This window comes from Talpa occidentalis, unplaced genomic scaffold (genome assembly GCF_014898055.3).
Source record: "Talpa occidentalis isolate TD23 unplaced genomic scaffold, MPIMG_talOcc4v2.1 talOcc4.15, whole genome shotgun sequence".
Lineage (NCBI taxonomy): Eukaryota > Metazoa > Chordata > Mammalia > Eulipotyphla > Talpidae > Talpa > Talpa occidentalis.
The window spans coordinates 18452160-18596338 of NW_023601543.1; the positions used below are offsets into that span (position 1 = coordinate 18452160).

Consider the following 144179-nt stretch of genomic DNA (forward strand, 5'->3'; position numbering starts at 1 on the left):
AAGGATAAAGTGATAATCAGGGTGTTTCGACCTCCATCCATCTGTTGTTGTAGGTGATTATGAAATTCCCTAGGAATGAAATAGTTGTGACATAATGGAAGCAGAAAAGTTCTAGGTCTGCTGGACAGAAACCTTTCAGACTCTTGAACTCTTAGTCTATTTCCAGGTCTACTAAGCCAGTCCCCAGATCTGGAGGCCCTTTATTCAGGGGGAGGCCAGATCTCTTTGAGAAGGTACCCTTCTGCGGTGTTCTCAAAAATCTCTGCAAATCATCTTCCATGCCTTCCTCAGGCTGGGCCCTGTGGTCATTTACTAGGGGACCATGACCAGAGAAAAGGAAATATATCCCAATGGTTAACAAAATAATCTTCTGAGGGTTATCAGATTCATTTTTGTTCTGAATAGATGCTAATTCTTGGAGACTTAATATACCACTATGGTCTAGTTCCAGTGGGAACTGATGGATTAGGTCTTGATCTGAATTCTAGTTCATTTCAGTGGGAACTTGAATCTACCTTGATAGAATCACCATACATTTTTTTCTGACTCACTGGTCCATAGAGAAAGTTATTGAATGAGGACATTAGGCTGAGTACAGACAGTCAGTTAGGGTCAGGATACCCAACCCAGTAAAAGCTGATTGTTCAGAAAACTCACACGAGACTGAAGCAATGAACCAAAGTTTGTTCTGGGGACACAGACCAAGTAACCTGGGAGACCCAGCAGGCCTCAGTAACCTGGGAGATCCAGCGGAACTCAACCAATCAACAAGAGACAACTCCGGGACAGCTAGCGTCTGAACCCTCCACCCCTCTCTGCTTTGAGAGCTTTCTTGTCCTTCCTCTTGTCTAACAATACATTTCTTGCTTTTCTGCCTCACTCTGGTCTCAACGTTGAATCCTTTCCTGGCTGAAACAAGAACCAAGGCCCTTGGGGCCTGGGCCCCGATTCCAAGCCTGATTTTTTATTTTAGGAAGGGTCAAGCAGTAGCTCCTGAAAATGTATGGTTCCTTCTTTTTACCCCTAGTCCAAGAAAATAAACCAAATTAACTCTGAGTTCTTGGGACAATTGCAGCTTTTAGAGCCACCACCAAGGACCTAAAAAATGAAAGTGTGATGTTCTAACCACGTGCCCCTATGTAACTTGCCTGTTTGGCCTGTGGGAAAATTCTTAAAGGTTTCGGAGAATGCTTTGGATTATTGTTAGTCAGGTAGTGGCTCCTATCAGAATTGTGGTTCCCAGTATCTTTTTTGAAGCAAATCAGCACAGCCTTTGGCGCCTAATGCCCTTGCAAACAGCAGAGATCACCAGAATAGTTTGCCTTTCCCCTCTTGCTACAGGGCTATCTTAAACTCTGCTGTTTTCTGTCATAATCCAGTCCAAAAGGAATCTGAATTTGTCTTTTTATCCCACAGACATATTGCTGGTCCATAACACTGATGGCATTATGCTAATAAATCTGGTGAAAAGGAAGAATCAAGCTCCCTAAATGCCTTGGGATAGCATAGGCCAGATGATAGGAGGATGGGTGGAGAATAGGAGATAACTCCCTTGAAAGTTCAGGGGCCTACAACATGGATGACATTTCTAGGGTCACATGATCTGGGAAATGTCAGAATAGCTCTTCTAAAGTAAGAGATGAGTTGTTTTAGGGGCTTCCCTGGTGGCGCAAAAAGTTAAGTCGCAGCACTATGAAGCTGTCCGCAGCCACTGCAGTACGAGTTTGATCCTTGGCCAGGGAGCTACCCATATGGCACAGCAGACCTCTCCTCTCTCGCCCATAACTCCTGTCAGCAGTTAGTTTCAGTTCATCTGCCTGTTCTGCTCCCCACTCTCTCTGGTGAATCCTCTCACCCTCCCCCGACCCCCGCACCTCTGGCCTGTACCCCAGCTCTTGTATGCATAAATAAATAAATCTTAAAAAAAGAGATGAATTGTTTTTCCTTGTACCACCCACCACAAGGCAAGAAACCAATACGTGGGGGACCTCTTTGCATTTGGGAGGCAACACATACCATATTTGGGCATGCCTACCTGACCCATTTACTGAGTAACCTGAAAGGTTGTCAGTTTTGAGTGGGATCTGAAGCAAGAAAAGTCTGTGCAGCCAGCCTTTGCAGTGCACGCTGCCCTAGTTACTTGGGCCTTAGAACTCTGCAGACCCAGTGGTCTTAGAAGAGGCTGCTGCATGTTGTTCTAGGAAGCTTCAATAGAAGCTGCACAGCATGGACTCTGAGGGGACTGAAGTAACGCTAGCTTTCCTTACTTAACAATTATTCTCCATGTGAAAGGCATTGAATTGCCTGGATTGCTGCTAGCCCCTGGCAATGACTGAATTCCTGATTAAGGGACACCAAGAGAATGTGTGACTTGAATTGTCAGTCATGAACTGGGTGTTATCTGATCGACTCAATCATCAAATTACCAGGAGACTCAGCATTTCATTGCTAAATTGTGAATGAAATCAGATTCCAGGAAATTGGGAAGGTAAAAGTGAAGTAAATGAGGAAGTGGCTCTTACTCTCATGGAACTTCTGCTGCACACTGCCTCTCCATCAGCCCGTGCATATGGCCGCAAGGAGAGTTTATTATGATCATTGAACAGAGCAACAATATGCAGGGCTATGGGTTTATAAATGGATGTACAGGATACTGGCATCTGATATAAGTGGTGGCTGTTTTCCTATAACCCCACTCAGGATAGCCCCTAGAGACAGAGGTAATGCAAGATTCTCCTAAGTAGTAAATGTATGTGATTATCCACTTTGGTGGAAGGAGAAAAGGCCTGATACACTGATATAGACTGAGTCAAGAGCAGGATGGTGAAGAATGTGGAAAAAAATATATAGGAATTTGGTAATAAGGAGACAGAGGGAAGAGATATATGCTCAGTGCCACAGAATGGGCCAGAATGTGGAGATATTTGTGTTCCGCATATTTGTCCCCTGAGGGCATCAACTGTGAGGGAGGTGCTAGGTAACAGGTGGATAAAACAATACAGTATTCTGTCCATGTTATGTTCTTACTTCAGCTACCCTAGTGCTGGCCACGGCAGCTGGAGTGGGGTGGGGGGGGAGAATATATGAACCCAACAACAGGGTCTTCTCTCACTGAAGCTCATCTGTTCACCATCGTTTTGAATCGATGACCTGCAAATCAGCAGAGACTAAATGCTGAGGCACCCATGTGTCACCATTCCCCAGGAGAAATAGTCATCTGGTGGCAGATTGGTTACACTGAAACCCTTCCATCACGGAGGAGGCACTGACTGTCTTCACAGGAATAGATGCATATTCTGAATACAGATTTGTGTTTTGTGTTTGCAGTGCTTCTGCCAGCACCACCATGTGGACTCACAGAATGCCTGACTCATCACCATGGTATCCCACCCTACATTTCTTCCAACAAAGGAACTCAGTTTAGTGTGAAGGAAATATGGTGATGGGCTCATTTCCATGGAATTCACTGGTCTTATCATGCGGGTTGTCACCCAGAAACAACTGCCTTGATATCATGGTGAAAATTCCTACTGAAGGTCAGTCATGACACTGTGGCCTGCAAGATTAGGGTAAAGTCCTAGGGAATCTAGTTGATATTTTAAACCAGCGAACAATGTATACTATCATCTTCCTTGAAGGCAGAATGTATGGATTCTGGAATCAAGAGGTGGAAGCAAGGATGACTCCTCTCACTGAAGAAATATTTGCTTCCCACCCCTACATCTTGGAGTCACTGGGTAATAAGGTTCTAATGCACAAGGGGGAGATGCTTCCACCAGGGAACATACCAGGATTCTGACGTTTTGGAAGGTGACACCACCCTCTGGTTATTTTGTGCTCCTCAAGTTGTTCAACTAAAAGGCAAAGGGGCACTTAGTAGACTAGGGTCATCTATTCTGACTACCAAATTAGGCAAATTAGGCTGCTACTACAAGATGGCTGTAAGAAGGACTATGTGTAGCACTCAGGGATCTGACTGGGGTGCCTCTTATCAACACCTTGCTCAACAGCACCCGTTAGTGAAAACTAGTAATCCAATTAAGGTGAGATTATAAGAATTTCGATGCCATGATAATGAAGGTGTGGTCACTCCACCAGGTAATGTATTCTGTCCTACTGGGATGCTAGCAGAGGGCAAGGGAAACAGTGGGTGGCAGAAAAAGGAAGCTATGATTATCAATTTAGGGATTGCTTCCAGTTACAGAGGCAGGGACAATCACAACTATGTTTTGTGTTTACAGCTCCTCTTTTCCTTTCTACTTTATATGAAAAGCACTGGTGGTGGCTAATATTTTAGATACCATGTGGGAGTATGAATGAATCAACATCACCCTACAATGATAGAGTAACTGAATGACTTTACATTCCTTTTGAAGGCATGGGCTTTTTACCCCATAAAGTGCAAGAGCGCTTTGTGGGGGCAAAAAGAATGCTCAGTGCTGGAAGTTCTGTTTTTCCTTTCAAGATCTACTTTCCACCCCGCTTTATCCTCTTACCCATACTGACTGCATCCCCCAGGCTCCCTTGCATTGTTTCCAGAAGCCACCAGCCCATGAGAGGTATCAGCAGATCAAATGGTGGAAGGAGAAAAAGTTCGGGGAATTTATTCCCCAACCTTTTTCCCTGCTGGGACGAGAGAGTTGGCGGTGACTTTATTCCTCTGCAGAAGGCCACATTTCCTGTTGAATGTTCCTTTCCTTATTTTTATTTTCTTTCCCCATGGTTTTTGGTAACCACTCCATCCCTTTGCCCCTTCGGACTGAGGGATGCTAATGTCTTCAGGTGCTGTTAGCCCAGAGGCACTTCCCTGGCCATTGTCCGTTTCCACTAATACTGCCCACCCCACCTTTTGCAAGTTTCCTTCATTAAACACTTTTTAATTATCCCCTTTGAGTATGTCATCTATTTCCTGTCATGAACTCAATGAATACAACTCCTAATATTTGTTTATAAACACACATATTCTCTCTTCTTTTTTATCATGTGTTGTGTCAGAGGCTTGTCAGTTTTATTAGACTTTTTAACCAACCAATTTTTGGTTTTATTCACCTTTCTATTGGATTTTTGGGGGTTAACACTTATTTAAAATTTTCCTTATTTGTGCTTTTATCCATTTAATCTTTTTTTTTTTTTTTGGTAATTTCTGAAATTGGTTGCTTAGTTTTTGAATTTCCCATCATTATTCTTTAATACGACAAAGGTTTAAGGACATGCATTTCATTCTAAAATACCATTTCCACTGCAGTCCATCATTTTTTCATGAGTTTTGGTGTGCAATAGTTTAATTAAGTGTTTTCTAATTTTTAGTACTTCTTGCCTTTGACTGGTGATTTGTTTCAAAGTATGTTTGAAACATACATATTTTCTTTCTCTTTTTGTTATTGATTTCTAGTTTAACTGTATCGTGGTCAGAAAATGTGAGTAGCGAGACTAATTCTTTGAACTTAGTTGAAATTGGCTTTTTAAAAAAACTTAGTGTATGGTTAATTTTCACAAATATTCTAAGTGCCTAGAATATCTACTAGACAACCCATTGCCTTTGTGTGAAATAGGAAAATGTGCCCTTTCTTCTAAGTGGATGCAGCATTGCACCTGAGCATGTGGTTTGGCAAGTGGAACATGTGATGGTTTTTGGTCCCAACTTGATCCCTTAGCTGGGTGTGACCAAGCTATATGTGGTTGCCTGTTACTGCTTTCTTGTAAAGGATTTTTTCCCCCAGTTGTTAGGTATATCTTCTAGATTAAATTTATTCATTTGTTTTTGAAAATGTCTACATCTTGACTGATTTTTTTTTTTTGTCTGCTTCATCTATCAATTTCTGAGAAAGATGAATTAAGGGCTTTCACTGTGGCTTGTTTTTTCTCCTTGTAGTTCTGTTATTTTTTGCTTTACATATTTCACAGTAGTTACTAAGTACACTCAAGATTAGGATCATTATATTGTCATTCATTCTGCACCATGTGGGTTGCTTCCTGGCCAGCTGGGGTCGAACTCATGCTCAGAGGCTGTGGATTGCTTCATAGCGCATTGCTTAACCCCTTGCACCACAAGGGAGGCCTACTTGTTGCACTTTCATGTGCCTTCTTAGTCCCATTATCTGTTTCCACTGAGTTGTTAACAAGATCGCTTCACCTTACAATTACCTAAAATCAACCAATCACTCCATGTGTCAGATTGTCAACATTGAAACTATCCAATATCTAGCCTTCACCTTCACCTGCCTAGTCCATTGGTACCCATGAGGCAGTGAGATCACCAGGGACAAGTACTCCCAGCTGCTGAGATAAAACCAGACAGACACTGAAATCAAAGCACAGGCAGCCAGTAACCAGGATGCAAAAGATATATAGCTTTGTAATCTTATAGAGCAAAAAGCCAATTAGTTCTGAGGAATTCCTAAAGGAGTCATCATACCATGTAAAAATAGATCTGCAGGCTCTGGGAGAACAGAAAACTGAGGCCTCAAAGAACATCACTGCAGTCAGGTTGTACCACATTTGTGGCAATACTGAGTGATGTGCACGCTTCCCACACACACACAGTTCAGTATTTGGAAAGAGAAATCACTGTATGCAGTAGTAAGGTAAGCCACAATACAGCAGAATATTGTAGTTCAGTGGCTCTCAAAAGGGTGATTTTCACTCCAGAAGACAATTAGGAAAGTCTGGAGACATTGTTGGTTGTAACATCTAGTATCCACATCTAATGGGCCAGGGACGTTGCTAAAATCCTGTAACACACAAGGTCCCACCCTGACTCTTGGCACCCTACAAAGAATGATCTGATCACAAATGTGGATAGTGGACAGTGCTGTCGATTATAAGATTAAATTTACATAAACAGCAGGATAGTACTTCTGGAATCACAGAAGTCATCTTGTATTGATCAGTTCCAAATTTTCTTTTTTTATTTATTTTTTAAAATTTTAAAAAAAGATTTATTTATTTATACAAGCACTGGGTACAGTCAGAAGCGCGGGAGGGTGAGAGAATTCACCAGACTCAGAGCAGAGAGCAGAGCAGGCAGACTGACGAAGTACACTGCTGAGGGAAGCTGCCGGTGGATGGCAGGAGAGGTCTGAGCGCCATGTGGGACCCTCGCCCGGCGGCCAGGGATTGAACCGGCGCTGCAGAGGCTGCGGGCAGCTTCGCAACCCAGCGCTCAACCGCTGCGCCCAACTGCTGCGCCACCGGGGAGGCCCCACTTCCAAATTTTCTAGGGAGGATGATGGTTTAATGAGGATTCACTATACCACTCTCATTTTCTATATATTTAAACTTTTCCATAACAATGAAAAATGAAAAAATGAAGGGTGCACATATCTCTGAATCTCTCTGAAATGGCAGAAACATAAGCAGAAGTTAGCAAAAATGAACAGTGTATATTCTGTAATGGGTGGCTTTAGAATTTCAAAGTCAGTCAGGACATTAGGCATCCAGATATTGATGGTGAAAAAAAAATCACAAGCAATGTAGTATTTTCCTAGAACTCATATTTTGAATATTGCCTTTCTCCTGAAGAGTTTTTCAATGCAAATGAACCTCATTCTTTTGGCAAAACTCGCCAAATTTAGAAGATACAAGTTCTAAAGTTCATATTTTAATGTATGTGTGGTAGGATTTCATTTGGTTTGTCTGTGTTTTCTAAATTTTCTGCCAAACGAATATTTAAAAAACCTTTTGAGTTTTAATTCTAGAGCAATGTGAGCTCTAGAATTGGATTGCATAAAATGTTGCACAAAAAGAAGAGTATGCCCTTCATCCAGGTTCCTAAAATGCTAATGTTTCACGTTTGCTTAAGTATCCTTTTATTCTGAAGATTTTTAGAGTAAGTTGCAAAATAATGTTCCATCATCTCTAAATATTTCAGCACTTTCTTAAGTAAGGATTTTCACCGGACCACAGCAGAAGTATTAAAATGAAGAAATTAACATAGATAGGGTATTATTTCTTAATCTACAGATATTCAGATTCAGTTGATTGCTCCAAATAAATGCCCATTTAAGCAAAAGAAAATGTTTTTTTTTTCCTGGCCAGGAGCCAGTTGTGCTGTTTCCTTTAATCTGGAAGAGTTCCTCAATCTGCCTTTGTCTTTAATGACTTTGAGGATTTGGGAGAGGAAGCCAGTAGTTTTGTAGATTATCCCCGCTGTTCTCTCAAGATCAAATTCAGGCCATGCGAATTTTGACAAGATGAATACTATGAAATTGGTTAGTGTTTTTCTTAGCGCCTGTAAGGAAGTCCAGTTCTTGGGGTCGCTTATTTCCATCAGTCAGGACGGTGTCCGCCATGGCTTATCACTATAAAGTTTCTATTTTGTCTTTTGATATAGTATCGTGTGTGAGAGATACTTTGACGCCCCGTAATGTAAACAAGTTGTTTTTCATCATACTTGCGCCCCCTAGTTTTGCGTAAGGTTACAGTGACAGCCGCAAATACAGTAGAAATGTCAGCACGCCGGCCAACTTTTGTTTCCTCCTTGCTAGATTGTATTCTTGTAATTAGCATAACGCCTGGAACGAAGTAAATGGCTGCTGCTTCTTTTTTTTTGATCTCACCGGTTAGCAGGGAATCTTGTAACTGATCGGCTTATGACTGTCTTTCCCACAGACTGAGAGCTCGTTGAGGGTAGGCATGAGGATTTATTGTTTCTCTATCACCAGTGTCTAGCATCTACTAGGTGCTTGAAAAAGACATGTTTGAAGTAGATATTATGGAAGAAGATTAGCGCTACAAGAGTCCCGGGATGGCATTTTCCCTGATGTAAAGCGAAACGAGGGCACTGGTTGGAAGGGCGCGACCCGCGTAGACACTTTGCGAAGGGACCCACGGGGTTCCGCCACCCGCCGGGCGGCCGCGCCTCGGGCTTCCGCGGGTGGGGACTCAAGTGGGGCGGGAAATCGAAAACCGAACTCTCAGCTCCCGGCATTCCTCGTGGGCGGTGCTCCCCTTTGACCCCTCGCTCGCGTGCTACACATCCGGGCCTCTGCTACTAGTGAGGGGAAGATGGCGGCCGCAACTGTGGTGGTTCCCGCAGAGTGGATAAAGAACTGGGAGAAATCGGGGAGAGGCGAATTGTGAGTGTCCGGATTGGAGGCGGGCGCGCAGCCGGGCCGGGCTTGGGTGTCGGCCGCACTCTCACTAGAGTGGGGAGCGGGGGGGGGGGAGATGTGCCCCCTCCCCCATCTGGGCGGCGGGCGTGGATGGTTGGCTAGGAGTTTCGAACTCGGGGAGAAGAGGTGCTGGTAACCGTCGCCAACCTCCTTCCCTCCCCGGCCTCCCCGAAATCGCCGCTGCCCGCCTTAGCCCGCCTTCTTTTACCCTCTCAGCAGAAGTCCCGTTCCGTCCCCGCGGGTGCCTGCACTCCCGCTCGCTCGCTTTTTGTCCCCTTCGCTTGAGCTCACTTGGCTCCTTTCTCTAGGGAACGGCGCCGGAGCGGGGAAGGGGGTGTCGGACTTGCCGTCGCTGGGTCCCAGTTCTTCACTTTGCACCTTTGCGACTCCGCGGTTGGGAGCCCGGCGCCTCCCTCTGCTTGAAGTCGGAGGGGGGCGAACCGTCCCGACTCCCTCCCCTCCTCTTCGGCCGCCGCTGCAAAGCCCGGAGTGGGCATCGTGATGAACCCCGCTTGGCACCTTGGCCCTCCGGGGGAACGGCCTCTGACTGTCCCGGCTTCGCGCGGCGCCGCGGGCTGTGGAAGTGTATCCGCTTTCGCCGAAGACCGGCCGGCGTTTCTTTTGCTCCGTTTTTTCACCTTAGAACCATTTCGGGCTGGATTCAACTTTCGTCATTACATGTTTCCTAAACCCCATTTTGTCCTGGGACTGCAATTAATTTTGGCAACTCTCCAAGCTTCTCGAGTACCTAGAATAACGCGTTTCGTTTAGTCCGTAAAACTTGGTTCTTTTTCAGTAATAGAGAAAACAGTAATTTGCCATACCCGCGGTTTCTCGCCCCAAATTTCAGCTCCTTCTGTCGGAAAAAAAAAATCGTTTAATCAGCCAAACAAATTCCAGGCTTAAAAACAAGTAACTTCTAATTTCTTCCTCTGAATCGCTTTGGAAGCTTAAAGCTCAACCCTGTGTGAGATGAACTCGTGTTAGCCATTTTTTGTCGTCTTTGCCCCTGCACCCCCTTCCAGTAGGCAGTGTAAGGTTGATGGCCGGTACGAACCGTGCAAATCTTTGAAACTTAGTTGCTTGAAACGAAACGTGGGCTACGCGTTGCAGGATCTTGCGCTTGTAACGTTGTCGGCCTATATGCGTCCCCCTCCCCCGCGCTCTCACGGCCTTACGGAGTCTTAGCAGTGTGAGCTCTAGAATTGGATCGCCAGACTAAGCGGCCTCCTTAGCCACTTAACTAGCTGAGTGACCTTGGGTAAGTTCCTTAACCACTTCGACCGTTTCTCCTTGAGTAAATTGGGACTAATAAGTACTCAAAGGGTTGTTGTGGAGACTAAATAATGCCTGTAAAGCACTTGGCTTATAGTAAGTGCTCAAGTGATAGCTATTAAAAGTAATATTATTCCAATCTTTAGATATTTAAACTTCCCTGGACAGCTCTTGCACTGTAAGTCTGTACCACTCAGGTTAGCAATTAATTGGTCTCTGACCCTTGTTTCATGTGCTTTTAGCTCTCTAAGGAATTGAGAGACCCTTGAAGAGTGGGAACTAAGTATCATATTTCTTTTTGGTCAACTCTTCGGCCTCAAACCCCCTCCACCTTTCTAGCATATGCTTCAAGTGCTTTTTTTTTTTTTTGATTCTTTAACCGACCAAGAAGTCTATTTGATAAACATCCATTTTTAACCGGTAGCAACTTTTTTCCAATTCTTCCGTACCTGCTAGTTGACAGATCGCTATTAATCCTCCTGTGTGCCGAGAAGGTAGAACAGGAAGTGCCTAAACCAAAAAAGAAAAAAGAACCATCCTCTTCATCTGTGTTAGATGAGGATAAACTCCCGCCCCCCCTCCCCAAAGTAAATCTCTTCACCTTGTTTACTTTTAAAACCAATTTATATTCTAGGGACTGTCATCTTTGTAGATTGCTCACCTTCCTCCTTCCAGCTGTTTTGGACAGTTTTGCTGTTATTACTCCGACCTTAGAATGAATGGTTATTAGGGCTAGGAGGGGAAATTCTTCTTGGCACTGACTGGCAGTGGTTGGAGAAAAACAGTGATGTGGGAGGTTGAAATACCTAGTCAAAATGGAATTTTAGACTCACTTTATATATATTTACGTGACCCATGGTACCTGTATAGTTCCTGTTATTTGAAGAGCTGCTTCAAAACTGTTATTAGGACTTACATGTATGTAGTTGTTACATGGTTTGTGTAATGTAGTTTGAATTATTGTAGATCCAGATCAGTATGATCAGTTTTTTAATTGTATTATGTTACATGAAGAGAGTTTAAAGTTGTTGGTTGTGTGAAATAATGAAGTATTTTAGTCAAGCACATCAAGTATGTAGACTTCATTTATATAACCTTTTTCCTCTTTGAAAACTTCTGCAGATGGTTAACCTTGGAGTTTCTGTGTCTTGCTAAAGATAGATGTTAGCATTTTCATTTTATTAGAACAAAATGGTGTTGTAAATGTTACAAAAAACAGCCTCAACTATAAAACAGCAACTGGGAATCTTAAAAGGTAATGTGCCACCAAATTATTATTAGTGAATCTATTTATAGATTTGGCTTGTAGAATATGACCATTTAAATTTTATCTTGAATGGAATTTTCCTTCAAATAAATTTATTTTTGCATAGAAGAACTGGGGTGTAGGCCAGAGGTTCAGGGGGTGAGAGAGGACCGACCAGAGACAGAGTGGGGAGGAGAACAGGCGGATCCCCTGAAATACAGTGCTGAGGGGATCAGCCAGGAGACAGGAGAGGTCTGCTGTGCCATATGGGCCAGCTACCTGCCCAGGGGCTCGAACTCATGCTGCAGTGGCTGTTGATAGCCTGATAGCTGACTTTAACCCCTGTGTGATGTATCTCATGAGGTTGTTCATTTCTTGACTCATCACTTCTTACAAGTATTAGTCTGTGTGTTTGGAGTTGTCATTAAGCATACAAGTATTAAGGCAACATATGAGATGTATGAGGACATTCATAACTTTAGGAGAGGTTAGATTCTTAATTGTGCCTCTTGAAAAGCAACTGTCTATTCAAATGGGAGATCTTGGCTTTGAGGAATAATTTTTGTATTTAGGTAGTTAAGGAGAAAATAAAACTGTATTTTGCCCACATTTGAATCTGAATCATGTACCTTGCTAACCTGTTTGCACAGATACTATATTTTTAATGGTAAATTATCCAATTTTTGAGATAATCTTTTGCAAGAGATAATTGAAAAGACAAAGGAGGATTCTCAAAACGTAATTAAGTATCCTTTCCATTAACACTTAGATCTATAATCACAGGTTCCACATGTGAGTGCAAACTCTTTCAAATTCTGCAAAATATGCAACATAAGGATTTAATGGCTTTCATTTTGGAATTAGGTTTAATTTCTTGGTAGTTTCATATTAGCATAGGACTTCCCATGATTAAACTAATAAACTTGCATGTAGGGTAGATTTGGTGGAGAATTTTGCTTTTAGTAGAAATCATTAATACGGTGAGCTCAGCATTTCTTTGTGGCACAGACAACCTTAATGGAGGATTTATGTTCCAAGCTCTTAATGTGAAGATGTTAGCCTCATGTCAATACTTGATCTAATTTTTGATATATTTGTTAGGTACCATTTGTTTGAATAACTTAATTCTTTTTCAAAACTTTCATATCCATTAGAAATTTTTGTTAATGTTTCACATTACTAAGTTTTGGTAGTTATAATAAAGTTTTATAATTGCTGAATGCTGTGGTTGTCATTCATTTTCACCTGCCATTAAATGATTTTACACATTTCAGAACTTATCTGAGAATATTCGGATGTTCCCTGTTGTCTGACCTGATGTGGGAGGGGGGAGTTTGCAGCAAATAATCATTTTAAGAAACTTTAGTCTTGGTCGTTGTCTTTTTTTTCCTTCTTCAAAAGGTGCTCTAAATTCAGCCAAAGTTTTATCTGAAACCTTTTCTCCATGTCTGTTTTCATTTGGCATTTGCTTTCTCATTTTCACCTTTATTACAGGTTAAGTGTAAGCATTGTTTCCCCCCCCCCCCCAAGAGAAATGTATTCTTCAGAAAACATAGCAATATCAGGAAATTTTTTAGGCTACTTCTTTCTTTGTTATAAAAATTAAATTACTCCATATGCTTAAATTCTCATTGAGTACTCTTTATGCATTTGTGTGCAGAATCTCCTGTCTTTCATTTCTTCTGTACCTTTTTGTTATAAATGCAAGTTTTCATTTTCATAAGTGTTTCAAGATAAAACTGTATTGTCACAATATTCATTTTTGTCAGTTGTTTCTGTTTTAAGAATTGTAATGCAGATAGCAAATTGCTTAACCAAATTTAGCCTTTTCTGTTTTGTTTTTAAGAACTAATTGAAACACACATTGACATCAGCTTTTTATAGGTGAAGCCAGCTTTGCGAGGTTGAGCATAATCAAGTAGTTCAGGCTTGTGCTGTGTTTCCTTTATTGCTGGAAAAAGGGGGCAAGTAAGGTGGAAATAAATAAATACTCATGTTAAGAAGTATTCACAAATTACTTTGGTCCTTGGAAGAATTTAAGACTTTCAGTTTAAGTTTCTTTAATCTTTTTTAAAAAGATTTATTTATGCACACAAGAACTGGACTACAGGCCCGAGGTGGTGGTGTGTGTGTGTTTGTGAGAGGATTCACCAGAGACAGAGCGGGGAGAAGAACAGCCAGACTGACCGAAATACACTGCTGAGGGGAGCAGCGGATGAGACAGGAGAGGTCTGCTGCGCCATGTGGGTTGTTCCCTGGCTGGCCAGGGATTGAACTCGTGAACTGCAGTGGCTGCAGATAGCTTCATAGGTTGTGTCTTAACCCCCTGTGCCACCAGGGAGGCAGGCCCCAGTTTCTTTAATCTTTGACAGAAAAGTAGATTCTGTCTTTGTTCTCAGGGTCCTGAGATAGCATCTTCACAATAGCACTAAATGTTTTAAAAGTGGTAAAAAATAGAAAACTCAATTGTTTGAAGGTTATTCATGGATTAAATCAATTAATTGCATTTGGACTGAGACAGAATATTTTATTTTTTTAAGTCACATTAAAATGGACAACCATTGGTGGTGGTTTGTTTCTCCCCTTGAAATTTAGGACAGAGTACTAAATAAAACTGTTCAATAGGTGTAATAAGACAGATGCCCCATTCAGAAGCAGAATGTTTCTTTAAGGATACTTCATTCTCTTCTGTTAGTGGGTTAGTTAGGGAGAGGAGCACAGACAAATCTGATTGGGAGAATATTCTTAGGAATTGTTTTTAGCTTCCTTCTGTAACTTAGGAGAATGCTTTGCTTTTATTTTTTTTACCATGCAATTGACCTATTCTCAAATATTGATTTGCTGGTTGTTTACATAACCATGTAACTTTGGGAGTACAATTTCAAACCTCTGTATGTGCACATGCTTCACTCATCCTCCACCAAAGATCCAGTGCCAATAGCCTATCACGTTTCCTCCCTGTCTCCTCTTCCTTCATCCCCCTTCATCCCTTCTGGTAATAATTATATTTTTCACAGAGTTTAAGAATTATTTTTGCTGCGCTTTGCCAGTTTGTTTTCTTTGGTTATTTATATTCCTAAAATCAGTGAAACTGTCCATTAATTGTCTTTTACTTCCTGACTCATTTCTCTTTGCATAATCACCTCAAGATCCATCCATTTTTGTCCCCAAATGTACTGCTTCACCTTTTTAATAGCTGAGCAGTATTCCATCGAGTACACATTCCACATTTTGTTTATTCAGTCACCTGTCAGTAGGCATTTGGGTTGATTCCATGACTTTGCTGTTGTGAATAATCCTGCTATGAACATAAGAGTGCATGAATCTTTCCATATAGTGTTTTCATATTCTTTGGGTAAATACCTAGCAGTGGTATTGCTAGATCATATGGCATTCCCCCCTTTTTTTGAGGTATCTTCATGTTTTCATAGATGTTGCTGCAAATTACATTCCCACCAACGGTGGCTGAGTATTCCTTTCTCTCCACATCTTTGTCACCATCCATTGTATGAAGAAATCTTTTATACTAGGAAATAGAAGTATGTTATACAAGGGAAGTGCTTTATCATAATAGCCCATTGATGATTTCTGATACAATTTGAGCAAATTCTTGAGTTGCTAATAGTTTGTAATGACATTACCATCTACATCCTAGTGAATGTTTGTGGCCTTGTGATTGAAAGACTAGAAATGTATTTTAGTTATTTCTTAAAATTATGTAACAATTAGATTAGGTGGAATTTTTTTTTTGAAGATTATTTATTTATACAAGCACTGGGTACAATCAGAAGCTCAGGAGGGTGAGAGAATTCACCAGAGCGGGGAACAGAACAGGCAGAGTGACGAAATATATTGCTGAGGGAAGCAGCGGGCGCCACATGAGAGGTCTGTGCACCATGTGGGACCCTCGCTGGCGGCTGGGGATTGAACCTGCTGCAGAGGCTGCGGGTAGCTTTGCAGCCCAGCGCTCAAATGCGGGCGCCACCAGGGGAGGCCCTAGGTGGAATTTGGAATACCAATACTCCCCTTGTTGCTGATGGAAGGATTTTGCAAAGAACATATGCAATAGGCTTATTAAAGCAAATAGAAAAATGAAGCTATTTAAAGTGTAAATAAGCAGATATAGTCACCATAAGGAACATTTGATTTAGCATTTTAGTAGCCTGAGTACAAAGGGAAAGATGAGTTGATATGTTACATTCTTTTTTAAAAGGCAGGTTTCCTGCTATTGCATTCTAAAGGGAATTGAACCTATGGGGGCAGTGAGAACCACAAGGGGAAATTGTTTTAATTCTTTATAACAAATATAGAAGCAGTTTTGACACACTTTCTTATACTCAACAACAACAAAAAAGGAACTAGGTGGCAGACATTTTTAGGTTATATTCTCTAGTGCTAGTCTGAAGCAGATGATTCTAGGTTTTGGAAATAATCACGTGAGACCTACAAGTGAATTGTCGGTGAGGAAGTTTATTGACTTAACAACTTGAGCTGCTCATCATGATGTTGAAATGTTGAAATAAAAGACACAAGAGAGGTGACGGGGCTTGGATAATCTGCAGAATAGGTAATCTTTCTGTGGATGATTATAGTGTGGTATCATATTTAACTTTAGGTTGATAGATGAACATAGTCTTAAAGACTTAAAATTATTTTGACTATGAAAAAAGGATTGCTAAACATGAAAGCAAGAGACATACATTTATTGGTTCTTTTTTTTTAGAGCCTTGTGCAACTTATAATATTTCCTCCTAAGTTGTGAAATTAAAAAAAAAAAAGCCAGAAAAGTGCTTAAAACCTAAATGAAGAACTTAAGAGTCATTGTGAGATGTACGCCCATGCACCTCACACCCAGGTCAAGACAGCATAACCCGCTTCCTGATGGAACCCTCTTCATCTCCCCTTTGGTAACCATTTGCCTGGCATTTATGCTTTTCTTTATTTACATTTACAGCTTTGTTATCCAGTAAGCTTAACTTTGTTCTTTTTGAATTTCTTGTAAACGGATCAGAGAGTCCATTCTATTGTATCTGGTGATTTTTGTTCAATTTTGTGTGTTTAGAGTCCATTCATATTTTTTAAATTTTATTTTATGTATTTTTTACATCATTTTTCATTTTTGCACAATGTATGCATTTTCATCTTGGTTATAGTCCCCATACAATTCCTACCCCCCTTATTTTGACCCTAGCCCCACCTCCCTTTCCCCCTCCACCCCGTAGTGTGTTTCTGGTTTATAGTTGCTTGTTGATTTTGATTTTAAAAAGACTAATTATAATAAATAAAAATCAAAATCAGTGAGTTCATTCATATTTTTGCAGTTCTTTCATTTTTATAGTTGCAAAATACTCCGTTGTATAACTATACCACAAATTGCTTATCTTTTATGCCATTGATGAATTTTGTTGTTTTGAGATTTTTTGGCTATTACCAACAGTGCCAATAGAAGCATTATTATATTAGTATCTTGGTGTGCACAGGCATGTTTTTTTGTGGGATGTAAACTTAAGTGCAGAATTGCTGGGCTCTAGATTCTGATAAACTTTAGCTCTAGTAGATACTATCAAACTATTTCAAAATATACTCCCACTAGCAGTGTATGAGAGTTCACCTTGGTTTATATCCTGGCTATTGTTGACTATTGTCAGACTTTAAAATCTTTGTCAGTGTGGTGTGCATGTATTTTATTGGGAATTATATTTTCCTAGATACCTTTTTTATATGTCACTGGTCATTTGGATTTCTACCAGCCTCTTTGTATTATTTCCCATTTTTTTCTATTGGATGTTTGCATTTCTTTCATTGATGTGGGAGTCCTTTATATAGTCTTGAGTCTTGTGAGTTACACTATATGTATGGCAAATATCTTTTATTTGTTGACTTTCACATTTCTACTCCTTTGGTGGTGATTTTTAATGAACAGATTATACTTTTTATTGTCAAATTTATCAATATTTTGTTTTGTGATTAGTACTTTTTGTGTTTATGCAGTCTTTCCCTATTCCAAGGTTAATGAATTTATTTTTCTCTGATTTTCTGGACACTCTTTTACTTTTCATTTTTAAATGTTACCTACCTGGAGTTGATTTTTGTGTATGTTGAGTGGTAGGGCTTCCAATACATTGTTGTAGTTCAAGTACATGAAGAAAACTTAACCTCCCATAGATAAATGGTTGGCAAAAAGGAGAACTTTAATAGCTTTTCTGGTTAATAGTAGCTATTCTTTAATATCACATCAAAATTCGTCAAGTGGTAGTTTCCTAATGGTTTGTTGCAATCTGAAACCCAAAACCACATCAGTGAATTGTTTGTACTTTGTTCAATTGAAATTTGTTTCTCTTTTACTTAGAATCTTTTCCCCATGCATTATTATTTTTTTAAAGATTTATTCATTTATGCATACAAGAGCTGGGGTACAGGCCGGAGATGCGGGAGGTGAGAGGATTCACCAGAGGCAGTGGGGAATAGAACAGGCAGATTGACTGAAGTACACTGCTGAGGGGAGCAGCAGGCGAGTCAGGAGAGGTCTGCTGCACCATGTGGGTTGCTCTTTGGCCGGCTGGGGATCGAACTCGTGCTGTAGAGGCTGTGGATTGCTTCATAGTGTGGTGCTTAACCCCTTGTGCCACCAGGGAGCCCTACCCATGCATTATTTTGCAGCATCATGCATTGGTCATTTAGAAGACATTGATTCACTGAGTGATGTACTGCTTTCAAATATTGACACACTATATTGTATACTCTCAAAAACACAGTTTTTAGTATCATCACTGAACGAATCAGGATGGTACGAATTGGAAGAACTTATCAGGAGTGTATGAATTGGAAAGTAGACAAGCCCATAGTAGCAGATACAAGTTTTCCAAATTTCTAATTTTTCTTTGAAACCTTATGTTTTATCATGGACAACAGATACTCTCAGTAACAACTTGAGGCTATTGGTTCACTTGGCTTATTTTTGAGAAAATGCTTGCCAAAGACCTAGTCTGAATAGCTATACTTAGTTGTTCTTTCAAATAACAATGGTATTCTATGAAAAAGCAGGTAGTTCAGCTCACAATTTAAACAGTTGCTTAAATACTTTTCTTGGAGCCAACAGTAGTTTGGTATGGGGCAGGAATGGCTTTATGTGTATATTTTCATTCATCACATAGAATATTCTAAAAAAGATGTGTTTATCGAAGGCATTTTATTGTGGAAAAATAACAGATCAGTCTTAAAGTTTTAAGTAAGTGGTATGGTATCATTAACTATAACCAGCAGACCTCTAGATCTTTTTCATTTTCTGTGATTGCTTTATATCAATTGAGCAATAACTCCCCATTTCTTTCCCTCCAGCCCCTGGCAACCACTGAAGCCCTACTTTTGCTTTGATGAGTTTGACTGCTTTAGGTAGCTCAGATTGGTGGAATCATGCAGTATTTCTCCTGTAACTCTCCTGACTTAGCATACTGCCTTCAGGGCACATCCATGTTGTATGTGACATAATTTCTTTCTTGTGACTGAATAATGTTCTATTGTATGTATATATGACATTTTCTTTGTGCATTCATCCATTGATGGACATTTAGAATGTTTCTTCTTCTTGGTTATTGTGACTAATGGTGGCAGTGAACTTGGGAGTGCAAATAACTTCTTGAGATCCTTATTTCATTTTTTTAAAAGATTTATTTATTTATACAAAAACTGGGGTACAGGTCAGAGGCGCGGGAGGGTGAGTGAATTCACCAGAGACAGGGTGGGGAGCAGAGCAGGCCGACGGACCAAAGACACTGCTGAGGGGAGCAGCGGGTGAGGCAGGAGAGGTCTGCTGCGCCATGTGGGCTTCTCCCTGGCCGGCCGGGAATTGAACCCGCACTGCAGAGGCTGCAGACAGCTTCACAGCGCGGCGCTCAACCCACTGTGCCACACGCCCTTATTTCATTCTTATGAATCAGTACCTAGATGTGGGATTGCTGGATCCTATGGTAGTTCTGTGTTTAATTTTTGAGGCACTTCAATGCTGATTGCCATAGCAGCCACACCATTTCACACTCCCACCAATAGTATACAGGGGTTCCAATTTCTCTACATCTTCCTCAACACTTCTTTTCTGTTTTTTTTTTATATATTTTTTAATAGCAGGGTTGGATTCATAGAGAAATTGAGAGGCGAGTACAGAGATTTCCTCCATTTGTTCGCTGCCCCCATGTATATATGTTTAGCTCCTTCCCCACTATCAACATTCCCCACCAGAGTGGTTTATTTATTACAGTTGTTGAACCTACATTGACACTTCATGATCACCCAAAGTTCACAAGTTTCCCTTTGGCTTCACTCTTGGTGTTGTACAGTCTATGGTTTTAGAACGACGTATGATGAACGACGTATGCATCCATCACTAGAGAATCACACGGAACATTTTCATGGCACTAAAATCCTCTGTGCTCTGCCTCTTCATCTTCCCTCCCACTCCCAACCTCTGGCAAGCACTTATCTTTTTACCATTTCCATAGCTTTGTCTTTTGCAGAATGTCATGTAGTTCAAATCATACAGTATGTTGCCTTTTCAGATTTAACTTCTTTCACTTAGAAATATGCTTTTAAAGTTCCTCCATGTCTTTTCATGACTATATAGCCCATTTTTAGTGCTGAAAAATATTTTATTGTCAGGATGTGCCACAGTTTATCCATTCATCTCCTGAAGGACACTTGGTTGCTTCTGCTTTTGACAGTTATGAGTAAAGCTGCTATAACATCTGTGTGCAGATTTTGTGTATATTTACATTTTCACCTCCTTTGAGTGAATAACAAGGAATGGGATTGCTGGATTATGAAGTAAGAGTGTATTTAGTTTTGTAAGAAACCATCCAACTGTGCTCCAAAGTGGCCGTATCATTTTGTATTCTCACCAGCAGTGATTATACCACAACCTAGTCAGCATTTGCTATTGTCATTGTTCCATATTTTGCCATTTTATTATTTTTTTAAGATTTATTTGTTTATATAAGCACTGGGTACAGTCAGAAACGTGGAAGGGTGAGAGAATTCACCAGAACCATAGAGGGGAACAAAACAGGCAGACTGACGAAATACACTGCTGAGGGGAGCAGCGGGTGGCAGGAGAGGTCTGTGCGCCATGTGGGACCCTCACTGGCAGCCGAGGATGGAACCAGCGCTGCAGAGGCTGCGGGTAGCTTTGCAGCCCAGCGCTCAACCGCTGCACCACCAGGGGAGGTCCTATTTTGCCATTTTAATAGTTATGTAGTCATGTCTGTTTAGATTTATATTTTCCTGATGACATGATGTAGAGCAGATTTTCATATGCTTTTGTGGCACCTGTATATCTTCTTTCATGAGGTGTCCCTTTAGGTCTTTGGCCCATTTTTAAATTGGATTGCTTCTTTCCTTACTGAGTTTTAAGAATTCTTAAAACTGTCCTTTATTGGGTGTCCTGGCTTTTCTTCTCTTTTGGATAATGGCCATCCTCATAGTGTGATGTGATGTCTTACTGTGGTTTTGATTTGCATTTCTCTGATAATAAATGATGTTGAGCATCTTTGAATATACCTATTGGCCATCTGTCTTCTTTGGAGAAATGTCTAAGTCCTTTGCCCATTTTTAATTGGGTTCTTTTGCTATTGACTTGCAGATGTTCTTTATGGTTTTTTTATATTAACCCCTTATCAGATAAATGGTTTGCAAGTATTTTCTTCCATTCCCTTTGCTGCTTTTTCACTCTGCTGATTGTTTCCTTTTCTGTGAACACTATTTTTAGTTTCATGTCTACTCTGTAGACATAGCCAAGAAATCATTGTCAAGATCAATGTTATGTAGCTTTGCTTCTGTTTTTTCCTAAGAGTTTTACAGTTTCAGATTTTATGTTTATCTTTATTTCATTTTCAGTAGGTTTTTGTGTAAGGTGTTAGGTGTCCAGTTTCATTTTTCCAACATGAATATCCAGTTTTCTTAGCACCACTCATTGAGACTGACCTTACCCTATTGTTTGGTCTTTCCAAAAATCATTTGACCATATGTGTGTGAGTTTATTTCTGGTCCCTTTATTCTGTTACATCGACCTATATATTTGTCTTTATGACAACACCATACTGTACTGGTTACTACAGCTTTGTAATTAATAAGTTTTGAAATCAGGAATTGTAAGTCTCCAGCTTTATTGTTTCTCAAGATTATTTTGCTTATTTGGGTTTTTGTCTTTCCACATGTATTTTAGAATCTTACACTCCAATTTTTGCAAAAAAATAAAAGTCACTAGGATTTTGAAAAGGATTACATTGAATCTGTACCTACCTTTGTGTAGTGTGGGCATTTTACCAATATTTAGTTATCCAATATATGAATACTGGATGTCTGTCTATTTGTACTGTCTTAGTGTGTTAGCAATGCTTTATAGTTTTCAGGGTATACATCTTTTGCCTCCTTGTACATTTAGCCCTAACTCTTCTTTTTGGTGCGCTGTCAGTGGCATTGGTTTCTTAACTTTTTTTTTTTTGATCATTCATTGTTAGTATATAGGAAAACAACTATTTTCTTTTTGTATCCTGCAACATTGCAAAATCGGTTTATTCTAACGTGTGTGTGTGTGTGTGTGTGTGTGTGTAATTTACCCAAAACATCATCTGTGACCAGAGATAATTTCATTTTTTGTCCTTATTGGATGCCTTTTGTTTCTTTCTTGTCTAATTATTCTGGCTAGGACTTCTAATGGTATATTGAACATAAGTGATGAGGGTGGGTATCCCTGTTGTATGTCTTTGTTTTTATATATGCATACAAGAACTGGGGTGTAGGCCAGAGGTCAGGGGGAGGGGTGAGAGGATCACCAGAGACAGAGTGGGGAGCAGAACAGGCAGACTGACTGAGATACACTGCTGAGGGGAGCAGCGGGTGAGACAGGAGAGGTCTGCTGTGCCATGTGGGTTAACTCCCTGTTTGGGGATTGAACTCCTGCTGCAGTGGCTGGTGATAGCTTGATAGGGCTGTGACTTTAACCCCCCTTGCACCACCAGGGAGGCCCCTCTTTATTTTTGTCTTTTAACTTTTAGGTTCTTTATGTTCCATTATTATAGCATTATAGCATTTTGTACTTGTTTATATGTTTTACATTTCAGATGGCTAATTAGTTCCTTTTCATTAAACTCTATCCTTTAGTGGTTCTTTTACAGCAGGCCAGATCATTCTGATTATTTAGGTCAGTTTCTGAAGATTCTTTTTTTTTTTTTTTTTTATTTTATCGGGCCATTTCCCATTTCTTGGTGATCGTTCCAACGTTGGGTCAATATCATTACGTATGAAAACATTATTGACTGACTTAATATAGGGAAGCCTCTCAAACCTTTTCCTCTGGTTGTGTTTTCTCTGGATTTCTGTATAGAGATTATAATTTAGAGATATTGCCCAGTTTCTTTTTTTCTGAAACCCATCTTCTTTCAGCCTCTGATGCTGTCTGTTGTACAATATGTCCTCTGGAACAACATCTCACAACCCAACTCTTTTTGTTATTAGTGGCCCCCAGGTAGCTGGAGTGTGCTATGTCCTGTCAGTACCCTAAGTCCTTTGGGCAGTTTCCCAAAAAGCTGGAACATTGGACTCCTGCTCTAGTCTTTCCCTGGGGGAGAGGTTGATGAGCTGTATGGACTTTTTTGTTGGACTAGCTAGTCCTCTCTATCTGTAGCTCCCCAATCAGCTCATTTTTGTTCCCAGTAGACCCCAGCCCCAAAGAGTGTGCTAGTTCTGTCTGTCCTCCAGTATGTTCAAGAAAGAAGTTGGTCTCTTGGGCCAGGCTCCCCCAACCCTGTCAGAATGTTAGATGTATATATAGTCTTCTCTGTCTCTCCCCAGGGAAAATTTGGGAGCTGGGAGTTTCCTTGTACTGCACTTGTGTGGTACTGTTGCCAGGAGGAGAGACTGCCAGTTGAGAGGGTGTTAAAAAGCGAGGCTTTGATGAGCTGGTTAGTGTTAGCCTGAGGTGCAGGAGCCTAACTGGTTTCTGAATTTCTCTTAAAGGGAATTGATGTGTGTACTGTTGTTGAATTGACCTTTCCGTGGGAAGGAAGGCCTTGGGGACTTCCTATTCCACCTACTCCAGGATTGCTGATGTCATTCCCATCAAGGATATTATTAAGTGAAACTGGCTTTTGTTTGTGAATGGCCATGAAAAAGATCATGAAATAGGTGGTGGCATCTAATTTGAGACTGGCTTTTTTCTTTCCTTTGGTTTCTTGATCATGAGAAATTCCATGGGACCATTCAATGCTACTACCTTGATAAATGTTAAGGTACCGGTAGTGTTTCTTTGCTTTTTCAAGGATTAATGCAAATGCCAATAGAACAACCACAACAAAGGGAATTGAAATCATTATTATTATGAATTGACCTCAAAGAATTGCAGAAAGTGTCTCAGGAATCAGGGGTTCATGAACCACACTGTCAGAATTGCTCCTTTATTATAACAGTTCCCTTCTGTCCCTGTTTTTCTTAAAGTTTAAAAAATATATAGTGAATCAAAGTTGAATGTTGTTAAATGTCTTTTATGTATTTATTGAACTATCGTGTGATTTTAAAAAGTCAGTTTAATGTAGTGAATTAATTTGAACCAACTGTGTGTGGGATAAAATCAATTTAATTTTGATGTATTTCAAAGTTTTCCATCTTCCTGTTTCTATACTACACATGTTTAAATATCAAAACGCTATTATTATTCATTTAATATTCATTTAGAATTACCCATGCACATAGTGCTTTTCCCCTCATTCCTTGCCGCAGTCTGGGAGCATTTTTATCCTGCCTAAACTAAGCATTTCTTTACTGTGTGAACTCAGTTATGTGTTTGACGCTCACTTCTTATTTTGCGTTTTTACTGGTTTGTTTTTGGAGGTGTAGGTTTTGACAAGATACTTTGTTTTAGCATCTTGAATATATTTTCCAACAATGTCTTGCATTCAGTGTTCTTGTTGAGAGGGCTTGAAGATAATACTGTCTTTTCCCCTCTCAGGTGCTTGAGTCAATTTTCTTTATTTTTACTAGCTTTACTATGATATGTCCAGATGTGGATTTCACTTCAGTTTTGGAAAACCGAATTCTTGGCTGTTATTGTCTTCAAATAATTGCTTTTGTCTTGTTGTTTCTCTTCTTTCTGGAATTCCAATTAAGCATACCTTTTCCCACATAATCTAGTATATCTATTCTTCTTGTCTGTCTTTAAGTTAAAGATGTATACAAGTATTTCATTTTTTGTTTTAAACTTTGTTATTTGAAATAACCACAACAGAGAGAAAATAGAATAGAATAAGCCACCCCTCCCCCAATGAAATTGTCGACCAGCTTCAATAGTTGTCAGTTGCTGGATAGTCTTGTTTCATCCGTAACCTCACCTGTTTTCCCATTCTGCTGAAGTAATTACCATTTCATCTGTAAATATTCTAGTATCTGTCTTTCAAAGATAGTCTTTATAAAATATCTCAGTTGACTCATAATTATTAGTTTTTAGAATAGTTTTTTGAAATAAAATCCATATATTGTGATTAATGTGTTTCTTAAGCTTTTTTACCCTAAGGATTCCTACAACCCTTTTTTCCCTACTTGGCAGTATATTTGTTAAAGAAACTAGAAATTGGTTTATAAAGCCCCATAATGTGAATGTAGGTTTATGTCCTTTTTTTTTTAAGGCAACTCAGTGGTTGGTAATGTTTTCTTTCATCAGGATCAGGAAGCAAATATGTCTTTTGTGATATGACCAGCCATCAGTAGACGCCTAGATTCTTTAATTTATTAGGGATATTATAATGTTAATGTTTTAATTTATTATTCTTTTTTCATTAGCTTATATAATTCAGGAGATATTTCTTGTCATCTATTGGCCCATAAATGACAGGCATAATAAACTTGATTTTTATTCTTTTATTAATTTTCAAAATAATAAATTGATTAGCATCTGCCACTTCTGACCAGTTAGGGTTTTTATGTTTGTTTTATTCTTACTGTAATCTAATGGATTTAAACATGTTTAGTACATTTCCAAATATTTTTAGTGGGTATATAACTTGCTCTGTAAGATCATCTATGTTGGGATTGGAAATTAATACGATTATGTTTGTTTTATTCTAGTTTGCATTTATGCCGGATCCTTAGTGAAAATAAAAGTCACGATAGTTCGACTTACAGAGGTAAGACTTGAAAAAGAATTATACCTATTATTTTTGATTTGATTAAAATTAATATCTTATTTTCCATTAAATTGTCCTGAATGAAAACAAAAGGTATGCAATAGTTCACATTAAATAAGGCTTTCATGGGGACACATTACAGTTAGGATTAAAACTATAGTTATAGTGAGATGACATTTCTGTATATGGGTGTCATTTGATCTGCATATAGTCATTTTATAGTTTGGCTTTTATTACTGTGATTTGGTATATTCAGTTAAATTTTAGCAGTTGCTAGCTGCATTAAAAATCACATAGACCAGCTACCAATCATAAACTAGAGAAGAACTAACATGGAAGTAAAAATTATTCTTATTTGCACTAGGAAATTTCCAGAAACTGAGGTTTAGTGTGTGTATTTCTTTCTTATAAATTGTAATATTTTATTGAAGTAATGTTGGTTTACAACACAGTACATAATTTATAAGTATAGGTTCACATCTCTTCAGATGTATGTTACTACACCACACCAACCATTTCCACCATAGTCCATTGGACCCCTTCCGTCCTTTGCTCCTGACTCTCCACCCACCATTTCTGGTAACCTCAATTTTCTAGGTTTCTTTTTGTGTTTAAATAATCTGATATTTCTCCTTAATGTAATCTCCACTTCCATTCATACTCTTTGGAAATGGCAAGACCTCATCTTTTTCTTAATATCTGAATAGTATTCAGTTGTGTGTGTGTGTATATATATATATATATATATATATATATATATATACACACATATATATGCCACATTATTCTCCATTCATCTGTATTTGTTCTCTACTTTAATCTCTTTTTGTGTTTAAGATTAAAATTCCCTCAGCCCCTTTGAGCACTAGAGCATATTTCCCTCCCTTCCCTGAAGCCCTGCCCTAGAGAACATTCTTTTTTTTTTTTTTTTGATAACTGCTAGTTGTTATATCTTTTTTATTTATTTATACAAGAACTGGGGTACAGGCCAGATGTGTGGGAGGGTGAGAGGATTCACCAGAGACAGCGGGGAACAGAACAGGGAGAGTGACTAAATACACTGCTGAGGGGAGCAGCGGGCAAGACAGGAGAGGTCTGCTGCGCCATGTGGGATTCTCACCGACCAGCTGGGATTGAACCTGCACTGCAGAGGCTGCGGACAGCTTCGCAGTGCAGCGCTCAACCGCCTGCGCCACCAGGGAGGCCCAAAAGAGAACATTCTTATGGGAACTTAGTTTATGATACTCAGCTGTTTTGTCCTAAAAGTGATTGCTTTTTAAAAAATCTTAGTTATCTGGATAGTTTTAAATGAGTTACTATTTTTTGTAAAAGCATCAGTGGAAATTTAATGCATATTCCTACTATACTAACCCTTTGCATTCCGAACCATTTTATGATATTTTGATTTAATTTCTTGTGCCATTTCAAGATAAAACTTCAGGGAAACATGCATGTCTCAAAAAGTTGCGTTGAAATAACCTCAATTCCCCGTAATCACTAATAAATTGCAATGTTCCCTGAGAGGGGACATCCGAGTGATATGCTAGAATTCCGATGTCCCCTGAGAGGGGACAGCGGAGTGCAAAGGGCTAATAAACACCCATCTGAGGAGGTGTGATGCTTTAACTGAATCACAGTGTTGTAAACCAGTGTTACCTCAATAAAAAATAGAATTTTTCTTTTTGTGTTTTAGCTTTTATATAGTTCATTGTAAGCATAATGAAGGCATATTTGTGAAAAATGCAGACTGTATTTTATTCTTCATAAGGAAACAAGATGACTGGCTATTTTTCCTTAGAAACTAATGGACAGATTAATTTCATTGCAAAATACTATTTTCATTGCTTGAGGAGGGATTGATAATAGTTGTGATTTCTATTATATTTCCTTTTTTTGGTGACCAGTAGTCATATTTAGGGAGATGATTTTAAAATATTTGCTTTTTTATTTTGCCCTGAAAGATTTATTTTGTCCCTCAGAAGGGATTTTACATTGACTTTATATTATTTTTAGAGCTACTTGTTTTTCTACTTTTAATGAAGCGAAGAGGTAAAGTTTTTAGTGTATTGCGAAAAAGATGACAAGAAAGATGTGTTTACCTTACCACTAATTTCTCCCTTCCCCCAAAAAATCCTTTTCTGGGGACTAATAGTGAATGGGATTACTTGTGATTGACAGTTCTCATAGAACTGCCCCCCCCTTAAAAAAAAAAAAACAAAAAACTCTGCATGTAGTTCTTCTAGTTTGAATTCTAATGGAAATAAAGATTTAAATTTGGGAAGAAATTTCTCTGACAATAGGATACAGATAAAATTTAGCTTTCTTTTTACTGCTGTTCCTTATCTGTCAATGCAACCCAGAGATTTCATTGACTGAAAATAATTCTGGGGATTTGGTAGCATGAGAAAATGCCTTTAAAAGTGTTTGTGTAGCATTTTCTGCCCAATTTGTGCTTCCTGTCTGCAAATGCTTGCCACAGCATTGTTGCCTCTGCTCTGCCCTGGGCCCTGCCACCTGCCTCTCTGACTTCTGGTGGCCCCTACAGCTGAAGACTGCCTGCTCCCTGGGGCCCTAGCCCTGCTCAGCATGCCTGAGGGGTAGGTGTGGTGGTCTGGCCTCTCCTGCAGCTGCCTCCAGGGCTCTGTGTCTGCTGCTGCAGCATGCTGCATACCAAAGGGGTCAAAGCTTTTGTTGAATTCAATGATGAAATTAAGGAGGTTTAGTAAGCCCCTACCCAAGATGTGGGGAGTTGGGAACTGGAGGTGAAGGAATGGAAGCTGAATTAGTGTGAAAAGTCACTGGAGAAGAGATCACTGTTACTTTCAACATTAACAATAGCATCCCACCAAAAATTTGAAGGAGACTAGGAATCCTCCCAAGGGCAGAGGTTAAAGAACAGGAGCCTGAGTTTACATCCATGCCCAAATTCATGGGTGGCATAAAAGCTTTTGTGTTAGACTGTCACTATCCAGAGGATGAGGTTGGATAAGAAGATGATGGGAAAACATTTTTTTCCATCAGGGAAGTGAGCTTTCAGTCTGCCAGCGAGTCTGAATGGAGGGAAATGAATTACACACTCAACATGGATTCACTGGAACGGGCCTTGTGTGACCCCTAATGGATTCCCTTGTGGGATGAAGGGTAGACACCGTTTTTGCAAATGAGTTGGAGTGGAGCTCCGCACAGTCCTGGAGCATCAGGAGTACATTTCTTTTCTCAGAGACCTTAAGGATTTTGTCAAGAGCCAGTAGAGGAGACAAGATGCTGAATAATTTTATGGCAGGCTTTGACAGTGAACATAAATCTAATCTGAAGGCAGACACATGTATTTGGAAGTGGTTTTCATCTTACTATCATGAAAAGTAATCCAAATTTACATGATTTCTGTTGACCTCTTATTTCCTGTTTGTTTCTTCTCTACAGCTTAATTTCTAGATTTTTATAAAACATGGACAATAAAATTGATTTATCTCCTCCACAAAAAAAAGTGGGAGAATCCAAATTCCAGGTGATGTCCACTTTGAATGCAAATATGTGAAATTTGTAAATGATAGAAAAAAGATTAGAAGAAATGCTCAAGTTGTAATCATAGTAGTGGAGTCAAGGTTAACTTTTCTCTACTTTCAGTATTGTGTTTTTGTAAAAATAAAAGGAAAAAAATTGACTAGCAAAAGTGTTACAGGGCAGCCCCAATATAAAACGGGTTGCAGGCTTTGTGGACTCCACCCCCTAACAAAAGCACGAGAAATTGATTTTTCTTATTGTTTACAATAATTCTGACAAGTAGGAAATATATAGATCTCTCAAAGGCTATGCCTTTCATGTTCAAGACTGTATCCTTATACTCTTCCTTTTCTGTTCAGCAGATTTCCAACAAGCTCTATATGAGTTATCATACCATGTCATTAAAGGAAATCTAAAACATGAACACGCATCTAGTGTTCTTAATGATATTAGTGTAAGTATATATGTATTTTATTAATTTAATCATTGTTATGTGTCTTGTTTTGCCTTTCATAAAAAGATCCTCAAAGTGTATAATCTGCATTTTACTTTATTCAAAATTACAGTGAATGTTTTAAGGTAGTTCATTGCTATAAAACAAAAATTTTAATTTTTTTGTCTGATTAAAGCAGAAAAGATTAGGTAAGCTGGTGGGCAAAAAAAGCCTACTTTGTAATGCAATCAAGGTATTTTTAATTTAAAATGCTACTCTAAAAATAATTTGGCTAGAATATTTTTCTGCAGTATGCATATCAAGACATTTTATTTTTGGTTATGTTTATAAATTTGATATATTGAAAATTGAGGATTAAATTATTTTTCAAACTGAGGTTGCATACGCTAACATTCATTTGATGCACTTTTCATGTGTTTACTGTTTGTTTTAGAAAATAATAACTGGGCTAGCCTTTAAGTGGTTATTATTTTGACTCATTATGTATTTAAGTTAGTAGGCCAAATGTTTTCATGGTTATTTGCTATTTGAATTGAAAGATGAGTGCTCATTTGTAAGGGTATTTATTTTAAACTTGTAGTTTGAGTTTTCAAAATTGTTGTATTCTGTTATTGCATTTGTTTTTAACTTTTATAAAATCATCTGCCAATTTGAGAACAATTTCCATAATAAGTATTACTGAGGTGGGACCCACGGCTTCTTGATACTAGTATGAATTTCCCCTGTGCTGTGTTAAGGTTTTGTAGCCTTTTTTCGTTAGGGTAGGTAATCTTTGTATGATTTTTGTGCTTTCCTGAGGATAGTCTTAAGGAAGTTCTGTATTTAGTTGTGATTTTCCCCCCTCATATTTGAACAGTAGGTTCCTAAACTGTCTCCGATAGTAGCAGCATTAGTTCATATCAGAGTAGTTTATTTCTTAAACAATTAATATTCCATGTTTGAAAACTCTTGTTCTATTGTGATCTTCAAGTAGCCTGAGTACTTGCATTCAAGTAGACTTAGCCAGAATTCATAGCCTTTAAGAAACTAAAGTCTGATCAACAATTAATGTTATTTTATTCTGTAAATTGGACATCATTGTAGGCTATAGAGTTTTTATGGAATCTGATTCTAATACTTTTCCCATTTTATTGGCAGTTAATAGTCCAAGTAAACTTTATGTGTTTATACTTGGTTCTTTATTAACTTGCTTTCTTTGAGTCCTTAATGATATTTGTACTTCTTAATGTATACTTCTTAATGATTATGTATACTTCTGCAACTGGATCGTCTTTGTCATGGTTTTCTCATAGTCCCATATCTTAGCCACAGGAGCAAATCTTTTATGTCTCTTACAGCTCTCAGTTTTTCTTTAGAATTATATTTCTTTCCTTGAGCCTCTGAAAATAGGCTCATTTTAGGTTTGGTATAGTGCGAGTGAACAAATTGTAGTAATTAAATTATTGTTCCTTACTAATGACTCTAACACTGGGCATGGGAGGAAGATGTCAGGGGTCAAATCTAGAATAATATTGAAGTTTTCATCCAGAAATGAGGAGAGAATTTTTGTTTCTCCAAAGGCTATATATATCAGTATATAAATAAAACAGAGATTTTTGGTTATTATTTTCATCTTCAGAAAGTCTTGAGTTAGGGAACACTAGCTTATAATTGTTTTTATATATTTTTAGATTTATGATCATCCATTACTACTTTTATTTTTGCATAGATCAGTATTGACTCAGGCAGAGCACAGCATTAAAATTTTTGGATGAAAAATGTACCATCTTTAAGTCTTACTTTTAGGTAGGTGTGAGGTACCCCAAATTCCAGTGGTTTTTAACATGATGAGACGTTATGGGGAAAATGTTATTTGTGTTCTTTAATATTTCCTAGACACTTGTTTAGGTTTTCTTTAATTTTCATTATAGGCATTTAAACTTTTTTTTAAACTGTTGTTTTCCTATTTTTATTTATAGTATGGAATTTGAAGAATTTTACTACTTGTAACATAGTGGTGTTGGGCTTTTGTTAGTTTTTAAATTTTACTAACAAGTGTTGTTCTGAAACCATACTTTCTGGTGTACTATTCTAGTATTTGCTATGAATAATTTTATTTTTAAAATTAGGAATTTCGTGAGGATATGCCTTCCATCCTTGCTGATGTATTCTGCATATTAGGTAGGTATTAAACTTTTATTTTTCCTGTAGGAAGTGTGATTTGGTAAATGTACTATATTAAATAAATTTTTTCTTTCAAATTAAGGGTTTTACAAATGTATAAATGTTTGTACAAATCTAGAATACATTGTACTTTATAGAGAACATACTATCATAAGTCAAATATGAGTATAAACACTCAAAAGCTATAAATATAATTTAAGAGATTTTTTTTTCTAGAATGTGTTTATATAAATTTGAGCTAAATTAAGTCATTTCTAGTAAAAATGTCAAGTTTTCTGAAGTTAGTGTGAATTATTCAGATTTTAGTAGCCACATAATCTTACTCAATGCAGGTTACCAATGAATGACATAATCTCATACTTAGGACACCCAAGAAATATTTACTACTGTACTTTACATTTGATTCTTGTAAATTTTAGAAAGAAGAAAAAGAACCCGAGTAATCAAAAGTACCTTTGTTTTGAGGATGAAAAACCAACTTTAGAAATAGCAGTTTCTCCATTTGTCCAGAATAAATAAGAATTCATGCAAGGTTTAAAAAAACAAAGAATATTTCTTTGATTTAGAACAAAAACCAGTATCTTTCCTAGGTAGGCATGGATTTTAAAAAATACGTAAAACACATTTATTTCTCTACTATTAAATCTCAACTAAAATAACTGAGCACAGTTTTCTCTGTCACTCTTATGTTTTCTATACCTTTGATCTAATATAAAAAATTACCAGACAGGGGCCTCCCTGGTGGCACAGGGGTTAAAGACACAGTGCTATCAAGCTATTGCCAGCCACTATGACATAAGTTCTATCCCTGGCCAGGGAACTGACCCACATGGCGCAGCAGACTTCTCCTGTCACCCCACTCTGTCTCTGGTGAATCCTCTCACCCCCCCCCACACCTCTGGCTTGCACCCCAGTTCTTGTATGCATAAATAAATAAATCTTATAAAAAAATTTCCAAACATTATAATATTTGCTTTGAGAACATGACATTTACTTTAAAATAAGACATCCTGTGAGAGTTTGTCAAGTTGGAATGAATGATTTTAGCTCATTGCTCTTAATTCCTAGAATTAGATTACCTAAATAGAAATAATTTACTTAAATGTCTTACTGAGAGTCTGTAATTTGATCTCAACAAATGTAAATGCTTGGTGCTTAATCCTTCAAACTGTTAAAATTTCGTAATAACAGTAATGTTGGGGACAAGGCAATATGTACATGGATTGTGTGTGATAGATGAAAAGAGCAGACCAGTGACAGGATGACATATGTCCCAGTCCTCTTTTATTTTCCCTGGCATCATCATTAATGCCTTTTTAAAAAGATCTTAAAACTGTCCTGATTTCGATGATAAAGTATTTGTTCATGTTATCTATTGCTTTGGTTGACTTACAGCAACAACAAAAACCTTGTAAGCTTAATTTTTAAAGCAGGGACTTAATGATATTATATTATGTTACAGGTAAATATGAAACAAGTTTCAGTTAAAATTTTTTTCGTTACTATAAATTTGTAAGATTGGAAGTCTGATTTGTAAGTAACATTTTGTAGAAGTTACCGTTCCTTGATAGTGTCAGGAGTATATTTTATGTCTTTCTTTGTGTAATCAATTATTAGCTTATTAGTAGGTTGTGCTAATTTATTTTCTTTATTGACTTAGCTGGATATTTTTCCCTTCATAGTTATTAAGTAATTTGAATTATTGTTACAAGTCATTGCTTTTTACTGGTGACATGAATTCATAAAGATTAAGTTTGGTTGCTCTTGGGGAATTTCTTTTAGCCTATCAAGTCCAATTTTACAAGCAAGATTAGGACGGCAAACTTGGAAAGAGAATTTCCCACATCTGCCCCCTCACTCACCCACCCCCACCCTTGGCAGAAAAAAAAAATGATCCAAGGGTGACCCCAGACCAAGGTAGGGGAATAGGAGTAAGAATGTGAGCTGTCTCGATTGATTACGATGATAATAATGATGCTAATAGTAATCATAATGTAGGTGCATTTTGGAGCACCTTTTATGTTATAGGCATTGGTATTCAGCTTTTAATTTCATTTCAATCCTCACAGCTTCTGTAAGGGGGTGTAGAGGTCAGAAAATTGAAGCTCAGAGAAGTGATATTTTTCCAGGCCATACAGCCAGGAAGGCAGGGTTTGAACCTAGGTCTTTCTGGTTCCAGAGCCCATGAACTTTTCACTACATTTTGTTTGCCTTTCTAATGTTTTAAAACTTGTAAGAGTAATCAGTACTGTGCTTTCATGGTTAAGATAACTTTCTTTAAAATATTAATTATGTAAGAGTGAGGGGACTGGAGAGCTATATTAACCTGAAAGGGAGGATTGTCTGATGTAACTTGATGTGCTGATGGGCTGTTTGAGCTGGAGTAGTGGTTGATGATTCTGGGGACTAGAGTTATAAAATGACTGAGGGCTTTTTAGTCAATCATAGGGGAAGTTAAAGAACTTATTAGGTACTGATTCAGGGTTGCAGAATCAGGGATAATGAATGATTTTATTAGAATGGTTTCATAAGTTAGGACAAAAAGAATAAAAAAAAATAGGGAGGGCATAGTTGGGATAATTGAGTTCTGTGTTTGATTACATAGTTCAGCTGAGAAATATACCGAGGTCCTATGAACCATTTCCAATCGTGGTTAGGATCTGGAGAATGGTATCTTAATTAGGTTGGAAGGCTAAGAGGAACGTGTACTTGGTTTGAAGAGGGTGCACTTTCTGCCCAGGTGCTTTGATCTTATGAACTTCGAGTGTAGGTCTTAGGGACTTTTGGGCCTTGGAGGGTAGATGTTCATTAAAAGCCCAGCTTAGTCTCAACCAGTCATGATCAGTATCCTTAGAATTCTAGGCTGAGGAGGGACAACAAGACTAGGTAATGGGGAGACATCTAGGAGCAATTAAGTCCCTGAAAGGGACTTATTGAGGAAATGTACTACAATTTACATTTATGAATTGCACCCTAAAAATGTTTCAGTACCCTTGAGCTGACTTTGTGCTTAGCGATAGTGGCCAGGATATTGGGGAATGGCCGCTGTTCGAGACGGGAAAGTGGAGAACCAGAAAAATGTGGATATATTTGATGACAAATCCCTTTCTCTTGGTTCTCAATAATAACAGTGAAAAGTAAACTAGAGGAAAGCAGTGGTAATTTGTCTATTTGGGAAGAACTCTAAAGTCCTTAGAGCATAATTACGTTAATAAAATTGGTGTCTTACTCTATAGCACATTCTAAATTATGAGTTGAATTTAAAAATGGGGTAATGGTATATGATCAGTTAAAGTAATTCTGAGATCAACTTTTTAATCCTGCAAATACTGAAATTTTTGAATCTTGGTATTGAGAGATACAGTTTTATTTCCTCCATACTTCAGATCAGAGATTTGTTTGACAAATTTTCTGAATAATTTACTGAAACCCAAGGAAGTTTCAGTTTTTAAAATATTTAAGTAGGAAGAAAATAATGATCTTTAATAAATTTGCTGACTAGGATTGTATTTCAAATTAGGATGTTAAAAATATCTTCTAATATTATCTTTCCATTGAGTTGGTGGCCAGGTAGCATGGTTAGAACATGGTATATTGTACCAAGGTGTTCTAGGTCAAGGTTTTCATCTTTATGAATAATAGGATCTTTAGAGTTAGAAGAGATCCATGTTGTCACCTAGTTGTCACCACTCAAGGACGGAATCTCTTAAGCATCTCTGACATATGGTCATTTAAACTTTGCTTGAATATTTCTATTTTTCAAAACAGTATTTTTTGAAGCTTTATTGCTTCAAGTGACATAATAGTTAGCTATTATATAATTGACTTACTACTATTTTATGGATATGCCATTTGTTCACAGATTGGTCTCATATCAGAAGTTAATTCTAGGCACTCACATACATATGGAAGATAGTTCCTGCTTCCATAGTTAAAATTTTTTCCAATTTCAGAATTAGGCATTTTAAACATAGATAGTTTTAAAAATAAATACATTATTATTATACTAGAGGGAGTCTAGAAAAATCAGTCAAACATTCATCTTTCTTTTTGTTTGTCATTATAGACATTGAGACAAATTGTTTAGAAGAAAAAAGCAAGAGAGACTATTTTACACAATTGGTATTAGCATGTTTGGTAAGTTTAAAAAAATACATTCCCTTTTTAGATTTTACACTGAATAATTGTAAGCTCAGTTAACATGCTAATGGAGGAGGACAGTGGCTTTCAGTTGACTGTTCATTATCAGATGAGATTTGGTTTTGATATGGAATGCTTTATAAAATTAGACTTGTTAATTATGAAATAGGTATGCTACTATATCACTTAAACTATATGTACATACTTACATGTACATTTATATATTTATATAAGTGTATGAGCACTATACACAGTTAAAATATATCTATATATAAAACCTTTGGTGATATTTCTGACTGCTAAGTCCTAACTAAGATAAAGGTAAGTATCTATCAAGTGAATAGAAATGATTTGGACAACATTTAAACTGAAAAAATTTTCACAAATCCTTTATTAGGCAAGAAGAAACAGTATGGAGATAGTTGAAAAATAATTTTTAGAACTTGTCATAGTCATTGTCTAGTAAGTCATTTTATGTTTATTGATTAGAACCAAGGAGGAATGCCATTACACAGACCTTTGCTGTAGTACTATTTGGCTTAAATAGTGAAAACCGAAGAAGGCTGGATTGCTGTATTAAATAAAATTCAGTTTACAGGCTCAATTTTAATCTATAAATTAATTTTATATATAGTTTTTGTAGGCTGTGCACAGATGCATGTAAGTTTTTAATAAGTTTTTTAAAAAGAGCTATAGTTTCAATTTTCAGTATTTTGAGTCATCATTTTTGTTAAGTTGAGGTTCAAGGCCTTTTCAATAAAGTTGTTGATATGTATAGGGTGTGATTTTAATATTCTTATTTGGGAAAAATTGTTTTGAATATTTTCAAATTAAGATTATGAGATTATGGATGCATAGTTGGAATGCTAAGGAATAACTGACCTTTAATATTTTTTAATACAGTATTTAGTTTCAGACACAGTTCTAAAGGAACGCCTGGATCCAGAAACATTGGAATCATTAGGGCTTATCAAACAATCACAGCAATTCAATCAAAAGTCAGTTAAAATCAAGACAAAACTCTTGTAAGTACATATATGTTTATCTTGCATATAAAATACCTGAGTATGTTTTTAGTTCTCAGTTTGAATACTAGAAGTTTCTGAAGGCAGTTTAAATTTTTTTTGTTGATGTTAGCATGTATCTCGTAAGTTTCCTTCTAAAAATAGCCCAAGGTTATTGAGTCAGTACAGAACTTTACCTGTGTAAAATCAATGTTAATTTTTCCACACAAGTCAAAATAACATTCACTACTTTTATTATTACCAGTGAACTAACATAACTGGCTATACTCTAGTATAATTTTTAGTCAATGATGAAAATAGTGGTATGTTATTTTTTCCTTGGCGTTAGCAATATTCTTCCCTTCTTACTTGGTTTTCCCCGTGTAATTAACATTGGGGTGTCTCTCATGAATCAGTTAATTTTTATCCTGAAAAATACCCACAGAGTTAATTTTCAGGAACTGTTCTTATGATTGTTGTATATAAGAAACTTCAATGAAAATAATACATTATTTTTATGCAAGCCTGTTAATTGAAATTAATATCCTCTTTATAATATTTATCTAATTTCAGTTATAAGCAGCAAAAATTCAATTTGTTAAGAGAAGAGAATGAAGGTTATGCCAAGCTGATTGCTGAATTGGGGCAAGATTTATCTGGAAACATTACTAGTGATTTAATCTTAGAAAACATCAAGTCCTTAATAGGTAAGATATGTTTACATAGTATATGTTACTAAGACAAGTATTTTTAAATGCTGAATATCTATAAAGATAAAATGATTGCATTCACAAAAGGTTTTTGATTTTCAATTAAGAAATGAGACAGGTGTCCAACTTGTATTCTTAAGATTTTATCAGTAATAATAAAATTTGAATGACATTTATGAGAAACCTTTTTGTCAGTTACCTGTGTTTTGTATTAGTTTCTGTATTCTCTAGTATATCTATCTTTAAACTTTAAGTATTTTTGAGTAATTTCATAGAGGCCAGAAAATTAGTAACAAATGTCATACTTTTATAAAATCTTTAGTGAATCTTGAAACTTGGAAATGTTTATAGCTTTCGAATTTGACTTTAAAAATACCTTTACAAGGGACTTTTGATATATAGGCCTTATTTTGTCTTTATAAGAGACTGTTAAAGTAAGTGCAGCATATGTTGCAAAAGTGTAGGAAAAGATAGGAAAGTGCTATTTCCCCTACCTTTAAAATAGAATTTTTTAGGTGATGGATGTGTTAATGGATGGGAAGATTCCTTACATAATGTATGTGTATGTCAGTGATGCATATGTCATTATGATGCATATGTCATGATGTACACATTAAATACCTTATAATTTTATTTGCCAGTTAAGCCTCAATAAAGTTAAATAGATGACTGGATCAAGAAGATGTCGCATATATACACAGTGGAGTATTATTCAGCAATCAAAAAAGATAAACTCATGCCATTTGCAGCAACATGGATGGAACTAGAAGGAATTATGCTCAGTGAAATAAGCCAGAGGGAAAAAGAAAAATATCGGATGGTTTCATTTATAGCAGGAATATAGGGGAACCAAATAAGATATCAGTGTAAAAAAATAACAACAGGGCCTCCCCCTGGTGGTGCAGCGGTTGAGCACTGGGTAGCGAAGCTGCCCGCAGCCTTTGCAGTGCCGGTTCAATATCCGGCCGCTGGCGAGGGTCCCACATGGTGTGCAGACCTCTCCTGCCGCCCTCTGTTCCCCTCAGCAGTGTGCTTTGGTTGATCTGCCTGTTCTGTTCCCCGCTCTGGCTCTGGTGAATTCTCTCACCTTCCCGCACTTCTGACTGTACCCAATGCTTGTATAAATAAATAAATCTTAAAAAAAAATAACAACAGTATAAAACACAACAAAGCCAAAATGAACAATTATAAGTCAGACATAACAGCAGCGGGGGAGGAGGCAGAGGCATCAGAGGGAGGGGGGAGGAGCACAGGGGACTGAGGTGATGGTGCATGGGTGCATTGGTGAATGAGCATCTATGGGGACTACACCTGAGGGGGTGGAGGGGAAGCAAATATTGTTTAAAAATGAACAATGATGTAAACAATAAGGAAAAAAATTAAAAAAAGTTGGGACGGGAAAGCAAACATCCAAAATATTTGTCTTACAATGATATACAATTGAAAGTCCTTTTGTCATTTCACGTACACAGCCAAATATTTCCTTTTAATTCTACTTGTTTTTAAAATATCCTATTTGAAATGTTCTCATGCCTACATTGCTAATTTTAAGAAATACTTTGAAGAAAGTTATATAGTTTTTCTTAAGAATTATCATTTGCTGTGACATGTGTATAAAGAATTTACCGAAAGTATCTTATGTCTCCTGAAATATAAAATTATTTCATACAAATCCTGGTAAGATAAAACAAAAAGTGCCTTTTGACATCTCTGCACATTTGTAAAGAACTTCTTTCCTTTTTCCATAGAAAATGATGCAGTCAGTCTTTGGCCTAGAGAACAAGCATAAGGAAATACCCCTTACAGATTATCCTAAGTGAAATAAATCAGAAGGAAAAAGATAAATACCAGATGGTGTCACTTATATGTACACTATAAAGAAACCAAAGAAAGGGTCAAAGACAAACTTTAAAATCAACCCTTGAAAACTTAGCAGATCCCTAAGTTTTTTGGAATCATTGTCTACATCCTTGGTTTGGTTATGTCTTTCATCTTATATGGCAAAAGTCGTTCTCATTGATTGGACTAACTTTTGACACCTGAGTCATTTAATGGAAAATTCATAAGCCCAATTTTCTTTTGTGAAAGATTGATGTCTGTTAGAAATAAAAGTACACATCTCCTGATAGAATAGCTTTGATGGAGTAATACTGTTAAATAAAATATATTGTCAGTGATTCATATTTTAGCACATTGAAAATATAAACTTGAAAACAATGTGAATGAAACAAAACATTTCCATATAACGTGTTGCTGTTCTAGTGTTTATTCATAAGTTTTACGTAGTAACTTAATGGGAAATTTATAAACCAGCTAGTTTTTCAAAATTTTATTTGATGTCCCTTTCTGTCCCGATAGGCCAGTGTAGTAGTCATTTTTATTTAAAGATTGAACTTTTAGTAAATGTAGGAGCCCTTTATTAGGTTGGAGAATTTGCTAAATCTTACTTCCATGATCTATTGTCAGCGTTTATCAACATTCCAAATACTTCCGCATAAAACATTTAAAGAAAACCATTTAGATGCCTGAGTTATAAAAATGCATTTGATTTTCATGTTTTGCTAAGAATTAAAAAATGTGGATTTCTTTCACTAGCCCAAATACAAACTGATGAGCCAGTGTGGCAATGAAGAAATTTTACTTGAATTAGTGTGTCAGTCCCAGGCTTCCACTCCATTCTGTTCATTAACCCACTTTGTGATCCTGGACAAGTCATATATCTCATCTGTAAAATTTGTGGAGTGGACTTGAATAGAGATTTTTAGATATATTTTTATCTTGTGAAATGAGTTGTCCCTAAAAGTTAATGACTTTACTATAAATGATGTGTAATCAGTTTTGAATCATGTATATCTCATCTATTTCAGGATGCTTTAATCTGGATCCCAATAGAGTTTTGGATGTTATTTTGGAAGTGTTTGAATGCAGGCCAGAACATGATGACTTCTTTATATCTTTATTAGAATCTTACATGAGTATGTGTGAACCGCAAACACTGTGTCATATTCTTGGGTTCAAATTCAAGTTTTATCAGGTAAAAAAAAAATGTGCCTATGTATATGTGGTGTGTGTGTATGTATATACAATTTAATTTGTAAATAATTCATTTCAGCTCAGTCATTCTAGTAGAGGAGATAAATGGATAGTTAATGGTATGATAAGTTTTATATTAGTGGTGTGAATGATGTTATGTGGAAGTATACAGGAAAACATAATAAACTTTTGCCCTGGAAGAGATGTAATCAGGGAAGACTTTATAGATATAATCTTTTTTAAACCTAGTCCTTGGAGAATGAGTAGGGGTACGTTGAGCATTTTCTGTGTAGAAGTATTAAATAGTATGAAGACATGATGACATGAATGTACATAACAGTTTGAAGAAATGGTACATAGTTCGAGGTGGCTGGATTGTAATATGTGGGGAAAAGGAGGGACAGGAAATGAAGTTGGAAAGACAGGCATGCTTTAGATTGTCAAAGATCTTGAATGTTGTGTTGAGATAGAATTTTATTGTATGGTGGCCTATGGAATTTTTTATGGATGTGAATAGGGTCTTAACGTGTTTCTTACATCATGTTTACTGAAACCACTACATTAAATGTTTAGCTAATCTGTGCTCTGATTGTCTTTTAGTCCACCTTTCTTATTATTACTACTGTTACATTCTAAAAGAGCTCTAATTGACATGCTAATCAAAAACCTTTGCCTGTAGGGTGAAATTCAAACTTCTAAACATGGCAGAAAAGGCTCTTCACAGTCTAGTCCCGTTATTTTTTTCCAGCCTCATCTTTAGTGAGTTTTACCCTCAAATCTAATATTACAATCATATTAAATTACTAATCATTTTCAGAACTTAGGTATACAGACATTGCTAGATATAGATCTTTGTTCATGCTGTTCTTTATAACTAGACAACTCTTCTTACTCAGTATTCTCATGTCATTTCTTCATCTTGTCAACTCCTGCCTTTTAATATCAAGTGCTACTTGCTTTGTAAAGTCTTTCCTGATACACTACCCATGCAGAATTAGTCACGTCTTAATCTCTATTCTCATAAAACTCAACATATACACTTCTAGCATTTATCAGATTATATTAGAATAAACCATGTCAATCTCGTTTGCCAGATTGGCGTCATTGAGTGCAGGGTCTATGTTTCACTAATTTCTCTAGTTTACTGCTTTAACCTATAGTAAATGCTTATTAATTGTAACTGACCAATCTGTTTTAGAAAGATAACTCTTAAGGATTTTAATTGTCATTTTGGTGAAACTTTGCTAATTTGTCTACCTGTCTGAGCTACTTCGCTAGTCAAGAAATGCTCATTTATTGAGTGTTTATGATACGCTGTTTTACTAGGTACTAGGGATACTCTGGTGAAGAGTGTCCATTTCTGTCCTCTTGGAGCTCATGTTCAGAATAGTAAGATAATTTCTTTTAGGATTCTCAAATGATGTACCACCTACTGCCTTTTATTTTTTATTTTCCATTCTCTGGGATGCTCTAGAGACAGAAGAGGAATCAGATCATAACCTAAAAGCATGTAATTTTTGAGACCAAACAAGATATATGGCAGAGTTTTGGGCAAGAGCACTTCAACTTTGTTCAAAAGTTAGTTATGGCAGCTGTTCCTTGACCTGTCAGCAGCCTGGGAGCCCACATTTAGTACAAGGAAAGAGAAGTTCAAGTAGTTCATCACATTTTAAGATGCACCAAGATTGTTTTAGGTTTGAGAACCTGAAGTCAACTTACTGAAGTAACAGAGTGGTTGAAATTTAACATGGGCCTCATTGATTAGAATATAGGTTAGGACTTTGGGGGCTATAGGTTTTGGAGCCTGTTTGCAGTGGATAATGATGAACGACTGTGTAACATCAAGTGATGTTAGTTGAATGTGAATTTTAGAATTACATATTGTTTTATATGAAAATATTCCTCATAATGGTAATACTTTTTCAGCTGAACTAAAATATCCTGGGATGGGGGGGATTGAAAATATTGGAATAATCCTTTTTAAAAATAGATAATGGGCCTCTTATATAAGAAATAACCCAACCTGGAAACATTGGATCTATAAATAGCCTTTTATTGGGAAGAGTATAACCCTTGTATTGCTCTGTGTAACACCGTTCCCTTGTTTCTATTGCCTAAACTATCTTCTTCTTGTGGTCAGCCTGGGTTTTGGTCCCTTGTTTTAACTCTACCCTCCCCTCTTTTCATCACTACCTGAAGATATTCCTCCCTGCCTATACCATTCATATTTCCACCAATTGGGAATTCTTTTGTTTTTCTTGCAGTTAATACTTACAAAACTAGTTATTCCTGCTATGATGTCTGTGAAAGTGATTTTTTTTTTGTAGTATCAACCTTTCATCAGCTACCCAGGATGTTTTGCCTTGGCAGGGTGCTAGGGAATGTAAGCAGTTTTAGAGCACATGATAATTTTGGAAAATTAGCTAGGCACATCTACTTGATTCTCCTTAGAGGAATTGCTACAATACAGGGTTTAGGGACAGAACAATGGTCAGTACAAAGGACAAGAAGAAAGGGGTACTAGAAATGTTGAGGGTACCAATAGACAAACTTGCCTGGAATTGTCTTGTTAAAGGAAAGAGGAAGGACATAATGGCTCGTACCTATATCACAGCCTTTTGATTTCTAGATTAAAAACATAATATTAATAGTGGTATAACAGTTTATTCATTTAAGAAATATTGATCAAGAGCTGGTTTTATTCTGTTGAACTTTTACCCCAGAGGTATGCTAGAAAATGATCAGTGATGGGGCAAAGAAAAATATATATATAGAGAGAGGGGGGGGGAGGATGAAGAATGTTGGGAGTGCTGGAGTGGTAGCTTGCAATTTTAGATAGAATGGTGGGAGAACTAGACCTCATTGAAAAGGTGAGATTGAAGTGAAGTCACAAGGCTCTGAGAGTATAAACTGCAAATATCTGGATCCTCCAAGCAAAGAGAACACCCATTGTAAAGGCCTTAATGTGTGAGTATGCCTGATGTGTTGACTAGCAGAGGCCAGTGTGACTGCTTCTGAGTGGTTGAGTGGGAGAGGTCAGGACAGGAGGCCAGGGATTAGGGATCACATCTTAAGCTAGTGCAAGTTTTTTTTTTTTACTTTGGTGTGGGTGAAGCCAATGGCAGATTTTGAGTAAGAGTGATGTGATCTGACTTAATTTTTTTTCATTTTGTTTCCCTTTTAGTTTTTTACTTTATCATGGACATTTTCAAATATATAGGAAGTAGTGAATTGTGTAATCAAGGCCCATAGCCTAGATTTAAGTTTATTAACTTGTTGGTGTACAGTTTTGAAATAGTAATTTATTAGCAGATTTATGAATGTTTATTCCTAAGTATGTTAGTTTGTACTTTTTAAAAGGATGTTTTTCTTTGTAGTCATGATGTTGATTTCATATTTAAATAGATTGCTATCATATAATACATTCAGACCATATCTAGACTTCCCATATTGTCCCCCAATGCATCTTACAGCTGCTTTGTTTAAACAGTGATCCAGAGACCACACATTGTATTTGTTAGAATTTTTCAGTCTCTTAATTTAGAGTAGTGCCCCACCCCCTACTTTAATGGCATTGATTTGTTGAAGAAACCATTGCCATAGAAGATTTTAGATTTATCTAATTGCTTTTTCATAGTTGGCTTCATTTGTTTGTTGTTCCCTGTATTTCTTATTATATGTGCAATTAGGTCTAAAGACTTATCTAATTTTATCATGCCTTCTACATTTATTAATTCACATTCTTTTGTGAAGAGGTGTTTTTCCCTTATCAATTTGGGTTGTTTGATTACCCTAAAATACAGTTCTTACTAGAAAGGCAGGACAAGTGCTTCTATATTTCCTTTATTACTTTAGCTGCCAGAGTAAGGAGTTCCTTTAATAGACACCTCTAATGGTGGTGTATATATTAGCATGTGTGAGAGATAGAAGAGATAATGAAAGAATCTCCATACGCATTTTGACATGTTTCCAACAGAATAATGTGGTTATAGTAGCAGTGGAATTTGATGAGATTCTGGATATATTTTGAAGGTCAAGCCAATAGAACTTGCTGATGAATTGGATACAGAATGTAAGGAAGTAGAGCTAAGTACTATTCTATTTTGAGGGGTCTGGTCAGCTCAAAAGATGGTGTTAACATCAAATGAGATAGGGTAAATTTCTAGTGGAACATGGGGTTAAAGTGTTGGGGGTAGGAATCAGGAAATCAGTTTTGGACATGTTAAGTTTGAGATGTCTGTTAGAAATCCAAGTGGGTATATTGAATAAGCAATTGGATATATGGGTCTGGTCTTCAGAAGAATGGACTGGGCTAGAAGTAGAAATATGGATGTTAATAGGCATATAGATGATATTTACAGTTGCAATACTAGATAAAACACCAACCACCAAGGGTTGGATAGAGAGGGACAAAAGAAGCAAGGGCCAACACCTTGGATCATTTATGTTAATAGGCCTGGGAAGAGAGGAGGAGCCAGCAAAGAAGGTATAGAAGGAACATGTATGGTAAAAGGAAAACAAGTAGAAATTTAGCATCTTGGAAGCTAAATGGAATATGTTATAATCAACTCTGTTAAATTTCTCTGATAAGTCATTTAAGATGATACCTAAACGTTGATCACTGTATTTATCAACAGGAGGTAAAAACTAGCTATGCTGGTAGAGTTACTTAGTAGTGTTACTAAGAGAGAATAGGGAGAGTGGGATTGAAGACAGTGAGAATACACAACTATATAAAGAAATTGCTACAAGGATGTACGGGCAAGTTGGGTGGTAGCTGGCAGGGCAGGTGAGCTCAAGAGAGTTTTTTTTTTTTTTTTTGGGAGGGGGACGATGTCAGAGAGAACATATTTGTACGTAAAAGGAAATGTAAGAATGAGGGGAACTGGTGATGTAGAAGAGAGGAGAGAATTACTGGAGTAGTAGTATTGAGTTGCATAGAGAGAATAAAGGTTAGTACATAATTGGATGGTTTGACTTTAAATAGGAGCATGCAGAGTTTCATCTATAATAATAGAAAGAAAGACAGCGTGTGTAGGTACTTTTATTGGTAGGTGGGTAGATGTGATGATGAGATTTTGTATAAGTCCTATTGATTGCTTTAATTTTTTTCACTGGGATAAGCAAGGTGATCAGCTGAGAGGACAAGAGAAAAAAAAGGTCCTGGAGGGAAAGTTAGAAGGTAGAAAATGGTTGTGTAGGAGAGTGGGAAAGTAAATAGAAAAGAGAAATAGACTGTGATTGGCCTGTAGCAGTAAGGTGGTAAATATATGAATTTGACATTTTGAAAGGGTTGAAGCTGTAGGTAATATTAGAGTTTAGGATATGGTGTGAATGAGTGAGATGGGGCATATGAAAATCTCTAAAAGGTAAGAAAGAAATAGAGTTAGAGAGTGACAATGAATCAGAAGCTAAGATCATTGCTAAATGAGGAGTAGTGACCTAGAGCGCCACAAGATGGCAACTCAGAAAAGGGAGAATTTGAAGACATAGGACATCATTAAAAATGGTAGAGTCGGGAACTCCAGCTCTCTCCCTCTCCATGAAAGTAGTTAATGAACTGGCAAAGAGTATCAGTCAACTTTTACAGAACTCTGGAATCTAGTCAGACACTTACAACAACTAAGGAAAGAGTACTGCTGCTTTAGGGTAAGAGCACGGTAACATCTTATATTATCTGCCTATTTGTGACACCCATTTTGATAGTGATTATGAAAATAGAAGCTTGTACTCCTAGTGCAGATTGCTCATGCTAGAGGATGCAAAGTATTGTTTTTAGAGAGTTGTGGGTTTCCGTCTGTCTGACTGCTCTCTAAAGGACTGGTATGAGGGCCAATTTTTATTTTGTCCGCCTAAGAGCATCCCGTGGCTGGGATGGCTTTTGCCAGAAGCACTTAAAGGCACAGCTGTTGGCTATAGCTACTTGCAGCAAGACATAGAATTTGGAAAAGCAATGGAGAGCCTGAAAGACTAGGAAGGAAGAATATGGATAAGGAGATATGTGGGGTAAATGAGGACTTTTAAAAGCTCCCTCATATACCAGGGAATTGGGATGGGGATGGTGGGAAGGATATAAAATATGTCTTTATTTTTAGAGCTGCTTTCCTTGTGTTTATCAGAAGATGTTCCAGTGTGGAAAAAAGAATGTTGTCATAATTATCTTTGTCCTGAATTCAGATGATGTACATATGGTCAAGAAGAGCAAAGAACCATATTATTGACCTAGAGTTACTTGATCTAATTGTTCTTAATTATTGGTAGGTAAAGGCTATGATTTTAGTTTTGTGCTTTATGTAACAGAAATTTTTCTTTTGTTTTTCAAGGAACCAAATGGAGAGACGCCTTCATCTTTATACAGAGTTGCTGCAGTACTTCTGCAGTTTAATCTCATTGATTTAGATGATCTTTATGTACATGTAAGTCAAGTGGGCTGCTAAGAATGTATGGTTGTCCATCCTGGTGTAGGGAAGAGGAGTAGACAGCCAGATAATACAAGATTGGTCGAAGGGGCTCAGATCTTTATTTTTTGAAGCCCTAATGCATTGTTGCTTTGTGTTTACTTTATAAATTGAATACATTTATAAATTTGGCAAACTATATAAATTGAATACAGTTTGACCACCCTTACAGAGTTCAAGGGTTGATATGAAGTTCAAGTTCTTAACTGTGATCAGCCATGTTTCATGGGGAGAGAGGCCAAATTCTAACAAATGTGACTTTAGACTTCTGTATTGTACACAAATTGTGGAAAAATGTGGGATTACCTAGATAACACTTCCTTCTCCCCAACATGTTAATTTTAGGGATTCAGGATGAATGAGGAACTCTTGGGGGGTGGTGTGTGTATGAGTGGTTTATATATACGATTTATATATATATATATATATGATTTATGCATACAAGAACTGGGGTACAGGCCAGAGGTGCATGGGCTAAGAGGATTCATCAGAGACAGAGTGGGGAATAGAACAGGCAGACTGACTGAAATACACCGCTGCGGGGAGCTGCAGGTGAGACAGGAGAGGTCCACTGTGTCATGTGGGCTAGCTCCCTGGCTGGGGATCGAGCTTGTGCTGCAGTGGCTGGCAATAGCTTCACAGTGCTGCGACTTAACCCCTTGTGTCACCAGGGAGGCCCCCCTCTTGGTGTATTTTTAAAACATTAAAAAATGTTTTTAATGACAGTATTGTGCTTTTGTTGCTGGATCCAAAAGAGTGTGTGTGTATATATATATATGATTGTGACTGATGGCCTCTAATTTAGTAACAGTTTAGCTTGTTTAAAAAAAATTTAGTTTGTAGTATAGAAATTCCAGTTTTATTAGATAGTGCATTAGGATATCAGTGAACTTAAACACACCTGTACAAAGCTAACATCATCTCCATTGCCTTTGAAATCACTTTTCTTCCTTGCCTATCATCATGTATTAGAGTTGAATAAAACCTTGGAAGCAGTCATAGTCTAGCGAGGGAGAAAAATATTTTGCATTATGTAAGAAATATTGTATTGGAAATATTACTGAAATGCCGTGGGATCTCAGCAAACAGTGACTATCTGTCTTAGGGGAATTTGGGAGATTTTTTTCAAACTAGTGATTTTGATAGATAAGTAGGTATTGGTCAGGCTTATCTGGCGGGTAGCTTTAGAAATAACTGAGTAGAGAAGTATGAGATTTAAAAAGGGCTTCATTATTCCTTATGAGAGCATTAGGCAGCTCAGAGTGGTTGTTGGAGCCTAGGATGGTATATATGGGAGATGAGGATGGAGAAGTATGTTGGTGCTAAACTGTGAAGTATGTTAAGTGCCATAGTAAGGAATTTGGAATTTTTTTCACTTTGGGAGTAGAGAGCCATCCAGGATTTAAAGTAGAGAAGTGATGTACAAACTGAAAACATGGAAAATTGATCGGAAAAGGGAGAATTTGAAGACATAGGTATGAATTTAGGGGCAAGTATAGACTGATAGGAAAAATGGAAAATATAGAAATTATCATGTTTATTACTGATATTTTTAGCAGTAAATGAAAGTGGACTAAGTATTCTTGTTAGCATGACAAAATTTGTCATCCTAAAATAATTAGGTTTTTTGTTTAGACTAGATTTCTAAAACCTAGTGACAAAGAAAGGTTGAAGGTAAAAAGATGAGGAAAATAAACTAAGGAAATTGTTAGGCAAGCTAGACTTTTTGGCAAAAAGATAGTCACTTTATAATAGTAAGATTGTATTCATTAGGCAGATGTGACAGTTCTAACTTTGTGTGTATATGATAACATTCTTGAGTTGCACAAAACTAGCAATAGAAAAAAAATGAAAGAAGATACTAGCAGTTCACCCATTATAATGGGAGATTTTAGAGATGGTAGCCTTGGTTAAAGATGGATACCTATTACAGATATGTAAGTAAAACAATAAAAATGGGTTTGATTGCCAGTGGAGAACATAAAGAAAAAGAACATGAGAAAAAGTCTTGTTTACTTCTTTGTACCAATCCTTACTGACTTTTCTCCTGCACCCCTTCCCTAACTAAATGATGTCTATAATACATAGTTTAATATTTGAGATACTTGATCCTTTTTCATAATAGAATCAGCTGTATTACTTTCTCTTTTGTAATAAGTTAGAAATGTTTGTGATGTAAGTCAAGTAGTTACTCAGAAAATGAAAAGCAGTATGTCAAGCTGTTAATTTTTTTTCTACTTGAAATTTTTCATTTAGAGGAATCATTTACCGCTTTATATAATTTAATTTAGTAGCTCACCTCTTAAAAGTTTGATCCCTATGCAACACTGTAATATTTTTAATGGAACCAGGTACACATTTTCTTGGATAAACTAATAAAGTCAATGGTAAGCATCACTGTTGTAGTAAAATACTGATTTAGGACCTATAACAGAAGACCCAAACAACTGCTATCTGCTTTTAAAAGGCTTACAAAATTCAGGTACTTAATCCTGTCAGACTGAAAAAAAAAGACTTAAAAGGGAAATCATGGCCATGAATAGGCTAGATTTATAATTTTATAAATGAGAATAGTGTTTGCTTTTCAGATATATGAAAATAGTATTAGCTGTTTTATGAAACATTAATGAACCATTTTTAGCTTCTTCCAGCTGATAATTGCATTATGGATGAACATAAACGAGAAATTGTGGAAGCTAAGCAAATTGTTAGAAAACTTACAATGGTTGTGTTGTCTTCTGAAAAAATGGATGAGCGAGAGAAAGAAAAAGAAAAAGAAGAGGAGAAAGTAGAGAAGGTATGTAAATTTAATCTAGTAAAATTAGCTTTGTCTTCTACATTTAAAATTATGAAATTTAACTTGTAATAGTTAATCATCTTATGGAAGCATAATTTCCTTTTTTAAAAAATATTTATGCATCTAAACTGGGGTACAGGCCAGCGGTGTGGGGGGTGAGAGGATTCACCAGAGACAGAGTGGGGAGCAGAACAGGCAGATCAACTGAAATACACTGCTGAGGGGAGCAGCGGGCGAGACAGGAGAGGTCTGCTGCGTCATGTGGGTAGCTCCCTGGCTGGGGATCAAACTCATGCTGCGGTGGCTGCAGACCACTTCATAGGTTATGTCTTAACCCCTTGCACCACCAGGGAGGCCCGATTTTCTTAATTTTGATTGTGGTGAGACCTAATGTTTGGAATAATAAATTGTAAAGGTGTTTTTGTTTTTAATATGATTGGCACCTTCCCAGAGGAGGTTGCCATGTTTTTAAATTTAAATTTCAAAATGCATTCTAAGTAATACCATACATGTATTGATTGTATTTTTGTTCTGCATAGTAGTGTCCCTTAAGTCCTAAAGGAATTCTTAAAGATGAATGAATTCTAATTCCCTGTGACACAATAAAACACTAAGTAGAACTTAATTTTAAGTCTGTAAACTGTCACATTATGTTTGTAAAATGTAAAAGTAGACCCTATTTTTTTTTCAGTTGCTAAAAAACTTGATTGTACTTCAGGACACTACCATTATATTTCTTGATATAGCTGTTGGGCATTTTTGTGGTGTTTAGCTTAATTTTTTTAAATGAAAAGAACACCAGGATTTTTTTGGTGTCTATATTTTGAATATCTTTGCTGTATGTTCATTTTCAGCCACCTGATAACCAAAAACTTGGTTTATTGGAAGCCTTGTTAAAGATTGGTGATTGGCAGCATGCACAGAACATTATGGATCAGATGCCTCCATACTATGCAGCCTCACATAAGCTAATAGCTCTTGCTATTTGTAAGCTCATTCACATAACTATTGAGCCTCTCTACCGAAGGTATGTATTTTACTGTATATATATTACTAATCATTGAGGTAGAAATAGTGTAGGACTGCAACAGAATCTACATATTCTGTTTTCTCAAACCAAGCACATATTTTAGTATGTTGTATCAGAACATAAGAACTACGCACAGAGTGTATCAGTCTGGTATGTTTTAGTCAGTGCATTCTTTCCTCACATCTTGACCACCAGCTGTTGTACTGTAGAATGTATACAGCAGTGTACTCTGGAAAGTAAAGTTAGACTTCTGTGTTCGGTTTGCTCCATTGAGAGTGAAAATTACTTAGGAGCAGTATTGGTAGCAGCTCTGGCTTCAGCCCTTCAGATTAGAGATTGCCTCAGAAGCCCCACCCAACCTGTGACGCATGCATAGCTGCTGGCTGGTGCCTTCAGTGCCACCTTGACTGTGGACCATGAAGGCTTCTTAGAGATTGACCCCTGTGTTTCCACAGCAGGACACTTGCTCAGCAGGTGAGAATTTGATGTGCTGTCTTTTTTAGGGTAACAATGTCTTTCATTATGCTGCTCACATTCCTTACTACCATGTCCCTCCTATGGTCTAGGTAGTGGAATCTAGATCGAGAAATATTTAGTGACTTGAATCAGTGTTGTTATATATCCCTATTTTTCTGTTTCATTTTCCAGTGTGTCTGAGATCCATCCTTTGTTTCCCATTCCCATATCTAAATTCCTGATACTGGCCAAGTTTAAAGCCACTTTTATGTGATGTATGTTAATGTTACTTGAAATCTGAGTTTCTCTGATTTTCTTTTACTTATGTGTTAATTTGAAACATTCTTCTTTGAACTCTGGTTTTTTTTTTTTAACAAATATTGTTTTTGTCTTTTTCTATTAGCTAGATTATCTGGAATAATAAAGTTAGGAACGACAGAAATATAGAAAGCAAATATGACCATGCATATTTTATGAATTTAAAATGCAGTATTGTGTAGTGTGTGTATGTATAAATTTTGCTTCTTTTTACAGAGTTGGAGTTCCTAAAGGTGCTAAAGGCTCACCCGTTAATGCTTTGCAAAATAAGAGAGCACCAAAACAAGCAGAGAGCTTCGAAGATTTGAGGAGAGATGTCTTCAATATGTTCTGTTACCTTGGTCCTCACCTTTCTCATGATCCTATTTTATTTGCAAAAGTGGTGCGCATAGGCAAATCATTTATGAAGGAGGTCAGTAAGATATTTTTTTCCAAGCAGAAAACTAAATTTTGGAATGAAAATGAATATATTTGTGTTATGTTTATCTCTGGAAGTAAAAAGAAAGTGAACTTAATTTAAGAAAAGATATGTTGAGTAAGGTTTAGGAAACTCCATTGAATTCTGATCATATTTGTGTGTCTATACACACATATATACATACATACATATATACATACATGTATAACTGAAATCTAGCTAGATTATTAGTCAAGTCTCCCAAATAGGAAAATATGCTTTGGATAAGTGATTGCTTTTCGAATTCCCTTGTAATTAGTGCCTAACTCTGCTTTCTTTCTCCTTGCTTGCTTTTTCTTCTGTTCAGTTATATTCATGGCTGCAATTTTGAATGATTGCCGTTTTTCTATCAAGTCCCTTTGACCTCAGACTTTTGAGAATCCATTATTATATTTTTTCATTAAACTTTTCATTGAAATAAAACATACATACAGAAAAGTACACAAATCATAATTGTTCAGTTTTACTGACTTTCCAAACTAAACGCCAATGTGACCGCACTTTGATAAGAAATAGACCAGAACCAGCACTTCAGAATTTCCTCTGTACTCTCTTCTAGTCACTTCACAGCATTTGTGTTATTTTTTTTTTTAAATGATTTATTTGTTTATGCATACAAGAACTGGGGTACAGGCCAGAGGTGTGGGGGGTGTGTGAGAAAACTCACCAGAGATAGAGTAGGGAACAGAACAGGCAGATTGACTGAAATACACTGCTGAAGGGAGCAGCGGGTGAGACAGGAGAGGTCTGCTGTGCCATGTGGGTCACTTCCCTGGCTGGGGATTGAACTCGTGCTGCAGTAGCTGCGGATTGCTTCATAATTCTGATGCTTAACCCTTTGCATCACCAGGGAGGCCCTTTTGTGTTCATTGTTAAGATCACCTTTGAGATATAATTTACACAGTATGATGAGTTTTGACCAATATTGTATATCCACTACCACAATCATGATCTAGAATGTTTTTATCACCCTAGAATGTTCCCTCTTGTCCTTTCTTGGGTCATCAGCTCCCTCTCTTCATTGCTGGCTTCTGGCAACCACTGATAGATTTTCTGTCAGTCTAGTTTTGCCTTTTCTAGAACTTCATGTTAGTGGAATTTTATGGAATGTATCCTTTTTTGGGTTTGGTTTCTTTCACCTAATGCTTTTGAGGTTCACCCAAGTTATTGCACATGACAGTAGTTCCTTTAATGCTCAGTAATATTTCATTATGTAGACATAAGTGTTTATCCATTTCCATTTAGTTGATAGACATTTGGGTTGTTTCTAGTTGTAGGCCATTATACATAAACCTGCTGTGAATATTCTTGTACAGATATTTTGGAGGAAGGCATATGTTTTTGTTACCTAAGAATGGGTAATTGTATGTTTAATGTTTTGCCAAACTCTTTCAAAGTTTATGTACCATTCTTGGAAAGCATTGTTATGATTCCCAGTTGCTCCATATCCTCACTGACACTTGGTATTGTCAGTCGTTTGAATTTTAGTTATTCTCATAGGTGTGTAGTGATATGGTATGCTTTTAATTTACCTTCCCCTGATGACTAGTGATGGTTGGGCATCTTTTCATGTCCTTATTTGACTTTTGTAATCTATGTTGAAGTATCTGGTCAGACCTCTTGCCCATCTTTTAATTGGGTTGTCTTTAATTGTTGACTTGTAAGTATCCTGGATATAAGACCTTTATTAGATTTGTGATTTGCAAATTTCTTCTTAGTTTAGTTTGCCTTTTCACTTTGCTACCTGTCTTTCAAAAGCTGCAAAGTTTTGATTTTGGATTAATTCCAATTTAGCGTACCTTTCTTTCATGTTTTGTTTTTTGTGTTCTTCGACATCTTTACCTAATCCAAGGTCTTGAATTTGAAAAGAGTACCTCATTTCAGTTGTAAACTAGAGAACCAAAAGAACATTTAGAAATTGTTAAAGCAAAAATGCAGTTTTCCCCAGTGTCTGGTGATTGTATCTAATTTTAATTTTTGAGAATAGTAACTGCATAGAAAATAGAACAGCTGTTGTATATTAATCCTTTCACACCTGAGATATTTAACTGGGTACTTAATTGGTAGTTTTTGTTAATGTCCCCAAATTTACATTGTATAAAGGCACTCTAAAAATATCTGCTAAGTAGTTTATTACCATACATGTAATTTATTATGTAACATTTATATAAAAAGGAATTATAGTTATGTATCATTATCTTGATCCTTATTTATTAATACAATGGTAGTTTTTTAATTTTTTAGTTTTAAAATCAGATTACTTAAATTGTACTATATTTCGTAATTTTTAAAGATGTATTGTGGGGCCTCCCCTGGTGATGCAGGTGGTTGAGTGCAGCACTGTGAAGCTGTTTCCACAGCCTCTGCAGTGCATGTTTGATCCCTGCCGGACGGCCCGCTAGAATCCCACATGGTGCGGCAGACCTCTCCTGACTCACCTGCTGCTCCCCTCAGCAGTGTATTTCAGTCAATCTGCCTCTTCTGTTCCCTGCTCTTTCTCTGGTGAATCCTCTCACCCTCCCCTGCGTCTAGCCTGTACCTCGGTTCTTGTATGCATGAATAAACAAATCTTTAAAAAAAATGTATTGTGGATCTCTGCATTTCTTTAATTTAGAAGTCTGTGGGTGTTCTGTAACTGGATGTCTGTTTTCCCAGATTAGGGCAGTTTTTGGACATCATTTCCCATTTCCTCAAATAGCTTTTCTGACTTTCTCTTCTTTTGGGACCCCTATAATACAAATATTCCTCTTGATGTAGTATCAGATGTCCCTTAAGATGCTATGCTTTTTTAAAAAAAAAAAAAAGATTTATTTATTTATACAAGAACTGGTGCAACAGGCCAGATGCGCAGGAGGGTGAGAGGATTCACCAGAGACAGAGTGGGGAACAGAACAGGCAGACTGATGAAATACACTGCTGAGGGGAGCAGCGGGCAAGACAGGAGAGGTCTGTTGCACCATGTGGGACCCTTGCCGGCTGGCCGGGATCGAACCGGCACTACAGAGGCTGCGGACAGCTTCACAGTGCGGCGCTCAACCGCCTGTACCACGAGGGAAGGCCCAAGTTGCTATGCTTTTTAAAATTCTCTTTTCATTTTGCTGTTCTGTCTGGGTAAATGCTATTGCTTTATCTTCCAACTCAGTTATCCTCTGCTTCATTCAGTCTGCTGTTGGACCCCTTATTGTAGTTTTCAGTTCTATTGATATCTTTCTTCAGATCTGTAACTTCCATTTCGATCTTTATTAAATTTTCTCATTCATCTATTCCTAAGTTTGGTGAACATCTTTCTTACCATTACTTTGAACGCCTCATCACGTAGTTTGCCTATGTCTGCTTCTTTACAGTATTTTTCAGGCTTTTTGTCTTACTCTTGTTTGGAACTTGTTCCTCTGTTTCCATTTTGCCTGGTTCTTCTGTGCTTGCTTCTTTGTAGTAGTCAACTCTATTTCCTCTCCTAGTCTTGGAGGAATGACCTTGTAAAGGTGCTATCCCATGGAGTCAGGAGTACAGCTCTTCCTGGACACCTGAGCTAGGTGCCTCCAGGAGCATCCCATGTATGGGTGGCACCTTCTCTCTTATGTCAGTGTGGCATTGTGTGCGAGGCTGTTGGCCCAGTTCAGCTTTGGTGTACACAGTGAATGGGCATTGTCAAGGCTCGGCTGTTTTGTGTTGGGTGGTCACTATATTGGGCCCATACCAGCCTTGGTGCTGTGCTATTTGTGCAGTAGATGGGTGAAGCTGCAGGTCTGTTCAAACTCACATGTATGCAGTTTGTGGTGTGTGATGATCATGTGATATGTGGCAACATCATGGGGATGGGTAGAACTCTTAGCAGGGCTCTCCCATATAGACTTGGGGAAGGATTCTAAGATTGTACCTAGGGGTACTAGAATTATCAAGGTTGCATGACGTTGTCAGGATGACTCCCACCAGTGTTTCCAACCTGGAGATCATCTCAAAAAATGCCCTACTTGTCAGATGCTGGTAAGAATGGTTTTATGGGTTTCCTTTTTTTATGATTCAGTTGCTTTTCAGACTGGTGTTAACGTGCTGAGTTGCTGGGAGTGGGGAGCAAGTCTGTATGTGGCATTTTCCTTGGCTAGAACTTACCTTTGTCTTTTTTACCCTATCTTGGTGCTGTCTTTTAATCCTTTGTTGTGCATCTCTGTCCAGTTTTCGTGTCTCCTTCTTTGTGCAGTGTCCTATATGTAGTTGTAGATTTGTTGTGTGGGAGAGGGAGTTCAGGTTCCTCCTATGTTCCTCCTATGCTGCCATCTTGAACTGATCTCTTATCTTGATCCTTATAGTCTGAAAATGATGAGTCATGTTAACTAGTGCCTATACAGAGGAGAAGGAAGTCTTTTCATTGCTGTGGTTCTGGTAGAAAAGTGAATCCAATGGCTTGAGTTAGAATTTTGTTATCTTACCTATAACAAATTATTTGTGTCTATAGGTTTAAACGGCTTTTGTTGCCAAGTAACCAGGTTCTATAAGATTGATTCTAATGGGGAATGTGACCTTAATTTCAAATAATGTATTTACAATTAACCTTCTTTAATAAATGTCTCATTTATAACCATGGGATAGCTTGATTATATAAATAATGCATTTCTTTAAAAAATTGCTTATATACCAGATGTCATATATACCAGATGTCATATAACAGAATCATCTGGAAGTCTGGGGTAGAACCTGAGAATATGCATTTCTGACAAGTAACCAGGTGATACTGCTGCTACTCGTCCAAAGGCCAAACTTTGAAAACTGTTGTTTCTAATATAGTAACCAGTTTTGGTTTTTATTTTAGGGCTAAAGGAGAAGGGTATAGAATATATCTGTATAATAGTGAAATTACACCATGCCTGTGTTTCATTTGTGTGGATGTAGCCAGACTTCTTCCACCATAATACTCAGTGTGCGTGCGTGGAAATAAAAGTGAAGTTGGAGAAAAGTTTTTCAGTTTGATTCAGTTTTTTTGTCTTTTAGTGACTGTCTTACCACATTCGGTGTGAGTATGGTTTTTGAAACTAAAGTGTTTTTATGTGACTTGGCACCTAAATGTAAGCCAGTCACTTCATCTTATGGTCATGAGAGTTCCTGCTAACATTTTTTATTCACATAACAGTGATTTCTCTAATGCTCAAAGGGAAAAATCATTTGTTTGGACTTAACTGAAAGATAATATGTCTGTATACTTTCTGGATGATTGAATGACTTTTTAGACTAATTGTTAGTATATATAATTTTATGCACTGACTTTAGAGCTTAGCTTTGTCCACAGAGCCTTTATTTAAGGCTGTCCCCCAAAGTAAATAAAGCAGTAGAAATTGATTGTTAGATTAGCAGGTTTCATAAGAATGAGCTGGTAGGTACGTGGTAGTTATTTGACCTTAAGCTGATCCATTTGTTAAGTCAGAGATGGGTGATGATAATATTTGCCTTATCTAGTTCCTGGGGTTGCAATGAGAATCAAATGAGATATATTTAAACATTCAACTTTAGGAAGTTAAAAAAAGGTTGTCATGAATTCTACTTATCATAGTAAGTTTTCAATTTTGTAAATTCTTTCACTACACTAGCTTTTAATGATTTGTTTTAAAGTATTAATATACATCAATCTATTTCTGTCTTTAAATGACTATGCCACTTTGAAGTAGTAGCTTCATTTCTTTCAAGAGCAGATTTGATTTTTATGTAGGAATGTCTTTGGCTTCTTTATGTTTTAGTGATAATAAGATGTTCTTTTCCCTTTCATTGTTGAAATTTGTGTTATAAATTAGTAACACAAATCAAAGGAAAGCTTTATTGCTGGGGTTTTGTGAGTGAACCAGTCAAGGGCAGATATGGATGGAAACAATTTTGCAACAATATTTTGAAAACAAAACCTTGCATTATAAGTGTTATTGTTCAAATAGAGACTGTTATGATTCACTCTATTTGTTAACAGGGCTTCCCTGTGTATTTTTGCTATTATAAATCATATGTAAAGCAAATGAGGAACTCCAGAGTTGGAGACCATGTTTGCTCTAATGCACACTTGCTATTTAATGAGCTTAAGCAGGGAAGAACTGTTGGATGTTTGTACTTGGATTGTCACTTAGGATAATTGGTTTGAACCAAGGTCACCCTTGCTGTTACTGGATAGCTTCATGTGGCAATTCTAATTAAGGTGTAGAATCATATTTAACATAAATTAGGATCTTAATTTTTCCCTTTATGCTATGCTTTTTAGCTAAGAAAGGTATGTAAACATACAAAAATAAGCAGATGTTGTCTGTTTTTAGGTAAAAATAGTCTATACAGCTGATACAAATTTTAAAGTACCTTTTATACAAGAAAGAAAAGTAGAATTTTTATTTTTTACTGTTTTTTAAAAATTTTATATATATTTTACATTATTGTTCACTTTTGTACAGTGTTTGCTTTCTTTTCTCAGGTGTAAGTCTCCATAGAATTTCCACCACCAATTCACCCATGCACCATCACCATTGTCCCTTATGCTCTTCCTGCCCTCATTTTGATCCCTCTCTTTCCCCCTCCCCTGTACAATGTCTCTGATTTATAGTTGCCTCTTTATTTTTGTTTTGTTGTGTTTTTTATTGTTACCATTTTTTCCCCTGGTCTCCTATAGTCCTCCTATAAGTGAAACTATTTGATATTTTTCTTTTTCCTTCTGACTTATTTCACTGAGTATAATCCCTTCTAGCTCCATCCGTGTTGCTGTGAATGGCATTAGTTTTTCTTTTTTGATTGCTGAATAGTATTCCATTGTGTATATATACACCATACCTTCTTCATGCAGTCATCTTTTTTGGGGCATTTGGGTTGTTAACAAGTCTTACCTATTATAAATAGTGCTGCAGTAAACATAGGGGTGCAGGTATCCTTTTGAATTAATGGTTTTGTGTCCTTTGTGTAGATCCCTAGGAGTGGAATTGCTGGGTCATATGGTAGCTACATTTTTAATAGTCTGAGAAACCTCCACACAGCTTTCCATAGTGGTTGGACCAGTTTGCATTCCCACCAGCAGTGTTGTAGAGTTCCTTTTTCACCACATCCTCGCCAACATTTGTTGTTGCTAGTTTTTGGTTTTTTTTTTTTAATACGTGCCATTCTCACTGGTGTAAGCTGATATCTCATTGTGGTTTTGATTTGCATTTCCCTGATTATGAGGGATGTTGAACATTTTTTCATATGCCTGTTGACCATTTGCATTTCCTCTTTGGAGAATTGTCTTTTAGGTTCTTCTGCCCATTTTTTGATTGGATTGTTTACTTTGTTTTTGTTGAGTCTGTGAGTTCTTTGTATATCTTAGTAATCAGTCCCTTATCAGTTGTATGTAGTGGAAAAATTTTCTCCCAGTCTGTAGGGTGTCTCTTTGTTTTGGTTAATGCCTTTCTTGCTGTACAGAAACTTTTTAGTTTGATGTAATTCCAGCTGTTTATCTTCCCTTCACTTTCTTTGCTTTGGGGGATGAGTCTTTAAAGATATTACTGAGATGTATGTCATGTAGTGTTTTACCTATATTTTCTTTTATGTATTTTATGGTTTCAGGTCTTATGTTCAGTTCTTTTATCCATTTTGAGTTGATTTTTATGCATGGCATGAGGTAGTGGTCTAGTATTCTTTTGCTTATGGTGGTCCAGTTTTCCCAGCACCATTTATTGTATGAAATGTCTTTGTTCCATTGCATATTTGCTTCTTTGTCAAAGATTAGTTGTTTATATATGTGTGGCTTTATTTCTGGGCTTTCTATTAATTTCCATTGGTCTGTGTGTCTTTGTTTTTGGTCCAGCACCATACTGTTTCAATAATTAGGACTTTGTAGTATAGTTTGAAGTCTGGGAGTGTGATGCCTCCATTCTCTTTTGTTTTAGTCAGGAGAGCTTTGGCTATTCGAGGTGTTTTTGTGGCTCCATATGAATTTCATCAATTTTGATCTATTTCTTTGAAGAATGTCATTGAGATTTTTGTTGGAATAGCATTGAATCTGTAAATTGCTTTTGGTAGAATGGCCATTTTGATAATGTTAATTCTTCCAATCCATGAGCAGGGGATGTCTTTCCATTTCTCTGTGTCTTCTATTTCTTCTATTTATTTATGCATACAAGAACTGGGGTCTAGGTCAGAGGTGCAGGGGGTGAGAGGATTCACCAGAGACAGAGTGGGTAACAGAACAGGCGGATTTACTGAAATGCACTGCTGAGGGGAGCAGTGGTCAAGACAGGAGAGGTCTGCTGCGCCATGTGGATCAGCTACCTGGTGGGGGATTGAACTTGCAGTGGCTGGTTATAGCTTGATAGTGATGAGACGTACCCCTTGTGCCACCAGGGAGGCCCCTAAAGGGAATCATATATTAACCTGACAATTAAAAAAATGTATTCACATGTATTTCCAAATTGAGATAACATGGTAGTCCCTGACTTTGTCTTATGTGTAAATGTTGCACAGACGTTAGACTTCTCTGTAATAATACCCATTAAGTTACTCAAGCATGAAAATGTATGTACACAAAATTACTCTCATCTGTCAAAGTAAGATTTTTAGCTTTATATTAACTTTTTTTCTTCTCTCACTTAGTATTGAGATAGATCTGGATTGTCCTTGGGTATCAGTGCTTCATTTGTCCTTTTGGCTTTTGCATATTCCCTCCAACCCTCAACCTGCTTAAACACACACGTGCACACACACACACACATCACTTTTATTTTGAATGAATAGATAACATTATCAAATATGGCACTTTCAGCTGCCTCCCTACAAATCATTGATACAGTATGGACCTACCTCTTCTCCCTCAGTCTGTCTAAGGCAATGTTTTTGTCTTTGTCAGCAATGTTACTAACATTTTGAGCATATTTTTTCAGTGAAGACTTAAGTAATGGCAAGCGAAAAAAAAGGTTTAAATTTATTTGTGTTTATTTTTTTGTTGTTCTAGTGATAGATTTTGCTAATTCCATAGGGGAAGAACTAGAAGCCCTGGATGGAAAATGCAAATGTGTTATAGCCAAATCACTGCTGGCTGTAATTTTGTAATAAATACTTAGATCAGTTTTAGGATGTTTTGTTTTTGATGAGGTTGAGAAAAGAAATGGTTTATCCAGTTGACATTTAAAATTCGTAAATGTTGAGAAATGATTTAGAGTTTAGAAATATAGATAAATTTAAAAATGTTTATTGGTAACACTGGCTATATTTAAAATCTGCATGTGTGTAAAAAGTAAGGAAATAATTCGTAACCATGTGCACGTTAAAAAATTCAGAATGGAATCTAAATTGTGGCAACATAATGTTAACCTTTTGCATTTTATTTATAGTTTCTTTTTAATTTTAGTTTCAGTCTGATGGAAGCAAACAAGAAGATAAAGAGAAAACGGTAAGAGACTAGAAGAATCCAGTAGTTCAGTGTCTGTCTTGGTATAGCATAGCATACTGTTAAATTTAACTATGAACAAGCCTTAATCATGTGTGAATAATAAGAATATACTCTGCATGCTGAATATTTGTTACTTGGGTAAGCTCTTTATGTACTGCTGATAGAATGACTGTCAATTTTTGTGGTCTTAAACTCATTTTGACTACCAGTTTAATGTTTTTTTGCGGTTGCCATGTTTGCGTATGTATAAATTCTAATGAAAATAGTCTTTAATATGGCTTTTGGCATGTTATACAGTTACCTTTTAAGATTGACAGCTTTATGTTTTTGAGGATTTACCATGTTGAGAAAAGACGAGGAATGAAATTCCCTCATTCTCTTGCTACCACTTTTCTTACCTCATTTGTGTAGTATAGAAACACAACCATTGTAAAAAAGACAATATGATAATAATGGGAATTAAATATGTTGTGTTATCAGACTGGGCTTGGCAATTTTTTGCAAGGCTGTCATAAATTTATTTGGGGTGAATTAATATGAACCTCTCACTAATACAGCTTTTCTTTCCTTCTTAGGAAATTATCCTTAGCTGTTTGCTTAGCATTACTGACCAGGTACTACTTCCATCTCTTTCTTTGATGGACTGCAATGCTTGTATGTCTGAGGAGCTATGGGGAATGTTTAAAACATTTCCATATCAGCATAGGTAAATACATAATACTTTTGTATTTTTAACTACTATTCTAGTGTATTAACCGTGAAGTGTTTAACTTTTCCTAATTCTTTGATCTCATTTTTAAAGATATCGTCTGTATGGCCAGTGGAAGAATGAAACTTATAACAGTCACCCACTTTTAGTAAAAGTTAAAGCTCAAACAATAGACAGAGCCAAATATATCATGAAGTAAGTTTAATTTTTTCTTCATATTAAAGTATATGTCGACCTAATTTGCTTTTTCTGCTAGCTTATGTTTGAGCCTCAATTTTGAGGAAGTCCAGGAATATTTGTTACTTGGGTAAGCTGTTTATGTACTGCTGATAAAATGATAAAAATATCAATTTTGTGGTCTTAAGCTCATTTTGACTACCAATTTGTTTTTTGTGGTTGTTATGTTTGCGTATGTATAATTTCTAATGAAAATAGTCTTTAATGCATCATTTTATAGGCTGAGCTTTTTTTTCTTAAAGGATAGTCTACTGTGGCCTATGTTCAGTTTACATGATACACTTTATGATTTGTGCATGGTAGTCAAAGTTTTAGAAATTTCCTTTACTGAAAGTTATAATAAAACTTTTTTCTGGTTTGAAGATCTAGTGGGATTATGCAGAATTATCTTCACAGGGAGTCAATTTTCTTGGTGTGTAATTTATTCTCATGCTATTAAAAGCATCATGTGTGATGTTATTCTACTTTGTGGTACAGTGAAGTTTAATTATGAAAATTGTATATTTTAGGTTAGTATTGTTTTAGATCCCAAATACAGAGCTGTATTGCATATGATTTCACCAATGTTAGTTATTGTTATTTCCTTTTTATTTGCATAGTGATATGGTTATTCTAATTAAAAGTAGTCATTCTCCAGTTTAATTACATTCACTTGTATATTGTGGTCTTGTTTTTGTCCAGTAATAATGTTTCTGGTCACAGTCTACTGGAAAGTATGTGTGTGCACCACACAACCTGGTTTAATAGGTGCTGTATAAAGTTCTATGGGAGGATAGAGACGAGAGTAAGTTATTTTACCTTGGGCAGTTAGGAAAGGTGTGGAAGGACATGATATTAGAACTGGTCCTTCTCAAAGGGTTTCAGTCTTAAGAATTGTCTGAGTAGTTTCTAGATTAATAACAACAACTGATATTTATGGAATCATTACTATGTGCGCCAAGCACTAAACTAAATGCTTTACATGGATAATTTAATAGTATATTAAGTATTACTAAATCTCTTGAATGTGTCTTTTCCATATTCTATTGCTACACCATAGATTTTATCTGGAGTATTACAGTATCATGTATTAGTCTCTTTCTTTAAAATCCGTTGGTTACTAGACATTGCCTTTAGGTTCTGTGTCAAATTTTATGGCATGGTAATATAAGAAACCCTTCATGATCTCTCCCTTCCTATTCCCAAGCTCATTTCCTGCCAGTGTACACTTTCAGCTGTAATGAGTCCACTTATTTATGTTTCCTAGAACATGCTATGATCTCCTTAGAATTTTTTTCCTTTGCATATATTGTTTCTTTTTTTTTTGTTTAAGATTTATTTATTCATGCAGACAAGAACTGGGGTATAGGCCAGAGGTGCGGGGTGAGGGGAGAGGAGTCACCAGAGACAGAGTGGGTAGCAGATCAGGTGCATCTCCTGAAATACACTACAGAGGGGAGCAGCGGGTGAGACAGGAGAGGTCTGCTCCACCATGTGGGTAGCTCCCTGGCCATCCAGGGATCAAACTCGTGTTGCAGAAGCTGCAGATAACTTCACAGTGCTGTGCTTAACCCCTTGTGCCACCAGGGAGGCCCTGCATATATTATTTCTTTGTACAGTTATTCCCTTACCTACTTTTCCTCTCTTTATCTAGTGGCCTTATCCTTGGAAGGTGGATTCCATTGTTACCTCCTCTATTGCCTAGCACAATTGATTGTTATTTATTTGTGTTACCACTGTTCTGTTTGCATATAATGCTTTTGTACTACTTGGATACATTGCTGTGATTTTTTCTTTATTATCTAATTTTTTAACAGTTTATGTATTTTAATGTTTTAAATTTCAGTAAATATAAAAAGATATACAGTAAAAAGTCTCACTCTGTCCCCCATCCATTCAGTCTTCCCAAAGTGGGGTGGAATATAGCATTGTTTAGTTTCTTTGTCCTTCCAGATATTTTAATGTTTATATAAATGAATACAGATATGCTATCCTCTCTCCCCCTTTATACTATTGATAGCATATTAAAGTACTACTCTGTAATTTGCTTTTTGTTTAAGAATACAGAAAAATTTTAAATGGTTTTACATCTTTCTACCCAGCTGGTCTGAGCTAGAGCAGGAGGTATTCATCTTGTGTATTCCTAGTGCTTAACACTTTGACTGTATAATTGACAATATGAATAAACTAATAGAAACATAATTTATCACAGAAGAATATATGCAGAGTTTTTAATGTACTTGGATTTTTGTTATATTTGTAAGGTGTAACTGTTTCATTAGAGTTGAACAATATAATTTTGTTACTGTTTGAACATTTTATGTAGAGAATGGAATGTTAATTTTTTACTTGCTGAATTTCACAACTTTTGATTACTTGTTTAAAACATGAATTTGCTATAAGACATTCAATAATTTATTCTTCAAATAATTACTGATTGTGTTTCATATGTCCATGGTAGCTTGGTTGGGGAGGGGAGGATACATAAGCAGGAAAGTGTTCATTTAATTTTTGTTTGTTTGCTTTTCCTTCCAGGGTGATAGAAGCAGCAGGGAATGGGATTAAAAGTATATATAGAGAAGGGGTTAGCTTTGGCAAGTAGGATGACCACATGAAACAGTAGGGTGAGAAGTAAGGACAGTTGGTGGTAAGTGTCAGGGTGCAATGGAGTATAGCCAAAGTCTGAAATGGCTGGATCTTTCTTTTCTGTGAAAAAAGAAAAAAGAAACTGGGCCATAGAGAATGAAAAAAGGAAGCAGTCACAATAGTTTTGATTGATGAATCATTGTTGTCATAGGAAGGTTGTTAAGAAAATTATATCAAGTTTGTCATTTCCAGAAAGGTCACATTCCTTGAGCTATTAACTGAATAGCTGAATTATTTGCATCATTTTATTTTCATTCTAGAAAGCTTTCTGGAACATGTAAGCTTTTCAAGTTTCAGGTCTACATTTATTATGTAATATTAGAGTTTAAGGTGCTGTGTAATAATTGTTTTGAACTATAAGCATTTCATAATAAATTTCCAGAATGTATTAAAAGAATATTGAGTAGACGAAGAATTAAAGGGGATTCTAAGGAGTAGAATTGACCTCTCAAAAATTGTTTACTTTGACTATGAAAACCAGAGGACCTTCTGGTTCTATATCAAGAAGTACAGCTATTACTCTTGTAGGATCACTGAGACATATGGCATGAACCATTTTGTTGTGTTCTACCGAATTTGATATCTTAATCCCTAAATTGATTAATGAACTCCTCTAAATCTAAAATTATTATGATTCTTTATAAGTAGATTTTTATGTACTTGTAAAGTACACTAAGTTTTAATGCTTATTAGACATATAATAAATGTTAAGCACTAATACAGAAACTTAGTATCTTCTAGGAGAATGCCTAACCAAAATAAACCAAGTCTTACAATAAGGTTATATGATGTATGTGGTGATTTACGTAGGTCCATTTTGGATATTGGGAAAGAATTTTTGTTTTCATGATGTAGCAAAACTGTTAATATGAGGTAAATTACTAAAGATGTTTCCTGCTACTTTTCCCTCCCTTGTAGGCGTCTAACCAAGGAAAATGTGAAACCTTCTGGAAGACAAATTGGGAAGTTGAGCCACAGCAATCCAACCATTTTATTTGATTATGTATGTTTCGAGGTTAATATTACTTTAAGGGATTTTTCTTGTTATCTTTAAATCAGAACATGTGGAAATAGAATGATGTAATTTTAAAAATGTGTGGTAATTTTAGGGGAGAAAACCCTCAGGAAATGAAATTATATGCTATTTCTAAAAACAAACTACACATAAGTGTAGTGGTCTCCTTTTCTGGTAACATGTAACAGCGTTATATGTTATAAAGCAGTAATTTTTGTTCAGCACCATTTATAGAAACATTAATAAAGAGATGCATTATTTGTTGCAGTTAGAAATGATTGAATGACATTTTGTCATGATTTCCACTGTAACATATTTAGAAAGAGATTTCTAAAATACATTTGACATGAAACTAACCTATATAATTCCAAAATCCAAGTTTAGATGTTTTGAAATTATTTCCTAACCGGGAGATAGCCTAAGAAAATGTTTTCTAAGGAAATGATAATAGGTTCTATATAAATATAAAATGGGAGGAAACTAATTTAATTTTAAGCAATGTTTTCTTTAAAAAATAAGTATAGTCATTATTTTGTTGGCACAACAGAAGTGTTCTCTTGATTAGCTAATGCCATCTATTCTTTCTCTTCCAGATCTTGTCACAAATACAGAAGTATGATAATTTAATAACGCCTGTAGTAGATTCATTGAAATACCTCACTTCGTTGAATTATGATGTCTTGGCCTGTATCCTTTCAAGTGAAATAATATATAGAGCTCACATTTCATAAAATCCTCATAGTGAAGGTTTTATTTTCATTCAAATCTCCTTTAGTAATGATCTGAGGTTGTTTCAGTTGACTGATCTGAAGTTTGGCTAGTCAGGAGTTTTTGTTGTATATAGGGTGAGACAATGTTAAGTTTACCAAGTCTCTTATGGAATCTATCTTGTGTGCCAAAATATGGGGGAAAAAGTCTAAAGAAAATGTAGGCACTACAGTGAGGGTATTTTTCAATAATTTGTAATAACTTTAAGCTGACAATTTTATTTTTTCCAAGATGTGGCATTTTTTTTTTTTTGGTTGCTTAGGGTCTTTGTTAATTTTTTTCTTAACATGTGAAAGATTGTATCATTGAAGCATTAGCTAATCCAGAAAAGGAGAGAATGAAACATGATGACACAACTATCTCAAGCTGGCTTCAGAGTAAGTACTTTTATTTTTCCACAGATGAAATTTCCATCTGTTATAACTGTCATGTGTTCTTTTTTCTGTGTTGTCAAGAGTCCTTGAGATACCTAGTCATTCAGCTTGTTCTACAGTATCTAAGTCCTTGACTGAATAAGGAGGTATAGTATTTAATTATTTTCCTAACTCAAGAGGCTGGTCTTAGTCATGATAGAATTTGGATAAGCTTTACTAGGGAGATGAACCTTGCCTTATATTCTATGACTTAGGAGGAGTTAACTTAAGGGAATTGTTCTCCCCTTTCCTTCCTGAGGTTCGAGTCATTAAGTATTCTTTAAAGTCATTAAGTATTCTTAATGGTTTAACACAAAATCCCAGTCTTGTTTTTATTACTTTTTAAAAAAAATTCTCTGCCTTGATATAGTTGTTTCGCAGCTGGTTCCCATTTCTTTCAATCTATCATGTTTGATAGCTGACTCTTGTAGTAGCTCCCCATTGCTCTTAAAATCTGAAAATTGTATGTGAGTCATTTTGGAATAAGGTCCTTATTCACTGTGCTAGCCTCATCTTTTGCCCTTCCTCTTCCACATCTTTCATTTATTCATTAGATTTCATTTAGAGGTCATTTTCTTCAGAAACCTTTCCCAGTTAACATTCCTAACCTGAAATCAGAATTAGGTGTACCACTTTTGTACTCCCTGGAAACTTTTAAATTTATCATAGTTTTTTTTTTCCATTTACTTTTCATTATGTACTACCACATGGTAAGAACCTTGAAGACTATCTTTTTGTGGTGATTAGCTAATGATTAATGAAGACTGTAGATCATTTGACTTTACTAGGATCTCCTCTTGAGTGGGTTTTTTTCCCCTTCTCATGATAAGGGCTCTTGGTTAAAATTGCTCTTCTGTCTGCTTCATGGTTTGGTAGTGCTGTACCTGTTTTCTTGCCCTCTACAACTAGTAACCTGGTCTACATAAAAAGATTTTTTCCTGTGATGCAAGCATTTGAGGGGCAAGTGTTTTGTTGACCAGTCAGATTTACTGAGTGTCCTGCAAGATTTTGTTGTATCCTAATTAATGTCCCAGACTCTGGAGTTAGGCTACATAGGTTTGGATCACTGCTTTACCTTGTATGATCTGTGTGATCATGAGCAAGTCACATGACATAGATGTTCCTAATTTGCAGCACTGATAAGTTCATGTCAACCTGAGATGATTATTGCAAAGATTAAATGAGATAGTTAACATAAAATGCTAGGCACCTGTATCCATATGCTCAATAAATACTAGTAAAGTCATAGTAAATATTACTAATTATGGAACACCATTCAATGGCATCAGCAATACAATTATTCCTATGTCATTTTGTTTTAGAAATTTGAGTTAGTTGAAGAAGTGACATTTAATATTGTGCTTTGTTTTATGAACTGTTTTGAGCCTGAATATTTTTTTTTATTTCATATAGGTCTGGCCAGTTTCTGTGGTGCAGTTTTTCGTAAATATCCAATTGATCTTGCTGGTCTTCTTCAATATGTGGCCAATCAGCTAAAGGCGGGCAAAAGGTATTCATAGCAAATTAAATCATAGCAAATTAAATGTAAATGAAATTCAATAATAAGAGTAGTTCTGGTGGTATTAGGATGTTGAGATTTCTGTTATTTTGAAAAACTGTTGGGTGTAGGCTCAAGTGTAAAGAAAATAGCTCATTTATATGGAATTCTTTAAAAGAAATTATAACTTAATATGTAAGGAAACAACTTTTTGGCAGAAAAATCCAATGTTTGTTTATGTAACTTGTTAAATACTTTTTTGATTACCTTTTAGGCTTTTTAATAAATGGTTAATAAAATATAAATCTTCTTATGACAAAACACATTACACCATTGAGTACTGTTAGGTAGCAGTTAACCTTTACATTGCATTGGTATAAACATGTTTAATTAGAGAGTGTATATAGTATCTTTAAAACACAATTATTTTTTTTATTTTTTTTTAAAAAGATTATTTATACATACATACATATATACATACATACAAGCACTGGGTACAGTCGGAAGCACGGGAGGGTGAGAGAATTCACCAGAGTCAGAGCAGGAAGCAGAACAGGCAGAAGGACCAAAGTACACTGCTGAGGGGAGCAGCGGGCGACAGGAGAGGCCTGCACGCCATGTGGCACCCTCCTCCAGTGGCTGGGGAGCAGCCGGGGATCGAACCGGTGCTGCAGAGGCAGTGGGCAGCTTCACAACCCGGCGCTCAACCGCTGCGCCACTGGGAGGCCCTAAAACACAATTATTTTTATTTGCACTTGAGATACATAAAGCTTACATTCTGCTTATATAGTATTCTCTATTCTGTATAAATACTGAGTTTTGTTGTTCTAGTGCTTAGAGTTTGGATTGTTAGGTATATTAAAATACTTAAGCTGTAGACTGATGAGAATCAGAGAACTGGGCATTGTTTTTAAAACCTTTATGGTGGGCCTCCCCGGTGGCGCAGCGGTTGAGCACTGGGTTGTGAAGCTGCCTGCAGCCTCTGCAGCGCCGGTTCTATACCAGGCTGCTCCCCAGCCACCTGAGGAGGGTCTCACATGGTGTGCAGACCTCTCCTGCCGCCCGCTGCTCCCCTCAGCAGTGTACTTCGGTCCTTCTGCCTGCTCTGCTCCCCGCTCTGGCTCTGGTGAATTCTCTCACCCTCCTGCGCTTCTGACTGTACCCAGTGCTTGTATAAATAAATAAAAAAAAATAAAAATAAATCTTTAAAAAAAAAAAACCTTTATGGTAAAAAACAAAAATATGGAAGCCATCTTGTGTTTCAGACAAATACTAGGTAATTCGTGACAAATTACTATTTTGATTTAGGAAAAACTTTAAAAAATTTAAATTTGGGATTTTATTAATGTATCATGTTGTATAGACCCATCTATCCTGTGCATTTTACTGTTCTGTGTGTATAGGCCAGTAGAACACAACATTTTTAAATCTGTAATTTACTTTTCAGTACTTTGAATATAATTCTCATGATCAGTTAATTAGGAGAGGTTCAAACAAAACGTATTTCATTGGTACTAATTTGTGCGAGGTACTAATCCTGTTTTTAAAATGTGCTTAAGGACAGACACAACACTTATTTTAGACTCTGTATCACAACTTGAGACTTCCATGTCCTTCCTTCTTTCTCCTCTTTTTCTCTCCCTCCATTTCTTCTAAGTGTATGTGGCCATTCTATATCTTTAGACTCCTTTTCAGTATTTGGATTGTTTAGAAAGATGGTGCTACATGATCAAAAACTGTATTGACTGTTCTGTAGTGGAAGAGAAAATAATGCTATGAAGGACATTATTGGGTCAACTGATAAAATGAAATATGAACTGTAGATTAGGTAAAAAGTATTGTATCATTGTTAGACTTACCAAAGTTGATAGGTATGCTGTATTCATGTATGAAAATAGCTGTATTCTTAGGAAATACATTCCTAGAAATTTTAGGGATTAAAATCTACCCATGAAATGATATAAATAACTTACTCTCAAGCGGTTTAAAAAATTGTGTGTGTGTGTCTAGAAAGAGGGAGGGAGGGAGAGAGAAAGCATAAATGATGATAGAACAGGAATAAAAATGTAGTAGTTGGGGTAAAGGGTATATGGGGTGTGCTTTGTACTATTTTTATTTTTGCATCGTGTCTGCAAGTTTGAAATTATTTCCAAGTAAAAACTTAAACACAAACATATATGCCAAGTATTTTTTAATGTAGTTCTACGAATGCAGTTTTCCCTTAAAAATGACTTCAGCTCTTCTGCCCATATTTATATACAAAATGATTTAGGGTTTTAGTTACAACCTATTGTCACTTTTTGAACTATACCTCTTTTTTTCTGAATAGTTTTGACCTGCTTATATTGAAAGAAGTGGTACAAAAAATGGCAGGAATAGAAATTACGGAGGAAATGACAATGGAGCAACTAGAGGCCATGACAGGTGGAGAACAACTAAAAGCCGAGGTGAGAGCTGCTATTTTTTGCCTCATTGACTTTTTTTATTAAGAATTGTTTTTATTTATTTATACATACAAGAACTGGGGTATAGAGGTACGGGGTGGGGGGTGGGGGTGTTGATGGTGAGAGGATTCATCAGAGACAGAGTGGGGAGCCGAACAGGCAGATGAGGGGAGCAGTGGGTGAGACAGGAGAGATCTGCTGTGCCATGTGGGTTAGCAACCTGGTCGAGGATCGAACTCATGCTGCAGTGGCTGGTGATAGCTTCATAGTGCTGAGACTTAATCCATTGCACCACCAAGGAGGTCCCCTCATTGACTTTTTAAATTAAAAATGTATGCATGCCCATAATAAAGAATCCAAATATTTACATGAAGCCAAACAGCAAAGATTTGTACCCTGCTTTCACAACTGCCCCTGCCTCCCATTTGAAAAATTGAGATACACTAGTTTGTTTAACCTTTCTAGGAAGGTGAAGCAAAATATAAAAGATAGCAAGGGAAATAAATACCAGATATTTTGTGGTTGTTGATATCCTAATTGGCATAAATCTCAACATAGTTACTCATGAATCTATTGCACACTGAATAATTCTATAGGGGACCACAAGCTTGAAAATGGAAAATATACAGACGTTTAAAGAAAATTGACAGTTATTTTTAAGCCATTCACTATAATAATTAATAGTACCATTAAAATTTGTTAAGGAGGTGGTAGGGAATATAGAATATGAGTTTTTTATCTTCAGGATTGTATCTGAACTTTTTCGAATCAGATGGCATGTGTTACATACTATATGCTGGTAAATTTGTCTTCTCTTTTTCAGGGTGGTTATTTTGGCCAGATTAGAAACACTAAAAAATCCTCTCAGAGATTAAAGGATGCACTATTAGACCATGATCTTGCTCTTCCTCTCTGTTTGCTTATGGCTCAGCAGAGGAATGGGGTAATCTTTCAGGAAGGTGGAGAGAAACATTTGAAACTTGTGGGAAAGCTCTATGATCAGGCAAGTTGAAGTGACTTTTGTTTATACATGGATACTTTTTATGCTGATAATGGAAAACTGTGTGATATAGTTCAAAAAATGTCATTTTGCGTACCCTGACTGTGAAATGGATCTAGTAATGTAATAGGGGCTATACCCATGAAAATTATGGTATTGAGAGACGACTCTAGGAGAAAGAATACTATGTATACGACTTTCAATTTAGAAGACAACTTCAAGTTGTTTGCTCATATCGTCCCCAATCTCTGGAAATCTTGAATTTTAATGACAACAAAGTAGATGTGATCTTTTAAGTTTTTTCCCTTGTAATGTCGTTAGTAGTAGTTAAACACATTTTGTAGACTACTCATAGGTTTTGGTGCTTAATATTTATAAATATACATTATAAATAAAGTTTTCATCTTTTAAAAAAAGTTTTCATCTTTTTAAGGTCAAGGGAATTGCCTTCTATATACATACATTTGTTTTATGTGATTTAGGTGTAGATATTCCACTACTAAAAATGATGAGCAATAGCTTGGAACTTGAGACCTGGTGGCGAAAACCTTGGAATTAGTCAAGCTTTCACTAAATTCCCATTTTGGGGGGATCTTTTGTAGTATAATTATGTGATTCTGTTTGTAGATTGTCTCTAAAGTTCTTTCAAGTTGTAAAATGAGTTGTTAATGAAAATGTTACTAAAATGATATATTAATCATTTTTGAAAATGTTTGTTAGTTTTGTGAAATGGTAACACATTTGTATTTGTTGTCTTATTTTTTAAATTTAGTGTCATGATACCCTGGTACAGTTTGGTGGGTTTTTAGCATCTAATCTAAGCACGGAAGATTATATAAAGCGAGTGCCTTCAATTGATGTGCTCTGTAATGAATTTCATACGCCCCATGATGCAGCATTTTTCCTGTCTAGGCCAATGTATGCACATCATATTTCGGTAAGTATAAGTGTCATTTAATAATGATCCCAAATTATTTAACTCATATTTGTAAATACATTTTAGTTTTACATATAGATTATGGCCCCTTGGAGAGTTACTCTTTTGTTAATACTCAGCTTTGAGCATTGTACAATGACAGTGCCCCTTTTAAAAGTAAGTCTTGCTTTACTATTACTTCTCCGTCTTATGGGCCCTCTAGAACTGGTTCTTTCAAAAATTATTATAGATGAGTCATCTAGGAAGTATTTTAAATACTCCATCTTATTTCCCAAAAAATTAATTCAGTAACTTGAATGGAGCCTGGAAATTTATTTTTTTTTTTTTAACAAGCATTAGATAGTTCTAATGCATTTGAATCTGTAAATCGTTCTAACAACACTCCCGTTGAATACAGTCATGTTTTCTCAATGATAATATCCTTGTCAGGTGGTTGACTTACTATTTTACTCCCTTGAAACAAATAAAATTGGATTTACCTAGCACCCAATGCGCTAGAAACTCTTGCAATCTCTGTTGTATAACTTCTAGGAAAAGTATATTTATGGTTCTTGTTTTATTTCTCTCCACCTAAATGAAACACTAAATACAAAAAGCAATGTTTACATGTCAACTGCTACAGACAGCACATTTCCCTCTAACCTCTAACTAAATGTTAATTGATTTAATTATCACTTTATAGCATTATGCAGCAGCTCCTGTGCTGTATATTCTCTAGCAGGAAAAAGAGGATAAGGGAAGAACATTAGACCTTTCTTTTCCTTCTGAATCATTCAATCCAGAGAATTGTGTGCTTTTGTTGTGTAGTTATGTCTTATGTTGTTACCCCACCCTGAAGTAGATCAGTTTCAGCTATACTATAAGGAACCTGATTTTGAAGGACTGAGGTGGAAGGATTATTTCATCTCAGGAATTCTGACCTATCGTGTGGTATACTGAGGTGAACATACTAATCAGCAATATAGAACCCTAGCAAACAGAAATACCTGGTCACCTGAGGTTCGCTGAACTTTTCCAGGTCAAGATAGAACAGGTTGTTTATACCAGTAGCTACCTTTTCTGTATCCTGTGCAAAATACTGTGTCTGTGATTTAAGAGATAACAAAAGTCTGAACAAAGATGTTTAATTTTCTCCTCACGTTTGAGGAGGGAAACAGCCAAATCAGTGATAAGTCTTTTACCCAAGGGCCACATTCCACCCTTGGAAAGGGAGTTAGTTCCTTGGCAATCTTGGTTGCACAGGATGGGCGTCCAAGCTTCCCTGGGGATTTTTACTTTTGCTTCTTGGGTAAAAGCCTCTCTTGTAGAACTTAAGATGAGAGAGTGAAGATATGTAAGTTGCTACCATAAATTGACTACTATCACGCTCTCATGGGAATAATTCAGCCCACCAGATATTGCTCAGGTAATTGGTCCAACAAGAGCTTTTTGAACAGTAATTAGGAGGACAGCAATAACTGGATATTAGTTCTATTCCATAGATATAGTGCCCCAGGTGACTTGAGATGTAGAGCTGTTATGACTCCATTTGACTGAAGAAGTGAGCTTGAAGAGGGATTTAAAGAGACTTTAGACAAGGAAGTACCCACCCTAGGTAAATATGAAGTATAACCATCTTTTCTGATAAAGCCTTAAAAAAAACCCCATAAAACAAAACATGATAGGGACTAGAGGAGTGCCTCGTAATCGAAGTCACAAACGTAGAAGCAGAGGAGTGGGGAGTCTTTGGCCTGGTATCGTATAACCGTCTCACGTGTAACCTAATTTTCACTTTTAGTTGTTGAGACCCACCTTGCAACATGGATCTGAAAGAAAGCCTTTCCCCTACTTCATATTCTAGATTTTACCCAAACTGGGTAGCTAAACTAATTATACAGGTAATTTCAGCACTATTTTATCCAGTGTGTTGTTAGAACCTTAGCAGATGTCATTCTGCTCACATGGATTCATATTAATTACCATCAGTAGAGTCCACTCTCAAATTTATAAGCTCTTATCCCTGCCGTTATTTGGTATCTGATGTAATTGGAACCTCCCTCATAAATAATATTCTTTATAGCTTTGTTACCTGTGTGGTTTTAATAGTTATCAATGTGTTCTCTAAAATGGGGATAACACGGGGCCTCCCTGGTGGCGCAAGGGGTTAAGCACTGCACCATGAAGCAATCTGCAGCCTCTGCAGCATGAGTTCGATCCCCGGCCGGCAAGGGAGCAACCCACATGACGCAGCAGACCTCTCCTGACTTGCCCGCTGCTCCCCTCAGCAGTGTATTTCAGTAGATCTGCCTGTTCCGTTTCCCACTCTGTCTCTGGTGAATCCTCTTACTCCCCACATCTCTGGCCTGTACCCCAGCTCTTGTATGCAAAAATAAATAAAATCTTAAAAAAAAAATGTGGATAACATGAAGTAAATCTTCCCAGTTCTAGAATAATTGTAAGATTCTCAGATCCTGCTTGAGATACACAATCTAGAACAAAACATTGTTGGTATGCCTGGGTTATAGCAGCACTCTGGACTGTACGGAGCCAAGACTGTCACATTGTAGGACTGGAAATGGAAGCTTTCACCTCTAACTTTCTAGTTCTGGGTCCTTGTTTAGCACAAGCTGTGAATGATTTAAGTGCCTTTCTAACATAAAGAAGCAGCCTGTTGGGGCCTCCCTGGTGGCGCAAGGGGTTAAGAACCACATTATGAAGCAATCTGCAGCCTCTGCAGCGCAAGTTCGATCCCTGGCCGGCCAGGGAGCAACCCACATGGTGCAGCAGACCTCTCCTGACTCACCTGCTGCTCCCCTCAGCAGCGTACTTTGTCAGTCTGCCTGTTCTGTTCTCCGCTCTGTCCCTGGTGAATCCTCTCACCCCCCGCATCTCTGGCCTGTACCCCAGCTCTTGTATACATAAATAAATAAATCTTTAAAAAAAAAATGGAGAGGGCCTCCCCGGTGGCGCAGCGGTTGAGCGCTGGGTTGCGAAGCTGCCCGCAGCCTCTGCAGCGCCGGTTCGATCCCCGGCTGCTCCCCGGCCACCGGAGGAGGGTCCCACATGGCGCGCAGACCTCTCCTGCCGCCCGCTGCTCCCCTCAGCAGTGTACTTTGGTCCTTCTGCCTGCTCTGCTCCCCGCTCTGGCTCTGGTGAATTCTCTCACCCTCCCGCGCTTCTGACTGTACCCAGTGCTTGTATAAATAAATAAAAATAAATCTTTAAAAAAAAAAATGGAGAGAAGCAGCCTGTTTTAAATCTGCCCTTAGGTTCATCTTCAGGGATGATGCCTAACCCAAACAAAATTTTCTGGTTCAGAGTGCTTTCATGTTAAAGAGAGTAAAGAACAGGAGACAATGGCAACAACTCCACTTTGTAGTACTTTCTTTTTTACATTTGACATATACTCTATATATTAATATGTAGCTCCTCTCATTGTACTAAAAGATTTGTTTTCTCATACGATTGAGAGAATGGTCTTCCCCTGACTCTTTCCCAAATTAGGAGAAACCAGTTAGGCCAACGAAGCTGCGGTTTCTACATGCTTTCAACTCCAGTGTATTATGGCCATTCATAGGAAATCTTACTTAGTGTGGCAGTCGAATGTGGCCAATTAGTCTGGGTTTGCCTGAGACTTTTCCATTTTTAGCACTACACACTTGCCTTCCAGAAAAGCCCTCAGTCACTGGCAAACCTGGATACTTTTGGTTACCCTATTTAGCAGTCTTATGGTTACTTTCTCAGTGTTCACCCGTCTTCCTAATTGTCAAAGTATAATAGGCAGTAGGGACTATGTGTATTGCCAAACCATTCTGTCCTGCTTGACTATTACTAATTCCATTCTGCCTCTTCACTAGTGTTAACACCCTCTACTTGGTTTTCTTGAATAACTCAAAAGCAGGAGCGGAAACCCTACATGTTCAATCCTTGATGCAGCAGTAATAGAGCGTGAGGTCAGGAGAATAGATGAGGGACATAAATGCCCTATTCATTTGCTCACCAGGTCAGATTTAATAAGAATCTGTGAAACTCCTAGTGAACATGCAGTACAAAAGGTTGGAGCAACTTCCAGTGATTATTTAATCTTAACATGTTATTGGAAGGAAACTAGAATTCCTGCAGCAGTTATGAGATTAGTCATCTTCTGGTTCTTGAAAAGGGAGCATAGGTTTTTAATACTATGTAAGTCAGTGCTCTAAATTGTGTGTGTGTGTGTGTTTGTGTTTTACTTTTTTATCTCCAGTCAAAGTATGATGAACTTAAAAAATCAGAAAAGGGAAGTAAACAGCAGCATAAAGTTCATAAGTATATTACATCATGTGAAATGGTAATGGCTCCTGTACATGAAGCAGTGGTCTCCTTACACGTTTCCAAAGTCTGGGATGACATCAGCCCTCAATTCTATGCCACATTCTGGTCATTGACAATGTATGACCTTGCAGTTCCACATACCAGCTATGAACGAGAAGTTAATAAACTTAAAATCCAAATGAAAGCAATTGATGACAATCAGGAAATGGTAAGTTTTTGTTTTAATATCTTAAGTACAGTAACGTTATGGTATTAATTCCTGTTATCTATACTTAAAGCTATTATCTTATTGCTTTAAAATATTTTCTTAAGTGGGTTTAAAGGGGATCTCTCAATGTGGGAGCAGGGGCCTGGTGAATGGGTGATTATGATAAAACAAAAGTTGCTTGAGTTTGCTTTTCTACTGAAGGTTGTGTTAGCAACTTAAAATGATCCATGTAAATCCACTTGTAAGAGTAATAGTTGCCCAAAGGAAAACTCTTTAGGAAAAGGCTTTATTGAAGAGGTAAGTCTTTAGCTGGGCAGGTCTTGAAGATAGATTATGTTTGGTGATATGGAGGCAAATAGGTCACTCTAGAGCTCCAGCAAAGTTTTTTTTTTTTTTTTAAATGTTACTTTATTTTTTTTTAATAGAGGCATGCTTTATTTATTTATTTGTTTGTTTGTTTGTTTATACATGCACTGGGTACAGTCAGAAGCGGGGGAGGGTGAGAGAATTCACCAGAGCCAGTGCCGGGAGCAGAACAGGCAGAAGGACTGAAGTACACCGCTGAGGGGAGCAGCGGGCGGCAGGAGAGGTCTGCGCGCCATGTGGGACCCTCCTCCGGTGGCTAGGGAGCAGCCGGGGATCGAACTGGCACTGCAGAGGCTGCGGGCAGCTTTGCAACCCAGAGCTCAACCGCTGCGCCACCGGGGAGGCCCTCCAGCAAAGTTTTAAGGGTACTATTTTTACTGTAGTGAATGGTCTTAACCATTCACTTGAATTGTTAAGATAGGACCAGATTATGTAGAGCATTGAAAGTTAGAAAAGAAGACTTGATAAAATTGAGAGCTATTTTTAGATTCTTGAGCAGGGAAATAGTGATGGTAAAAATGATACTTTAGAAAGTTTACCTGGGGCAGCAGTATAAAGGATGCATTTGATGTAGAGAAAGGACTTGCATTAGGCTAGAGACCAGCTAGATGGCTCTTTGGGTGATTCGTTGTGAGGTATTGGAACATAGACTATGGTAGAGGTAGTGGGCATGAACAGGACAGGTAAGCACTTCAGATAATGGAATGAAAGAGAAGGAAGAGTCAAAAGTGACTATGCCTCAGACTAAAAGTACCAGTATTAGCAAGGTAGCCTATTTTGACCTTATATGAAGGCTGAATAATTTTGTTAGATTGTTGAATGGAGTAGGTAAAAGTGCAACCAAGTGGGCTCTTAAACATCCATTTTGAAGATATTAATATAAAGATTCAGCATTTATCTCTTTGAACTTTTTAATTAAAAGAAAGGGAGGTCATCACCTATAGTTAGAAAAGTATCTAACTTATACTTTGCAGCCTCCAAATAAAAAGAAAAAAGAGAAGGAGCGTTGTACTGCTCTACAGGACAAACTTCTTGAAGAAGAAAAGAAACAGATGGAACATGTACAGCGAGTTCTGCAGAGACTGAAACTGGAAAAAGATAACTGGCTTTTAGCAAGTAAGTTGTTGGAATTGTTACATTCTGCAACTATGAAGTTTCAAAAGCAAACTTATAATTTCAGAGATGTTGAGGTGTGTTATTTGTATTTCACCTCAGTATTCACTATCCTGTTCTTTGGTTATTTGTTAACATAGGTTGGATTCACATGTTCACCAAAAGAAGTTTTCTGGGGCCTTCCCTGGTGGCGCAGCGGTTGAGCTCTGGGCTGCGAGGCTGCCCGCAGCCTCTGCAGCGCCGGTTCGTTCCCCTACTGCCCTGCTGCTGGCGAGGGTCCCACAAAAAAAAAAAAAAAAAAAAAAAGTTTTCTGGTGGAATTACTTGATGTATAACTATAATACTGGCAACTTATTTAACTTTTCTGTATAAAATCATATTTCTGGATAAATTATAGATAGAAAAATGTCCACAAAGTGAAAATGACAGCCTTATCCCAGGCATGACCTTTTGGTTACAAACTATAGGCAGTTTGTGGTATTATAGCATTCTCTACACTAAAGTTAATATGTTATGTTTAGTGGCCTTGAGGCACTTGAGGAAGAAGTTTATCACTTAATATATTCTTCCCTTATTTTTAGAATCTACCAAAAATGAGACCATCACAAAATTTCTACAGCTGTGTATTTCCTCGATGTATTTTTTCAGCAATTGATGCTGTTTACTGTGCTCGTTTTGTTGAATTGGTACATCAACAAAAACTCCAAATTTTTCCACACTTCTTTGCTATGATCGAGTAAGTTCTTTTTGTGCAACCTTAAAAAAAAGTCTCACACAAAGATTGTCAAACATTATAGAGGTGTTACTGTGTGTGTGGTTAAAAGCATGAACTTCAGGGCCAAGTGCCTAAACTTGAGTCATAGCTCTATTACTTTCTAGCTATATGATCTTTGGCAAGCTCTTTAACTTCTCTGTGCCTCGGTTTTCTAATCTGTAAAACGGGATGATAGTATCTGCTTCATAAGATTGTTGTGTGGATTAACTGAATCCCTACACACAAAATCACTTTGAGTGGTGACTAATAGAGAATGAATACTCTTACTTAAGCAGTTAACTCACCATTTAGATTTATATGTTTGTCATAATAGGTAGAACTGTCCTCCATTCTTAACCTTTACCCCCCAAAAAAAACAAAAATGCTTACAGTTTTGCATAGGCATACAAGTGGATGGGGGTCCTTTCAGTATGGCCATACTCAGATTTTTTTGCATCTGGCTTTTTTTCTTAATTTCTGCATTTTGCGTTTTAAAAAATGTAACATAGGTTTACAGCATGTCAGCTGCCTTTTTCTGTTTTTTTTTTTTTTTTTTTTTGTCAGCCTAGCCTCTGCTTGCTGTCCCCCTAACCCCATTAATATATCTATGGCTAAGTCTTTGTTAAAGAAGTTAAGATGTAATAATAGTGATAGGTATTTTCTTCTATTATTAGAAATCAGCTTTCTTATAAAAGTTTTTAAAAATATTGTTGCTTTTTGAATATGCTATTTCCTCACAGAACCTAAAATTGTTAAAGGTCTCTGGGATTTATGAATATATAAAAGGAAAGAAATGTTACCTGTTTATTATGATTTGCTGTCACGATCTTTTATTATTCTGAATTAATTTTGACCTTGCTTGGCTTTTATTTTTCAAACATTTTTTTTCCTGTAGGTTTTCTCTGACATAATTTATACAGTTGCAAGTTGTACTGAAAATGAAGCTAGTCGATATGGGAGATTTCTTTGCTGCATGCTAGAGACTGTGACCAGGTGGCACAGTGATAGAGCCACATATGAAAAGGTATAACTAATAAAATACCCTTGCCTTTTAATCTGTATATAATGACCACTTCCAGTAACCTCTGGTTTGTTCAGTTTAAAAAAGAAAGATGAATTTAATTAAAGTTGTCAAACATTGTTTAAAATGTTTAAAAGCACAGTTCATTTGTTTAAAAAAATGCTGGTTTTTTTTTTAATCCTATCTCAAATTGATGTTCCAAATTAATGTTGAATAAGCTGAACTTTTCTGTGAGAGCATTCATTCAAATATATATTGTGTTTTCATGTGGAATCATTAATCTCCTCTACTTAAGTTTCAGCTTTTGCTATTGGGGTGGGGAGGGATCAGATTTTTTCCTCAAAAGTGACCACCTTTTTTTCCCTCTTAGGAATGTGGAAACTATCCAGGATTTCTTACTATATTACGGGCAACTGGATTTGATGGCGGAAATAAAGCTGATCAATTAGACTATGAAAATTTTCGACATGTTGTACATAAATGGCATTATAAATTAACAAAGGTAAATAAAATTGTATTTCTCAAAGATTTTTTTCTTTTCATACTTAACACTTGTATAATAACAGATCTTAAAATATTTATTGTAGGCATCGGTACATTGCCTTGAAACAGGCGAATATACTCACATCAGGAATATCTTGATTGTGCTAACAAAAATACTTCCTTGGTACCCAAAAGTTTTGAATCTGGGTCAGGCTTTGGAAAGAAGAGTGCATAAAATCTGCCAGGAAGAAAAAGAGAAGAGGCCAGATCTATATGCATTGGCTATGGGGTAACACAATTATACTTTAATGTGATTTATGAGACTAGATGACAGAAGGATACTGAAGACTTTAAAAATGTTTTACAGTGTTGAACTTTATCTTCTGCCTTACTTCAGGAGATTATGGGAGATTATGCGATCATGTTCCCACAGGCTGGTGAGAGTTGTCAATCCTGATTCTCAGCTTCCGGTCTATACTGGACAATAGTTTCAAAAGTCATATAGAATATGTTTTGGTTTGAAAGAAACATAATTTTAGCATCAGTTGAATTATCAGATTTTCAATAGTGGGACAAAAATGGCATCTTAATTTAGGGATTAGTTGAAATTTTTATTTTTGAGAAAGCATCTAGGGCTCTCTCTAAAGACCTTTAAAAACTTACTAAAAATTAATGCTTTTTTATTCTCTGGAACCAAGTAGCAATGCAAATAACTTGCTTATTTTGTTCATTTATACTCCGTATTTGTGCTTTTTGATTTGTATTTGTATATTTAAACACTTTGTGCGACTTTCAGCTACTCTGGGCAGTTGAAAAGTAGAAAGTCATACATGATACCTGAAAATGAGTTTCATCACAAAGACCCCCCTCCGAGGAACGCAGTTGCCAGTGTGCAAAATGGCCCTGGTGGTGGGCCTTCTTCATCGTCAATAGGAAATGCATCTAAATCTGATGAAAGCAGTACTGAGGAGACTGGTATGCTTATTTGTATAAATTAATAAATAATATATTTTGTTTCACCAAACTGAAATGTTTTGTATCACATGGCAAGTTAATGCTGGCTTAGTATTGCTTTTTTATTTCCTAGGTAGGAGTGTGTAACTGTTTAGAAGTAAAATTTTCTTTTTAATCAATCTGTAATCATTTTGCTGTGAAATTGTAGTTAATTTCATTTGGGGGCTTGTCAACTAAAATTTACCTTTATTTCAGATAAATCAAGGGAGAGATCTCAGTGTGGTTTGAAAGCAGTTAATAAAGCTTCTAGTGCCACACCGAAAGGGAATTCAAGCAATGGAAATAGTGGCTCTAACAGGTAGGAACTTTATGCTATATGTAAACTTTCTGAAGTCTTATATGGCCAATATTTTAGTATGCATGAAAGAGGTTGGTAGTTGACTACTAGGAAAGTCGTTTATGTTGGACATTGAAATTTCTATGTACCCCAGTTTTGATGATTTCATATGTTTTGTTTAATCCTAAAACTGACTTTGCTTCTTCTGGAATGTACAGGAGAAGGTAGGTAGTGAAGTTTAAAAAAAAGATATTTTATGATTGACTGTTTGGTAGAGATAATCTGAATAAGGATAGTTAGCATAAAGGAAGTCTAACCTGATTTAGACCAGTGATCCATCCAGGCAAGTAATCCAGTTCCTGATAGCAGCACCTTATTTGGCTTGTGGGATAATTTTTGTTCGTTACCTTGTAATCCCCAGAGGTTGTAAATGTGTACCAAAAAGAAAAAAAATCGATTTGGCATCATTTTAATCATTCTTTTACATTGCTATTCATGAATTTGATTATTTACTGGATAGAAAAGTACTTCCTTTTGACTTATCTTAAAGTTGTCCTTTAATTTTCAAAGGGCTGCTCTTAGTTCTAATATTTTTGATCAAGAAGAAATTTTTTTATTTAAAATGCAGAACACATTTTATGACTATATGTCTTAAAATCTCATGTTTTTATTCGTAATCAGCAAAGCTGTTAAAGAAAATGACAAAGAAAAAGGGAAAGAAAAAGAAAAAGAGAAAAAAGAAAAGACTCCAGCTACTACTCCAGAGGCCAGGGTACTTGGTAAAGATGGTAAAGAAAAACCGAAAGAAGAGCGGCCAAATAAAGATGAAAAAGCGAGAGAGACCAAAGAAAGAACACCTAAGTCTGATAAAGAGAAAGAAAAATTCAAGAAGGAAGAAAAAGCTAAAGATGAGAAATTCAAGACCACTGTCCCCAACATAGAGTCAAAATCGATTCAAGAAAAGGAAAGAGAGAAGGAGCCATCCAGAGAAAGAGATATAGCAAAGGAAATGAAATCAAAGGAAAATGTTAAAGGAGGAGAAAAACCACCTGTTTCTGGGTCCTTGAAGTCACCTGTTCCCCGATCAGATATTACAGAACCTGAAAGGGGCAAGTACCCTTTCTTTCTATTTTTGTTTACATTTGGTTCTTGTCATGTGTGTTGATTCTTGTCTCCTTGTTGTGATCAGTTCTTTAGGGACTTTAATGGGGAAACTAATACTTGATGACCTTTAAAATTTTTTTTTTGTATTTGAAAAATGTGGAAATGTACCTTATTGTTACTGTTTTTTGCCCCAACAGAACAAAAACGCCGCAAAATTGATACCCACCCTTCTCCATCACATTCCTCAACAGTAAAGGTTAGTATAGCCTGAGGAAGGCAGCGTCCGTGTTAGGCTCACCTGTTTGGAATACGTGTCCTGACTTCCTTCAAGTCTTGTGCCAAGTATTCACTGGAGCCACTGGAGGTTTTATATTGCATTAGCAAATGAATTTTTTACATATTGGTGGACTGATATTTTTTCCTATTGAGTATTTTTATTATAAAAATATTAAAACTTCAAGGACCTAGCACTAATTTTGTAGTGTTGGCAAAGTGCAAGAGAAATTTTACCCAGAAGTGCCTCACTGCTTTAAGCAGTCTTTTTTGGAGTGCAATGGTAGCTTCAAGCAAATGAATCTTTTCAGCAGAATGAAGCCTATTTTTCGGCATAAATATTGAAGAATGTATAGCACTGAAGACTTCCTGGATGATGCAGGATAAACAAGATACCTCTGAATTCATCAAGCTTCTTGATGAGCATCATACCGATGTGTGCCTTCTAAGAAGGAGTCTTGAAAGGCGTTCCATTTTAAAGTCTCCTTGGTGATCAGTTCTCCTGTAGTTGTGTATATTCAGTGAGCATGCAGCTTCTTGTATCTTCCCTTGGAGGTTTGTTTATACCCATTGGGTTCCCAACAAGTTGAACCTTGCGTTACGATAAAAGCAGATGTGGCATCCAGTCCTACCACCCAGCAAAGAGAAACCCCAGGCATTCAACTGCAGCACAAAATCGTGGGTGTAGCCTTCTTGAAGACTCAGGGTAGCCATTCCTTGCTCCATATTTAATTTTAATTCTAAAGTCATCTAATTTCATGGAATCTTTGAATTTGCAGTACGTTGAACTTTTAAAACTGTAAGTTAACTAATTCTTCATCAAGAGCACTGTGGTGGAATACCATAATTGATTTCTTTTTCTTTTTTTTTTTAAGTGCTTATTTTTGGTGGGAGGTATGAAATCACCATCAGAGGCACTTTGTAAAAATAAGTAATTACTCTTTTATGGAATATATTTTGTTTTCTTGTTAATATAATGCCACTAAGTTTTCTGGCTAGGATTAAAAATTTTGTATATTTATGGTAGAGTCACAAGTAAAGTAAAATTTGAAACCTCCCAATTAAAGAAAAAGTATGAAAATGGATGGCATGTTGGTCTTCCACAGTGACCTCCACTATTTTAAACTTTTTGTGGAGAATATGTTTTGTTTTTTATGCCTTTTGACATTAACTATAGCTTAAGTACAGTATTACGAAATATGTGGCATTGACATTTATTTTTAAGTTGTGAGTAGAGATAGTAAGGTTTTTATTTGTTACATTGAATACATATAATTTAGTTTTTTTAACATTATAACTCCATTACATAGTTTTTGCTTTTGTTTTTTTTATTGTTGATATTCATATAATAATGACATCATGAGATTTATCCTCACAAGAAGTAGCTGGTTTATTTTCAGGTTACAGCCATACTTCCCAAAGTTCCTCTGGGTTCTGAGAACTATGCCAGCTCACCTGTCATCTCCATTCATTTTCTACAGGACAGTCTCATCGAACTCAAGGAGTCTTCAGCAAAGGTTTGAGTCTTTTAAAATCATCATGCCTAAGTAAAACAAACAAAACTTCATTTATTTAGTAGATACCCTCGCCCTAGTAAACTCAGTAAGCTGTAGAATAACCTTTAAAAATACCCATCACAAACTGAAACATTGAAAGACAGTGGTCCCTTTTAATGAGATTGTTATAAAATGTGTGTCATGGGGCAACATTTCTATAATCTCTCCTTGCTTGCTGTGTTATGCATTTTCCTTTTATGCTTCAAATCTGGAAATATGTTTAAGGGTTGGGGAAGGGGTTGTTGGTTTGTTTTGGGGAGTAAGTAGGCTTATTTTAATTTCTCAAAACAAATCTGTCAGACTGTTTTCTGACTTTTTTGAAAAGACAACCAAAGACCAAAAAATAAATTTGATGCGTTCACTTTACTGTTTTAACAACAGCCATCTCAAACCACAAAATTCTTTATATTGCCTATGCCAAGCTACCTTTTTGGTAGTTGTAGCAGAACATCAAGAAATATGGTTAATGTAAACTAATTATTCTCCCTTATGGGAATACTTGATGCTTATGTTTACATGTCAGTATTAATTTTTGCCTATGACTCTACTTTCTTGGGTATTCTACTACTAAAAAATAATGTGCGGTTTGTGTATCTTATTACAGAGTTCATCTCATTGTAGTTGAATTGTCCATTGTTCATGTTATTTCGTCTTTTTATTATTATAAAATTTGTATTCTCCTTCACCTTGATTTTCTACTTTGCCTCCTCTTTTACCTGCTAAGTATTATTCTTTACTGGTGGTACCAATACAAAATGAAATTTTGAAACAAATTCAATTGACATTACTAACTGCTTTTAGATCCATAGTTTTATAATGAAGTGTCTGGCTATTGGGCAAATAAGCACTAGTTTTTAATCATTTAGATTAGCCAACATGCCTATGTCCTGAAATTGTAGCATTGTTTTTAGAATATGCTGTATCAATCAAGAGTCTATCAGCTGTACCGTGAATGCTTTTTTAAAAGTAAAGCTTTATTGACTAAATTAATTGCGCATTGCAATATAGTAGGTTTTTATTACCAATTTGGGATTGTATATGTCAGTCTTAACCATCAGTCTTAAACATTGCTTGTGTGGGCTATTTTAAATTCATGGTTAACAATGTTACCTTGTGAGTATTTCCTGAAACATATTTTGAAGCAGTTTGCCATTATAGTTTTCTGGATTTTCTAAGCAATGATGAAGGTTATGATTCTTTACATTTGTGAAAGCTGTTTGAAAATAAAACATGTGAGATAAACATGTTATCTCATGTTATGTTCACAACAGTGTGTGAGGTAGATAGGGAAGGTGTTAGTATCTTTTTGACAAATAAGAGGCTAAAAGTTTTTTATCCTTTCCCAGTGCATATAACATGTTAGTACCAAAACTTGGACTAAAATTAAGGTTCTTCAAATATTTGTACCACAATGAAAAAAAATTGCAAAAATAAATTGGTTCCTTGATTCTTAGCACCTATTTCAATAGTAGTTGAAAGGGTTCCAAACTCTTTTAGTTTAGTCTTGTTTTTTAAACTATAGTGACTCAAGTCAATCTCCCCACTGCCTTAAAAAAATGGTGATTTTTGTGGGCATTTAAAATTTAATAGCCTTATTTCACGTTGACCCAGAAAATTTTAAAAGTGCTATATGAACACACTTCTAAAGATTATGTGACTCATGCAACTTTTCAGATCCTTAGTGTTAAGTATGGTACCTGGTCATATGACTAGGTGCTCAGTAAATATTTGACTTTGGTAATGCATCCAAAGTTCACTTTTCTATATAGTAGTTGATGTTGCATTTTTGTGTGTCTAGGAAAGGTTACTAGCATATGAATGTCTTAGAAAAACATTTATTGCACTTTTACCTCTAAAACTGATCTATATAAACTCACTATTTCTGTGGTGCTTTTTGCATTTTAGAGGATTTGAAAGGTGTGTGTCTATATTCTTTTCATGTTATCTTGTCACTTGTACATATAAAATTGTTTCCCTTCTTTAGTTCAACCTTGTAGTTAGGCTTGTCCCTGGGATCCTCTTTTTTATTAAATGACTTATTTCTTTTTCTAATCCATGGTAAAAGAGTACATGGACTTGACTTTTCAAGTGGAAGTAGTTAAAGAGTGAATTGTTTAGTATCCAAATCTTTTATTTTTTCAGTTCACTTTCCATCCCTTTTAAACCAAGTTTCTCTGTAATTTGGGAGGACAGCAGTAACCATTCAAATCAGAATTCCGCCTATAATTCTGTTCACTATCTTAAAATAAGTATTTACAACCAAACCCAAGCTATGAGAGGTCATCTATGTGTATTGTAGCCTTAATAAAGTCAACATAGTAATGTTCTCTTGAACAGATTTTGAAAATTGTCAAATTATTTTTTGAACCTTGGTGATCCCATTGTGGAGTAAAAGCAAATAAAAAACAAAATTCTGCAGTGCTACATGAAGATTTAACAAATCATTAATTTTATTTGGCAAACATGTATTGAGTATTCACTGTGTATAAGGCAGTAAGAACTATGTAAAAGTAGAAAAGACATTAATTCCCCTACCATAGTTTCCTAACTGGAAACTATGTATAGGAAAAAATAAAGAACATGAAATTAATCGGGAATACTTGTCACCAAAAAGGTTAATATAAAGGAATTACAAGAGTTCAGTGGAAAGTAAGTTGCAGAGTTGAGGGATGGTTGAGGTGCTGATGGCTTATGAGCTTTCTTTGAAGGCAAAGTAGTATTTTAAGTGATTAACATAAAAGCAAGCAAACATTCTGGTAAAGAGAACTGCTGGGAAGGACAGTATATTCTGGAATAGCGGCAACCACAACACAGTACATTGGATTGCTCCATAGTAGGATGTAATTGTGCAAACATTGTGAAGTGCTTGGAATACATAAGCTAAGGAGTATGCATTTTATTCTATGGACACAGAGAGACTATATTTTGTAGGAAATAGTATTGTGATCAAAACTATTTTTAAGCAATACTTCCCTTATTGAAGTCTTCTTTGAGTATTGCAGTGCTATTTTATTTCTTTTGTCTTAACAATTTCAAAGTATTATCTTAAGACATGAATAAACAGTGAGAAAAATCTTAAAAGTGTTATTTAGAGCATCAAACCCAGCAAGAGTACTTTCTAGACAAGTACTTTTATGACTGTTTCTCATTCTCTTGCTCTCTGTTATTAATAAACATTTTGTCTATTTCAGTTGATCATCAACTTTTAAACACTGAAATTTTAAAGAATCTACTTCTGCATTGCTATGGCAGTGTTTCTGAGCCAACTGAATTGAAAATTTTGGTGGTGTTAAAAGAAATGTGTTTAATCCTGACGGTTGTCTTTTTTTGTGTATTCCTTTGAATATCAAAGGATTTCCTCATGTGAACATATTTGACTTGACTCACTATTCTTTTCATTCCTAAGGTATATCTAGAGTTGTGCAGTTATGTAATGAATTATACTCCGTATTCTGTAGCCTACTGTTAATGTCATAAAGATAAGCTTGTAGCATGGTTATAAAAACAATAAGGTTAGGTATCTGATTACATTCTTAACATTTTCTTAGATAATGGATTTCTATATTGACAACTTGTATAAGTAAGGTTATCTATTAATTATTTAGAGCTAGTGTATCCTTGATCTTTGGCTGTTTTATTGCCCACAGGCTTCTTGACAGAGGAAAATATAGGTAGAAGAGAACATGGGTTCAGTTTTCAGTCATTGAGGTGTTTCATCATCCTCAGCTGACTATATGGTTTTCTGAGCTCTTTAGAACTGATAAGTTAAATTTCTTAGTTGTGATTATTTGATAGAAATTAGAAGTGCTTTTAGAACTACAGGATATGCAGCCTTTACATTTGTAAAAATAATTTAGGATAGTCTGTGTGGGGTATACTGAATTAGAAAAGACAATAGTAAAGTCATGGCTAGGTTTTATTTTATATTTTTTCTCACCATCATTGATTGCTTATAAGTGAATGGTCAAGTGCTTAAAAATTTCCATGATTATGTAGACATTTGTGTTTTTTTTCTTCTATAGTAAAGTCCAGTCATTATTTTGCAAATATGGACTCTTGCAATGGTGGTTTCAAGTCTTCATAATAGAGCTAGAAAAGAATCTCTAGTTTGTGAGCTTATTGATGAGTCTCAGTTGAGGCAGGAACGAAGTGATTGATTTTTAAATGATAATTTTAATAAGGCCAAGGATTGAAGTCTGCATAATTTGTGCCATGTTCTTTTATTTTACCACTATAATACAGACAGCTGACCAGTTTTGACTTTGGGTCTAACTACCAGTTGTCTTTCATTAAATAAACAATCAAACAAATGATATCAATATTGGAAAACTAATAATCTTTAGTAATATTGCCTTAATTTAACAGCTCTACATTAATCATACTCCTCCACCACTGTCCAAGAGTAAGGAGAGAGAAATGGACAAGAAAGACTTGGACAAGTCGAGGGAAAGATCCAGAGAAAGAGAGAAAAAAGATGAAAAGGACAGGAAAGAGCGGAAAAGGGTTTGTAATATTTTTAAAACTAGTTTGGAAAGCTTATCATGTTTAGTAGTGTGTTCGTTGCCTTTTAAAAAGTACTGTTTTTTTCCATGACAGTTCGGCTATTTAGTGTTTTATCTGATTTTTTCTACCCTAAAGTGTCTTTGAATCTTCTCCAGTAATAAGGATCTTCAGCCTAGTAATCTCTACCCAGCTCTGCTTGGTTTTCATGTCATTTTTTCAAGTATGTGAAGCTACCCCAAATATTCTTCAATGCTAGTTAGCTGTGCCCTTCTTGCATAAAAGTAATACTTTTAACAAAAACATATACTCTTGATCAATGTAGTTCACAATTCTTGATTCTAGGATCACTCAAATAATGACCGTGAAGTGCCACCAGACTTAACCAAGAGGCGGAAAGAGGAAAATGGAACAAGTAAGTAAATTTATTAATACTTTTGAATCAGTCATCAAAATGAATTCGAAAAGGCTTTCATGATTCTCTTTTGTAATTTTAGTGGGGGTTTCAAAACACAAAAGTGAAAGTCCATGTGAGTCTCCTTATCCAAATGAGAAAGACAAGGAAAAAAATAAGTCAAAATCTTCAGGCAAAGAAAAAGGCAGTGATTCATTTAAATCTGAAAAGATGGATAAAATCTCCTCCGGTGGCAAAAAGGTAAAGTTTGAAAACAAAGAATACTTTTTCTTAGAAAATCAACCCTTTGAAAATTTAGCATATATTGAGGGTTAAGTATAATTACTTGGGGGTGGGAAGAGGAGACAGGCATTGGGACAGCACAGGTTATCTGAAACTTCTCAACCAGTGGAGTCCCAATTATTGGGAGGGTAGAATTAACCTATCTATGAAATTCCTTTTCTCTCCATTCCACTTCTAAATTCTCTTCATTGAGTTTCGGTCTTTTCTTTGTTTCCTTTTTCCTCCACCCCCAATTCTTTGCTTTTAGTTTCTCTTCATTCATGAGATTAAAGTATTCTCCCTGATCATTATACCGTCCTAATATCTTTATTAGTTGTGATTTTAAGCATTTTTGTAGTATTTTTCCTAATAAACTTAATATGTTTGTAAATTGTATTTGGTTTTCAAACTTAGTATAGTGTGCATTCTCTTATGTACTAATGGATGCTATTCAAAATAAATATCATATATATGCCATATTTTCATAGTTCTTAAGCAACTTTGGAAAATAAGGTGCAAGCTTAAAAATTTCTGTATGCTTTAAAAGGGAGGCTGCTTTTAAATAAATATTCCTTAAATTGAGGTAACAGTCATACAACTTAAAATTCTCCATTTTAAAATGTACAGTTCAGAGACATTTAGTATATTTACAATATTGTGCAGTCATCATCTTTATTTTTAAAACATTTTCATCATCCTAAAGGGAAAAATTCCATACTCTTTTAGCAGTCATTTTCCATTTTCCCTTCCCTTTAGTTCCTCACAACTACTAATCTGCTCTGTTTCTATGGATTTGTCAATTTTGGGTATTTTGTGTAAATGGAATTGTATAATGTGGCCTTCTCTATCTGACTTCTTTCACTTAGCTACTGTTTTTGAGATTCTTTCATGGTATAGCATGTATCAGTACTCCATTTTCTTTTATTGCTAAATAATTTTCCCTTTTATGAATATATCACAGTTGTTTATCCATTCACCATTTGACAGACTTTTATGTTGTTTTCTGTCTTTTACTTTTGTCAGTAATGTTGCTGTGAACATTTGTGTGATGCTATGAAGTATTTGTTTGAATATCTGTTTTCAATTTTAGTGTATACCCAGGAGTAGAATTTCTGGGTTATGTGGTAATGCTATATTTAACTTTCGGAGGAACTGCTAAAATGTTTTCCACAGTGTGTGTACAGTGTACATTTCTGCCAGCAATGTATGAAGGTGCCAATTTTTCTACATCCTTGCCAACACTTTGTTTTTATTTTTTTATTTAGTTTTTTGTTACAGCCATCCATGTGGGTGTAAAGTGGTATCTCGTTGTGGTTTTGAGTTTGCATTTTCCTAATGATTAAATGTTGAGCATCTTTTTATGTGCTTGTTGACCATTTGTTTATCTTCTTTGGAGAAATCTATTCAGATGCTGTGGCTATTTTTTAATTGGATTGTTTGTCTTTTTGTTGCTCAGTTGTGAGAATTTTTGTTAAATAGTCTGGATACCAGACCTTTAGGAAACATCATTTTGCAAATATTTTTTTCCATTTCATAGGTTATCTTTTTACTTTCTTGATCATGTTCTTTGATTTATGAAGGTATTTTTTTTAATTTTTGATGAAGTCCAATTTTTCTTTTATTGTTTGTGATTTTGTTATCATATTAAATTTTTGAAAAATAAATTATTACTTGGGGTGATGAAAAGGAATTTTGAGCTGATTTTTATATTTTGTTTTCTCTTTCCTAACCAATTCCACCATTCTTTATAGGAATCCAGGCATGATAAAGAAAAAATAGAAAAGAAAGAGAAACGGGACAGTTCAGGAGGAAAGGAAGAGAAGAAACAATATCCTTTTCATTTTATTGATGTTTTAAATCAGTATAAAGGAAAACTTAGTTACTGATTATGTTTAGAATTATGCTTTTGTTTGTATTACATGGCCTAAGTGTTTAAAGGGTTTATTAACTTTCAATTGTTCTCTCTAACTCTCTCACATGTATGGAATGTGATAGATGTATTTTTTTTAAGATTTGTTTATTTATTTATACAAGCACTAGGTACAGTCAGAAGTGCGGGAGTGTGAGAGAATCCACCAGAACCACAGGGGAGAGCAGAGCAGGCAGACTGATGAAAACACTGCTGAGGGGAGCAGCGGGCGGGCGGGCAGCAGGAGAGATCTGCGCGCCATGTGGGACCCTCACCGGTGGCCGGGGATCAAACCGGTGCTGCAGAGGCTGTGTGGGCAGCTTCGCAGCCTAGCGCTCAACCTCTGCACCACCAGGGGAGGCCCAGAGCTGGTAAAGTTTGAGGCTACCAGGCTGGTCAGAGCCAATTAGATCCTGCAAATTGAGGGAATGAGCTAAAAGATGAGACATCATTCTTCTTCCCTCCCCCCCCAAAGTTGTTTTCCCTTAATTTGTCATCTACTCATAAGTCCTCAGACAAGCACAGATAATGACGACTTTCAATCAAGGTGAGTGTTCTTTCACCTCCTCATCATTTAAAAATAGTTCATAAAATGAGGTCTAATATTGTTGAACAAACTTGATCCACTTTGCAAGATACAACTAGAATTTTTCACCTAAATATAATGATCAGATCTTTTGGGTATAGATGCAAAACAAGTTTCGCAGTTATTTTAAGCTGTTTTCATTTTAAGTTTGCTGATTAGCCATATGTGGTTTTTTTTTTTTTTTTTTGCACCAAGATGTATTTAAGAACATCTGGCTTTCTCTTTGCCATTCCCATCTTCTCTGGATGATTAGTTACCTTTTTAAAGTACCTACAGCCTTGTCAGTGGTAGTGATGTCTGCATTTTACAGGTGAAGAAAACTGAACTCTTGACAGGATAAGTTGAAGAGGGTGAAAGAGATACTAGCAGACAGAGCCAAAACTCAAGCACAGGTCTTCATACCCTAGCATGTTCTCTGTTCTTCTGTTTGCCTTTCATGCAGACATGTCCAGAGATTTTCATGTTTAGACTTCTGTTTTTTTTTCCCCCACTACTGCCTATGTTTTGGAAAACTAAAAAATATGGTCTGTGCTTTTAGTTCTGAATTTAAAATATGCAACTTTTTTTTCAAGATAGTTATGCCTTAGGTGAAATTTAAAAGTGTCTTAACCATCGTAAATAAATTGTATATCCTTAGTGGACAGAGTGTGCAGAACCTGTTGCAGTCTATTTTTAGCATTCAGATCATCATTTGAATAGTTTGGTGATGTCATAGATTATTGAGGTATGTAGGATGATTTGTCCTCTGCATTTAATGATTTGAGGTGGCTATAATTCAAGTTGTTGATTCTTTTCTATAGCCCTGTTTTCTTTCTGTTATCCATCACTTCTTAATGACATCAAGTACACTTGCTTCTTCCCCTATATTATTTTCTGTTTCTAATCTTTTCTGAAACCACATTGATAACCAAGACTGCTTATAGTTGTTGAAGAGTGAGAAATATAAGAGTCCCTTCTGTATAAGGTTTGAGCTTTAGGATATGAATTTAGTCATACTTATTTTGGCTGCAAAGCAGGGATTTGAGGTTGCCAGATAGGTAACCTCCTGACAAGTGGTATGCCTTTTCTGCTTTGTTAGTCTGTGCTGTTATCTGAGTAGTAGAGTAGGGTTAATAAGTTATGAGAGAACATTTAGAATATAATAGTTTTTTAAATTTAGGATTATTGTAAAAGAAATAATATAGCTCATTCTTCAGTTCCAGCTTTCCTAGTCTCTCTTAGTAAGTTATAAACACTTCATCTTCTTTTTTAAAGTTTTATTTATACACACAAGAGCTAGGGTGTAGGTCAGATATTGGGGTGTGTGTGAGAGGATTCACCAGAGACAGAGTGGGAGCAGAACAGGCGGATCTACTGAAATACACAGTGGAGGGGAGCAGCAGGCGAGACAGGAGAGGTCTTGTGCCATGTGGATTATCTCCCTGGCTGGGGATCGAACTTGTGCTGCAGTGGCTGCGGATATCTTCATAGTGCTAAGACTTAAACCCTTGTGCTACCAGGAGGCCCTTCATCTTCTTTTTCAAAAAAAATCTTGTAACCTTTCTTTTAGTTTGACATTTTGCTTTCTACTTCTTGTTTTCACACGATCTCCTTACTAAAGGGGAAAAAACCCGCTCATTATTAAAAGTGGGCCAACCATTGTCACTGACAACCTCCACTGTGATTTTTTTTTTACATTCTTTACTCAATACCTAAATATTCTTTGGTATGTGAAGGTTATACTACTGATTTCTTTGAGTTCTTATTCACATTGGCCATGGGTTTGTACTTTACCTTTCTGTGTAATCTTTCAGGACCAAAGGCATGAAAAGACAGTGTAGGGTGTTACTAGATAACATATGTTCAGCTTTGTGTCCACCCTGTTTAATTGCTTGTTGACAACAATGTGCTGTATCTTCTTCTTGCATAGACTCTTAATTTTGTAAGACTCTGGTTGAATTTTTCTTTTTCTGGCTGTTACAGTGGGCTCCTTCTATTGGATACATGTTAGGGTTGGTCAGGTCTGTGATTTTTCCTTTTCCACTAGAAAATTTCTGATCGGCACCATCTACCTTTAGGTTACTTCAAATCTGCGCCCTGTGACTGTTAAAGTTTATTTTACATTTTTATATTCAGGGATCTCAATTGTAAGATTCATTGATTTCTGGAACTCTTAATTATGGTAACATTAATTAATAACACTATATGGGTTCTAGGAATACATTTTCTCACCTCAGCAACTGCATGTATCTTACTACACCCAGCACCAACCATTTTGCCCTTCTACCCATTACCTCTCTCCTCTTTCACCTCTGGTAACCACCATTCTGTTGCCAGAGTCTAAGGGTTTGTTGTTGTTGTTGTTAGTTTGCTTGCTTTTTTACCCCACTGTATAGTGAAATCACAGTGTCTATATTTTTCCTTGTGACTTATTTCACTTAGCATAATAATATCAAAGTCTATCTATATCATTGCAAATGGCAAGATTTCATCTATTTTTATGACTGACTAGCAGTATTCCACTGTGTAAATATGCCACATTTTCTTTGTTTACCCATCATCCGGTGCTTGTGTTATTTCCATATTTGACTATTGTAAATAGGGGTGCATGTCTTTTTGAGTTAGTGTTTTTGTATTCTTCAGGCAAATACTCAGAAGTGGGATTCCTGGATCATATGGTAATTCTAGTTTGTTGGGTTTTTTTGGGGGGGGGGCGGGGGGAATCTCCATCCTGTTTTCCTGTTTTTTGAAGAGGGTGGACAGAGAAATAACACTGAATATAAATATCACCCTGACTACAGCAACATTAAAATGATCACATTTAGAGTTGAGAATACAATATATAAATGTGACCCAGATTAAATTAATTCCAAAGCCTTCTGTCTGCTTTTCCTGTCTCAACATTTTTTTAAATTGGCTTTACCTTGTTTCTTAATTTTCCTACTCACTTAAAGCACTTACAGTGCCATTCTCACTGGTGTAAGGTGGTGTCTCATTGTGGTTTTGATTTGCATTTCCCTCATTATCAGTGACATTGAACCTTTTTTAAAAGATTTTAAACTATCATTTTTTAAAGATTTATTTATATAAGCACTGGGGTATAGGCCAGAGGCACAGGAGGGTGAGAGAATTCACCAGAGACAAAGTGGGGAGCAGAACAGGCAAAAGGGCTGAAGTACACAGCTGAGGGGAGCAGCAGGCAAGACAGGAGAGGTCTGCCTTACCATGTGGGAATCTCCCTGGCTGGCGGGGAATCAAACCAGCGCTGCAGAGGCTGTGGACAGCTTCACAGCGCTGCGCTCAACCTGCTGCGCCACCGGGGAGGCCCACCATTGGACATTTTTTCATGTACCTGTTGGCCATTTGCATTTCCTTTTTGGAGAAGTGTCTTTTTAGCTCTTCAGGTGGTTTTTTTTTTTTTTTTTCTTTTAACTGAGTTGCTTTTTTTTGTTGAGTTGGTGTAAGCTCTTTGTAGATCTTTGATATCAGTCCCTTATCAGTTGTATGGTGTGCAAATATCTTCTCCCATTCAGTAGGATGTCTCTTTATTTTGATTACTGTCTCTTTTGCTGTATAGAAGCTTTTTAGTTTGAGGTATTTACAACTGATTATCTTCCCCTTTGACTTCCTTGCTTTCCTTGCTTCTGGAGTCCTCAAAGGTGTTTCTGAGGTTTATGTCATGGAGTGTTTTGCCTGTATTTTCTTCTGTATATTTTATGGTTTCAGGTCTTACATCCATTTGGAGTTAATTTTTGTGTATGATGTGAGGTAGTAGTTTAGTTTCATTCTTTTGCATGTGGTGGTCCTGTTTTCCCAGCACCATTTATTGAACAGGCTTTCCTTTTTCCAGTGTATATGCTTTGCTCCTTTGTCATAGATTAGTTGACTGTATATGTCTAGGTTTATTTCTGTGTGGCCCTCAATTTTGAATGTTGGGTTCAGCTAATTTTTGAGAGGTGTTTGTGAACCTGATGCTATGCTAAACTGGACTTGCTCCCAGAGCTTGAAAAGCTGTCTTCTTGGACTTTGGTTCTTGATTTCAAAGAAAGTTGGCAGTAAGTTCTGTCCATCTGCAGTGTATATACTACACTGCATTTCTCTTCTAATCCCCCACTCCGATAAAGTCTAATGTATTTTTCAAGCCCATCTCTTACCTCAGTCTCCTACTTGACTCTTATCCAGACCCAAGGTTGCAGTTCTCAGCTCTTGCACAGAATGTGTGGCTTGTTAGATGTGCTTTCTTGGCCTCACACAGTATTTAACATTTTAAAATTGGTTGACTTTATAAATCAGATGAGTTGACAGAATTCAAATTTTGGTTTCTATTGAAGAGTTGGAACATCTGGCAACATTGTGTCCTGATTCCTACATGGCGGCAATCAGCTAGAACTGCCTCAGTGCTTCCCCCTTTAGGTAGAGATTGGATCTTTTTTTTTAATTTAAATTTTATTTTTATATTCCCCATACAATTACAACTCCCTTATTTTGACCCCAATCCCTCCTTTCCCCGTCCCCACCCCCCATAGAGTATCTCTGGTTCATAGTTGTTTGTTGATTTTGATATTTTCTTTCTTATAGTTATTATTTTTCCTGGTCCCTTATTTAAGTTTTCTAGATTCCTGCTATGAGTGAGACCATCTGGTATTTTTCTTTTTCTTTTTGGCTTATTTCGCTGAGCATGATCCCTTCCAGCGCCATCCATGTTGCTGCAAATTGCATGTGTTTATCTTTTTTGAATGCTGAGTAATATTCCATGGTGTATATGTACCACATCTTCTTGATCCAGTCATCTATTTTTGGGCATTTGGGTTGTTTCCAAAGCTTAGCTATTGTAAACAGTGCTGCTATAAACATAGGGGTGCAGGTGCTCTTTGGAATTGATGTTTCTGTGTCCTTTGGGTAAATACCTAGGAGTGGAATTGCTGGATCATATGGAAGCTCTATCTTTAGTAGGTGAAGAAATCTCCACACAGCTCTCCATAGTGGTTGGACCAGTTTGCACTCCCACCAACAGTGTAGGAGAGTTCCTTATTCTCCACAACCTCGCCAACATTTGTTGTTGCTAGTTTTTTTAATATGTGCCATTCTCACTGGTGTAAGATGGTATCTCATGGTAGTTTTGATTTGCATTTCCCTGATTACAAGTGATGTTGAACATTTTTTCATATGCCTGTTGGCCATTTGCATTTCCTCTTCACAGAAGTTTCTTCTGCCCATTTTTTGACAGGATTATTTTCTTTGTTTTTGTTGAGTCTCATGAGCTCTTTGTAGATTTTTGTCATCAGTCCTTTATTGTTAGTGTTGTGTGCAAAAATGTTCTCCCAGTTGGGGTTTCTCTTCGTTTTTGTTATTGTCTCTTTTGCTGTGCAGAAGCTCTTTAATTTGATGTAGTCCCAGCTGTTTATCTTTGCCTTCACTATCACTGCTTTGGGTGATGTGTCTGTAAAGATGTCTTTGATGTGCCTGTAAAGATGTCTTTGATGTGCATATCATGTAGTGTTTCACCTAAATTTCCTTCTATGTATTTTATGGTTTCAGGTCTTATGTCTAGTTCTTTAATCCATTTTGAGTTGGTTTTTGTGCATGGTGTTAGGTGGTAGTCAAGCTTCATTCTTTTGCATGTAGCGAACCAATTTTCCTAGCACCATTTATTGAACAAACTTCTTTGCTCCAATGCATATTCTTTACTTATTTTAGAATGTGTTGCCATGTTGAGACATAGTCCTAGATTCTAGTAATATGTGTTGGAGTAGGGAATGTTCAGTTACATTTTCTTTCATGTTGCTGTGTGTATGATTATGTGTGTGGGCTTGTCTAGGTCCTAGTCACTGATTCCTATGTATGTGAGTGTGGTACTTACCCCTCTCCTTAGATTGTGATCTTGTTGAAAGCAGTAACTTCGTCCCTTCTAATCAACCAAGTGCTTGTATGACCTTCTATGTTTTATACTCTCTTAACTTTGCATGAAAAGCTATGTACAGAAGTATTAAGTATACATCTTCAGATTGATGAGAAAACAGCATTGACCTTTTCTGTCATCAGAAGACATTTCAGTGTATTTATAGTATTTGGTAGTGTATTCACATTCTTAAGTTGCTTTGTATGCTGCAGCATATTTTTTGAGGACAGACTTATGCTTTAATTTTAGTCTGTATATAGTAATAGTTAAATATTTGCAAAAGTTAGAAAATTTAAATGATAGACACAAGCTGTTTTTCTCTTTATTGTAGTCATCTTTTCACTCTTTGAAAGTACTAGGTGTTGAGTTCTGTGCACTGGTATTCATAGACACCAAACAGTTGGAATGAACAGGAGGAATTTTCCCTTTTCTTTCTTCCACTTAAGATGGATATAATCTTCAGTCAGGGGCTATTTTTCTTATCTGGACATAGGTATGAACACTTAAAAATGGCCCCCATGCCACATTTACCTGAGTGTGACTATCCCATACACATACATTTATCTTGAGAGGCACCTCTGAGATTCAGTTCAACAGAATCCCAGTTTTAATTCTGTGTTAGATTTTATCCAGGGAGACCATCTCAGCAACTGTGTTTGCTATGATAAGGATTCTTAGTTACCCATCTAAGGGTAAATGAAGGAGTAAAGTAGGAGGAGGATGACTATCCCTGTGTTTTTCTCCTCCTAAACATTCATTAGGCTTTTTAACTTTTTTTAAAAAAAAGATTTATTTATTTATACAAGCACCGGGTACAGTCAGAAGCGCGGGAGGGTGAGAGAATTCACCAGAGCCAGAGTGGGGAACAGAACAGGCAGATTGACGAAATACACTGCTGAGGGGAGCAGCGGGCGGCAGGAGAGGTCTGCGCGCCATGCGGGACCCTCGCCGATGGCCGGGGATTGAACTGGCGTTGCAGAGGCTTCGGGCAGCTTCGCAGCCCAGTGCTCAACAGCTGCGCCACCAGGGGAGGCCCATTTTTAACTTTTTTAACTGTCAACTTCGTCCATTTGTGCCTTCTTGTTTGGTGTGGAGGAGAGGGAGAAGGAGGGATTGAGAGAAAGAGAGGGAAGGAGGGGAGAGATACTGAGAGAGAATGAAAATACTAGCATCATGAAATCCTGACAGCTTGTGACACAATTTAGGGAACTAAATAAGTCTGGGATGCCTCCTTTGAGGTCAAGACACCTAACCAAAAATAATCTATTAATTTGGTGGACTTGTATTTTATAGTGTCTCTTAAAACTTCTTGTTGCCATCAATGGCAAGAGGGCTCTTTTATGAGGACTCTATAAACCTTTGAAACATTTCTTATGACCTTTTTGGTGAATTTGATCATAAAATTAGAGTGTGTGTGTGTGTGTGTTTATGAAAGCATACCTCTGATAAGAGGGCTGGTTTTGTATTTGCCTTTCTACTCTGCGTTGTTTACCGGTTTGGCTGTTCTTTTCTCTAGATTACCCTACTTTTCAAATTTGCATCTTGCTGTTGCAGCTTTCTTTAAAATAACATCGTCTAAAATCAGCTGTCTCAACTCTGAAAGGGTACTTTTGGGGGGCATTTCATACTTTCTGATACCCTGACAAACAAGAAGGGCAAGTTGGAAAATAGGGAAATTATAACAATAGCAGGGCCTATTTCTGACAAAAAGAGAGAAAGAAAATAAAAGGGAAAGGAAGAGGCTCAGGAGGTCCAGTTAATTCCCAGTAGAAAGTGATGTTTACACATTTAATCTTGTTTTAGTAGAGTGTGGAAGGCCACCTTTTGTGGGAATTTCAATTGCAAACTTAGTGTTACCAATGCAATTTGTAGCATCAGTAGAGTAGAGGTGTCCAGGATGGAGCAAAGCTGAATCTGAACGGAGCCTGAAATAGAAACCCTTGAGAAACATCAGCAGTCCTGGTGGTAAAAAAAAAAAAATAGTGTAGTTCCTTGCATATAGAGCCTATGCTTTCTTATTTACAATGGTTAAGGTGGCACATATCTTGTTAAAAAGTTCATGAAAAAATAATTTTTAGAAGAATATTCCAGGTAATATGGTATAAACTCATTGTTAATGAGAAGAAAATATTACTCTGCTGGAAGATAGAGTCCTGAAGGCTGAGTTTGGCAGTGTTTCATCACTTTGTGACTTTCTTCTTGATGGCAGCTAGCTCTTCCTGAAGTTCACTGAACTTGGGGCGGTTTTCAAGTTTGTAATCCAACACTTCAGCATTATTTTATAAATATGCTCTGGATACTACTGAGAGACTGACATCCAGTATCCTCTTTCCACTTGCTCTTGTGCTTGCTAATTTGTCATTCCAGGGTATGGACAGACCCCTAAGCTGAAGGTCTCCCAGAGGAGGATGCCAAAGCTCCATGCGTCACTCTCAGAACGATATCTCCCATAATTAAGAGCTTCTGGTGCTGTCCATTTAATGGGAATCTGCTTTAAGTCAGAAGATGAATATACACCACCATCCTCTTGATGAGACATTCCAAAGTCACTGATTTTCAGAACATTATTTTCACCTCCAGGCAGTTTCTTGCAGCAAGGCCCCTGTGTGTACAATTTTTACTTGAGATACGCCATCCAGAAGCAGCATCTAATGAAAATTTCACGAAAATTTCACTAACTGTTTTATTTAGTTCATCTTTCTTTCTCAGAAAGGAGAGGAAATCACCTCCTGGAACCAGTTCCTTAATGATGTAGATAGGCGGTATTTGTGTTTGGACTTCTATAAGTTTGACAATTTGGGGATAATTATATTGCTTGAGGATTTTTGGCTTCTTGTGAAAATTATAATTTCAATTCCTGGAAAAGATCATCTTTACATGTTTTAATAGCAACAGCAGTTTTATCCTTTAATATGTCCTTAAATATGTCATCAAAGTTTCCATTACCCAGCAAATCTCCTAACGTGATCAAGTCTTCATGATTGGGAACCCATAGCTTACTCTAGTGATGGCCATAGTGATGGCCATATAGATGCTTGGCCACAATGATGGCCAATAAGATCATAATGATGATCTTATTGAAACATTGATACTTTTTTGCAATTAAAAAAAGCTGAGATAAAATCACATAACACAAAATTCACCATTTTACAGTGGTTTTTATTATGTTGTATAACCATCACCACTGTCTAATTCTGGAACATTTCCATTGCCCCACAGAGATTCCACTCCTATTAGAAGTCACTCCTAATTCTCCCCTTCTCAGCCCTTGGAAAGCCTAATTATTTTCTATGGAGTCACCTCTTTGGGGGGCATTTCATGAAAATGGAATCATGCAATATGTGATCTTATGTGTCTGGTTTCTTTTACTTAGCATCATGTTTTCAAGATTCATCCATGTTGTAGCATGTATCAGAATTTCATTTCTTTTTATAACTGAATAATATTCCATTGTATGAATGTGTACCACATTTTATTTATCCATTCATTAGTGATGGACAGGAACAATGACTTTTAAGTATTAAAATTGTAAGTTCAACATTAGTGTATCCACAATTATAATTGGTAATGTCAAGACTACAAATGATGTGAACAGAATGCTGTATAGAAACGATATGTAAATTATTTGTTAGCATTTCATGCAAGTGTGATTATTTTCTAAGGCCCTTCTAGCTCTGGTTTTATGAAATATGTGAATGTAGTATTTTCATCAATAAAGTTTAATGCGTTAAGCATTAGTTTAAAATTTGAACGCAAACAATGTCAGGCAGATAAATTTATTTGCCACATGTTGTAATGATCATGTCTTGAAATTATTTCAATATGCAGTATTTGAAAAATGTCAATACATAAAGGAAAGGAAATGAGTGTAATTAAGTCAATATATTTTTAAAGCAATTTTTATAATTTAGCAGACGTTGCATCTTAATATAAGTCACTATTAAAATTGTGTCCTTGTGAAAAATGTGATGTCATTTTTCTTTTTTTTTTGTTGATCATGTAAAATTGATTCTTTTTCATTGCTATGTGTTCTGTTTACTTTTGGCAAGCAATTGCTTGCTCCTGTGGAATGTTTTACTTATTTCTATTTCATCTTCTCCTCCCTTCTTTTCCACCTGCTCTTTCTCACACAGAGAATGTTCAATTTTTTTTTCTTGAAGAAACTATTAAAAATAGTTTCTTTAAGGAAAAAAATGAACTCTTTTAATAGTTTCTAAGAGTGGGCAACAAGAAATACACAGATATTTCATCCTTATCTGGGGACTGTATTCAAGCCTATGTTATTGGCAGTGACTTTTATTTTTCTTAAATCTTCCTCCTCTTTCCTTTTCTTCCATCTTTCCTCTTTCCTCCTCCTTCTCTCCTGCCTTCTCTTTTTCTCTCTTCCTTTCTCCCTCTTCACACCTGTAACTTTCTCTTCCTCCCCCTCTCTTCCTCTCTCCTTTCCTTCCTTCCTTTCTTACCTATCAATATAATCAATTTGTTTCTTTCAGGTGAGATTGGAATGAAATTGTTCAGCTGTGACCAGAAATTTATTTTCCTGAGTAGATTGCCAAGAATTATGAATGAAGAGGGCCCATGTGCATCTCCTTAAATTATTCAGTTATCTGCTTAATTGCTCCATGCCGAAAACTTGTTGAGTTGTGCATTACTGTATTTAACTTGTTGCTTAATTTCTACATGTTTATTTTCAGTAAATGGCTGAAAGTGTTAACTGTCCCATATTTTTAGCACAATGTGCTGCATACAGTTCCCAACAAGCAAATAAGGTTACATGTGTACAGAATTTCACTTTGGATTAACTAAATATTGCCTGGGTTTAGTTGAGTTGTTTTTTTTTTTAATTGTTGTTCGTTTTTTTTTTTTAACCTGAAATTGCTTCCTTTTTATTGTTTGAAACTGAAAATAAACAATTATTGAACCATTTTGAATTTACCTCATTTTAAAACTCAGTTTAATTTATTATTTGGCCTGTTTTTAATATTAGTCACTAAAAACAAAGTGGGAGCAGTGTCTTATGCAATGCTTAGGAATCATTTTATATAATAGTATGTGTACAACATTAAAACTTGTTTATAAAAGAAAAAGGTACCAGCACTCACTTGTCCCTTGCCATTTTTTCTTGTAATTATGTTAGACAAGTCTGGGGGTGGGGGGAATCAAAAGTTAATTGTGTTTTAATTCTACAGCTGCAGGAGCTTTGTATTGCAGAACTTTCATCTGGAAAAGTTTCACAGTGACATTTTTAAAAGAAAAATTTTTATCTACTGAATTCTACCAGTGTAACCCTTTTTCTAAATAAACAATAGTTTTATCAAATGATTGTATATCATTGTGTATATTGTTGCTTATTCAAAACAGCAAAGGAATTTAATAAGTTTCCTAGCCCTTTTTTTCTTTGCTCAGTCCATGGGCTACACTGGATGACATCTCATCCATCAACATAAAAAAAGCCCTATTTGCTTACCTGTGCACCTGGGGTAAATTGGGCTGAAATCATGCCTAGGAATTATACATTTACTATTCAGTTCCTTAGATTCAGTAATAATTATGTAAATTAAAATCATTTAGAGAATGACAATAAAGGCAATAAGTTTTTTAATGATTGAGAAATTTGAACATATTTGGGAATTGGCAAAGGGATATAAATCTGGGTGGCCTTCAGGTAATTGTAATTTGCGAAAGTTGATGAACACAATAATTATGGGAGAGTGATCCATTCACTGATGGTTGAGCACCTATAAACATGCCTGGCATAAAAAGAAGTAATATAATGATTTTGACATTGAGAAAATAACTATGGTTCAATTCAAAATCATGTCTGAAACACCAGGAAAGAGCTTTTCAGCTGTTATGTTGCATTCACATTTTGAAGAGTGCATGAATGTGAGTTAGAACTAGAAAGTGTTCTATTGCTTAGCATCAGTACCTCTTCTCCCTATGCCCCAAATTATTGAACACAGGTGATCTTTGGTTGTGACTTTGCTACAAATGTGTTGAAGATGGAAAATTCTAACTATGGATTGAACTGTGCAAATAGAATTTGTTGGAAGCAGGAAGTCTGCATTTGTGCAGTAATATTTTTAAAAATAAGCATCTACTTTGTTAGATACAAAGGAGTGGACAACCTAACCTGTACTTACGAGTGCTTCTGATCTAACTTGAAAATACTGGCCAAATGTGTGCCTTTGGAGGTCATCAAACTTCTGTAGAGGGCACGGTAGCAAATAATTGAGGTTTTTGGGGGGGCTACATAGGCCCTAAGCAATTCTTCAGCTCTGCTACGTAGTGGGAAAACAGCCATAGATAATAAGTAAATGAATGAGCAAAACCGGTTCCAGTAAAACTACAAGAAACTAGCTGTAGTGAGTCTTACTAGATTTGTTCAAAAAATATTTGAGCATTTCTTATGTGCCACAAGTGGTCATGACGAGCAAAACAAAGTTCTTGTCCTTGTGGAACTTCATTCTAGTCAACAAAGACAAATATTTAATGTTTATTAATGATAATTAATAATATTAGGTTGGAGGGAGGTCCTTGCAAACCAGTTAATGAGGTTGGGTGAGGTAGCACTTACTGCTTTAGACAGACTGTGGAATGAAGATTTCAAAGCATAATATTTTGAGGTAGTTATGATACTATGAATATTATTGCCAAGTAATATGGCCAGGAGCATTTTCTTATTCACCCATATTTGAAACTTTTATGTCAAAATCATGGTATGTGCAGGATTTCTCAGGACTGAGGCTCTGAGCTCTAGTGGTAAGTCATATTGCAGGGTTGTGATGGGTCTCCCAGAAACTGAATAACTGAATGCAAGCCAGTGGTTTGCTTTTTTTTTTTTTTTTAAACTGTCTATAGCTTTCACCCAATTCTCAAAAAGATAGATGGCAAATTTGTTATTTTGTGCCTTATTTCAAACCTTTATAACTAACTATGAACTTGTCTTTCAAGCTTGTGAGAAGTTGGGGGATAGTTGCCTATCCATCCGCCTTAAGCACTAAGGTTAGGACATGGCACCTATCTTTCTCAAGTGATCAAGTGATTTGCAATTTATTGTTAGAAAATTACTGGTCCATGATATAGGCCATTTTCTGTTTCAAAGAAGCATTTCTGTCCAGGATGAGTAGAAATCCTACTAGCCTTATTTTTTCCCAATTATGTAATTATTTAGGATAATTACAAGAAGGATGTATGAAACCATATGGTAAAATATTTAAAAAGTAAATGAAAAAAAATTGATTTATAGGTTTAATTAATTACCCAAATGAGGCTAATACTCCAAAATATGTACATCTGGGCCATGAATCAGCTATGAGAAATCTGGCAGGCTACACAGAGATGGTAATATGGTCAGGTATAGGGATTACAGTATCTGTCAAAGCCAGGCATGGTGGAGAACATTTCCTAACAGTGAAACCTGAGAGAAACTTCTTTGCATCTCACAAAGGAGCCCTGTCTTTTCAGTAAATAACAGGGGGATGTATCTTGTAATGGCCTTGAATGTTAGTTGGTGGCCAACACCTCAACTCATTTGGTAGGATATTTCTATGAAAACACCAAAAATACTGGCCCAATCATCCAGGCCTCTGGTGAAAACATTTTTGAGTATTTGTGACAGGTTTCTTAAAATGGGTTTATAGTTGGCTTTTTTAAATTATTATTTCTAGCTATGTCCTTGGACAAGTCTGTTTTTGTACTTTTTTTTCCCAAAGATTTATTTATGCATACAAGAGCTGGGGTACAGGCCAGAGATGCAGGGGTTGAGAGGATACACCAGAGACAGAGCAGGGAACAGAATAAGCAGATTGACTGAAGTACACTGCTGAGGGGAGCAGCGGGCAAGGCAGGAGAGGTCTGCTGCGCCATGTGGTTTCTCCCTGGCCGGCCCGGGATCGAACTCATGCTGCACAGGCTGTGGATTGCTTCATAGTGCGGTGCTTAACCCCTTGCGCCACCAGGGAGGCCCAGTTGGCTTACTTTTTATAAGCATGTTGTTAAAGGTCAGAAAACTCATGCTGCCATTTTTTGTAATTCCCATGATAAAGGTATCAAACAAGATCTCATTAGTTTAAAGCTCTTCCTAGCCTTTGATTTGTTTTTCATTTTTATGCATACACATCTCTAAGGCTGCCTCTTAGGTAGAATGAAGCTTATACAGCTGCTTCAAAACCTAATTCTACTTACCAGAAACAGTTTAAATGTTTAACTTTTAAAATTTTGGTAGCATTTCTAGAGAGATCAGGGCCAAAAAGATTTTACTGACTAGAGTGGAGAATAAAAAGAGTTGCTGCTTAAAAGTTGCTAATTTATGCTAATTGAATAAAGGTATTGTATTTATAGACATCAATTGACATGATAAGAATAGCAATAGAAGGAATATTGTAAATAGTGACTAAAGGGACTGGCAACCTGAGAAGATAGACTTTAAGAATAATTGCTTTTGGGCCTCCCTGGTGGCCCAAAAGGAGCTAGAAAGTGACCAGGTACATAACTTTTAGCTTAGGCTGAACTCTGCTTTTTTTTTTTTTTATTTTTAAGATTATTTATGCAAGAGCTGGGGTGTAGGCCAGAAGTGGGGGGGGGGCAGGGTAAGAGGATTCACCAGAGTGGGGAGCAGAACAGGCTGATTGACTGAAATACACTGCTGAGGGGAGCAGCGGGCAAGACAGGAGAGGTCTGTTGCGCCATGTGGGTCACCTCCCTGGCCGGGGATCGAACTCGTGCTGCAGTAGCTGCGGATTGCTTCGTAGTGCTGATGCTTGACACCTTGAGCCACCAGGGAGGCCCCTGATCGCTGCTTTGTGGTGAGTACTGCGCTGATGAAGAGGTACTAATACCCTGTTCTCACAAAGTTTCAACCAGGATGGTGAGAGTGAGCTAGAATATTCAAGGCCTTCATCATCCTAATTTTTTAAATTTATTTTTCAGCTGGATTGAGATAAATTAACATATAACATGGTATAATAAGGTTTACAACATGACAATTTGATATACATTGCAAAATGATTACCACAGTTGGGTGAGTCAACACATTCACTTGATCCTGACGTTCTGCAGTCTAGTAGTTCTTATCTACTAGGGTTACTTATATCATCATAATGAAAGAACATCTGTGAATTTTAACCAGATATTCCACTGCTATGTACCATTATGTAGACACCTTTTGGTGTGTTTTCTGGGATAATTAATCCAAGATGTCAATAATGCAGGTAAAAAATTATGCTTGTAAGATACAAGCAGGAAATGAAATGTAAAATGAATAAGGTATTCATGCCACATGCTTCTAGGACTCAGTCACATTTTAAGATGATGGTTACGCCCAGACTAGGTGTAATGTGGGAAGTCTTTTTTTTAAATTCTTTTTTTTTTTTTTTTGATGAGGTGGGGAGGCAGAAGATGTCTTATTCTCAATAGGTTGATCTGGGAAGACTTCATGAAAGATTTGGACATTCAGAAAGCCAAACTATTTCTACTCCAATTTAGAGTGTGTAGAAGATCTTCATGGGTCTGGTTTAACCCTAAATTGGCACTGAAGCATTGAGAATGTTGAAATTGGAATTCATATCCCTTCCAGTATAGTGCAGAATCCTGAAGACAACTGTTGTCATACCAGCCCCAGATTGGATCATATTGAGAGGCAAATGCTTCTGCTGGTAGTGTTCCATGATGCCTCTTTTCATGACTAACTCTGACATCATCAATCTTTTTATCGCTTTAATCGGTGTTCATCTAATTTTGCATGTCTACAGGTAATTCAAAAGTTATTGCCTTTATGTCAAGATGACTTTCCTTTTCCATTTCCCCTGAGTGGGGATCAGCTCCATTTATACTTCCTCACTTTGTCTTCACAATACCCCTTTGCTAATGAACTAAATCTGACAATACCCGCAGGACACATTAAGAGGTCCTAGTACATGGGAGGTACTCAGTAACTGTTAGCAATTTTGTTATTAGTGGTAATATTTATAGCAGCCATTTCATAACTGGGAGTCATGAGAATTAAAGTAACTGAGAAACTGTAGTTCCCCTTCTCCCAATAAACAATCAGATTCTCTTTGTGGCAAGGGCCTAGAATGTTTTATTTAAGATTTATTTTATTTATGCATACAAGTCCTGGGGTATAGGCCAGAGGTAGGTGTGTGTGCGTGACAGGATTCACCAGAGACAGAGTGGGGAGCAGAACAGGCATATCTACTGAAATACACTGCTGAGGGGAGCAGCAGGCAAGACAGGAGAGGTCTGCCATGCCATGTGGGTCAGCTCCCTGGCCTGGGATCAAACTCATGGCTGAGTTCATAGTGCTGAGATTTAAGCCTTTGCGCCACCAGGGAGGCCCGGCATTGAGTGTTTTTAAACACAGTTCCTTGGGGTCCTCCCTTGTGGCCGAGGGGTTAAATCTCAACACTATGGCCTTGACAGCCTGTGTTCCATCCCGGCCAAGTTGCTAATCCACATATGGCACAGCAGACCTCTCCTGTCTTACCTGCTGCTCCCCTTAGCAGTGTATTTCAGTAAATTGCCAGCTCTGCTCTCTACTCTGTCTATGGTGAATCCTCTTACTCCCCCACCTCTGGCCTACACCAAAATAACAACAACAATAACAACAACAACAACAACAAAAAAAACAAGCAATATAGCCTCTATCCTGAGATCAGAGTTCATCCACTGTGTCAGTCCATGCTTTTCTCATTGAGGCTTACTCCCTTCCTTCTCCAGCCTGCCTTAACTAACCTTCCTGGATTTAATCTCTTGTTGGCCTAGCAAGAGCCTGGTATCGTCAACAAACATTTACTACCATGGTCAGTAGTTTGGAGTCCAGAGCTGCCTTTGACACCACTTGTACCTTCGTTAACTTGTATCTGCAGTGGTTCACTTTTCTGTGATTGTAGTTGTGTTCAGGGCGGGGTGTTGCCTTGTGTCCCTTATTTCTTCTTGCATAGTATCCTGATCTTGGCCAGTGGATGTTTGTATAAATGTAATAATTCAATGCTTTAACTGTCCCTCTAACCACTATTCCAGCTGCACACTGCAAATTTGGCTTGTGGTATTTCCATTTTCATTCAGCTCAAAAGTATTTTCCAACTTCCCTGGTGACTTATTCTTGGACCCATGTGTTACTTAGAAGTGCATTGCTTTAATTTCCAAGTATTTGCAGATTTTCCAGATATCCTTCTGTTATTGATACCCACTGTAGTTTTGTTGTGAAAGAACATACTCTGAATTATTTAAATTCTCTTAAATTTTCCTAGATTTGTTTTGTGGGCCAGCAGTTGTTCTACCATGGTGAATATTCCATGCACACTTGAAAATAATGTGTATTCTGTTTTTGTTGGATGTAGTGGTCTCTAAATACCAGTAAGTTAATTTGGTTAGTGGTGTTCTGAATCTTCTCTTCCCAAATCTTGCTGATTTTCTGCCTGCTTGGCCTGTCAATTACTGAGAGATGCTTATTGAATTTCACAAATTTAATTGTGCTTGTGTCTTATATTTTCTTTCAATTTTATTTTTGCAACATTTTGCTTTATGTGTTTTGATACTTTATGATTATATACATACACATTTAGGATTATGTGTTCTTAGTGAATTGACCCTTTTGTCAAAAGAAATACTCTTCTTTATCCCTGGTAATACTCCTCATTCTAAAATCTACTTTAATGTTACTATAGCCTCTCCAGCCTTTGTTTGTATTTGCACGATGTATTTTTTCATCCTTTCTCTTTATATCAAACATGGGCTTCTTGCTTTTTTTTTTTTTAATAGAGGCATGTTATTTATTTATTTATTTGTTTGTTTGTTTATACAAGCACTGGGTACAGTCAGAAGCACGGGAGGGTGAGAGAATTCACCAGAGCCAGAGCGGGGAGCAGAGCAGGCAGAAGGACCGAAGCACACTTCTGAGGGGAGCAGCGGGCGGCAGGAGAGGTCTGCGCGCCATGTGGGACCCTCCTCCAGTGGCCGAGGAGCAGCCGGGGATCGAACCGGCGCTGCAGAGGCCGCGGGCAGCTTCGCAACCCAGCGCTCAACCGCTGCGCCACCGGGGAGGCCCTGGGCTTCTTGCTTTTTAATCCAATTTGACAATCTCTGCCTTTTAATTCGGGTGTCTAGATCATGCATTTGGTCTCACTATTGACGGGGTTGGGTTTAAATCTGACTGCTTTCTATTTGTTTACTATTTGTCACAGCTTTTCTTCTATCTTCCATGTTTCCTGCCTTCTTTTACATGCCTTGTACTTCAGTTTCCTCCTTGGTAAAATGAGGCTAATAATAACAACAGTTTTCATAAAGTTATCCTAAGGATAAAATGAAATTATTTATACAGTGGTACTTGGCACATATTTATACAGAGCTTCATAATTGTTTTAAAATCAGAGGATAGAGCACTCTCTGGGATATTAACTCTCCAAAGGGTGTTGGTTCTAGACTTGTTATGTGTGTATACACATAAATGAGGTAGATAGTTGCCTGCAGGTGTAATTTGAGTGGACAGTGAAAATCCCTGGTTCCAAAATGTCTTCTCTACTGCTAGCTGTGGTATATGAAATTCTCACAATTAAGCTCTCCTGGAAATGTGCACATTGGTTAAATTAAGGCACCGTGTGTGTTTGGAGGGGGGCAATCAATTCTGACACACATAATTTCTGATGATAGACCATCCATGGTCCCATATTTCCTCGGAAAGCACTGAGAGGTTTTGACTAGACAAAAGTCAGAGAAAGGGACATGGCATGATTCTGGAGGAGTGCCACAGTTGGTACCTCACATAGTGCTTGAAGGTGAGAGGAGAGGTGGGAAGGCTGCCAAAATGACCTGGCCTACTTGATGGTTTAACCTTGGATTGATCTGTGAAGTTAAGCTTCTGGGTTTTGTTTTTGGTGGTTTCCTCCAGTTTATTGTAAGAGGAATATGTCACACTTTATATTTGTTTGATTCCTGCAATAGTTGACTTGGTCATATTTTACATCTTACTCACCTCCAAAACATGAGAAGGCTGATTTGGAAATCTAAGTGTTTGTGGTTTGGGAGCAGTTGTGTATTTCCTTCATTTGCTGCTTCACTGAGGATTTGTTTCATCCCTGTGAACTCTTTGACAATGTTCTGGAATATAAATTCCAATAGTGCAGAGACTGTTTAAAGCCAGCACTTAACACAGTGCATGGCACAGTGTAGTTATTTAAAAATATTTGAATTATTTGTCATTTCCTCCAAATCAATAGAAACCTTTTAATCAGGTCAACAAATTATTACCACCTACTTGACTCCCTGTCCTTATTGTGCTTCAGTTCATTTCACTTGGGTCATTAACCTCCTCTAAACACAGCCCCAAACTTTGGCCCTGTGCCTGATCCTATCCCTGGGCTGGCGGAGTATGAAAAGTGCTAGACAAGTGTTTCACTGGCTCAACATTAGCTCTCTGGTCCTGCTCCAACCCTGGGTGCTGATTTTGGTAGCAGGAATTTTCTCTTGCCCCTTATAGCTGAGCTTACCTATGTACTCATGTTCCATGAACATAGTCCTTCCTCTATATCCTAATTTGTCTAGAGTTGATGTTCATATCTCTGATATCTACTGCTCAGCACATAGGAAACTAGGAGTTGTGTTTGTGTTAAGGAGTTTGAGAAAGTTTAAAGACATCAGGAGAGGATTACTAAGAAAACAGAGGGTACTAAACCTAAGCTTAGCATTTTTGGAAATTTTCCTCTGAATTGATCTGAAACAGGATGGGGGGAAGGGGATTCATTTCCTTTTCTGTACTGCAGCCTATTGTTCTCAGGACCCAGCATGCAGACTAGTACCAGTTATTCTATGGTTGAAGTAGATAGTCTGTAAGCTTTTGTGAGCTAGTCTGAGACCCTAACCACCCTTTGTTCTTATGAGCTAATACATTCTGAGTTTCAGACAGTTAACTTTCAAATAAAGTTGGGAACACAATCCATTGATAAACTGAAGATGACTAGTAGGTTAATCCAGCTATCCTTTCTTTACCAAGGAGACTGAGTAAATCAATTTCTAGATTGGTCTCTACACAGCAGTGAGGGACACTCCTTTCTTATAACTTTGGACATGTAGCAGAGAATGGTTTGTTTCCCAAGGTTGGTGTAATTATTTTTGATGCTGAGTTGGCTGTAGAAATTCTCTTTCTGGTACTTTTATTTTGGTGGTGGTGGCCACTATTTTGGAAATGATACTAGTTTAGAGCAACTTTCAAAAATATTAGCTCAATTTTTTCAAATACATTTTTTCTTTATTATTAAAATATTGATTGAGGAAATTTACATGACAGATTTTCCCAGGGTCTCCTCAATTGTTTCATTTTGGCAGATATAAAATGTAAATGTGTAATGTCCTAGAACAGGAATAGGGTAACCTTTGAAAAAAGAACATTATGGGTAATAGAAGCTATCAACCAGAGGAACCTTTCATGTAATCATACTCCCAATCATTTTAGAGCTAGTGGGTTGAAAGATGAAGTCATTAGGAATATTTCAGGGGGCACATCTCACTGCTTCCTGCGGGATATGTCCAGGGAAATCCTAACTCTGCCTACTGGTCCAAAATTCTAAGAAATACATGTCCAACATGCTTTCTCTGCTTTAGTGAAGCATTAAAATTGCTGAAGTATGAAATAAGTGATTTTTCTTTTATGTTTTGTCAGAAAGCTTCCTTAGGATATTTTAAAATATATATTTTGTTAACTACAGTTAACAAAACTTCTATTTACCTACTGATCACATTTGGAGAACACACTCAATGTCTTAGCTGAGACACATATTAAAACTAAAGTGGCAAGTGACTTTCTATTGAAATTCTGACTCACGTAGCCTAGTTACCTGTTAGCATTATTAACATTATGTCCTCTTTTTTTTTTAAGGATTTATTTATTTATACAAGCACTGGGTACAGTGTGGGAGGGTGAGAGAATTCACCAGAGCCAGAGCGGGGAACAGAACAGGCAGAGTGACAAAATACACTGCTGAGGGGAGCAGCAGGCACAGCAGGAGAGAGGTCTGTCGCACCATGTGGGACCCTCGCTGGTGGCCGGGTATCAAACTGGTGCTGCAGAGGCTGCGGGCAGCTTCGCAGCCCAGCACTCAACCACTGCGCCACCAGTGGAGGCCCAACATTATGTCCTCTTTTGAGGAAGAATGGGAGAACACTATGTTTTAGAGTGGGGCGGAGGGCTTGGTCCAGGAGAAAGTAAAGTATGATGGCAAGCATTATTTTTTATTTTTATTTTCATTGTTGGGGGTTACATTTTTTGCTCTTCCATATGTGCACTCACCCTCTACCAAACCACCTCTGCCAGTATCCCATCTGGATGAAAAGCATTCTTGTAAGTGCTAAAATGAAGCATTGAAACACCACTTATTCCTCCCTTTAAAATTTTTTAATCCAAAGGCATTTAGAGGTCAGAGAGCTATTAGCCCGTAAGCTAAACATCGTTACTATCCTGGGTACTCCTGGTTCACTTTGCACAATAAATGTTACCGTAAAGTGCTCTAGAGTACACACATGCATAATCAGATCATTTTCTCTTTGACTCACGCTTTCACTTCTGATCTGCATTTGTCAACAGATTCTAAAGCTAATCCAGTCGGATAGTTAATAAGAGGTACTTAAACATAGAAGGAGAGCCTGTTGTATCAGGGAGGAACTCTGATGAATTATTTCATGAAACAAAGAGCCTCTAGGAAAATGAATGTGCAGTCTTGTAACCTAATTTGAATTTCATATATTGGCTTTCCTGAAAGTGAGGACTAGCTATATTTTCCCTCTTTTTTTCCCTGTGGTTATTATATCTCTTGTGATGGTTTCTCCTGAATTCTAGAGACTAGGTTTTCTTGCTCCATTTATTCATTTTAATTATTTGCCATCAGCTTGCAACAATTACAGAATAATCATTTATTCTACAAATGTTGATTGTATATAATGTAGGAGAACCTGTTCTTGGCCCTGGGGGTCCACAAGCAAGGCAAGATCCCTCCCAAGGTGCTCACATTCTGGTAAGGGAAGGAGATAAATCAATAGGCAATTCCTATGCAGTATGAATAGTGCTTTGATAGGAAAAGTACAGGGTACTGTGAAACCACAGAAGGTGAGTGGAAGGTTGGGGAAGGAGGGGTTCAGGGAAAAATTGCTTCGAATAGGTGATGTTTATGAAAGCACAAGTCTCAAAGTAATTTGTTAGTACATGTCGAAGTATTATTCAGCCAATTAATGAAAGAGTCAGATATGCAAGAATGCTTCCTCACAAAGCATTGGAAAAATGGGGAGTCATCTAGTTAATTGAGAGAAGAATGCCAAAAGGAGATGACTAAGTGATTCAAAATTGACTACTAATGCTTTTTTGTGCGATAATCTGAAATTTTAGGGGGTTCCTGAACCAATCACTCTCCAAAAATGTAAATTACATCTTAGCAGTTTCCTGCAAGTTAACCTCTAACTTTAAAAGAATAAAGTTTTCTGCACCCTAATCAGTTGTAGATAGTCAAACTTACAAACCTTGAAAGAGTCAGCTAACTGGCAGGTTTGTTGAAAATGTGCTGGCATGACATTTAACAAGTCATGCAGGCATCAATTTTCCCTTTCTTTTTTTTCTTCAAAATTTAGATGTTTCCCTATCTAGTTTTCTCTGTGACCTTGGCCAGTTTCTGAAGAGTAGTTTTACTCACAAGAGGCAGCAAGTCTCATTGTGTTTTGTGCCAAGACGATTAATTGCTTAGTTCATTATTTTCTGTAATTAGAGATAATGGAAATTAAAGATAGATGTAATAGGGTAGATATTATTGTTCACAGCTATTTACTACCCACCTTTCCTATAAGAGGAGTATGTATCTCCGCCCATTGCCAGGTGACTTGCCATGACTCTTGTGGGAAAAATACAGATTTATTTTTTGATGCAACTGACATGCTTTGACAATAGAGTCTGTGGTTTTGATTTGCATTTCCTTGACAACTGATGGTGTTAAGCATCTTTTTCTTTCCATTCCTGTACATTCTTAGTAAGTTTGGGACATTTGGACTCTTTAACCTTTTCCCTGTTGTGAATAGTGCTTTTATGAACATTCATGTACCTGTACTTATTTGAGTACTTATTTTCAGTTCTTTTGGGTACAAAAGTGCTTTTTTTTAAAAAAAAAAAAAAAAGACTGTTAAGATGGAGCAGCAGAAAGCTGAAGCCTATATCTTTAGGGTGTTACAAGATAGAACCCACAGGCATCAGGACAGCTGGTAATTAGGTGTGAAACCTTAGAGGTAAAGAAGCTACTGAAAGACTGAACCTCAGCTCTGTCCAAAATCTAGGCTATGTTAGACAGACACAAGGGAGATTCCACAGGGGCCAGACTAAATCATGGTTAAAGGTTAGAACAAAGCAGATATATCAGTTGCTACACAGCACAAAGGGCACAAAGTTGCAGTTTGTAATTGTAATTTTAAGAACACATCAGAACCCAGAGTCAACACAACATCTGCTTATAATATATAATTTTTATAATAAAATTTCAACCCCAAATGCTAGACATTGAAAAGAAAGAATAAGGTGAGACCCAGGTAGAGGGGAAAAGGCAATGAATGGAAATGGACTTTGAGTGGGCCAGAATGTCAGATTTAGCAGACAAATACTTAAAAACATCTATTATAGTTTTCCCATGGCTGCCACTCTGGAGGCAGGCAAGCCCAGGAAGGGAAAACCCTTTAAACTCTTAGGACTTTTAGATGTGGAAAATATCCCCTATGCCCAGGATTCAATATTATATGGTTCATTAGGATCTGTTGTGTCTGGCCTTGGACTTTTTTTGTTAGCTAGAGGAGAAAGTCTGTGATCTTGGAGTAGAAGGATTTTTCTTGGTAACTTTAGGATGTTGGTTCCACTGTAGGCATAATTATGCAAAGCAAAGGATACAGGGAAGAATTGCCAGAGAAGGAATTAAAAACAAGATTTTTTATGAAAGTATCCACCTTGATCTGGACAGAAAACAAACCAATGGCAACAGCAACAGCTGAAAAATCTCAGGCACAGAACACCTACATACAACTGAAGTCAGTGTGAACAAAACTGAGGGCCGGGCCTCCCTGTGGAGTAGGGGTTAAGTCTTAGTGCAGTCATGCTATCACCTTTGTGGCCTGAGTTCAATTCCTGGCCAGGGAGCTGACCCACATGGCACAGCAGACCTCTCCATATAATTGACCCCTTTTACCTGCTTTCCCCACGTTTCCCCCCTTCTTTTCTGATAACCACTAATTTGGTCTTGTAGTCTGAACATTTATTTTTGTTTTATTTTGTTTGTTTTGTTTATTTATGTACTACATATAAGTCAAATAATACAGTGTTTGTCTTTCTCTATCTGACATATTTCACTCGGCATAGTACCATTAGGACAATCCATGTTATTGCAAATGACAGGATTTCATCTTTTTTATAGCTGAATAGTATTCCTTTGTGTATACCACATCTTCTTTATCTCTTGATGGACATTTAGGTTGTTTCTGTATCTTGGCTATTGTGAACAGTGCTGTAATGAACACAGCAGTACATATATATTTCTGAATTAGCATTTTCAAATTCTTCAGATAAATACCTAAAAGTGGAATTGTTGGATCATATGGTGGTTCTATTTTTAGTTTTTTTAGGAGCTGGCTTCCATTGTGGCTGCACCAATTTATATTCCCACAAACAGTGCACAGGGCTTCCTTTTTCTTGACAACTTTGCCAACACTTTTCTCTTGTCTTTTGGATAATAGCCATTCTAGTATGTGTGAGGTGATGTCTCATTGTGGTTTTGATTTGCATTTCCCTAATAATTAATGACAATGAGCATCTTTACATCTTTTCATGTGCTTGTTGGCCATCTGTAATTCTTCTTTGGAGAGGAGAGATGTCTATTCAGATCCTCGGCCCATTTTTCAATTAGATTGTTTATTGGTGAGTTGTATGGTTCTTTATATATTTTAGATACAAACCCCTTGTGATATATGATTTACAAATATCTTGTGCTATCCAGTAGGTTGCCTACTTTGGAAGCCCTGTGGACCAGAGGTAAATTTACCATGAACCTAAGAGCCTAAGAGGAGTCCTAGTAACATGTTCCCATCATAATACTTTTATTAATATTTGCAGGTGTAAATTTAAATAAAAATCAGTTATGACCGGTGTTTCTTTCTATCTCCTCTTCCCTTTCATCGCATTTCCCTTCTTGCTGAATGTCGACCTTGGACTGGCTAGGAATTTTGAATTTTGAATTCTGTCAGTTGATGGAAATGCATTGACTTTGGGCTTAGTGAGACATTATTTGTGAGATTCAAAATCGTTCCTATAGGTTATTGATAGTGTAGGATGTCTTCAGAAATATTCCTACTGCCCAGTCTCCCCAAAGTGCAAGGCCAGATGTTGTGCTGAAATGTCAAATGTGCCTGTGGTACCTGGCACAGAACGTGTATGTTTAGTGGAGGTGAAACAGGATGTGAAATATATAAAGAGTTTGGTTTTTATTAATGCCTCACTTTGAACAGATATTTTACTGACACATGATTTTGTAACATCATAAACTGAACATTTGAAAAATATTGCCTCACCGAATCATGCAGATCTTCCAAATATTGACATATTTCATGATACAATATAAAAATCTCACATTTGTTACTGTAACCATTGATCTCATCAGGAAAGTATTTATGTTTTGGAAAGCTGTCAAGTTCATGGTGGCAGATACAAGATTTCTAAATTCCAATTTTTACTTGAAAAAACTTGCATTTTATAATTGGCAAAAAATGCTGTCAGTTGTTTTCCTTGGAGTGACAGGCTCCCTTTGTTAATTTTAGAGAAAGCGTCTGTCAAGAACCCAAGTCTGAATAACCAAAGTTTGGCAGTAATTGTTTTAAGTAAAAATGGTGTTTTATGAAACAAGGTGCTTTTATTTATTTATTTTATTGGGATATAATTACATATAACACTATATTAGTTTCAGGTGTACAGCATAATGATTCAATATTTGTAAATATTGCTTTTAAATTGCAAAAGTGTTTCTGAGGCAATTAGACTTCATGATGCACTGGAAGTGTGCTATGCACACTCCCCATTTTGTCATACAAAATTTAAAAAACATGAACTCAAGGGTCATATTTATAACATTACTATTTTCCACTGTTCTATCAAAGACATTCTTAAGTACAACTGGCATTTTTCATAAAACTGAATATGTTGGGCCTCCCGGTGGTTCAGCGGTTGAGCGCTGGGTTGCGAAGCTGCCCGAAGCCTCTGCAGCGCCAGTTCGATTCCCGGCTGCTCCCCGGCCACCAGAGGAGGGTCCCACATGGCGCGCAGACCTCTCCTGCCGCCCGCTGCTCCCCTCAGCAGTGTACTTTGGTCCTTCTGCCTGCTCTGCTCCCCGCTCTGGCTCTGGTGAATTCTCTCACCCTCCCGCGCTTCTGACTGTACGCAGTGCTTGTATAAATAAATAAAATAAATAAATAAATAAATAAATAAATAAATAAATAAATGAATGAATCTTTAAAAAAAAAAAAACTGAATATGTTGGTGACAAACACAGTGACTACTATCAATGTATTCCTAGAGCTGCCATAAAAAATCATTATGCTCTGGAGATCAGAATATTAGGCATCTGGAGTCGCCTTTACTAGGCTGAAAGGAAAGTTTCGGCAAGCCTACACTCCCCCCAGAAGTTCAAGGGGAAAATCCATCTCCTTGCTTTTTCCACCTTCCAAAACTCATTCCTTCATTCCTTGGCTGGTGTTCCCGTCTTCCTTCTTCATAGCCAACTGCACAGCATCTTGCTTTAGTCATTACATTACCTTTTTGTATTCAAATCTCCCTCCGTTTTGACCATCCTAAATGTTGATATTGTCTCTTCCTTTCCAGTCCTAACAGATAATAGTGATTTTCCTGTCTATTGCTTTGACTGTGACCTCTGGTACAATGATAAGTAATTGTGATAGGCTCTCCTTGACAAGGTTATCCTTGCCTTCACCCTAACTCGAATGGGAATTTTTAAAAAAGATTTATTTTTATTTATGCATATAAGAACTGGGGTGCAGCCAGAGGTCATGGGGTTGAGAGGATTCACCAGAGACAGAGTGGGGAGCAGAACAGGCAGATCCACTGAAATCCACTGCTGAGGGGAGCAGCAGGTGAGACAGGAGAGGTCTGATGCACCATGTGGGTCAGCTCCCTGGCTGGGGATTGAACTCATGCTGTAGTGGCTGCCAATAGCTTGACAACGCTGAGACTTTAACCCCTGCACCACCAGGGAGACCCTGAATGGGAATGTTTTTAAAATTTCACAATGACCTTTCATATAGGTGTTTGGGAGAGGTTCATTTTTTTTTTTTTAAAGATTTGTTTATACAAGAGCTGGAGTACAGGCCAGAGGCACAGGGAGGGTGAGAGGATTCACCAGAGACAGAGCGGGGAGTAGAACAGGTAGACAACTGAAACGCACTGCTGAGGGGAGCAGCGGGTGAGGCAGGAGAGGTCTGCCACACCATGTGGAAATCTCCCTGGCCGGCCAGGAATCGAACCCGCGCTGCAGAGGCTGTGGACAGCTTCACAGTGCTGAGCTCAACCTGTTGCGCCACTGGGGAGGCCTGGGAGAGGTTCATTTGTATGTTAAGTTCCCTTCTATTCCTGTTCCAAGTGGTACCCTGTACTTAAAGTCTATTGAGTTTCACTGGTTATCAAAATATCTCCATTGTATATTGTGTTTTGAGAAGCTTTGGCAGCCACTGGATTGCACTAAAATGTGAGTAGATTCAGTATAGGTAGCTGTTGAGAGAGGTTTTTGAGTCATAATATCTGGATTTGAATCCAACTCCATCATTAACTAGCTGGGTAAGTCACTTAACATTTTTAAGCCTGAGGTTCTCCATTTGCAAAAAGGGTATAATAATGGCCTCTACTTTAAATTCACTTATTGAACAATAATTTATTCAGTCAGTCATGTTTTAAGTAGGGAGATGTACCAGTGAATAAAACAGTAAAAATCCATGCCCTCAAAGAGCTCATAGTGAGGAGCTTTGGTTGTAGTGAAGTTTCCCAGTGTTTGCATAGCAGCTGTCATATGAAAAATCCTAAATAATTATTACATATTGTTGTGATCACAATTGTTATGGCTCTTCTTGAGGATCTTGCATTGCAAATGATCTAGGTTTGTCTACTAATTCAATAAATATGTATTTTGCACCTACATATGTATGATAAGCACTTTGCTAAGAACCAGGGGTAACAAATTTTGGGGGAGATATTTTTTCTTGGTCAGGTTCCAACATTAAAACATTAAAAATGCTGCTTATGAGAACATTGAGAATTTTTCCTTTTTATTTGGAAGCATTTGTGGCCTCATCTGACACTTGAAGCAGATTTTCTTTTTAATTAGAAAAGCTTTATTATTGAAATTCTAGAATATTTTCAAGTACAGTCAGAATAATGTAGTGCACATGGCTGTGCTTATTGTTTGATTTCAACAATTATTAGTGCATAGTCACTCATGTTTCAGCTCTATTTCCACCCATCTACCCCCATTATTTTGAAACAACTTCCAGACATCCTATCATTGCCTTTGTAACTATGTTAGTGTGTAGAAGCAGTTGTCTTAATCAGCCCCAAGCAGCCTTGCTGTGACACTCATTATACCCGGCCTGTACTCCTATACAATAGAGCTAACCTTCCAGATCACGGACATTGAGATGGGTTAAGGAAAACTGGCTATTAATAGGCTCTTTCCCCAGAATGAGATCTTGTATCTAAAATAGAACAAGTAAAGGGGGGAGATTTTGATGATCTCCAGGAAAACAGAATTCCAGCAAACATGATCAAATAGAAGGCATATTAATTTGTACGATAAAATGTCAAAAAGGTCTTGCCAATCATGCGGCTATAGATATATTTATTTATTTATTTTAAAGGTTTATATATTTATTTTTGTGTAGAAGAACTGGGGTGTAGGCCAGAGGTGTGGGAGTTGAGAGGATTCACCAGAGACAGAGTGGGGAGCAGAACATGCAGATCTGCTGAAATATACTGCTGAGGGGAGCAGCTGGCAAGACAGGAGAGGTCTGCTGTGCCATGTGGGTTAGCTCCTTGGCTGGGGATTGAACTTATGCCACAGTGGCTGATGATAGCTTGATAGTGCTGAGACTTTAACCTCTGCACTACCAGGGAGGCCCACTTACAGCATTTTTTTTAAAGAAATTAAATTTAGAGGAAGAAATTGTGTTTTGTCTTTTAGTGGATTATGATGTGTTTTTGATACCTTAACTTCATTTTTATGGTTGAATACAAGGAATTGAAGTTCATCACTTTTATTTTTGCCTTTCTGCCCTTCCAGTCTTCCTGAAAACTCAGAGTAAGTGGCTCTGAGTTAATGCAGGACTCATCAAACTTTTATGTGAAAGTCCAGGTAGTAAGTATTTTAGATTTTGTGCGCTGTAGGGGCTCTGTCACAGCTGCTCAATGTATATTGCAAAAGTAGTCATAGGATCTATAAATAAATGGGTGTGTGCCTAAGTTCCAATAAAACTGTTTATGGATACTGAAATCTGAATTACATATGATTTTCATGCATCACAAAATATTCTTCTGACTTTTGTTCAACTGTTAGAAAATTTACAAACCACTTTTAATTCACAGATCATAAAAAACAGGAGAAGAGCTGCATTTGTTGCGCAGGCTGCAATTTTTGATCACCCTGCATTAGTATTTCAGAAGAGATGGGAGAAATGTCCCATTATGTTTATATGACAAAATTCATAAAATAGTTTCACACATTATTTCATCTCTAGAACAACTCTTTGAAGTGTATGTCCTCATCTTCCCATTTTACGATGAGAAATCTGAGGTTCACAGGACTGCCTACGTCACATTGGAATTATCTGTGCATCTCCACCCCTAGATATTCTGATTTCATTGTTCCCAACTTATGGCTCACAACTGGCTTTGTTTCTCCTTTCCCAGAGGCCATTTGGCAAAGTCTAGAAACATTTTTGGTTGTAAAAGCTGAAGGGGGGTGAACTGGTATGCAGTGAGTAGAGTCCAGTGATGCTTCTGGACATCCTGCCGTGCACGGAACAGCCTCTCCACAACAAAGAATTAGCTGACCATAATGTAAATTGTGTTCAGAGCTGGTCTAGAGTTTAGGCATTGATCTATATAAAAAGCTTTTCAAGTGAGTTCTGAGGTGACAGCTTGTCATCTCTTTATCCGTGAGACAGGTGTGAGAGTTTGGTGATAACTTGAATAATTCACATCAATAGAAAATTATGAATTTTTGAGAAAATATGATTCTAACTCATCATTGACACCTTTTTTTCTTGAGCTGCTAATGATATGTTAAATAGATGGGTTTTAGGTCCTCCACTATTAGCTCATTCACTTTTTGGAGTCCTATTGAAGACACTGAAGGCTTAGATAAGCCTCTCCTTGGTAACAGGGAGGTTTGCAAGAAACAGAGTTTATCTATTTACTTGAAGAGCTCCTGCGCTGAAACACTTGGGAATCTGATTGGCTTAGGAGAGACTCGAAGTTTTCCAGAAGGGTATAGCTAATTGGTACTTTAAAAGAAGAATGTACATGTGTGGCCTGAGAGGTATGAATCTGGAGAAGGAAAATGTAGAAAACATAATTTCTTCCAGTTCAGGCTAATGAGCTGGCAAGGGGCTTAGGGAATATTCGTGGAGGTTGATTAGGGCATGTAGAGAGCACTCAAGAGAGATACTGGGGAGATTTATAATGCAAACATTCAAAACAATGAAATACAAAGGGAGAAAGAAAATGCATGGATCAGTGTTTCTCACAGTGTGGTCCTTGGATCACTTACAAAAGAACTATCTGGGTATTTGTCTAAAATATAGATTTTTCATATCCCACCAAGACCTTTTGATTCAAGACTGTCAAGGGGTCCTGGATTCTGCACATTTCTCAGGCTGTCCAAGAATTTCTGAGGTGTGCTGCCATTGAGAAACACTGGTGTAAAGAAAATTTTGGCTCTAAATGGAGGATGATGAAAATGAGTGTAATCTGAAATAAAAATTTCCTTTGCCTTAGGAAAGAATGTCTTCCTGAGAACTTGTGTGTTAAGAGAAGTTGCCTAAATTTACATTTATTGTAATTGCTCTAGTGGGACTCATTGTTACTCAAAAAAAGCCAAAGGTTTGGACTTTCATAGAGTGAATATTCACATTCAACTGATCTTTTAAAGTGTTTGGGGGATAGAACCTATCCTAATCAATATTAGCTAACTTGAAAACAAAATGTAGGTCTTTAAAAATATTCACTTTTATACCTTTTTCTGTGATCCTTTTGTATTTTTGCCTTTCACAAAACACATTTTGTGTCGATTTTAAGCAAGAAAATAGAGCAAATTAAGTTTAGTTAATTTTGACAACCACGATAACATGCTTGTTATGATTATATAAATGAGATTTTTGTGGTTTCCATATCTGTTGTATCTCGTGTTCAAACAAAGATCTCACATTGGCGCAGAAATATGCTGATTAGATGAATGACATTAAGTACAAAATTGTATTGTGCTGCGTGCATTTGAATTTTACACAAAGAGCAGACTCAAAGTCTGATTATCCTAGTCTCTGATTGCTTTGTCATTCACAGTTTTGATAAATGGTTTAATCATTTAATGAAGTGATAATTTGCTATTGAGTCAACAAAATATCAAATTGCAAACCTTACTTTTGAAAACTGAAGACTAGTTGAATTCTCATCCATGGCATTAGTTAATAGTGTGTATACATATAATTGTTCTATTTTTTTTTTTTTACTGTCCTTAATCACTTCCACTTGATTTGATAAGGGTCCTCACAGGCGTTCTGTAGCGATTTTCATTTTGACAGGATGATGATAATACATGGCACACTGAGAATTACAGCAACTTCAATAGGGGAGAATAATGATTTTATAGTATGGGAATGTAGAGTCCCTATTTAAAAAATCAAATCAGTGGATAAAGGAAATGCATTTTCAGCTTGTTTCCAAATTATCTGTTGAACGCGGCCCATACCAATGCACAACGTTTTCAGTATAAAGGAATCCAGAGAGTATAGAATCTCAGAATTGAAGATTATTAGAAATGGAAGGAAACTTAAGATTTCTCAAAGTCAAATGTCTGCAAGGAACACACAATTAAGAGAACTGAGTGACTGCAATGTAAAGGGGAGCGCCTTTCCCTTCTTGCCTGTGGAAATGTGGCTTATGTTTCCAAATGACTTTTCAAGGGATGCCATAACCTAGCCTTACCTTTTCATCCTCTTGCTGAGTAGCTACCAAAACCTGGTCCGCCTTCTCTCCACCACAGCTAACTGGACCAGGGACCGTTACCTGTCCTTGAAGGGTGGTGCCCTTCCATATTCAGGCAGCCCACGCTGGTGGCCCTGACTTAACATGAACAGGGACAGAGTATTCCCTCAGGAAGTCTGATTCATACTACAAAGGAAGTCTACCCGTTGGTAGAGCAGAAAGAAGTAGACACACCTTGGTTTACAGCACTGCATATGATTCAGCAGTATCGGTTCATACTTGATCAGGTGTATGTCACCACATCACCACTAAGGCACCCATAATCCTCCACCCTAGACCACTGAGCCGCCTCCCCTTTTTGCTCCCTTCCCCCCACCTACCCCCTCTGGTAGCTTCAATTCTACAGTCAGAGAAAAAATACTATTTCTTGCAGTTAATGGTTGTAACACCATTATTCAATAAAGTTATGGCCTGATCTCACAGTTTACTAAAATAAATTTCAGATGGATTAAATAGTTAAATAACAAAAGAAAAAACCTTGAGGGAAAAAAAAAACAATGTAAATATAATTAAACCTGGCACCAAAGACAGAGACCATAAAGGAATAGATTTGAATGTAGAAAAAAGCAACAATTCTTCTATGGACCAACAAAATAGAAAGAAAATGACATATGGACAAAATTTGCATCAGATGATCTGTAAAGAGTATTTACAAATGACTAGAAATCATTTGCAATAATTTCTAAATCCCTAAAGAGTTTTAGAAATCAATTAAAAAGAGTGCAGCATGAACATAAGGAAGCAAAAGAAAACAAGGAAGCAAGTGGCCACTAAGTGAATGATTCGTCTCAGAGATCAGAGACTTCAAGAAAAGGATCAATTAAATCAAAAAAAGAAAGAGAAGAAAGAGCCCAGTGCACTCAAGGAAAGAGAAGTCGCCCAACACACTTCCTACTTATTCTTCCAATATAACATATACCTGGGCCAACCTTACCATCCTGGTTGATACCAACTTTATTGACTTTTCCATTACAGCCAAATTGTACTTAGTGCAGCCAATAATGAACTGTTTGTGTATCCTTGTATAACTGACTGTAATGGCTGAAATTGAGAAATTGGGACAGAGTGGCTCTAAGGATTGTCATGGATCCAAGATTTGAACCATTACCATGCTCACACAAAGGTGACTGCTTAGTACAGAGAATAGCCCAGCACACGTGCAACATTGTGGCCATGGTTGACCTCGACCTTAAGCACTACAGAAGATCCTTGGAGCTCCTGTCCTGTACATTTCTAATCATAGATACAATGTTGAGTGGATCCAGGTGATTATGGAGACCCTCCTTTAGAATTCTTACAAGACCAAGCTCCTCTGCCTTCCGGCAACCAACTTTCTCTATCATCATTTGATTAAACATGCTATAGCACGAACTGTTGTTACTCCACTCCCTTATTTGCTCTGTTATGAGCTGAGTATGGTTAAGTACACCCACTTTTTGTTGTTGTTTTGAAAACAAACAAACAAAAAGAACAATGCAATCTTAAAAAGGGACAAAGATAATGACAGTTAATTTAGAAAGGGACACATGCAAATAACCAATGAAAAAATGCAGTTCAAATTCACTGATAATGAAAAATGAAAATGAAACTACATGTCTTGCCATTACTTCCCCCCCACCTAGTTTTGTCTATCATGGACAAAGAACAAAAATAATGATAATACCAAGTGTTGACCTGGGTGTCTATAAATAAGAACTTCCAAATACAACTGTTGGGAGAGCAGATTGGTGTAATTTTTCTGGAGGGTAATTTGGTAATATGATTCAAAAGTATTAAATCTGCATGCTCTTATTAAATTTTGTATTGACAAAGTAAAAATCAAAATCAACAAGCAACTATAAACCAGAGACACACTACGGCGGGGCGGGAGGGGTGCGTGGAGAGGAAGGACACTAAGGTCAAAATAAGGGGGTGGGGTGCAATTGTACGGGGAATATAACCAAAATGAAAATGCATACATTGTGCAAAGATGAAAAATGATGTAAGAATGATATAAAATAATATATTAAAAAAATAAAGTTTTGCCTTAATATTTATGAGTAAAAAAATAAATTTTGTATTGAGGTAACATTGGTTCATAATATTATGTAGATTTCAGGTATATAGCTTTTAACCATCATTCTGTTGTCAGAATCTAAGAGTTTGTTTTTGTTTTGTTTATTTGCTTTGTTCTTTTTTTCCCAGAAATTGTATTTTTTTATAAAATTATTTTCATAAAAATGCTTTGTTTCTTTATCTTCCACATGAGTGAAATCAGATGGTATTTGTTCTCCATCTGATATATTTCACTTGTCATAATCTCCAGAAGGTCCATTCATGTCACAAATGGCAAGATTTTATCTTTTTATACCTGAGTAATATTCCAATATACCACATTATTTAAAAAAAAATATGCTAAATATTATTTGAGGTAACATTGCTTTATGGTATTGCATGTGATTGAGGAGTGCAGGTTCATGCCTCTTCAAACAAATGTTGCCACACCATGCCCACCACCAAAATACCAATAACCATCCACCACATTCCATTGGATTTCCTCTACCCTTTGCTCCTGCGATCCCTAACCTCATTTATATGGTCAGTTTCCAAGGGTTTGTTCTGGTTTGTTTTCTTCTATTCCTTTGCTTTGTTTCTTTTGCACATATAAATGAAATTATTGTATACCACATCTTCATCAACTCCCCTGTTGGTGGAGACTTAGGTTGCTTCCATATGGCTATTGTGAATAATGTTGCAGTGAACATAGATGTGCATACATACTTTTGAGAGTTTTTGTATTTCCTAGGTAAATACCCAGAAGTGGGATAGCTGGGTCCTATGGTAATTTTATTCTTAATAGTTTTTGGAATTCCCATACATGTTTTCTATAGTGGCTGTGCTAACCCAGTGTACAAAAATTTCCCTTCTCTCCACATCCTCCCTAACACTTGATGTTTCTTGTTTTTTTGATAACGTCATTCTGAGAGGTGTGAGGTGGTCTCATTGTGGTTTTGATTTGCTTTTCCTTAGTAATAAATGATGATGAACATCTATTCTTGTGCCTGCTGGCCTTCTTTGGTGAAACGTCTGTTTACACCCTCTGCCCATTTTAAAATTTTTGTTGTCGTTGTAGAGTTGTACTAGATGTTTATATAAACGTGCATGACCTTTAATTGAGTTGTTACAGTGGCAAAAATTGATCCTAAGGAAAAAGATGTGTTACATGTAAGGAAAAGCCTACAATATTATTTTATATTTTTGAAAATTTAGAAACCATCTGAAGGATTTAACGATGGGGAATTAATCTAACTAATTATGTTACATCCAAGTACATCCATATATTGGAATACTATTTACTCATCATAAATAGCGTTATAGGAGAATGACATAGGAAAATATCCATGATGTATCACTAAATGCAAAAAGCACATAACTAATTGTGTATTGAGTAGTAATATTTTATCATTGATATAAAAATAGGAAAGAAATAAATTAAAATGTTAATGAGGATTATTTCAGGGTGGTGAGGTTGTGGATGACTTCTACAGTTTTGTGTTTTTCAGAGTTTTAGTCCCAAATTTTTTGCATTAAGGAAGCATTGTCTAGAAAAAAAGTCAATATGACAATGCAAATTATTGGTATATTCCTTTTGTCTAAAAATGCAACTGAATGAGGAAATACTTCCTTTAGGTACTCATCTCGGGCAAGGTCCAGCCTATTAGTCCTGTACTAAATTTCGATAAGCAATAGCAGGAGCCAGACAGATTGTGGTAGTTTAAATGGGAAACTTGCTGGGAAACTTGCTTTACTCGATCCTGCCATACAAAGATTAGTGCTTTCTCTGACACTTATTTTTCAACCTCCAGTGGCCACTGAATGTCACTGTGGTTCCAAGAAAATGCAGAGAAGATAAGGCTTCTTTGGTCCTGGTAATGACTGTGGAGAGTGGGGTAGGAAAAATAAATAAGCAAATCAGTACTGGAATCCTCTAGAGGCCTGCACAATGCCTACAGCCTCCTATTTCTATGAACAGTACATTTGGGCTGATTAATGAGCAATGAGAACAAAGCGTTTGAGTCAACACTTCTCAGCCTCTAACACCTTCTAAGTTCCATGTAGTAAGAAGTCTCAGATTGTGATCCTGGTTCTGTCAAATGCTGAACAGATTCCTTCAATGGACAGATGGGGAAATTGAGCTCAGAGATGGAGGACAGCCTCAGGAGGCAGAAAGGGGTCACCCAATAGGCTTACTATGTTCCTACTTACTGCACCAGCAAAGCAAGGGTGCCAACCAGTGATATCTTTCTTGGAGGCAGGGGGTTTGTAAGAGAGATAAACTAGAGGGAAATGTCAAGGGGGAATTGATGAAGTTGTGTGTGATATGTTTTCTGTGTCTCCCCTGTGAAATCTTCAGAATAGTCTTCAATGCATTGTCAATAGATTTTTCTTTGGGGGTGTGTAAAGAAGTGTCAGGTTGATGGGCAAAATCAGACACCGCCCATGGGGAGCAGCTGATGTATGGATTACAGTAGCCCAGAATACTGGCTCTTCATACATGCTCTTTCCAGGAAAGCTGCTTCGTCTAGTTTACATAGGCCTGCCATAATTGCCTGTCCTGGTATCTGAAAGCCTCAGAGATCTAATGTGATTCTCTAAGTCAACCTCAAGTGCACCCAGAGTGAGTGAGTGGCTATGTCGGTGGTACTCTCCTTAGCCTGTTGCTTTACTTTATTCATCATTCATTCTTTTTTTGGGCAAGGAAAAGTGGGAAATTAGAGATTTGCCCTCAACTGTGATTCTCATTGCCCCCATCCCTGGCTACTCCCTTATCTGATCCTCCTGCTTTCTATCTGAACATCCCATCCCATCCAGTCTCCCATCCCTTCAGGGGCCTGCTCTCTCTGAAGTCTCCTGGCCATGTCTCTTCCTGAGGCTGAGGATTTTGTAGGCATCCTTGATTCCTCTCTTTCTTTCCGTCTTCATCCAATTTATCACCAATCCATTGGGTCTACTGAGAGATACATGCAGAGCCTCTTCTCACACCAATGCTGTCACTACCCTGGTCTAAACCACGATCTTCTCCCTCCCCTGGACTATTGCATAGATTTCAAAGTGTTTTCCCTGCTCCTACCCTTGTCTTCTGCAATCTGTTGTCAACGGAGCAGCTAGATGACCCTTGCAGAACAGATGTCAGAGCATATCATTTCTCTGATCAGACACACCAGCAGCTCCCCATTTGTCTCAGCGTAAAAGCCAAACTCCTTGGAGGGATCTGAAAGTCCCTCCCTGACCTCCCTGATTTCATCTCCTATCCCTCTCCCTGTGACTGCTCACTGCACTCTGGCCACAGTGACTTCTTTGCTGTTTCTCAAACACACCAGGAATGCTCCCCGCTCGGGGCTGTCAGTTATTATTCCCACTGCCTGCACTGATGGCCCCTAGATTTCAACCAAAATCTTTACCACTTAAAGGTTTCTGCTTAAACGCTGAAATGGCTTTTGTGAGTCATTTCTTTGTGACCTCAGGAAGCAGGAGGGAAGGACCAGGGAAGAGAACCAGGCAAAAGGGGGGGAGCCGATCTAAGGCTCAGCTGCAGAGTTGAGCACAGCTCTAGGTGATTGTTTTCTCAATCCTTTTGGATGTCTGAGAAGAGTTATGACACCATTTTCTGGGGATTGGAAAAGGAGCAGTATTTTATTGTATTTATATTATTATATTTATATTAATTTTATTTATAGTAGCATAAGATTAGCCCATTTCTCTACCAGCTCCCCATCACCCATTCAGGATTAGCTATATAAATTGTGGAACTCTGTGAAAAATGAAAATACAGAATCCCTTGTTCAAAAATTAAAAATTTCAAGTGTAGAAAAGCATGAGGCCATGCACAGAGCTCTTACAGCACAGGTCTCTGTGTGGCTCACAACAGAGATTAGACATCCATGACCTGGATCCTGCTTCCACACATCAAGGCTTGCTCCAAGGTACCTTTGCTGTCCATGGAGTCAGAGGGGCCCAGGGGCAGGAGGTAAGAGCCTAGTGTTGGTCTGAAGCCAGACAGTGTCATGTGGAGTCCAGCTGAAGTTGGTTGAAGTGTGAATGGAGCTAATCACCATAGCTGTAGCTGGAGTAAGGAGTAAGTCTGAGGGAATTCTGAAGTGCTGCAGAAGAGCAGTCTGATAAACCTATCACCCTCTATGCCTTTCTCTAATCTTCTTTGTTCTTTGTTTATTAGGTCTTTGTTATCTCCCTCACTAGAAAGTAAACTATATGAAGGCTGGGACTTTGTTTTATTCTTTATTACGTTGTGTACCTAGAACTATGCCTGGCACATAGTAGGTGCTCACTAAATTTCTGTTGACTGAATGAATGCAGGGGAGGCAGTGTACACTAGTTAAGAACCTGGCCTCTGACGTCAGAAGGCCAGGGTTTGAATGACCCATGCCAAAGTGTGAGTGGTTGCTGACATGTACTGATGCCTCTCTCCTTTTATCTCCACCATATTTGTGTAAGGTGCAGGTTAGATTGAATGTCAATAATAATGACATTTTCACAGTAGTTCTCAATTCCTTTATAATATAGGTTCTATTATTACCCAGTTTTGCAGATGTGCACAGTGTTGATCAGAAATCAGCCAATACATCCTTAAAGGGGACATGACATCCCCTATAGCTCAGTTGGAGATGCCTAGAGAAGGCTGAGTGGTCCTTCAGTGATTTTGGAGCTGGTGTGAGATGGCTCTGTGTTTGCTTGGATATGAACTTTTTGTCTCTTTTCACAACCTCCTCCACACTGGAAGAGTGGAGGCAAGTAGTCTAGGGTAAAGGGAGAAGACATGAGCTATCTGTTGCCTTGTGTCCTTGAAAGTATTTCCCCAGAGTAACCCCATAAATTCCCAGGTAGTGGAGACCTTATTGTCCACAGTTTAACTTCAGCACGTTATGGTTGTTTGTACCTAATTGAATGAATAAGGGCTACATTCCCGTTACAAGGACTTATATATTACAGCACCAGTTGTCACTAGTTAGTGGTCTGATGGTTGGCAGGGCCACACTTTGGCTTAGTCGTGGAGGGCTCAGAATATAAACACAAGAATAAGATGCCTTGGCCTTAGGAGCATGGCCCCATTTCTACTTATTGAAACAGGTATGAGGGGGTATGGAGAAGGGCCAGATTGAGAAATGAAAGAGATTTTGTTAAGAGAATAGTCAGCATGGAGAGGAAAAGCTTTTTTATCTATTAAGAATTTAGTAGGGGTCAGCTTGACTTGGGAGCCCAGTGTGTTGTCTGCCTCTGGAAATGCCAACCGGCTTATACTGGGACTAAGGCTATTAAGAATTTAGCATCATTAACAACAAGTACAAATCAAAGCGGCTAATGATCCCAGGTGAAAATATCTGAGAGTATGATTAGTTTTCTTGGAAAAAATGGAAACAAAACGTTTATAATTCTAATAAAAGATGCTAGACATGGAAATGAAAATTCACATTTTTTTGTTATTCTAACTTGACTCTATGGTTGCTAAAGATTGTATTCTGTGGGAAATTTCACTTGAATGGTTTATTAGAGATTCAAATTTTCTCCAGCAAAGGAAAGTAGGATTGTCAAAGAGTTGCCAAACCTCAAAGACACTTGATACAAGGCACTCTGAATCTTTCTGGTACAGAAAAGCCAGCTTTTCTTTAGGTGGCTAGAAATGGAATCTTTTGTCTTCCTAGAAAGCCACAGAAAGCCTTTGTTGATTTCATGAAAGGAGAATGTGGGTTTAAGAAGAATCAGCTGCGTCACCTCCTTGAAGACACTGAGAAATGTGCACCTTTTAAACATGAAAGAGGTAGAGTGTGAATTATTTTAGCTGGAAGTTTAAAGGGTGATCTCAGAAACTGTAATTCTTTAGCAAGTAAGATTTACTCTTCTTTATAATTGGGGGACAGGAGGTGAAACCGCACAAAGAATTTAGCCCATGTTAGAATTAGATATTTGTTTGCATTCTAAAGGAGAGTGAAGCTATAAATCACAAAAATTTCTGTGAAACAGTCTTTGAAAATAACTTTTCATCTGTTTCAAGGGGAAACACTCTAGCACCTGGTTAGTACCAGGTGGTATTAGTAGCTGATTGAATGATCAAAATTTTTCTTTTTTTAAAGATTTATTTATTTATTTATTTATACAAGCACTGGGTACAGTCAGAAGCGCGGGAGGGTGAGAGAATTCACCAGAGCCAGAGCAGGGAGCAGAGCAGGCAGAAGGACCGAAGTACACTGCTGAGGGGAGCAGCGGGCGGCAGGAGAGGTCTGCGCGCCATCATGAAGGACCCTCCTCCAGTGGCCGGGGAGCAGCCGGGGATCGAACCGGCACTGCAGAGGCTGCGGGCAGCTTTGCAACCCAGCACTCAACCGCTGCGCCACCGGGGAGGCCCTGATTAGGCAGAACATATTTTGATTCAGTTGGGAGCTGTTTATTTATATTTTTCCTTGGTCACCACTGTTCTGTTATCTGCTTCTGAGTTTGACTACTTTAGATACTTCATACAAATGGAATCATACAGTATTTGTCCTCCTGAGACTAGCTTATTTCACATAGTATAATGTTCTCAAGTTTCATCCAAGCTGTGGCAAATGGTAGGATTTCTTTTATAAAGACAATAATATTCCATTTTATGTATATATATCACATTTTCTTCATCACCCATCTGTTGATGAACATTTGGGTCATTTCTAGATCTTGGCAATTGTGAGAACTAATCGGATTTGAGAAAATGTAGGGTAACTAGGGGAATGGGCTAGAGAAGGAACTAGGGGGAAAGACAGCGAAGGTCATGCATTATTACCTGGCATCTACTCAAAGCTTAACACTATTGTTGATGGGCATGAGGAAGACATTATTCTTGGGTTCCAGTGAACTTGCCGTCTGGTCTGGTGACAAAGCATTATATGCATGAATCTATATAGAACAGATGGAGATTATAGTACAAATTGGAGTTACCAAATCCTCTTCCAGGGAGTGAATTCTCAACTATTTCTGCAATATGGCATTGTATCTCTAAGGCTATTACAAAAATTTCCAAGCAAGATTAGTGACAGTTTACCTCAGTTAAAGCATTTCCATGCATTTAAATTTTGGGACTTTGGGGAGGGGATTTACAGCATTGTGACTGTTGCAAAATGAAAGCACAACCAATGGCAGGCTGTTGTAAATCTGTTTGAGTTGAAACTTGCTCCCACTGGGTTTTCTGTGCGATTGGATACCATCTTTAATCACCAAAGCACTTTGAGGCAATTTGACATGATTCGAACGTATGGTGTGAGTGTATTGTGTGGTGGTCAGTGGTGATAAATACTCAACAATTATCCTAGGGGAGGGATAGAGAGTGCAATTTGTAGCATTGTCCAATCCCTGTGTTATGTAAATAATTCCACATGGCCAATTCTAAACTGTCAAATGGAACATCACTGTGGAATTGGGAAGAAGTATGTACAATTTAGCTCTCTAAAGCTCCTGCAAGCAGGCTCCAGTACAGCACTTGGTGCAGGGGTAGGGGCATGGAGGGGGGCAAAGAGGGAGGCAGGATGAGGGATGACGGTGGACAGGGATATGAAACAAACAAAGGAACAACTTAAAAAACTCTAAAGGAAGAAGCAAGGTCAGAGGTTTGGATAACTTTGAATTGCCTTGTCAGTTTCCTGGAAAAGTCAAAGTTGTTATTAAACCACACTGCTGAGTGCTGGCCGCTTGGCTGAGCTGCCTCAGACAGACAGCTTTAGTCTTCTTCACTTTGGGAGATTTCTAATTATTGAAATTATACTTTTAAGAAGTTGCTCAATTTGAAACTAATCTATGGCGATACAAATCAAAATAGTGGTTGCCTTCTACATGTAGACCGGTAGGGGCACAGGGAAGCTTACTTGGGTGCTGAAAACTTTCCATATCTTGATTTGGCTGCTGATTATTTATATGTTAAGTTGTATCTCAATAATAAATAAGAATAAAAAGTTGCTTAATTTGAACATGCTTCATCCCCGGCCCCTGAATATTTCTTCTAGGTTTTTTTTTTTTTTTAAGATTTATTTACTTATTTTATTTATTTATACAAGCACTGGGAACAGTCAGAAGTGCGGGAGGGTGAGAGAATTCACCAGAACCAGAGCGGGGAGCAGAACAGGCAGAAGGACCGAAGTACACTGCTGAGGGGAGCAGCGGGTGGCAGGAGAGGTCTGCGCATGCGGGACCCTCCTCCAGTGGCCGGGGAGCAGCCGGGGATCGAACCGGTGCTGAGGAGGCTGCGGGCAGCTTCGCAACCCAGTGCTCAACCACTGCGCCACCGGGGAGGCCCTCTTCTAGGTTTATGTTAGATAAAAAATTTGGGGAAGAGAGTAGGAGGCAGGGAACAAATACAAATTATCTGATGAGGTGATGTGCATACCAGTAGCTGTACTGAAGATGGCGTGTTTTTGTACAGTGTACATTTCACACAGTGCATTATTCATTACGCTCATGGTCGTATTAGCTAGGAAATTGGGACCAGGTAAATAACACCAGGAAGTAATGACTGTTGACATTACATGTAGTAATCTGTTTTCCTGGAACAAACTGCAAATGTATTCTGTTTGGAATTAATACAGTATTTTAAATTTTATCCATAAAAATGACTTATGAGATTGAATCCATTAGTTTAATGGAATATCACAATCATTATTCCAAACTTATTTATATTGCAATCAGTAGAATGGGATGTCTCTTCCGAATAAGAAAATGAATGTGAATGCCAAAGATTTTCTCTTATTTAAATTTAATAATTGTAAATCATCATATGTGATATGTATTTTTCATATTTGTGCCTGTAAGTAGATCCCCCCAGAGAAAACAGAAGAGGGAAAAGTCACATTAAACCTTGCAGACTGTTTCTCTCAGATGGTTTTAGGATTTTACATTTCCATAATGAAATGATGGCATCGAGGCATGGGTCCTATTGGGGGTCAGGCAGTGAGCTGTGGGCAACAAGCAGAGAAGGGCCATGGCACACCTCTCGTTGCTTGAACCAGCTCACATTTCCCAGGAATGTTGCATATCACCGGGCTGTTAGTCAAGGTTAGACCGTCCAACCAAGACCTAGGAAAATGCTAGAATGGCTATTCCTTTTGGAAAGAATGTTCCGAAAAACTTGGGTGGGATATCATTGACTCCATTGCCTCTAAACATTAGTGAACTGGCAGCCTTGACATTTGCTAGTAGATAGTCATCCCTGTAGTTTGTACTATTGTGTCTGCAATACGATCCCCTTCAAACATCCTGCCACTTACAAAATAGTGTTTGGCAAGTTTCTTAATCTCTCCATGCCTTAGTTTCCTCATTTGTGAAATGGGGAGAAGAAAATACCTACATTGCAGACTTCTTGTGATGGTTTATGTGTAAATGCGCCTCTCACATCAAGGCATGGTTGATTTATCATATTGTCAAATCTCTTTCCTAAAGGCACCATCCCAGAGGCAACACTTTGAAAGAATGAGTTAATCAGAGACCTCCATATGGTGCTGTGCCTCTATAAGAAGAGTAGAAGGTTCAGGGAACAAGGAGTGGAAGCAGGAATGGCCCCATTAACCATCACTCCCAATGACCCCAGAGGATTTGTTTTCTGTCCCTAAAACTAAGCTTTACAATGTCAGAGGACCCGGAGCAGTCAGAGACCCTTCCAATGGGACTTTACTAGGGAAACAACAAGGTTTCCATTGACCGTCAAGCTGGAAGACCTTACACGTGTGCCTGATGGTAGCACCTGGAGTGTGGTGAGGGCGTGCGTGCGTGGGCACAGCTGAACCTGGAGGCTGAGCATATAAGGGCGGTGTCCCAGAGGAGCAGAGAACAGGACGTGGCAGCAGAGCGCGTGGCGGCAGAGGGCCGTGAAGCAGAGTGCAGTAGGAACCATAGAAGGGACCAGGAGAGAACACGGATGCCAGAGAGCCCAGGAAGAGTAAAGATTCACTGGGGGCTAGCAGGGCTGCCAGCCTCCTCCCCCCCAACCCCCGCCTCCCAGCCTGCCCTGCACCTGGTTGCCTCACGACAAATGGTGTAGAATGATCATTAAAAGCCTGAAAAAGCCACTGAGGGCTCCAGGACGCCTCCTTTACCGGCCTGCCTGATCATAGAAAACCTGCTCTGTGTCTTCCTGGCACTACAAATGTGAACCTGGTATTGTCTCTGCCAGGCCAGAGGGCCTCTATGGAGCAAAGAGTGCTCGCTGGAGAAGACCCATTTTAGGGTAAGTGAAAAAGCATCAGGCTTCTCTGCCCTCCCGCCATCAGGATAGATGATGGATCCCTGCAGTCCCGAATGCATGCCTGATGGCGGGCACCTGGAGTAGGGTGTGGGCACGCGTAAGTGGGTACACCTGAGCTAAGACTGGGCTTATAAGGGTGGCATCATGGGGACGCCAGCAGAAGCAGAGCAGAGCAGCAGAGCCACGAGAGAGCAGAGACCACCAGAGAAGGCCGGAGAGCCCAGACAGAGTAAAGACTTGCTGGGGGCTGGGAGGCCTGTCAGCCTCCCGGTGCCCCAGCACCTCTGCCTGCCGTGTACCTGGTAAATCCCAATAAAAGCCTGAAAAGCCACTGAGGGCTCCAGGACTCTCTCCTCCTTCACCCCGTCTACTTGGATCATAGAAAACCTGCACTGTGCCCATTCCTGCCACTACTCCCATGTTGGGTAGAAATGGCTAGACTCTTGGACTGCTTCCTTGCTTGGTCATTGGCTTGGACCTTGATCACCAGCACTTTGCTCAGTTATTGGAGTCAGGCTGCTCAACAAGAGCATGATCTTGGCTCAAAAGCTGAGGCTGAGTCTGAAGAGGCTGAAAACCAGGAGCTGTCAGCTGTCTCCCTCCACTCCTTGCAGCTGGTCAGTAAGTGCCCGGATGGCATGTAAATGAGTGGGCGAGGTTATTTTCCAATGAGGATTTATTAACAAAAACAGATTTAGCCTGTGGGCCCAAGTTTGCCCTCCCTTGCTGTGAAGTAGGATTGTAGCGCATTGAGCACTTCGGAAGAGCAGATCACGCAGAGCGGCGGGGCAGAAGCCATAGTCTGATCATTTAGGAAGCGGAGAGGGAGCATGACGAGCTTTTCGAAGCTCTACTGTAAATGGGGGAAAGGTGGACCTCCGAGGGCCTTCCCAGATTTTGAGAGGGCTTCCCCGCTTTCGGGAGAACTCACACTCTCAATGCAATGTTGTTTGGAAATATTGGTAAAATTGTTTCCCCGTCTGCCTGCACACAAGCTTCTTGTGAGCTGCTCCCAGAGCTTTAATTGACCTGTTCAGGCTTAATGAATATTTATTAGGGACATTTAAATCAACCATGTTGCTATAGGATTGAAACTCAGTGAAACCACTGCAGGGGTAATGTTACCAAAGCTGACACGGGAGAGGATTATTTCTTAGGCTGTCATTGCAGGTTCCTCTGCGCTTTTATAGCTGGGGCATCTTGGGCCAATCCATGAATGAGTCCGCCTGCTCAGAGTGTGGTCAGGCTGGCAGGGATGTGGTCAGCCTGTGGTTCTCAGCAGTGAGCGGCTTACAGAGGTCAGCGGTGATAGGCTCACCACTTTTGAGGCACAAGGGAAATTCAGTTAGTCTCGGATTATTAGGAAGCTCAGATCCAGAGGGAAAGCGCTCATTCTGGGCGCCCTATTCCTTCTCTGAGCAGAGTGTTGGGCATGACTGGACGCAGATTCTTTCAAGTCAGCATCGACCTTTGCCACCACGGCCACGAGTGCCCTTAGGATAGGAGTGATGTTTGTTTCTTCATCGCCTGAGGTTTCCCCTTAGCCTGGAAAGGAGAGGAAGTGGGCGTGCGCGCTTCCCCAGCTGTCTCGTCCAAGTGATGTTTGGTTATGACAACGGCTCTCAGAGAGCTTGGGCCTCTGACCTTTGCAGATGGGTTTGTGAACGCTCAGTGTTGAAGGCGCTCAGGAAGTGGCAATAGTCTTGGGACAATGACAGAACCCCTGGTCTCCCCAAACCTGCTGCCATTTTCTTCACAGCAATGCCCTTCTCAGTGAGCCTTTTGAGAAAGTCCAAATGCCCCGTGTCTTCACTGAACATAAATGAATTGATGACTTCTAGCACCTCATTTCTTCACTTTCACTTCTGGGGGAAAACTTCATTAATTCTCAGTGCCATCCACCCCTCCCTTCCAATCTCTTGCCTTTCCTTTCATCTCAAATGGGGTGACGCTATAAGTCCTTGCAGTGCCTCCAAATTAAAAAGAGATTTCCTAATAAGATGCTGTTCTTTGTGCTCCCCAACTGGATGCAGATACATTATTGCAGAGTTTCATAGTTGCCATGTGATTTAATAATAAGTTGGTGCCTGGGAAGCCCAGTCAACAGGGCAGGGATAAGAGGACAGGAGCATAGCCTGGAGGAGATAAATAGCTGGCTCAGGTTTTAAAGTAACTCTCCAATTGATAATAGGTTGCAGTGGTATAGCTGGCTTCCAATACTTATGAGACGGCATATTTTTTTATTTGATTAAAAAAAAATAGAGTGGGGCCTCCCTGGTGGCACAAGGGGTTAAGACGCAACCTATGAAGCTATCCACAGCCACTGCAGTGCGAGTTCGATCCCCGGCCATGGAGCTACCCACATGGTGCTGTAGACCTCTCCTGACTTGCCTGCTGCTCCCCTTAGCAGTGTATTTCAGTCAATCCTCCTGTTCTGTTCCCCACTCTGTCTCTGGTGCATCCTCTCACCCCCCACACCTCTGGCCTGTACCCCAGTTCTTATATGCAAAAATAAATAAATCTTAAAAAAAATAGAGTACCATTACTTTACAACCTTGTTAACATTTTGACAGCATAGGATTTCTCCCCTTCGGTGTGGTCACCATACCTCTCCCACTACCAAAGCACCCATCCCATAGACCTCCACCACAGTCCATTGTGCTGAGACCGCATATGAATGCACCTTCTGCTGCACTGAGTCTGGGTTCTGAGGAATAATGCTTTTGCTTCTTGCTTCTCCATTTGCTCCCCTCCTCCTCTATGTTCAAGAGCCTGAGTCATAGGCAACTCTTTCTCTCTACCCAATATCAGGAAGGTGATTTGCAGCACCAATTCTTCCATGATTCTACCAAACATTTCCTTAAATACCTTTGCCCTTCCTGTTTAAAGATTGTACTATTGACAGAGTGAGATCGGGTTTGAGTCTTAACAGGGCAAGGAAACCCATGCAGAGATCAAGAGGTATTCTTCTGTTCACAGGGGGACTGTGGCATTGGAAATTCAAGACCTTTTTGTAGACCCACTTGGCAAGCTGACCCTATGTGTAGGCAAGTTAGACAGCCACTTCTAGTCTAATCTGAGAAAGACTAAAAAGTCCCCTCTGCCTTCCCTTCCTCCAAGGAGAAAAACACTCAAACCCCAAATTGTGCTCTACCACCATCTGCTTTAGCACCTGAGATTTGCTTCTCCTTTGGGGTAAGGAATCTATTATTTTGGAAGATCAGATTTAAGGATGTTATTTGGTACTTGAACTGATTTCATCAGCCACCGAGGGGCCCATCGCTCTAATCCAGTCACTGAAGCTGCTCCCTAGAGAACAGGCTGGTGGGACTGCCAAGGGCGTCCTAATCAAAGAAAGGAAAGCGGTTGAAGAGTTATGAAGTGTCAGGGCCTTGCCAGCTAATTGGCATTTCGGAGGGAGGACAGTGGAAATGGTAGTAACACGCTGAAGCCTACAGGCCACATTAACCACAGTGTGTTTATTTCAGCTTACACTGCAGAATCTTCTGGGAGTTTTCCATTCCCACGCCTATTTCTCTTCCTCTTCAAGGCCTTGTGTTCTTGTTCCCTAACTCCCTCGTGCCGGAAAGCTTTCTCCCTTTGTGTCTCCAGCATCTCAGCTGCATTTTTCTTTTCTGGCTCAATTGCAGTTCTTTTCCTCCTGTCATGCCCTGTTTTCTGCAGCGATCATACTATAAAACCAATCTACATTTAAACACGTGCTTTATGTATGGGATAAAATTGTATTTCATGTTTGGAACCTACACGTCAGACTAGGTCATCAGATTTTTGTTTGTCTCACAGATACATTCCAAAAGCAGTTCAGCCCCAAATTTATTATTTCTCTTTCTACTCTTAGATCAGCAAGCCTTGGTGGAATAAGAATTTTCCTATGGGACATTAAGTTATTATCAGTAATTAAGGCAGCAACACAAAACGTAGCCAATTACTGAACTATGAGTGCTGGAACATATACTTTGCGACGACGTGGCAAAGTCATTGGAAGTGTTTTCCAGATTCATCCATCCTGAGTTTGGGTAGTTTCCTGGGAGCTCAGAGCTGGAGATGGGAAGATTGGGGACCAAGATTATGGTCAAGCAGGCCTCTGAGGAGAGGGTCCCCTCGGGTGCAGGAGACAAAGAGCGGGACTAGAAGGCCCTCACGTCACACTTGAGCGCCTCCACATGTGTGCTGAGGCCCTGCTTCTGGCACTCTGTGGACACCAACCACGGTAGCTTTTCCTGCCCAACCTACGGCAAGGCCTCGGTGGTGCAGTTCCCATTAGGCTGAGGGGTGTGAGCCTGACTGGTTGCAGTTAGGGTGGGGGAAGCAAAAATCAGCAGAAAGGTGATTGTTAAATTATTGACCAAACTTCTGGTGGGACGAAATTTACTGAATAATAACTTCTTGGCGTGTGCCTCCAAGTAAATTTTAAAGAGCGAGCGAGTCAAAGCACAGAAACGGAATTCTTTCTTTACAATTTTATTTACAAAATGTATTAAAACTTTGTACAATACCTCACAGCAATGAGGCTCCGTAATTTATGCCCACACATGCAATTTACGCTTTTACGGCCATTAGTTTGCTTCGCAATTTTTCTGTTCACTGAAGTACAGCTTTAACAACAAAAAAAGAAGAGAACTGGAAAAAAAATCCTCAAGTGACTACCGCCAAACTCCCATAGCTTGAAGTTAGTAGCAGAAATTTGAAGCAATCAATGTTTTTGTTTAAACATGCAAGTTTTTAAAAAATAACAAACCAATTTACCCGCCTCTTCCTTCCCAGTGAAGTTTCCTCTCTGAAAAACTGATTTGAGTCAATAAACATACATTTCTCTTTATACAGTGCCTAGGAAAACGTTTGTGTGTAGGTCGCTTGGTTTGTTTTATACAACTTCATATTCGCGCAGCGTTAGCTTCCCGCGCTGGGGCGTGCCAGCGTTCAGAAGTTGGAAATCACAGTTTCATGAAAACAAAACAGAACACAAACACGACAGCTTTCTTTTTTTTGTTGCTCAATACCATTTAAAATTGGACAGGTGAGTTCGCTTATGACACGGTTTTTGGAATGAAAGTTTATATTACACTTTTCTGGAATCGTTTCGTTGGAACGAGACTTCTTCCTTTCTGTTCCGAAGACAAGAGCAAAATATGCAGCGAGTCAACTAAGCATCTAAGGGTCACACTTGGGAAACGAATTCAAGCTCCTAGTTTTTACAGTCTGGAAACTTCCCAATCCACGTCACTGATGAGCGCTAACTACTGAGCTACAGGAAGCATACGTCGTTATATAGGAGGTAATTAGTGAGCGGAGACTATTTCCTCTGACTCTTCTGATGATGCCAACGGCAGGTACGCGGTTAGTTTACTTGATAAGCCCGTGGAGCGGTGGAGCGATCTTCTGAGTCAGTAGAGGGACGGCTCCAAGCAAGGACCTAGGAGTGAAGCTGAGGCCCTCAGTTTAGCAGTAGGTTTGGGAATGCATTTTAGTCTTTGCAAACTACAAAAGGACACATGCAGTCTGACGGAGAGCCACGGGCAGGAACAGGCAGCAGCCGGTAAGACAGACCGAGCGAAAGTCAAGTCAGATGGAGAACTGTGGTCTGAACCCACTGGCCCGCCTTGCCACGCGGTCCTGTCTCCGTGGTGTACACTTGAAAGGCATACTTAGCAGAGAAAGCAGAGCTAAACACAGTGTTGTTTCTGAGAAAGATATTCTAAACACATTTGGGAGTGTAGGCAGCATTTCCCTCACCTCCACGCTCAATACTCAGCCTCTATTGACTTCAAATGCACACTGAAGCAAGAAAAACAGATCTATGAGTGCAATTCCAGGCTTCTTGGAAAGCCCCAGGATCTGTTTTAGGAAAGCACCGAGAGGTATGCCTGATAGTGCCCCGTCCCTTGCTACACACCAAGTCAATTTTGAAAGCTCTGTTAATCCCTTCACCAAGTGGGGAAGTACCCAAGCATGTTCACAAAACCGTTTTGAGCACACAGAGAAGTCACCGTTCAGTCCCTCTTCCAAAGTGTTTGAATTTTCTTAAGTGTTGCACGCACATTCTAAAAGTATACACATTTCAGCAACGTTGAAAGTAAATAGGGTGCACAGAACATCACCACCAACAGGAAATACCAAAAACATCTGGTCAGCAGATCCTAGAAGAAATGCCAGTCTGTTCCCAAACACAGGGAGTCAGAATCTGTTTTGAATCAGGAAGAATTATTTTAGCTAGGATGGGCCTATTCGC

General features: G+C 37.7%; 3 protein-coding genes and 3 pseudogenes across 6 annotated transcripts in view; 4 read left to right on the forward strand and 2 right to left on the reverse strand.

Moving 5' to 3' along the window:
• The first annotated feature begins 8960 nt into the window (after positions 1 to 8960).
• THOC2 (THO complex subunit 2) lies at positions 8961 to 104653 on the forward strand. Its single transcript, XM_037511991.2, is given in 41 exon segments — positions 8961 to 9077; positions 25741 to 25799; positions 29666 to 29757; positions 31866 to 31917; positions 35987 to 36057; positions 36964 to 37085; positions 37638 to 37771; positions 40642 to 40808; positions 47131 to 47223; positions 49907 to 50062; positions 50917 to 51089; positions 52083 to 52278; positions 61658 to 61699; positions 62275 to 62405; positions 62502 to 62603; positions 66189 to 66273; positions 66879 to 66972; positions 67350 to 67430; positions 68880 to 68976; positions 71294 to 71411; positions 72232 to 72411; positions 73181 to 73345; positions 77568 to 77843; positions 79184 to 79325; positions 79904 to 79946; positions 79948 to 80015; positions 80018 to 80058; positions 80972 to 81100; positions 81468 to 81599; positions 81685 to 81869; positions 82377 to 82555; positions 82790 to 82892; positions 83553 to 83980; positions 84173 to 84231; positions 85730 to 85765; positions 90170 to 90307; positions 90650 to 90719; positions 90802 to 90959; positions 92732 to 92808; positions 93391 to 93436; positions 101721 to 104653. Coding segments are annotated over 40 exon segments (4773 nt in total). The 5' UTR covers positions 8961 to 9006; the 3' UTR covers positions 93419 to 93436; positions 101721 to 104653.
• On the forward strand, positions 28229 to 29647 carry LOC119245920 (complement component 1 Q subcomponent-binding protein, mitochondrial-like; annotated as a pseudogene).
• LOC119245523 (tyrosine-protein kinase Fer-like) lies at positions 101524 to 104853 on the reverse strand (annotated as a pseudogene).
• Positions 104854 to 117004: 12151 nt separating this feature from the next.
• Positions 117005 to 117359, forward strand: LOC119246539 (cytochrome c oxidase assembly protein COX20, mitochondrial-like). Its single transcript, XM_054695925.1, is given in 2 exon segments — positions 117005 to 117162; positions 117164 to 117359. Coding segments are annotated over 2 exon segments (354 nt in total).
• A 9044-nt stretch (positions 117360 to 126403) lies between these two features.
• LOC119245524 (rRNA-processing protein FCF1 homolog) lies at positions 126404 to 127030 on the forward strand (annotated as a pseudogene).
• Positions 127031 to 142395: 15365 nt separating this feature from the next.
• The window catches only part of GRIA3 (glutamate ionotropic receptor AMPA type subunit 3), a 262555-nt gene continuing 260771 nt past the window's right edge, over positions 142396 to 144179 (reverse strand). For 2 of the 4 annotated variants that reach the window (XM_054695576.1, XM_037511994.2), the window contains exon 16: positions 142396 to 144179. This exon is cut by the window's right edge and continues 440 nt beyond it. The gene's annotated coding sequence lies outside the window, so the exon portion shown is untranslated. The other 2 variants (XM_037511993.2, XM_037511992.2) reach the window with 1 other exon arrangement.